The 144,179-nt window shown below is 36.1% G+C and overlaps 1 pseudogene; it reads left to right on the top strand.

The window, feature by feature from the left end:
- Window positions 1-88,952: 88,952 nt before the first annotated feature.
- Window positions 88,953-89,441, top strand: LOC122739794 (annotated as a pseudogene).
- Window positions 89,442-144,179: the final 54,738 nt, after the last annotated feature.

Genomic DNA, 144,179 nt, shown 5'->3' with positions numbered 1-144,179 from the left:
AGCCCTGGATTCAGGAGGACCTGAGTTCAAATCTGGCCTCAGACACCTGACACTTACTAGCTGTGTGACCCTGGGCAAGTCACTTAACCCTCATTGCCCTACAGAAGAAAAGCATTTGTAGCCTTGAAAAAGGAATAGATAGTGTTTTTTGGAGAAGACTCCTGGCTCATTCAGAAATATCATAACAGATTTTCTTGAGGAAACTTGCTTCTAGGCCTAAATGAAAGAAAGGAACTCAGAAGGCATCAGTCTATGAAAATGAATTTAAAAAAACAGGCAATGTTTCAATGTTGGAGTGAATTTTGTAAATTGGATGACTACATTTTCTTCCTACTTAGGAAAAAGAGGCAGCAGTTAGTTTTGCACCATACAGCATCTTAGCAGAGCAAGAAGGGTAAATACTACATTACAAAACCCACTTGTGCTAAAATATTATATCATATGAAATAGTGTGATTGTGAATATACAAAAATTGATAAATTTAAGTGTGTATGCCATTTTATATATTAACCATACTTCATACTTGCACATATAAGGAATATATGCTTTGGTTGCTGCAACTGTTCAGAAAAATAGAATTGTTTCTTCTCTTTTTTTTTTGTGAGGCAATTGGGGTTAGGTGACTTGCCCAGGGTCACACAGCTAGTTAAGTATTAAGTGTCAGAGGCTGGATTTGAACTCAGGTACTCCTGACTCTAGGGCTGGTGGTCTATCCACTGTGCCATCTAGCTGCCCAATAGAATTGTTTCTTAAAGAGGAACATACATAGTTGGAAATATTTCTGGAGTGAACACTGTAGAGATAACCACCCAAACATCCCAGGATTTTACATATTTAGTGCTGAGTCACTAGGAAACAGAATGTAATGAAAATATCTACTAAAAGTAAAAATCAGCAAGGAAGGAAAAAGGAGGAGGAAGGTACGAAGGGAGGAAAGGATAGTGTGTGTGTGTGTGTGTGTGTGTGTGTGTGTGTGTGTGTGTGTGTGTGTGTGTGAGAGAGAGAGAGAGAGAGAGAGAGAGAGAGAGAGAGAGAGAGAGAGAGAGAGAGAGAGAGAGAGAAGCATGCAAAAGCAGAAAAGCAGAGTTGGGTGGTTGTATTGCAAGGGTTTGAGAAGAAAACTGAGATAACATTCCACAAATGAGTATGTCCTCACTTGGATTTAGAAACTGTTTCTCTAGCAGAACTGTCGATAGGACATCACAGAATTAAGAAAAGTCTTCAGTACAGCAACCACAATGATTGGAGGATTAAGGAAGGAGTCATGAAGTAATTATATATTTAAAAGTGGATAGTTGCTCATTTTATAAGGTCAGAAAGTTAAAATAAATGTTATGGGTGTGTCATTTATATAGTTAACCATTCTGCTTAACTACTAAGACAAAGCAAAGTACATTTTGTTCTTCTGAAGCACTCTAAAATAACATTAAGCATGATTTCAAACCATGCATAATTAGCACAGGAATTCATCACTGCAGGGTATTATTCATGTAAATAGTTTATCATGATTTTTTAAAAAAGTTAATCATATAAAAGAGAATATGATGCTATTATACTAAACTACAGGTATTCAGATTCATGCCCTGAGACCATGATATAATATCTTCGTTAAGAAGTATTACCTAAGTAGGACATTGTAGGAGTCAATATTTTTTTTCCTTTAAAGTATATATCATTAGTTACTACTGGGACAATAGTTGAAATAAAGTTGGAAGTACTATTTTTACTTGATATGACTTAAGATAACTATATAAGGCATCTCATAGTTCACTTAGCAAGGTTTCAGGCAAGGATAGGGGTTTGAAAAGAGAAATTATATGGAATCAAAATGAGAATAAAATTATCAAGGAGAATAATCCATTATGTTTGTAGAGTATTTTGTAGTTTTACAAATTGTTTCCACATTCATTATTTTATTCAATTAATATAACAATTGTGTATATTTAGAAAAAAAAAAACAAGTATAGAAGGATCATTGGGTTTGAAACTATGCTCATCAGTCAATTCAGTCATTTACAACTCTTTGTGACCCCAGATGAGATTTTGTTGGCAAAGATACTATAATGGTTTGCTATTTCTTTCTCTAGCTAATTTTACAGATGAGGAAACTTAGGCAAACAGAAGTTAAGTGACTTGTCCCAGGTGACACTATTTGGAAGTATCTGAGATCAGATTTGAACTCTGTGCTTGAACCCAGCACTCTATTCACTGTACCACCCAGTTTCCCCTAATTTGACCCAAGGTCACATAGCTTATAATTTTTTAGTAGTGGGACTCTACATGGATATACTGGCTTGCCTCTTATGATTAAAGAAAATATCTTGAAAAAACTGATTAAATTGGGGCAGCTAGGTGGCGCAGTGGATAGAGCACCGGCCCTGGGGTCAGGAGGACCCGAGTTCAAATCCGGTCTCAGACACTTAACACTTACTAGCTGTGTGACCCTGGGCAAGTCACTTAACCCCAATCGCCTCACTAAAAAAACAAAACAAAACACACACAAAAAAACCAAACAACTGATTAAATTAGTGAAACAACTAAACTACCTGTTGCTTTTGGCCTCCACAGCCTATTACCCCAATCCTGTTAAAAAGTGAATAGTCAGGGGGCAGCTAAGTGGTGCAGTGGATAAAGCACTGGCTTGGATTCAGGAGGACCTGAGTTCAAATCCAACCTCAGACACTTGACACTTAACTAGCTGTGTGATCCTGGGCAAGTCACTTACCCCTCATTGTCCTGAAAAAAAAAAAAAGTGAATAGTCAGGGGATAGCTAGGTGGCACAGTGGATAAAACACAGGTCCTGGATTCAGGACAACCTGAGTTCAAAGCTGGCTCAGACACTTGAGACTTACTGTCTGTGTGACCCTGGGTAGGTCACTTAACCCTCATTTCCCTGCAAAAACAAAAGAAAAAAAAAAGTGAATAGTCAGAATCATGTACACAGTCAAACTTTCCCCTCCTCATGAGAATATATGTTCTATATATGTTCTATACACAGTCTGGTTGTCTGACATCCTCAGAGTTTACTTAGGATAGGGCAGGGACTCTTTAAGATTCTGATCATAGTCTTCAGTGTATGGTTGCTCCCCTTAATTATATTTTCCTTTCTTGTAGAATGATAGAATCTCCAAGTTGGAAAGGACCTCTAAGGACATCTAATTCAACCTCCAAACCAGAAAATGAATTCCTTTTGCAACTTACCTGACAAGAATCATCAAGCCTTTTCTTAAACACTTCCAGTTAGGGGAAATCCAATACTTCTCAGGGTATTGCATTTCACTTTAGGAATGAATTTTTTTCATCTATCAATTCTAAATAACTATAAATGTGTCTTATTTTAACTTTGATCCATGCTCTTGTTTTAGTATTCAGGAGCCAAACAAGAGCAACCCCACACATCTTTCCACATGATAACCCTTCATAGACTTGAAGATAGATACCATCTTCTACCTAGCCATTTTCAGGATAACTTCCCCAGTTACTTCAAATGATTCCCACGTGGCACTGACGAATTCCTTGACCATTATGAGTTCCCCCTTCTGTACATTCTCCAGCTTTTCTTGCCTTTCCTAAATTGTAGGCATATATGGCCTGACCAGAACAAAGTACAGTAGTATTAGCACTCTATTATTTTTGGAAATTAAATTATTTTTAAAATTTATTTAGAATTTTATTTTCTCCAATTACATACAGAAACAATTTTAACATCAATTTTTAAAACTTTGTGCTCAAAATTCTCTTCTTTCCTCCCTTCCCCCTCCCCTAAGAAGGCAAGCTACTCAATAAAAGTTATACATATGTAGTCATGCAAAACATTTCCATATTAGTCAGGTTGTGAAGGAAAACAGACAAAAAACCTCAAGAAGAATAAACTAAAAAAAATTGTTTCTATCTGTATTCAGACACCATCATTTCTTTCTCTGGGGATGGGCTGCATTTTTCTTTGTAAGTCCTTCAGAGTTGTCTTGGATCATTGTATTTCTGAGAGTAGCAAAGTCATTCATAGCTGATCATCTTGATCACAGTTGATCAGCTGGTCAATAACAAAAAATATTGCTGTCACTTTGCATATAGTACATTTCACTTTGCATCAGCTCAAGTCTTTCCAGGTTTTTCTGAGAGCATCCTGCTCATCATTTCTTATAGCACAATAGTGTGCCATCATAATGACATCACACAATTTGTTCAGCCATTCCCCAATTCATGGACATCCCCTCAATTTCAAGTTCTTTACACCAGAAAAGAATTGCCATAAATATTTTTGTACATATAGGTCCTTTAATGTTTTGTTTTTTATTTCTTTTTGGATACTAACCTAGTAGTGGTATTACTAGGTCAAAGAGTAGGCATGGTTTTGTATCCCTTTGGCCATAGTTCCAAATTTTTCTGCAGAATGTTTGAATCAGTTTACATCATCAACAATGCATTAATGTCTCATTTTTGCCGTATCCCCTATAATATTTGTCATTGTCCTTTGCTTTCCTATTATCAAATCCAATAGGTATGAAATAGGACCCCGGAATTGTTTTGATTTGCGTCTTTCTAATCAATAGTGACTTAGAGCATTTTTTCCAGAAGACAATAGCCTTGATTATTTCATCTGAAAACTGTATACATCTTTTGATATTTACCAATTGGGGAATGGCTTTTATTTTAATAAATTTCACTCAATTCTCTATATGTTTGAGAAATGAGGCCTTTATCAGTCAAACTTGCTTCAAATATTTTTCACACTTACTATTGCTAATTGTATTTCCTGCCATTCTTTTCCCTCCCCATGACATTTACTCTCTTCTCTATCTCTTTTCACCATGTCCTTCCTCAAAAGTGTTTTGCTTCTGACTGGCCCCTACCCCAATCTGCTCTCTCTTCCATCAAACCCCACCCCTCCTACTTTCCATCAGGGTAAGATAGATTTCTATATCCAATTGAGTGCATATGTTATTCCCTCCTTGAGCTAATTATGATAGAAGAAGGTTCACTCCCTCCTCCCTCACATCTCCCATCTATCCCTCCATTGTATAAGCTAAGCTTCTTTTGTGAGCTACTTTACCCCATTCCACCTCTCCCTTTCCTTTTCTCCCAGTGCATTCCTCTCTCACCCCGTAATTTTATTTTTTTAAGAAGATAGCATACCTTCATATTCAACTCACACCTGTGCCCTCTGTCTAAATATACCCCATCCAACTGCCCTAATAATGAGAAAGTTCTTATAATTTACAATTATCCTCTTCTCCTGTAGGAATATAGTTTAACCTTTTAATATCTCTTATGATTTTTTTCCTATTTACCTTTTTATACTTCTTTGCATCTTGTATTTGAAATTAAATTTTCTATTCATCTCAGTTCTTTTTGTCAAGCATGCCAGAAAGTCATCTCTTTGATTGAATTCCCATTTTCCCCCTGAAGGATTATAGTTACTTTTGCTAGGTAGGTGATTCTTGGTTTAATCCCAATTCCTTTGCCCTCCAAAATAGGATATTCTAAGCCCTCAAATCCTTTAATGTAGAAACTGCTAAATATTATGTTATCCTGACTGTGATTCTACAATATATGAACTGCGTTTTTTTTTCTGGCTACTTGCAATATTTGCTCCTTCATGTGGGAGCTCTGGAATTTGTCTATAATATTCCTGGGAGTTTTCATTTAGAAATCTCTTTCAGGAGGTGATTGGTGGATTCTTTCTATTTTTATTTTACCTTTTGGGTCTAGAATATCAGAGTAATTTTCCCTGTCAATTTCTTGGAAGATGATATCTAGGCTTTTTTTTTATTATGGCTTTTAGGTAGTCCAATAATTTTCAAATTATCTCTCCTGGATCTATTTTCCAGGTCACTTGTTTTCCCAATGAGATATTACACATTGCCTTCTATTTTTTATTCTTTTGGTTTTGCTTTATTGTTTCTTGATTTCTCAAAAAATCATTTACATCCAATTGCTCAATCCTAATTTTTAAGGAGTTAGTCCCTTCAGAGAGGTTTTGTACCTCCTTTTCCATTTGGCCAGTTTGGCTTTTCAAGGCATTTTTTTTTCCTCATTAGCTTTTTGTACCTCTCTACTATTTGGCCTATTCTGTTTTTAAGGTGTTATTTTCTTCAGCACTTTTTATGTCTGTGTGTGTGAGTGTGTGTGTGTGTGTGTGTCTCCTTTACCAAGCATTTGACTTTTTTTCATGATTTTCTTGCATCATGCTCATTTTTCATTCCATTTTTTTCCTCTCCCTATCTTTCTTTATTTTCAAAGTTCTTGTGAGAACTTCTATGGCCTGGAACTAATTCATATTTTTCTTGAAAGCATTGGATGTAGGAGCTTTGCCTTTGCTATCTTCTTCTGAGGGTATATTTTGATCTTCCTTGTCACTGTAAGGTTGATATCCAGCTATACTGTATAAAATATCTAATGATTCGTTGCCAATAAATTCTGAGCTTTAGCAAGAGTTTAGACTTTTAAATATTTATTAAAGAGCATTAGTAGAAGTCCAATCAACCCCTGGGCCATGCTGCAGCATGAACAGTGTGTCCTGGAAGCAGCACTACACTTTAAGAAGGAGTAAAAAGCCAAGAAATAGTAAGCCAGGACGGGTAGGCAGAGAAAGCAGAAGACCATTGAAAACTTCTTTGGGGGAAAGGTAGACCACAGTACATCCTCAGAAGAAGAAGATAATAACAAGGTCAAAGCTCCAACATCCAAAGCTTCCTAGAAAAATATTAACTGGTCTCAGGCCATGGAAGCTCTCAAAAGGGACTTTGAAGAGAAAGTAGGAGAGATAGAACGAAGATGTGGAGAAAGAGAGGAAGGAATGGAAAGAGGCATGAGAACAATGCAGGAGAGTCATGAGAAAAAAGTCAACAGTTTGAAAAGCCAAATGGAAAAGGAAATTAAAAAACTGTCTGCTGAAAATAATTGCCTAAGAATTAGGATTGAACAAATGGAAGCTAGTGACCTTATGAGAAACCAAGACACAGTAAAGGAAATCTAATTGAATGAAAAAATAGAGGGCAATGTGAAATATCTTCTTGGAAAAACAGCTGACCTGGAAAATAAATCTAGGAGAGATAATTTGAAAATCATTGGACTACCTGAAAACCATGACCAAAACAAGAGCTTAGACACCATCCTTGAAGAGATTGTGAGGGAAGATATTCTAGAAGCAGAAGCTAACATAGAAATTGAAAGAATCCACTGATCACCTCCTGAAAGAGATCCCAAAAGGAAAACCTCCAGGAATATTATAGCCAAATTCCAGAACTCCCAGGTCTTGCAAGCTGCTAGAAAAAAGGAATTCAAATACTGTGGAGCTCCAATAAAGATAAAGCAAAATCTAGCAGCTTCTACATTAAAGGACTGGAGGGCATGGAATATGATATTCCAGAGGGCAAAGGAACTGGAACTACAGCCAAAAATCACGTACCCAGCAAAACTAAGCATCATCTTTCAGAGGAAAACATGGAATTTCAATGAGAAAGAAGACTTCCAGGTATTTGTTATGAAAAGACCTGAACTGAATAGAAAATTTGACTTTCAAATATAAGACCCTGCAGAAGCATAAAAAGATAAACTGGAAAAAGACTGCATGAGGGATATTAAAAGATCAAACTGTTTATATTCCTAGATGGGAAGATAATACTTTGAACTCATAAGAAATATCTCAGTAAGGAATTAACAGAGGACACAGGTCTGAACTGAATATGAACAGATGATATCTGTAAAGCATTTATGTTTTGTTCTTTGTGGGGAGTCTTATGTCTGGGGCCAGATTTGGGCTTCGGGCCTCCTGGGTCCAGGGCTGGTGCATTGTCCACTGTGCCACCTAACTAACCCATAATGACATCTTTAAAATAGGGTTGAGGTGTAGGAGAAATAGACTGGGGGAGGGGGAAGGGGAGAGATAGTCTGGGGAGAGGTTGTTCACATGAAGGAAACAAGAAAAAAGCTTATGGAGGGGAGGGGAAGAGGGGGAAGGATTTGGGGAGTGAGTGAACCCTTAATATCATCAGAATTGACTCAAAGAAGGACTAACATACATACTTAAGTTGGTATAGTAATATATATTTTTTTGTTTTTTTTTGTTTGTTTTTGTTTTGTTTTTGTTTTGTTTTGTTTTGTTTTTTTTTTTAGTGAGGCAATTGGGGTTAAGTTACTTGCCCAGAGTCACACAGCTAGTAAGTGTTAAGTGTCTGTGGCCGGATTTGAACTCAAGTACTCCTGACTCCAGGGCTGGTGCTCTATCCACTGCGCCATCTAGCTGCCCCTTATAGTAATATATTTTTGCTCTGAGGGAGGGGAGGGAGATAAAAGGGGGGGTGGGAGAAGAGGGGAAGCAGGGAAGGGCAGATTGGGGAAAAGAGAAGTAAAAAGCATAATACTTTTGAGGAAGGTAAAGATGTTCTGCATAACTGCACAAGTATGACATAGTGAATTGCTTGATTTCATAGGGAGGGTTGAGGAGAGAGGGAGGAAGAAAATTTGGAACACAGAATTAGCTCAAAGACCTTAAACTCATCAGAGTTGGCTCATGGAGGGAATAACATTCACACCCAGATGGGAGGATTAATCTATTTAACCCTACAGGAAAGTATGAGGGGAAGAGGATAAGGATGGAAGGGTCAAAAAAAGGGAGTGCAGAGTAGGGGAGGGGACAGTCAGAAGTAAAACACTTTTGAGGAGGAATAGTTTAAAAGAAGATGGAAAATAGAGTAAAAATAATGGGAAGGGAATAGGATGGAGGAAAATAGTTATGATGATGGAATATAATGGCAAATTGTATGGTACCTACTTTGCTGGACTAATATGAAGAAAATTCTTTGTCAAGTTTAAGGTACTTTATTTAGGTTATGATGAACAGGATACTATCAGAAAAACCTGGAAAGACCTACATGAACTGAAGCAGAGTGAAATGCACTATATACAAAATAACAGCAATAGTGTAAGATGATCTGCTGGGATGCATGCGGTTATTTTCAGCAAGGCAATGATCCAATATAACCCTGAAGGACTTATGAAAATGGCAACCCATCTACAGAGAAAGAAGTGATAGTATCTTTTTTTTTTTTTTAGAATAGAATTTTATTTTCCAAAATATATGTAAAAACAAATTTTAACATCAATTTAAAAAAAAAAATTGTTCCAACTTCTCTTCCTCCTCTATTCCCACCCCCACCCACTAGAACTCAAGTATTTCAAAATAAATTATACATGAGTAGTCATGGAAAACATTCCCACATTAGCTAGGTTGTGAGAAAAAAACAGTCAAAAAAACTCCCAAAACTTCAGACTGAGGAATTGTCAAAGAGAAAAAACATTTTTTTTTTAAAATGTGTTTCCAGGGGCAGCTAGGTGGCGCAGCGGACAGAGCACCGGCCCTGGAACCCGAACCCAAATCCAGCCCCACACACCCAACACCCACCAGCCACATGACCCCAGGCAAGTCACCCAACCCCAATTGCCTCACCAAAAAAGAAAAAAAAAAGAGAAAAGAAAAAAAAAATGTGTTTCCAACTATTTCAGATACTATCACTTCTTTCTCTGTAGATGGGTTGCCATTTTCATAGTCCTTCAGGGTTATATTGGACCATTGCCTTGCTGAAAATAACCACATGCTTCCCAGCAGATCATTTTACACTATTGTTGTTATTTTGTATACAGTGCATTTCACTCTGCTTCAGTTCATGTAGGTCTTTCCAGGGTTTTCTAATAGTATCCTGTTCATCATACCCTAAATAATGTACCTTAAACTTGACAAAGAATTTTCTTCGTATTAGCCCAGCAAAGTCATCATAACTATTTCCCTCCATCCTATTCCCTTCCCATGATATTTACTCTATTTTCCATCTTCTTTTAAACTATTCCTCCTCAAAAGTATTTTACTTCTGACTGTCCCCTCCCCTACTCTACACTCCCTTTTTTTCCACCCTTCCTTCCTTATCCTCTTCCCCTCATACTTTCCTGTAAGGTTAAATAGATTACTCCTCCCAACTGGGTGTGAATGTTATTCCCTCCATGAGCCAACTCTGATGAGTTTAAGGTCTTTGAGCTAATTCTATGTTCCAAATTTTCTTCCTCCCTCTCTCCTCAACCCTCCCTATGAAATCAAGCAATTCAATATTTCATACTTGTGCCGTTATGCAGAACGTCTTCACCTTCCTTGAAAGTATTTTGCTTTTTACTACTCTCTCCCAGAATCTGCCCTTTCCTCCTTCCTCTCCCCCCCCTTATCTCCCTCCTCTCCCTCAGGGCAAAATATATTACTATACCCACTTGAGTATGTATGTTAGTCCTTCTTTGAGTCAATTCTGATGATATTAAGGTTCAATCACTCCCTAATTCCTTCCCCCTCTTCCCCTCCCCTCCATAAGCTTTTTTCTTGTTTCCTTCATATGAATAACCTCTCCCCAGATCATCTCTCCCCTTCCCCCTCCCCCAGTCTATTTCTCCTACCCTCAACCCTATTTTAAGGATGTCATTATGGGTTAGTTAGGTGGCACAGTGGACAATGCACCAGCCCTGGACCCAGGAGGCCCCAAGCCCAAATCCGGCCCCATACATAAGACACCCCACAAAGAACAAAACATAACTTCCCTTCGTATTCAGTTCAGACCTGTGTCCTCTGTATTATCTTCCCATATAGGAATGTTAACAGTTTGATCTTTTAATATCCCTCATGGAGTCTTTTTCCTGTTTATCTTTTTATGCTTCTCCGGGGTGTTGTATTTGAAAGTCAAATTTTCTATTCAGTTCAGGTCTTTTCATAACAAATGCCTGAAAGTCTTCTTTCTCCTTGAAGTTCCATGTTTGCCTCTGAAAGAGGATGCTTAGTTTTGCTGGGTACGTGATTTTTGGCTGTAGTCCCAGTTCCTTTGCCCTCTGGAATATCATATTCCATGCCCTCCGGTCCTTTAATGTAGAAGCTGCTAGATCTTGCTTTATCCTTATTGGAGCTCCACAGTATTTAAATTCCTTTTTTCTAGCTGCTTGCAATATTTTCTCCTTGACCTGGGAGTTCTGGAATTTGGCTATAATATTCCTGGAGGTTTTCCTTTTGGGATCTCTTTCAGGAGGTGATCGGTGGATTTTTTCTATTTCTATTTTAGCTTCTGCTTCAAGAATATCAGGGCAATTTTCCCTCACAATCTCTTGGAGGATGGTGTCTAAGCTCTTGTTTTGGTCATGGTTTTCAGGTAGTCCAATGATTTTCAAATTATCTCTCCTAGATTTATTTTCTAGGTCAGCTGTTTTTCCAAGGAGATATTTCACATTGCCTTCTATTTTTTCATTCAATTGGATTTGCTTTACTGTGTCTTGGTTTCTCATAAGCTCACTAGCTTCCATTTGTTCAATCCTAATTCTTAGGCAATTATTTTCAGCAGACAGTTTTTTAATCTCCTTTTCCATTTGGCTTTTCAAACTGTTGACTTTTTTCTCATGACTCTCCTGCATTGCTCTCATTTCTCTTTCCATTCCTTCCTCTCTTTCTCTACATCTTCGTTCTATCTCTCCTACTTTCTCTTCAAAGTCCCTTTTGAGAGCTTCCATGGCCTGAGACCAGTTCATATTTTTCTTGGAAGCTTTGGATGTTGGAGCTTTGACCCTATTATTATCTTCTTCTTCTGAGGATGTATTGTGGTCTACCTTTCCCCCAAAGAAGTTTTCAATGGTCTTCTGCTTTCTCTGCCTACTCATCCTGGCTTACTGTTTCTTGGCTTTTTACTCCTTAAAGTGTAGCGCTGCTTCCCGGACACAACGTTCGAGCTACAGCGTGGCCCAGGGGGTGATTGGGCTTCTTCTCAGCCTGCCTGGCTTGTAAGTAATCACAGCCGCTTTCTCTTTGACCCGGAAACAGAAGTCTGATTGAACTCTGATTCTCTATGGTCTGAAGCTTGGCGTGCTTTTACCCCTCCCCCACTGGGCCACCACGACTCGATTCAGCCCACTGGTTCAGACCCAGGGCGCTTTGCCCCAACTCCAGCAGATACTGCCTCCACTTCACCCCGGCCTACCTCCGAACCCCCTCACCAGTCCGTGATCGGAGCCTCAGAAGCTGCTGGTGCTGAAGACTCTGACGTGTTGGAAGCACTGTCCCTGGCTGGGTCCAGACCGCATGCTGAGCTGTTCAGTCTGATCAGTAGGTGATCAGAATCGCCCTCTTTTGCGAAGAAATAGTCTCACTCTGTTCTTATGTGCATTAGGCTGTTCTGGGTTTTGATTTTTACGGCATTATTTGGGCATGAATGGACGGGTTTATCTGGAGCTTGTGGGAGTCACAGCCTCTCCTCCGCCATCTTAGCTCCGCCCCCCAGAATCCCGATAGTATCTTAAAATAGATGGAAACACATTTTTTTTGAGGCAATTGGGTTTAAGTGACTTGCCCAGGGTCACACAACTAGTGAGTGTTGAGTGTCTGAGGCTGGATTTGAACTCAGGAACTCCTGGTTCCAGGGCCGGTGCTCTATCCACTACACCACCTAGCTGCCCCTGGAAACACATTTAAATTTTTTTTTTTCTCTTTGACAATTCTTCAATCTGAAGTTTTGGGGTTTTGTTTTTTTGACTGTTTTTTTTTTTTTTTCACAACCGAGCTATTGTGGGAAAGTTTTCCGTGACTACTCATGTATAACTTATTGTGAAATGCTTGAGTTCTAGTGGGTGGGGGGTGGGAATGGAAGAGGAAGAGAAGTTGGAAGACAATTTTTTTAAAAATTGATGTTAAAATTTGTTTTTACATATATTTTGAAAAATACAATTATATTCAATAAAAAAAATTATTAAAAAAGGACATTAGGATCTAATGATCAGATAGAAAGGTAAAAATCTAACTACTTCTAAGAGGCCCCATCATCTGACCTGCCATGGTGAAATCAGGATCCAAAAGGACCCAATGCTTCCTTCTTCCTCCCAGAAGCCTCTTGTTGAAAACCGAAACAGCCAACCACAGGCCTGCTTTTCTGATCATAATACCAGTCTACTTTGCTGCAAGTTTTGGTATACTTGTGCTCCTCCTTGGCCTGGGACTGCCACCCAAGACTGTGACTTGTATCCAAGTATGGGCAAAGCAAGAATCCTGCCTCTGTGCTAGCAAAGACACCCTTATAATCATCTTCTGGCCAACTGTTCAACCCTCTTACCATCTGTGGACTAAGAGCTCAAGAAGCACGTGCTGCTGCTGCTGATTCAGAAGCTCCTGATACCTGCTCCTTATTTTCTGGGACTGCATCTGGGTCTGTGCTGGTGCAACCTATGTTGGAGTGTACTCCACTATCAGCCTGGTACAACAGAACTTTCCTGCTGACCTTCTAAATTGTCTTTGCCTGGAAAATTATTTCACCCTGTCATTTTGTGGGTCCTGCTGCCCCACGAATTGTCTTATGGCATTATTTGAAGATATTTGGAGGGATCTTGGGGAGAGCTCAGGCAACTCACTGCCTTTCTTCTACCATCTTTCCTCCATAATCTTGGCTCCACCTCCCCAATTAAATTTTTCTTAATGTAAGGTCTCAACAGGTTTTTAACATTCATTTATTAAATTTTTTCTATTTACCTGCAAAAAACCCAATTTTTAACATTTAAAAAAATAGTTCCATTTTGCTCCCTCCCTCCCAGGCCTCCCCCCTCTTTGAGAAGGCAAACACTTTGACATATATTACGTATGTGCAGTTCTACAAGCCATATTTCAAAATTAGCTATGTTGCAAAAGATAACACAGACAAAAAAACCCAAGTAAAATAAAGCTAACAAAATCTTGCTTCAATCTACATTCAGAGTCCATCAATTCTTTTTCTGGAGGTGCATAGAATTTTTCAACATAAATCCTTTGAAATTTTCTTCGGTCATTGTATTACTGAGAATAGCTAAATCATTCACACTTGATCATTGTACAATATTGCTGTTACCATGTACAATTATCTAGGCTCTGTTCACTTTACTTTATATCAGTTCTTATAAGCCTTTCCAGGTTTTTTCTTAAACCATCCTTCACATCAATTCTTATAGAACCAGAATATACCATCATAATCATATGCCATGACTTGTTCTGCCATCTGCCAAGTGATAGACATTCCCTCAATTTCCAGTTTTTTACCACCATAAAAAGGACTGTTATAAATATTTTTTGTACATATAGGCCCATTTTCTTAAAAATAAAAACAACTCTTTGGGTTACAGACCTAATACCCAGTGGTATTTCTGGGTCAAAGGGTATGCGTATTTTTCCTAGCTCTTTGGGCATAGTTCCAAAATCTGATAGGTGGAAGTTGGTACTTCAGCAATGTTTTATTGGCATTTTTCTAAGCAATAGTTATTTAGAACATTTTTTCATGTGACTATAGAGAGCTTTGAGTTCTCCACCTAAAGTCTGCTTATTCATATCCTTTAACCATATATCAACTAGGGAATGACTTATATTCTTATAAATTAAACTTCTCTATATATTTGAGAAATGATGCCTTTATCAGAGAAACTCACTGTAAAATATTTCCCCTAGTTTTCTTCTTTCCTTCTAATTTTCACTGCATTGGTTTTGTTGGTACAAACTCTTTTCAATTTAATTTAATCAAAATTGATTATTTTACTTCACATAATGCTATCTGCTATATTGGTTAGTCATAATTTCTTCCCTTACCTATAGATCTAAAAGATATTCTATGTCTCACTAATTTGCTTATGGCAGATAACATCTTCCTTTTTATGTCCATTCTAGTTAATTTTGGTATTTATAATGGTCAAAATGATTAGTTCAAAATTGTTTTTAAAACAATAATTCTGTTATTGTTCACAAAATTATCTTGTTTCTGTTCATTTCACTTTTCATTATTTGTACAAGTATCTTCATGTTTTTCTGAGATCACAGAGCTCATTATTTCTTATAACAGAATAGTATTCCACACAATCATATACCACAGTTTGTTCTTCCATTCGCCAGTTAATGGAAATCCCCACAATTTCCATTTTCTTTGCCACTACAAAGAGAGCTCTAATAAACATTTTAGAACATATAGGTATTTATATTTTTCCCTTAATTATCTTTGGAAATAGACCAAGTAGTGGTATTTCTAGGTCAAAGGATATTCACAGTTTAATAACTTTTTGGGTAGAATACAGATTGCTCTCCAAAATGGTTGGATCAGTTTACAATTCAACCAAGAGTGAATTAGTGTTCCAATTTTTCTATATCCCCTCCAACATTTGTCACTTTTCCCTTCAATGATTTTTAGTCAATCTGGTGATTGTAACATGATATCTCAAGGTTGTTTTAATTCATATTTCTCTAATCAATTATCATTTATGGTGTTTTTCATATGACTATAAATTGTTTTGATTTCTTCATTGGAAAACTGTCTGTTCATATCCTTTGACCATGTCTCAATACTGGATGATCTATATTTTTATATATTTAACAAAGTTCTTTATATATTTGAGATATGAGACCTTTATCTGAGAAACTATCCAAAACATTTCCCAATTTTCTTCTTTCCTTCTAATTTCACTACACTTGTTTTATTTGTATAAAACCTTTTTAGTTTAATGTAATTGAAATTATCCATTTTATATCTAGCTTTGCTTTATTTCTTTTGTTAATTCAAAAATTGTTCACTTATACATAAGTATGATAAGTTATATGTTCCATGTTCTTTGTTTTGGTTTTGTTTTGGTTTTTTTGGTAATCTCTCTATATAGAATATATATACGTGAAGTAATGAAAAATATGTTTCCATATTAGCCATGTTGCCAAAAAAACAGACCAGAAAAATAAGAAAGGGAGGAAGGAAGGAAGGAAGGAAGGAAAAAGAAAGAAAGAAAGATAAAGTAAAAAACAATAGTTTGCTACAATCTGCATTCAGAATTCATCAGTTTTCTATGAGGAGAGTTTATCATTTTTCCTCGTGGGTCCTTTGGAATTATCTTAGATCACTGTTTTGATTGGAGTAGTTAAATCTTCCACAGTTGATGACCCTTATAATATTGCTATTCCTGTATACAATGGTTTCCTGGTCCTGTTCAATTCACTGTGAATCAGGTCATAAAAGTCTCCCCAGGTTTTTCTGAAACCATCCTGCTTGTCATTTCTTAAAGCACCATAGTATTCCAACACAATCATATACCAAAACTTTTTCAACCATTCCCAGATTGATAGGCATCCTATTGGTTGCCAATACTTTGCCACTACAAAAAGTGCTGCTAAAAATATTTTTGTGTATATAGGTCCTTTCCCCTTTTCTTTGATCACTTTGGGATATTGGCCTAGTATGCACAGTTTTATAAGTCTCCAGAATGATCGAACTAGTTCACAACTCCACTAATAGTTCATTAGTGTCCCAGTTTTCTATATCCCTTTCCTCATTTTTCTTTTTCCATTTCTGTCAATCTGATAATTATGAGGTGGTATCTAAGAGCTATTTTAATTTGCATTTCACTTAATAATACTGATTTAGAGCATTTTTATGAGATTATTGTTAATTTTGATTTTTTCTTAAAACTATATATATATACATATATATATATGTATCTTTTAATTGTCAGTTGGTGAATGGCTCTTTTTTTTAAAAAAAAATAAATTTGGCTCAGTTCTCTATGTATATTTGAGAAATGAGACCCTTAGCACAGAAACAATGAAAAAAATTCCCAGTTTCCTCTTTTCCTTCTAATTTTGATTGCATTAGTTTTATTTGTGCCAATGATTTTTAATTTAAAGTCATCAAAATTATCTTTTTATATCATGTGATGTTCTCTATCTCTTATTTGGTCACATACTTTACTGCATTTTTGTGAGGTTTTTGTGCCCTAATATACAATCAGTTTTTGTAAGGATTCCATATATAGCTGAGAAAAAAGTTATACTCCTTTCTATTCTCATTCACTTTTCTCCAAAGGTCTATAGTATCTTACTTTTATAATATTCTATTAATTTCCTTGACTTTTTCTTATTTTTTATGGTTATATTTTTCTACCTCTGATAGGGAAAAATTGAAGTCCCCTATTATTACACTTTTACTATTTCCTCTTTTCCTTTAAGAATCTGGATGCTATTAATTCATTGTCTATGGTGCCTTTTAACAAGATGTAGTTTCCCTGATTATCTCTTTTAATTAGATCTATTTTTGCTTTTGCTTTGTCTGAGATAAGTTTTGCTACTCTTGCCTTTTTTTTAATCTTACCTGAAACATAATAGATTCTGATCCAGCTACTTATGTGAACTCTGTGTGTGCCTTTCTATTTCAAATGTGTTTCTTTTTAACAACATATTTTTGGATTCTGGTTTCTAATCCATTCTGCTATCTGCTTCCCTTTTATGGGTTTCTTTGTCCCTATCAGATATAGTCATGATTACTAACATTCCATTTCTGTCCATTCTAATTTCTTCTGCTTATCCTTCACTCTCTTTTTATTCTATCCCTTTAAAAAAAAGACTTTTGCACCTCACCTCTTTGAATCAATTTTAATGAGACTGAGATTAAAGCATTGCCTAGCCCCATACAAATTTTTGTCTCCACTGATTTTATCCTCCTGTGCCTCTTATATTTGAGTTATTTTCCCCATTCTTCCTCTCTATTTCCCCTTCTCCCAGGACTTGCCTCTTTCTGCTCATTCATTTTTTTAAATTTATTTTTATTTATTTATTTGGTAGGACAGTGACTTGTCCAGGATCACACAGCTAGTAAGTGTTAAGTGTCTGAGGCCAGATTTGAACTCAGGTCCTCCTGACTCCAGGGCTGGTGCTCTTACCCACTGCACCACCTAGCTGCCCCCATCATTCATTTTATTACACCATAGTTGACTCACTCCTGTGCACCCTATGTAGAATCATTCTAATTGTCATGATAATAACATTCTTAGAAGTTATATGTGTCATCTTTCCACATAGAAATGTAAACACTAACCTTATTGAGACCCTTACAGAGGAGGGAGGGAGAGAAGCTGTCCCAAGATAAAGCTTTTTTGCACTGTTATTTTCTGATCAAATTCTGGTGGTTTGAGAGTTTTTTGTGTTTCCAATGTGGTAACATCTGGGGAGAGGTGTGGTCACTGCTTTCTTTGTGTCCACTTTGATCTTTACCGACAAAGAGACCCTCATAGCTTAGGATTGTAATTGATATTATTCCTCAGGGTCCCTTATCCCTTGTGATGGAAAGCAGTTCAGACCTCCAGCTCTCTGCTCCCTCTTGACTGAAAGTGCTCTTCCCTGCTCTTGAACTTTGATTGAGAAGTAGGTATAGGCAATTGACTTGCCAAATAGCAGCTGGTCCTATAATGTCTTTTTGACCAATTGCTAGATATCCTTACCATCTCTAGCTTGAGAGCTACTGAAGCTGTTGCTGCTTCTTTCACCACCGCCTCGTACCAGCACTGGTATTTCATTCTTGTGGACTCCAACCCAACCTTTACCCTCACATCACAGATTTCTCCATCCAACCTCCTATTAAGCCTCACATGCATACAGAAATTTAAAAGAAGGTGAATTGTAAAAGGGGACCCCTATAAGTAAAAAGTCAAATTCCCAATTTCCAGCTGGGATCATCTCAGTCCATGTCTCTTTCCTCACCTGCAAAATAGGAAGAGTAATTCTTCACCCATGACATAAACAGTAGGTATTTCATAAGGGTTTTTTTTTGTACTTTTTGAAAGCCTCCAATAAGGATAGTAGCAGGAACAAGGGAGTATAGAACTTATTCCAATACCCCTTGATTATTGTGGAAGTCGTGCAATGCCCCCCTCTCTAAAGAAGAATTGAATTGTTAGCTCCACAAATTCAACAGACATTAATGAGACTATGAAGCACACTTCAAGAGGAAGTCACTATAGAAATAAACAACCTCAAAGTCCCAAATTACTTTTAGATGTATGAGTAGATCTATTGCTTATACAATACTCAATGCTGTATTTTCTCATTTATTAAATAGTTTTAAAAAGGTTTTAATTTTCCCAGTTACAATAACTTTCCTTATACCACAGGGTACTTGGGATTTTTTTTCTCCTTCTCAATAATTAATTACTGCCAGGATTAATAAACTGCCATGCTGAGAGCCTGGGTAGTTCAGATGGTCAGTGAAGGTCTAGACCAGATTGTTATTTATCAAGAGCTCTGGGGTGGTTATTTAGAAGCTGAATAAATTTATGCTCACTCCTATTTTAAACAAGTAGACATCCATATTATAAATCCTACCTTCACAATGATTCAGTGAAAATCCTTATGGCTTTTTTTCTTGCTCTAGTAAATGCTATGGAGTATACATACCTATCTAACCTCGACATATGCCTATCTACCTCAACACATATAAGCTCACCTATACTATATCTCTATGTTTTGATATATAAAATTTTATTTAAATGCAATTAATCTTCCTCCCTCTTTCCCTGCCTTTCTCCCTCCCTCCCTCTTTCCTTCCTTCCTTCCTTCCTTCCTTCCTTCCTTCCTTCCTTCCTTCCTTCCTTCCTTCCTTCCTTCCTTCCTTCCTTCCTTCCTTCCTTCCTTCCTTCCTTCCTTATTTCACCTAGCTTTCAGAGCAACCATCATTACTTAAGGACCCTTTTCCAATATTGTTTGCCATGGAACTTTTAACCTGCTTCATTTTTTTATGGCCTAGGCATCTTAGGTAGCCTGGAAGATCTCCACTCATGAGAGGCTTGCCATATTTGTATTAGAATTGGCATACTGAATAGGGTTATATGTGGTTAGCTATGGCCTTACTTCAGCTTAGAATTTTCTAATTCAAATAATCCCATAGTCTTAGCTTCCCTAGTAATAGGGAATACAGGTGTATATCACAAATGCCTAATGTCTTAAAAAAAAAGGTAGAATGTTTTTCTTTTTATTTAATGTTTTTTATGGATCTACACTATTTTATTGATTAGATTTAAAATGAGGCAGCTTAAGCTTAGTTAATATAATGCTACACAGGGTTTGGAGTCAGGAAGACTTGGGTTCAAATGTCAATTCTGATAGTGACTAGTTGCGTGATTCTGGGCAAATCACTCAATTTCTGCATGCTTCAGAAAATTCCATAGGATTTGCAGACCTATGAAGGTGAAAGTAGTTCTGTAAGCAAATCATAGATCATTCTGGTGTTTCAGTAGAGATAAAAGCATTCCAATCTTTGTCATTTTCCCTTTTTTGTAGTGCACTAGAATGTATTCAAAAATAAGAAGGGCTCAGTAACATAACTGAAGTGTTCTTCATTATTTAATAGAAAGAACTTCTACTAATGCCTACCTTAGATGTGTCTTCAAGGTATGAAGTTTTTTTAGACAGTGACAGCAAAGCCTGTGATGAACCAAGTTCAGTGGGTAAGGTCATATACGCTTATTACATGGTTGATACATTTTGAAAAACATGAGTGATACATTTTGAAAAACTTAAAAATGATCATCTAAGTCACAGAAGTCTAACTATCTTAACTGGCAGAAAGAATACCTCTACCTACAAAGTTATGGATCCTTGAGTAAGGAGAGAAGGTGGTACAGCTGATTGAATATGGCATTAGAAGACTCAGGTCCAAACCAGACATATCAGTGTAAGTTGTTTAAGCTCAATGGATCCCAGTTTCATCCTTTATAAAATAAAGCCATTGGACTGAACTTTCAGCTCCAGATCTATGATCTAAAGTATGTCAGTAACATTCATATTTCACTAACCACATTCACATGACAATGGGTTGGTTTAAAGTTTATGTCATTAGACTATACCCCACCCCACCCCACCCCAGATTCTCTCCTGGACTTGATCTTCATCTTATAACTCATCTTCTTGTAAGATCATAGCAATTCTGAAACTCACACCTTCTCAATACCCCTCCCTTTAATTGGGTAGACATTGGGAAACTCTTCTTGGATCTTCAGTTTAAGGAGGGAGCCCAGGGTAGCCATATCATAATTTCCTACCTGGCTACAGGACTTAATCATTTCTCCATGTGCCAAGTATCCTCCCCTACTGAGTCCACCCTTCTTTCTCAGCTTCTTCCATGGGATTGTGAGTTCCTTGAAATTGGGAACTTCCTTTTGTTTTGGGGGGTTTTTTTGTTTGTTTTTTGTAACCTCAGACCTTAGCACAGTTCCTGGAACATAGTAGGTACTTAATAAATATTTGTTGACTGACAGTATTTTTAATTAAAACTATTAATTTTGGTTGTGAATGAAAGTATCAATTTAGAACCAGTACTCCATTTAACATTCAACCATGGAACCCATTATCTGATTAGTCTTTGCAGTTATTTTTCTTTGGGGGGGGGTGAGGCAATTGGGGTTAAATGACTTGCCTAGGGTCACACAGCTAGTAAGTGTTAAGTGTCTGAGGCCGGATTTGAACTCAGGTCCTCCTGACTTCAGGGCCGGTGCTCTATCCACTGTGCCACCATCTTTGCAGTTCTTAACTGGACAAAAGAACTCTTGGGTAGTCATGAGTTTGTATTTTTAAATAAAAGTATGTTAGAGGAAAGATAGATGAATGTTTTCATGAAATTGCTTACTTGAGATTTTTTAAATTACACCAAACTTTTTCCTTTTCTCCTAATTATTCTGGATTAGTAAGGTTTGCCTAGGTAGTTAACCAAGTTACAGTATCTATAATTGAAGTCAATAGGAGACCTTGTAATATTTAGGGCTGTTGTATTGTGAATACAGGTCTAGTCGATGAATACTTACATTTTTCCATCTAAGGCCTGAGGGGAATTCTGCTTTGTTCTTCCTATATTTTTACAATCACTAATATTTCACTACAGGATCCTACTTACAAGTATTTTCTCCTTAAAGCCATCCTTTCTGGGGGAAAAAAAAGTGTTTTGCTAATTCTATGTCACCCTCTAAAAGTGCCAAACATAATCTAACAAAACCCATTTGCTATTTGAAAATTTTTTCCACAATGAATATAAGTTATCATTCCAGAAACTTCAATTCAACATTGTTATCAGGTCCTCCTCCCCTCCCCCCACCATTCACTCCATGATTTTGTACGATAAGTTTTGTTCAAAGCCAGTGGCAAGGCAATTTAATAGCTTGCACTGTTCAAAATTCTCTGGGAGTTCACACAGCCATCTTAGGCCTTCCTGCTTTTTGCTGATATTATGGTCAACTGTGTCTGAATATCTTAAGAGTTACCTGGAGGGAAATTTGTGGGCCATGAGTTCCTATTTATACAGCTCAGTATTGATGTTAACAGGATATAGAGTCTTTGTTGTGTGCACAGTTCAGCAGCTGATCACAGTGGGGCCTTCTAGGGGAACCTTGAAAATGTCAGACAGTTCCCTCAGCCATATTGATGACATGACTTTTGAGAATGGGAGAGCATCTGAATTTTCATGCGGTTTATCCTCTTGGTTCCTCAGTTCAAGTTGTATTCACCTGATTATGCAGCAGTGACAGTGGGGTGTAGTAGAAAGGAGTACTGATATGGAGCCAGAGGACCTCTCCCTAAAATGTCCTTTGGCTCTAAATCAAATAAGCTCTTGAAGGGAAAGTGCTTTGTGCACTATATTAATGGGATCCATTATATTTATTATTCTGGTCATCCTTCTACAGTTATCTGAGTTTGATTCATGAAATATAAAACACTTAGAATGGAGTATACATTCACTAAAGACAAAAACTGCTATAAAATGTTTCCAAAGCTCTCAGGTTTTCTCTAGCATTGTATTATAACACCTTATGGCAACTAAAGGAAATGACGGCAAAATAATGAGAGCATCTCCTTGTGGTTTGAATCATCCATTCAATAGAATATTGATTGTGTCTGCTCTGTAGAAAGCATTATTCTAGGCACTAGGAAAGATGCAACCTTGAGGTTCCTGAATGTATGAACCCAGAGGCCAGTATTGGGGGACATGATATGAATGTAGATAACTAGAATATACAAAAAAGTACATGATCAGCATGTGTGCAAGCACACAGGCACAAAAGCTCATAGAAGGATCAGAGAGACCATGAAAGACCTCATAGAGGAGTTGGATATAAAGGATAGTTAGAAATTAAATAGACCAGAAAGAGAGGGAGGATATTTCAATACTTGGCAATAGCCTGATCAAAAGCCCTGTCAGGAAAGTATATAGTATATTGAAGGTACAGAATGGACTAGTGTGGGTAGAATGAAGAATACATGCAAGAGAGTAATAGGAAATGAAACAAGAAAGTGATAGTGATTCCATTGCAACACACCTTGAATCCCAAATAAAATATTTTGAATTTAACTCGGGATAAAATAGGAGACCACTGAAGAGTTTAAAGCATGACAATCATATGAACAGATTTAAGGGAGGAAAAATTATTATGTTAATAGTATAAGGGATAGATTAGAGGGCAGAAAAAGTAGAATCAATTATACTTTTTTAAGGATTTAATGAAAATAGCTGAGATAGATGGTAATAGAAGGCTCAACTAAGGTAATAGCAGTGGGAATGGAGAAAAGAGGGACACACACAAGAGTTATTGTAAAAATGGAATTCTTAGATTTTGGGAACTAATTGGATATAAGAGGTGAGAGATAGGAAGTAGTCAAAGATAACACAAAGATATAAACATGAAAGGCTGATGTTACCATCATAAGGAAGTTAGAAGAAGAATCAGGTTTTAGCAAGAAGATAACTGTTTTGGGACAAGTTAATATAAAGGGTATAACAAAAAGGAACTTGGTTAAGGTCAACAAGGTGAACGAATGAGCCATTTCTTCTGGCATCAATAATGTTTCAGTATAGAAATAACAAATATTTCTAGTGGTGCCACATTTGAAACTTTGTTCTGACATTAATTGTATAGTCTTGATGGAATATGAACAGATTCCATTGTCCAAATACCTCGTCTTGCTAATATCACATTGAAGACATCTGAGTCCTAACATTTAAGGAAAACAGACTGAATCATATACTTGAATACTTGATATACAACCTTGAAGCTGGCATTTAAAAGAAAGTGTGGACACAGATATGGGGAAATTGAGAGAATTGAGAACTGAAAGAGGCTCAAGGTGCAGATTCAAATTCAGTTCTGTGGAATGGAAACCTTCCATCTTCAGGGCACGTCTAGGAAATCATATGCACCTCCAAAAGAATATTAACAATGAAGCCACAAAGATGGCAAGAAGAAGAAGAAGAAGAAGAAGAAGAAGAAGAAGAAGAAGAAGAAGAAGAAGAAGAAGCAGTTGTGACCTTTTGGAGGAAAGGGATCATTTCATCTTGCCTAGTACATAGCATTATACTTGACAAAGTGGGCATTTAATGAATGCTCATGGACTGATGGGATAAGAAGAGTTCCTGAAAAGTGAAGGAATTTTAAGACCATGTTTCTTGGAAAGAAGAAAAATTTCTAAACAATGCTGTTGGCTTTGAGTTTTTCTTCTTTTAGGAAAGATTCAACTACAGGTCCCTGGGAAAGTTAAGACTCAGAAAGAAGTGAATTTGTTAATTGTTTGTGATATCATCTTTGAGTTATTTTGTGTTTTCTACCATGAAATCAAATCTGTTTGTATGAGATACATTGTTAACTTGAATTCTTTCATAGCTTGACATCTTAAATAAAAAATAAAAAATACCTTTTCTGTAGAATGGAAATGTGAGCCATGCTTTAGTATTTTCAAGGGAGAGTTTGTGTGGGAGAGCAACAACAACAATCAAATTTCAATATTCCTTGTAGAAACCCTAGGTGACATTTTAAAATCAAAGAGAGATGATTGATAACAAGTCACCAACATTCAAACAGATGTGTGCATACTCACAATCTTAGTTCTTTGCCATGGGTTACAAAATGTCTGAGGAATTTATGAGATGTCCAGGTGAAAATGTCTTCAAAGCAGTGGGCAATGCACTATGCTGTAGTGGGGTATTAAGGTTCTACTATCTTTGACCTACTATGAGCACTCCACTGGGGATTAAGAGAATTGGATTAAATACATTGTGAGGTGATTCAGAGTGTAAAGAAGAAATACAAGAGAGAATGGATTCCTTAGCTTCAGCTATACTTAGGGACTGAACTTTAAGAGGTCTTTTCCACCTTGGGACCTAACTTCATCCCAAACTTCTTTGAAGTCTACAACTACTCTACCCCATCTCACTGAAACACATTACAAACTCCATTACAAACAAGCTAGAAGGAAAGATGAAGATACAATTGATGGACTAACCTCAGGCAAGGATCAGAACCATGGACAGATGGCCACTTTTCTCCAGGACCAAAGTCTCTTCCCATCATAACTTTATCTAGGAGTAAAACCTGACACCAGACTTATTCCTTCTTCTATGATGCTTAAGGCAGAACAAACCTACTTCTCTCCATCATTACAAAACATTAGGGTAGCAGCTCCAATCAAATAGTATTATATTCCCTTCTTTGTCTATTAAAAATATTTTATTTGTGATATATTACATTTTATACATATATCAAATATAGACATAACATACACAGACATATATAACATATATAATGTAGATTTTCTATATTATTACATTTAGATATACCTAGACATATTCTAATACATATAACTTAGTATTTTAATTCCTTAAATAACTGTTTTATAAATAACAAGTAGATATCAATTTATATAAATAATGACAAATGTGTTTAAATATGATTACTATATAAATAATACTTAAATACCTCATAAATGGTCAACATAAATGTATATGTGTGTATATAAATACATATATGCCTCCTGTAACCTTCCCAGCACATCCCTCCTCCACCTTTCCAGATTAAACATTTTTATTTATATTTTTCTATTTCCATCTCTACCCCTCCCTTTCCTTACCCTCCTCCCTCCCAGAGGTGGTAAATAATCTTATATAGGTTATAGATATATGATCATGGAAAACATCACCATATTTAAGGCTAGCAAATTGCCCCATTTCCTTTGAAATTTCCAATGATTCAGTCACAAACATTATTTAGGCAAAACAAAACAAATGAAAAAAATCCTTTTTATTTTTTCTGTTCTTTAATCCTGATTCACATCAGCTCTACCTATCCCAGTTCCCTCTGCCCTCCAAAGGCACATCTCCCCATTACAAACTTTCCTATATCTTATACTTCTTCCTCTCATACTTCTTTCATTTTTCTGTGTTTATAGAAATCTGGCTTATTACAGAAGACAATGACTCCCTTACCACCTTCTGTTAGTATTTAGTGTGTCTACTCTTGTGGCTCTGACAAAATGGACTATGAGCAGTTGTGGGCATACTTCTTGTTCTTTGCTGTCACTTCTAGACCTTTCTTATGAGCTTCCATCATTCACTACCTCTTTACTTCTAGGTTTAATCTCTGCAGATCTTGGCAGTTGTTATTTTCAGGTCAATTTCTTTTTTTTTTCCAAGGAACTCAATTCCTGTCTCACAGACTTTGTCTCCACCCTACCCTTGCCTTTTACCCAAGGGCTTCAATAGATAGATAGATAGATAGATAGGTAGATAGATAGATAGATAGACAGATAGATCAAGATCAAGATGATATGTATATATATACATATATAGATAGATGTAGTTGTAGAAGTACATGTACATGTAGATATAGACATAGCTGTAGCTGTGGATATAGATATTGATATTGATATCTTCCCCTTAAACACCCTGGCTTCTTTATACCTTTATACCTACTCAAACACACAAAAAGATGATCATACATAACTTTTCATCTCACTATTACCTATAATAATTGTGAGAAAATAATTATTAATAAGGGATTTCTGGGGGGCACCCAGAGATCAGTTTCAGTCCTTTCTCCCCAACATTAAAGAAAGTCCATTTCTCCTTGATCTGGGACAAACCCAGCAGAACAAAAGAAATGGAGACATTCTTTTTTATAGCTCAGTGAAGGACTGATGAGATGATACCAGGCTTAGATAATGGACTTTGCCTTAAGGAACTTGAATGAGAGTCTTTCCCTGATGTCATCTATAGAGTTCATTTTAATGTGTGCCACCTTCAAGTCATGTCAACTAATGGAATTGAATGATGCTAACCAATTAGCTTTGATCAATGTATAATGACCTGCTTCTAGCAAAAGAGGATAAAAACACTTGGCTGTCACTTGGTTTTCTCTCTTGGCTTTCACTCTTGGCTCTCCCTCATAGGACATCTTAGGTTTGGTAGGTCTTCTGAAGTCTCTTGGGCCTCCTGAAGATCATGTGCTTTCTCTCTTAGAGACAGCGTGGATTTGCTGGGGCTTTTCTCCTGCTCTTGCTAACTGCTGTGCTAAAGTTCTCTCCCTGCTTTCTTTACCATGTAGTTAATTTTTTACTGGTATATCAAAACAGGTGCAATAGCAAATATTTATAAAATATCATTTTAGATTTATTTTAAGAAAACTCCATATTCCAGATGCAAAAAAATTCTTTCTGAGAACTATCTTTAATTCTACTATCTCTTTCCTTCCTCCTAAACCTGCTCTTCACAAGTCACTGTGCCTTCCTTTTTCTCCTAGGCTATGAATTGTTCCATGGCCTCATTTTCCTTCCTTTTGTTTTTTTTTAAATTAAACGGACATAGCTCTTGGTATTTGCTAAATATACAAGTTTGGGGTAAACATATTAATTTATTAATATTATACCAGTAAAGGATTGACCACGTGTCTCCCTAAATTCACATAGTCTCATGCCCAGTGGTAGACAAAGCAGGGAGAAAGCCTCAGCATGACACTTAGCAAGAACAGGAGAAAAGTCCCAGAAGACCCATGCTGTCCTAAAAGAAAGAATAGAAAGCCTCCTGGCCTCCTCTAAAGGTTTTTATCCTCTTTTGATAGGGGTGGGTCATTCATTATACATTGATCAATGCTAATTGGTTAGCATCATTCAGTTCCACTGATTGACATGACTTGAAGGTGGTACACATTAAAATGAACTCTAGAGATGAATTTTGGGAAAATGAAGTTGCTCAAGGCAAAGTCCATTATCTAGGTGTGGTTTAATTCTATCTTCAGTGATCTAGACAAAAGAATCTATCTCCATTTCTTTTGTTCCCTTGGGTTTTCCCCAGATAAAATTAGAACTGGACTTTCTGGAGTGGGAGGGAAAGGACTGAGAAACTGATCTCTTGGTCCTCCAGGAACCAATCATTAATAAGTATTTTCTCACACTTTGTAATCTTCATCTGAAGATAACCTATTCATTTATACAATGTCCCTTATTGTCTTGTCCCAATGCCTCTCATGTCTTGCCAAACACCTATTCTGGCTTACTCCCACCCCTTCTTTTGTTCCTAATCATGTGCTGATGAATACAATGCTGCAAGACATTGTACAGCAACTACAAATGTATATTATCTAAGGTCAATAGGCTCTTCACAGCAGCATGACAAATCTCTTATTATAGGTTAACACTTTGTTATAATTTAAACAGGCTTGTTTTAAGCCTAGGGTCAACATAAAGCTCCTAAGATCCATGGGGATAATTCCTCCAGAGCTTTAGAAATTTAATTTTAGATGAAAACTTATGAGTTCAATCAGAATCTCTCTAAATTGCTAATAAAAAGAATTCCCAACTTTTAGGGAGAGGAGCTTTCTGCTTTAATTTACATTTATATCTCTGTTGTTAGTTTTTGTTTTGTTTTGTTTTGTTTTGGGGGGTTTGTTTTTGTTTTGCTTTTTGTTTTTTTTGTTTTTGGTTTTTGGTTAAGACAAAATCATGGTAACCTGATGAATTTAGGTAATGAAATAATAGATTTTGTAATAGTGACTTTAGATAAACAAACAATAGGATACATTGTGGAAAGAGGAAAATTTCTGCCAGGGCTAGGGAGGGGGGACTTCAAACTGGTACTGTCAAACTGATTCTTCTACAGAGATGCCTTTTGGGATTGTGGGCCCCCTCATATCTTCATTCTCTGCCATAGATCTGTCCTATATTATTTCCCATTTATTAATTTTTTTCTATTTAGAGTTTTATTTTTCCAAATTACATATAAAAACAAATTTTGACATTTCTTTTTAAAAATTTTGTGTTCCAACTTCTTTTACTCCCTCCCTCCCCCCCCCCCACCTCCAAGAACTCAAGTGATTCAATTAAGTTATACATGAGTAGTCATGCAAAACATCTCCACATTAGCCAGGTTTTGAAAGAAAATAGAAAAAAACTTCAGATTAAGGAACCATCAAAAATGCTTCAATCTGTTTTCAGATGCTATCAGTTCTTTCTGTAGATGGATTACAATTTTCATAAGTCCTTCAGAGTTATCTTAGATAATTGAATTGCTGAAAATAACCTAGTCCTTCACAGCAGAACATCTTACACTACAGTTGTTATTTTGTATGCAGTACATTTCACTCTGCTTCAGTTCATGTGGGTCTTTCTAGGTCTTTCTGATAGTATCCTGCATGAGCAATATATAAATTACATTTATATAGTACTTTAAAGAGAGATTTCCTTACAATAAATCCATGAGGTTGATTATTGAAACAACAGTAATAGATATCTTTTATACAGTACCTTAAACATGAAAAAAAATCTTTTTCACAATAGCCCCCAAAAGTAAGTACCATTCTGTTTACCATCATCATCATCAATCAATCATCAGTCAAACATCATCCATTAATCCTCTTCATCATCCTCAGTCAATCCTCATAATTGTCAATAAATCCTCATCTTCATTTATTTGTCATCATCAATCAGTCCTCATCATCAATCCATCAATGAATCAATCTTCATTTTCCTCCAATCATAATCAATCCATCAATCCATCACCACTATCATCATCGTCATTATCATTATACATTACTCTTGCCTCTGTTTCAATTTTTTTCACAATTACTATTGCAAACTGTTTTCCTCCATCCTATTCCCTTCCCATGATATTTACTCTATTTTCTATGTTCTTTTACCCTGTCCTTCCTCAAAAGTGTTTGGCTTCTGACTGCCCCCTATCATGCTCTACCCTCCCTTCTTCCACCCCTCCCTCCTTATCCCCTTCCCTGCCTACTTTTCCATAGGTTTAGATAGATTACTCCACCCAACTGAGTGTGTATGTTATTCCTTCCTTGAGCCAATTCTTATGAGATTAAGGTCTTTGAGTTAATTCTGATGAGTGGAAGGCTCATCCACTTCACCACTTCTCCCTCATCTCTCCCTCTACTCTACTTCCTGCTTCTTTCATGTAAGATTTCACCCCATTCTACCTCTCCCCTTTCCCTTACACCCAGTGCATTCATCTCCCCTCTCAATTTTACCATAAAGATGCCATCATGGGGAAGCTAGGTGACACAGTGTACAAAGCACCCACCCTGGACCCAGGAGGACTAGAGCCCAAATCTGGCCTAAGACACAAGACATTCTCCAACCCCAACTGCCCCACATAAAAAAGATAAACAAAGAATAAATGCTTTACAGACATCATCCCTTCATATTCAATCCCACCTGTGCCCTCTCTGTAAATTTATTCCTATCATCTGCTCTAATACTAAGAAAGCTCTTATGATTTAGACATATCATCTTCCCAGGTAGGAATATAAACAGTTTAACCTTTTAACATCTCTAATGATTTCTTTTCCTGTTTAGCTTTTTATACTTCTCTAGGGTCTTGTGTTTGAAAGTGAAATTTTCTATTCAGTTCAGGTTTTTTCATCATGACTACCTGAAAGTCCTCTTTTTCATTGAAGTCCTATTTTTTCCCCTGAAAGATTATAATCAGTTTAGCTGGGTAGGAGATTCTTGTTGTAATTCCAATTCCTTTGCCCTCTGGAATATCATATTCCATGCCCTCTGATTGTTTAATATAGGAACTGCTAGATCTTGTGCTATCCTGGGAGTGGCTCCATGGTACTTGAATTGCTTATTTCTGGCTGCTTGCAATATTTTTTCCTTGACCTAGGAGCTCTGTAATTTGGCTATAATATTCCTGGAAGTTGTCATTTTGAGATCGTTTTCAGGAGGTGATTGGTAGGTTCTTTCAATTTCTATTTTACTTTTTGCTTCTAGAATATCAGGTCAATTGTCCCTGAGATTCTCTTGGAAGATGATGTCTAAACTCTTGTTTTGATCATGGTTTTCAGGTAGTCCAATAACATTCAAATTATCTCTCCTGGATCTATTTTCGAGGTCAGCAGCTTTTCTCAGAAGATATTTCACATTGCCTTCTATTTTTAATTCATTTGGATTTGCTTTATTGTGTCTTGGTTTCTCATAAAGTCACTAGTTTCCATTTCTTCAATCCTAATTCTTAGGCAATTATTTTTGTCAGAGAGCTTTTGAATGTCCTTTTTCATTTGGCTTTACAAGCTGATTAACTTTTTCTCATGACTTTCCTGCATCACTCTAACTTTTCTTTCCATTTTTTCCTCTACCTCTCTTACTTTCTGTTCAAAGTCTTTTTTGAGTGTCTCTATGGCCTGAGACCAATTCATATTTTTCTTGGAAGCTTTGGATGTAGGATCCCTGATGTTGCTATCCTCTTCTGAGGGTGCACCTTAATCTTTCTTTTCACTAAAGAAACTTTCTATGGTTTGCAACTTTCTCTTCCTGCTCATCTTGACTGTCTCTTACTTGACTTTAACTCCTTAATGTAGGGCCCCGTTTCCAGGCTGTACTATCCCAAATGGTACAATTTAAGGATGGACAAGTTCTTCACTTGCCTGGCCTATGCTATGGTCTATAATTAATCCCAAGACGACTGGATTATTAACCAGGAAATGAAATTGTGTTTGCTGTGGTTGTTAGCTTTGATTAGCCTGAGCCACTCCCTCCCCTTGGCCACCACCACTCAAGATTTCTTCCTGGTTCCCTGCTGTGGTAGGATAAATGAATTCCCCCACAGCTCCCACAGAAACCATTGCAGTCTCCCTCCCCAGCCAGCTGTTCAGCCTTCTCACCAGACCATGACCTTAGTTCCAGAAGACACTGGTGCTGAAACTTATACAGAGTTTGGGGGGTAAGTTTCTCTGGTGCAGTCTGCCTGGGTTTGCATCTGTGTTGTTTCCACCATGGGGTTGGTCTGCACTCCTAGCCTGGCACAGCAGCTCCATCTTGCTGAACTTCTAAGCCATCTTTGGCTGGAAAATAATCCCAGTCCATCTTTTTGTAGGTTCTGCTGCTCCAAAGGTTGTTTGTAGTTTTTTGAACTAATTTTGTCAGGAGCTCTAAGAATTTACTGTCTTTTTTTTTTTTTTTGCCATCTTGGCTCTGCCCTTCCAACTACCATTTTTTCCCATTTACATGATTACCTCTGGGATGCAGCTTCTTTCTTTCTCTGCTGTTTTGCCTCATTCCTAGATGTTCCTTTCCAAAAGCTCAGAATATCTATTTGCTTGGATAGAGTGTCAGGTCTGGAGTCAGGAAGAATTATCTTCCTGAGTTCACATCTGGCCTCAGACACTTTCTAGCTATGTCACCTGGGCAAGTCATTTCACCTTGTTTGCCTCTATTTCCTCATCTGTAAAATAAGCTAAAGAAGAAAATGGCAAATCACTGCACTATTTCTGCCATGAAACCCCCAAAAGGGTGATAGAGACTCAGATACCACTGAACAATAACTTTTAAATGGTGTGGGATAATCAATAGAGCCATTCCCTTCTACTTGAATTGAATCTTAATCTCAATCCAAATTATTGCTTATCCCTAAACCTTATCTTGTTTGTGTGTGTGTAAGCTTCCTACACTAACCTCTTCCTCCAATTTATCAAGGAATTTACCTTTATGCTTTCCTGAGAAAATAAAGAAAATCTGCTATGAGTTTAATTTTCTCCCCTATTCTAGACTGTCATGTAAGATAATGTATCATTATCCTTAATTCTCTCTCTCTCTCTTTGTTCCAATCTCCAATGAAGAGTTCTCAGCCCTCCTCACCAAGGCCAATCTCTCTATGCCCTTCATCTCATACAATCCTGCTCTTCTTGGAATCTGTCCCTTCAATCCTCTCCTGTTTCTCTTATCTTTAATCTCTTTCTACTAGTTCCTTTCCTGCTAACAACAGTTATTCATAGGTTTCCTCCAAAAGGAAAAAAAAAGTTTACTTAATCCCACCATCTCTTCAGGCTATCATTCTATATCTATTGTCCCTTTCACAAAAATATTCTTAGGAATAGTGGTCTACATCCATTGCTTCCATTTCTCCAGCTACTTATTTCTTGAAACCTCACAATTAACCTTATAATGTGTCTTCCTTTTGTATATGTTATGTGACTTGTTGATCAATTACTCTTTTCCACATTCCCACTTTCTACAAATTTGTAAGGTCAAATTCACATCTTCATCCATGCATCTATGAAAGTATAGTTATTTTTGTCACTATTTTGTCTCACTTGCTAGAATGTAGCTCAGTCAGGGCAGTGACTATGCATTAATAATTTTTGTACCACTGATAGTGCCCAGCAAAGTATAATTCCTTATCTATTTTCTTATTGTATCCCTGTGTTTTGTAGTATATTCTGAGAACAACATTATTTCATTTTTGACCTCTGCTCACCTTCATGCAAATCCTCTCAACTCTGTTACCTCTTTATAGTTTTTGGATTTCCTCACATTAATATATTTTCTTCATATACTATATTGTTTACCACCCTATATTTTTCTACCTATGCTATTCTTTTTGAATAAGGTATATAATCTTCCAAAATTCAATTGTAGTTTCCTTACATCAACACCCAATTTTTAGAGAGATAGAGATAATTATATAGATATAGGTATAGAGATATAGCACAAATACTTGTATATATCCAGATACCATCAAATTTAACTCTTTGTTGTAGGTTTCTAATTTATTTTACTTGTTTACTTAATTTGGTTATTTCTACATTTTGTGTAGAAAAAATAGATTTTTCTTAGTTGCTGGCTTAGTTGCTATTAATTTCTAGGTACCTCCACTGTTATTCTTCTCTTTATATTAGAGTTATCTAGGTACCCAACCAATATCACCTAGCTCCCAGATGGTCAAGCATCAGGAAGGGTCAGCACAACTGGATATCCTCCCATATTGCTTTCTTCAGGCTTTTTGACTGCTCATATTCCTTCCAAAGAGACAGAGGACTACCGGATCTTACCATCTGCCCTATGACTGTTTGCCAGTATTCTACAGCCCTCCTAATCTTCTGAAATTTTTGGCCCTGAAGTCCCTAAGCACTTTTGTTTTAATAACCTATGTACCTTAAAGATCTCTGAGACTTTCATTTACCCTAAACCTGTATACTTAGGGTTTAGCTCAGATGCATAAACTAGCTGTGAGATTGAGTCAATGGGAAAGTAAGATTCTATCAACAGAACCATGAGGATGTAGGAATTCACAAATTATTGAAGAGACAATTGAAGGAGAAAATTCTTACCCAATTTGTTCTAAGCATGCTTGGTGCAGCCACAACATTAACCAATAGAACTATACAAAAGTAGAATAGACTATCTTGCAAAGTAGAATATTTCTATTTTCTAAAGGTCTTCAAATAGAGGCTGAATATATATTGTAGATGTTATGTCTGTAGAGAAATACTTTGAATTAAGTATACCCTAAAGTTCCTTCAAAGTCTGTAATGATTTTGATTCTGGTCAAGTAGTTCATTTTAACATTTCAACATATACTAATGTAGGCTACCATGAAAGATGTCATTCTTTCTGGAAAGATTGCTTTACCCTAAGAGAATGGTACTAATTCAGGATATTAAATACTATGGAATATCTGTGGAGAAGGCATTTGGAGGGGAATACTGAAGGTTTTAAGTTATCCTTCAAATCAATGCATTAGAATTGGACTTTCTCTCACACTTTGCATGACACTCATTCTTGTAATTTTTTAATATACTTATCAGGTGATATTTTTGTATCCGAGTAATTTCCTTTTCTGTTTTGCTAGTGCAATGAATAGTGTTTGCCTTAGATTCAGGAAAACCTAAGTTCAAATTTAGCCTGAGACACTTGCCCTGAGCAAGTCATTTAAATTTTGTTTGCCTCATTTTCTTCATCTGTAAAATAGGGATAATAATAGTGCCTACCTCCCAGAGTTGTTTTTGTTGTTATTGTTCTCCTTTTTTTCCTCCTCCTCCCCTTTTCCCACCCCTTCCCACTTTCCCCCTCCTCCTCCTCCCTCTTTCTTCTTCCCCTCCTCCCCTTCATCTCCTTTGTGGTCCTCCTCCTCCACTTCTTCTTCCTTTTACTCCTCCTTCTAGTAGTCCCTTATAAATATCTGATGAATGAATTGCATATGAAGTAAGCCTTGATAGTGTAGTCTGTTCTCATTTGCAAAAGCAAGTCCTCAAAAATATGTGGACACATTAGTTAGCTTTAACTTTGAGTTAGAACTGGAATTTGGAGTTTTAGTTTCATAAGTATCATACAATGATCATGTTAAAAGTGCTCTACACATTGTACCTCTATGTTCATTAGCGTTTCTTGAGCTCACAGAAGAAATTTAGATAATGATGTAAACATAACCAAACCTAAAGTGGCTCAACTCTCTGTCACCCAATCTGTAGGTAAAGCTCTTTTATAACTTTGTTAGTTTTTCATATGTTCTTTAAAATTTCAAGGAAATTCATGAGAACTCAGCTTTTGTATCCTTTATATGTCTAAAGTTGGGGGGAAAAAGCACTACTTATAGGTCATGTCAAGAAATAAGAAATTTTCTGTCATCCCTGAGTCACACATTTATAGCACCATGCAATTAGGGTTTGCATATTTGTGAAGTACTCTCTGATTAAAATCTTGTGTTCAAATGGGATCAGTGCCTTACTACATAAAGCTATATTGTAGTAAATATTGTATAATATATTGAATATGACTGAGCAGAGACTGAAGCTCATTTCCATGGGTTAATTATAAATTTTGCACCTATTGCTAAAGTGCTAAACTCTTCCTTTTTCAGTTCTGAACAAAAATGTTCTTCTCCCTCAGGGAAGGTTGGCCAGCTTCACAAAGAAGGAAGAATCTTTTTTCACTTCACTACCCATCCTCAAAGCCCTTTATTGCAGCAGAGTAAAAGACCTGCCAAAAAGAGAAAACTGAAAATTAATTGCAATTCAGTGCAACTCCAAGTCTCCTATAATAGACACAAGGTTGGGTTGTTTCAACAATAAGGCAATTCTATAACTGTTGTGAGAGGAAGGGATAAATTGATTGATTGCTTCCATATTTCTACAGATTTGTGATCTAGAGATAGGTACTTAAATCAACAGGTAAACAACCATCCACACCACACCTTGTCTTTCTCTTCTCCATATTTCCTGCCTATATCATCCATGGAAGTGTGGAGGATGGAGGGAGACTCCACCAAACATGTTGAAGAAATTTCTCTAGACATTTTGAAATTTCATGAATAATAACAGAAAATGTGTGTTGTCCCTCAATTATCTTTTAATCTTCCTACATACCCATACCACCTCCTCTTTCAATCATATTTTTCTCTGGAAAAATCATTTACATTTTTCTCCTGAACAATTCTTTCTTGGTTATAGATCATCTATCCTTTTTTTCACAACCCACAATAAAAAAATTCTTTGGCACTGGTATTTATTACCAGCCACCATATAACTGGAAGAGAATTTATTTTAGAAAAATAGACCATTGTTTCAGGACAAAATTTGGGTTAATTAACACAAAGTAAATCTGTAATAAAAATCAGTAAAGAGGTGCTAAAATTTCCCACACATAATCCTTAGAGTTCTCCATTTTTAGAATTCTAACCACCGCTTTGTAGAGAGAATCAAACTCATTTTAATGATCCTTACACAAGAATATGAGGAGAAAATAATGCACAGATGATAAAGATGAAATTCCAGAAACTGAAATGACCAAAAGGAGATTTTCAAAGAAAAAAAAAGATAAATTGAAAGAATACCTGTGAAATTAAAAATATGGGTATTTTGATAGTATACAAATTAAGAAAATAACATAGTTGATACACAAGCCACAGGAAGAAAGTTCTCTTGCATTATGGCCACAGGCATCTACTCTTGTCTAGGACTTATGGAAAATCACATTACAAAATCCAAAGTCACATTCAGTTTTGAAATCAAATGAAATGTGGTCCTCTCAGTTCTCATTCAAATTTTTTTTCAAAAGATATTCCTTCCCCACTCGCAGTCTAAAGACATACTAGTATTTAAAACTACAAGTTGGCCAGCTGGGTATTTCCCCTGCCTGATTTGAACAGTAACAAAGTCACAGAGCAGTTTAAGAGGCATGATGGAGCCTTTGAGTCTCTCTGATCTATTCATTCTGTCATATGTGACACCAAGCACAGCAGAAGGTCTATTTTTTACTATTTTCTACTATCTAAGTTTGCCACCTGATTCATTCATTGGTAGGTAGTTTTAATATGCTAGTGAATTTTTAGTCTGATGATCAGTCCTGACTCTACCTTCTGAACCTTAAGGTTTCAAATAGTGAGAGCAGCATTTTAAATGCCTACTTTACAGGACTTTTATAAATATGGAATCAGTAATTCAGGAATAAGTGATTCAACAACTATAGGAACCTTCCATGTGCTATGCACTATGTTAGGAATTGTGGATACAAAGGCAAAAGAAGAAACAATATCTCAAGGAGTTTATATATTAAAGATATGCAAGGTATTTGTATATAAATGTGACCTATGAGTGTGCTTCAGAGATATTGCTGCTTCAGTCCCAGACCACTACAATAAAGTGAATATTGGGATAAAACGAATTACATGGTCTCTTAAATTTTCCAATGCACATAAAATTGTTTATACGTTATATATACATACACACACACATATATATATATATATATATACATATTTATTTGTTTATTCCTTCATTTATTTATATAAAAAGTCTAGTGTATGCCAAAGTCTGTGAAGTGTGCAAACAGTATTATATCTAAAAAAAAACCAAAATACATACCTTAATTAAAAGTACTCTATAGCTAAAAAAAAATTATACTAACCATCATCTGAGCCTTCAGTGAGTCATAATCTTTTTGCTGTTGGAGGGTCTTGCCTTAATATTGGTGACTGATACCTGATCGGAGTAGTAGGTACTGAACGTTAAGGTGACTGTGGCAATTTCTTAAAATAAGACAACGTTGAATTTTGCTGCGTCAATTGACTCTTCCTTTCACAAAGAATTGCAATGCTTTCTGATAGCACTTTACCCACAGTAAAACTTTTTTCAACATTGGAGTCAATGCTCTCAAGCCCTTCTGCTACTTTGTCAACTAAATTTATGTAATATCCTTAAATATTGTTGTATCTTGGGAAATAGAGAAGGCTGAGGAAAGAGAGAGAGACAGAGGAATGGGCAATTGGTGGAACAGTCAGAAGACATACAACATGTATTGATTAAGTTTGTCATCTTATTTGTTTGTGGTTCCTGGTGCCACAAAACAATTACAATAATATCAAAGATCACTGATTACAGATGATCATCACTTATATAATGAAAATGAAGTTTGAAATGTTGAGAGGATTATCACAAAAGCACACAGACACAATGTGAGCACATGCTGTTTGAAAAAAATGGTACCAACAGACTTTTTCAACCCAAGGTTGCCACAAACCTTCACTTATTTTTAAAAAAATCAGTATCTGTGAATTGCAACAAAACAAAGCACAATTTCAAACAAAACAAAACAAAACAAAACATATGGATGCCTGTATTACCATTCCCATCACAAACAATATATCCTACCAATAAAATAATATAAAGTCAGATTTTTCCCATTCCCATAATTCACATAATATTTTCATGGAATCTTTTTTATGCCAAATATGTATGGCTTTAACTTGCTATGTATTATATTTTCTGTACAGAAATTGACCTCGAGCTTACAGATAAAAGTCAGTAAGCCCCACAAGCCAAAAAAATCTTAAGACATCTTTGCATACTTTGTTGGATTATAAGGCCTACCATAAGTAATCTTTTCACATAGTAGGCTCTCAATAAGTGTTTGCTGGATGAAAGCTACATGGGATTATAGGCTAAATATCATGAGAAAATATAAAATTGCAATGATTTGATGGAATCTGAAAACTGCCATTTTCACTTTTGATTGATCAAATTTACATAGTTTTGTGTACATAAACACACAATTTTATGTACTTTTGTTTACTTTGACTATTGTTAATATGCAATATAAAATCAAGCAGAAATTTCTTCTGGCATAAAATCCATCTGATATAAACCTGAACAATTATATGCCCCTCCCCCTTCAAAAATTAGTGCTATCTCCATTTCCTCTGCATTTTTCCTAACAATGCTCTATTGAAGGATGAATAGTACTAGAGGAAACAAGGATGAGGCCATAAGGACAGCACTTATAGCCCTCAAGATGTATTTAGTGGAAATCAACCAAGAAAAATAGAAAGCAAGGAAGAGTGAGCTGCTGATTTAAAGAAAAAAAAAATCACAATGCAAAGGACTCACTTTGAAAGCTTGAGAGATTACACCGTCTTTCCCTAGCACTCAACAGAGCAGGTGTTAGCTATAGAGAGCTCCTCCTCCCCTCACCCTTCTGCCCCTTCGCTAGGTCATTAATGGATTTGTACTGCTGAAAGAGTTGTTCAAGCAGAGAGTGGGTGGAAATCCACCTGGTCAGTGCCTCCTGTTGGAGTTGGAACAGGCTGTTGTGCACCTGCAATGCTCTTAGGGTGGGCTCAAATGTCCAAGACAAAGACATGGCCAATTTTACATATAACTATCACTCCCTAGTATCCCCTTGTCTTTTAAATTCATGCAAGAAATCAGGAGCTCCAAAATAAAGGAATTTTCTTCAATGAAGACATCTAGCTGAGAGAAGATATAGGTTTTCTACCATCCATCAGTGTAGTCAAGATAGGGATAGACAATTCTTATAGTTGATTGTGATATTTCCCCTTCATTTGAGAAATTCCTTTTAATAACATGAGAATTCAGTTCAATGAAGAAACTAATAAAAATATAATTCCTTAAATTGTTTTGACTTTTATTTCATGACCTTTTCCTCATTACAATAATGTTTAGTAACATAGTAATAGTCTGGGACTACTTTATGGTTACAATGTGTTTTTGCATACATCATCTCATTAGATTACTTGTGGGGCTGGTGGTACAAGCACTATCTTAATTTTTAAGATAAAAATCAGACTTAGGGAAGTTGAGTGAATTCCTGAGAAGTCACATCTAAACTAAAGAGGCAGAGCTAGGATATAAACCCAGATTTCCTGAGTCTAACTTTAAAAAATGGGCCGTGTAGAAATTAAGTGATTTGGTTAAGGTCTCAGAGCAAAAAAAAAACAACAAAAAACCAACCCAACAACTTGGAGAGCCAATATGGGTAACTAGGTGGTGCAGTGGATGGAGTGCTAGGCCTGGAGTTAGGGAGAATTATCTTCCTGAGTTCACATTAGACACTTGCTAGCTTTGTGACCTTGGGCCAGTTACTTCATCATGTTTGTCTCTGTTTCTTCATCTATAAAAAGTGCTAGAGAAGGAAATGGCAAACCTCTCCAGTATCTGCCAAGAAACACCCAAATAAGAGTTGGAGATAACTGAAAAATGACAACAAAAAGGAAGAACTTTGGGAAATGGAATTTTAGCTACTTTTGTTCCTATGGCACATTCTCACATGTTGAATAATGTGACATTTGTTTTCTGAGACATAACTGAAGTTTTATTTGAGGTTAACTTTTTTTTTGGCAATGAGGGTTAAGTGACTTACCTGGGGACACATAGCTAGTAAGTGTCAAGTGTCTGAGGCCGGATTTGAACTCAGGTCCTCCTGACTCCAGGGCCGGTGCTCTAGGCACTGTGCCACCTAGCTGCCCCCGAGGTTAACTAACTTTTGATTTGCGAAGGTACTTTAATTCACAAAGAACTGTTAATGACATTTGGAAAAGTCTTTTGAAGCACTTCATTTAGGGACAGCTTCAGAAGAACAACAACAATAATAACAACAAAAAATTATATTGTTTGTCTCTCAAATTACAGTAAACTTTCATTCCACAAACATAATGTTGGCATTGCATTATCAGAACTTTAGCTACTTCATCTCAGTTCCTTCCATATCTTAACTTTGAGCTATGCAGTTATGTATAAGAATATCCATCACATTTTATGTATGGAAGTAAAGTATGAGTGTTCACCTAATTTTGCTGAAATGAAAGCTGTGTGATCACTGATTTCACCAAATTCTGGAGTAACTGGGAAAGGCTAGAATGTTTAACTTTTCAATATAGCCAGAAGTGCTAGAAGACCAAACAGACCCGATGCTCAGTTCATCATCAGACATTCTTAGACTTCGCGATTGAAGTCAGCAATTACCAAAACTGTTCCATCTTCTTAGGGATAGAGCACTGGGCAGCCAGAAGACTCATCTTCTTCAGGTCAAATCTGGCTTCAGACATTTATCAGCTGTATGACCCTGGGCAAGTCACTTAATCCTGCTTGTCTCAGTTTCATCATCTCTGAAATAAGTTTGGTTAAAAAATGGTAAACACTTCAGTATTGCTGCCAAGAAAACCCCAAATAAAGTCACAAAGAGCCCAACATGACTGAAAAATGACTGAACATGGTCTTTTCCACACCTTTTCCTCCCAATCAAAACTTACCTAACTGTATTCTTTCCCCTTTGGGTTATTATTTATGCCAGGTGAAAGTGGATGGCAATGGATTTAATAAGAAAAACTCATTCTTGCTAATGAATTACTTAGCAAATGTGTTTGTTTCTTCCTTAAAGAGTTTTGCCTGGGGGCAGCTAGGTGGTGCACTGGATAGAGCAATGTGGCCCTGGAGTCAGGAGTACCTGAGTTCAAATCTGGCCTCAGACACTTAGCACTTACTAGCTGTGTGACCCTGGGCAAGTCAAAACCCCAATTGCCTCACTAAAAAAAAAAAAAAAAAAAAGAAAAAAAAAGAGTTTTGCCTTATTTAGAGTATTAAGAAGTAACTGCAACATTAGCAATTTGGGGTGCCAGAGGAGATCAGCTAGACCTTTACTTCTGTGCACCTCCTCAGTCTACGTCTTCATATGAATTTCTACAGGACTTTATATTATATTAGAATGCATCTTCAAGTTATGGAGCTATTGTGTATTCTAAAGTAGCCAACAATTTGATAAAGTACTTAAATCAGATGTTTAAAAATAACCTTGTCCATGCCTCACATCCATTAAAGTGTTACACTTACAGGGTTATTAAAATTTCCAACTTTCCTTTGCTCAGGATTTTCAGTTCAGTCTCAGTCAAGGACATCTGAACAAACCCCAATTTTTGTGATGTGTCATGGTATCTTAAGCATCCAGACTCAAAATAGTGAGCCTATTTTTAAGGTCTTATCTAGTAACTTGATAACCAGATATATCTATATGAAACTCTATGTTATATATTGTAAGGGTATTTTTAAAAAAATTCATTCATTATGAGAGGTATATAAGGAAATGTAATGGAAAGAGCACTGGATTTGGAACCACAAGATCATTTGTTTTACTACCTTCCTGGAACATAGTAAATGCTTAATATGTGTTTATTGATTGACTGACTAACTTCAGGCAAGCTTCAAAAACTTAATGGGCCTTCTGAGGCTCCTTGAAAATATAATCTCCAAGGTCCTTTCTATATCTTTATCTATGGTACTAAGTTGGATAATAAAAAATAGTCTCTGCATACATTTTTTTCAACATAATTTCCATGTTTTATGTACAGACTATATAAAATAAAGTGGGGAGAAATCAATTACCAAAAAAAAAAAAGAAAAGAATTTTACTGAAATATGTTATGTTAAATTCAACTTTAGTCAGAAAATCTGCAAGGCAAAAACTCAACAGAAGATTATTTTGAATGATGTCAGCTTTGGGAACATGCTTTCCAATCAATTACATTGTTCTAATTTCTCTCTCTCTCTCTCTCTCTCTCTCTCTCTCTCTCTCTCTCGCTCTCTCTTTCTCTCTGGAGTTAATAAGTGATACAAAAATAAGTGATGCAAAAATTCTTTCCTATTTTTTTCTTTCCTTATAATTTTAGTTACATTGATTTTGTTTGTGCAAAGGCTTTTTAATTTTATATAATCAAAATGAACTATTTTACATTCTATAATCCTCTCTGTCTTCTTTGGTCCTAAATTTTTCTCCTGTCCATAAATCTGACAGATATACTATTCCATATTCTTTTAATTTGTTTATGTTATCACTGTTTATGTGTAAATTATATACCCATTTTGGCCTTAATTTAGTATATGCTGTGAGATGTTAGTCTATACCTAGTTTCTTCCATAGTGTTTTCCAGTTTTCCCAGAAGTTTTTATCAAATAATGAATTTTTGCTCCAAAAGCTTGAATCTTTAGGTTTATCAAAGACTAGATTACTATAGTCATTTACAATAGTGTAATTCATGTCTATTCTATGCCACTGATCCACCACTCTATTTCTTAGCCAGTCCGGGATTGTTTTGATAATTACTACTTTATTATACAATTTGAGATCTGGTACTGCAAGGCCACTTTCTTTCACATTTCTTTTCATTGATTCCCTTGACATCTTTGTGCTTTTATTCTTACAGACAAATTTTGTTATTATATGTTCTAGCTCTCTAAAATATGTCTGATGGTTTGATTTTTATGGCACTAAATAGATTTATTTAGGAAGGATTGTCATTTTTATTATACTGGCTCAGCCTACCCATGAGCAATGAATATTTTTCCAGTAGTTTAGATCTGACTTTATTTGTGTGAAAAGTGTTTAATACTTGTGTTAATATAGTTCCTGGGTTTGTCTTGCAGATAGACTCCCAAGTATTTTATATTGTCTACAGTTATTTTAAATAGGGTTTCTCTTTCTATCTGTTGCTGATGGACTAAGTTGGTAATATATAGAAATTCTGATACTTTATGTGTGTTTTATTTGTATCCTGCAACTTTGCTAAAATTGTTAATAATTTCAAATAGTTTTTAGCTGATTCTCTAGGATTTTGTAAGTATAACATCACATCATCAGCAAAGAGGTTTGTTTCCTCACTGCCCATTCTAATTTGTTTAATTTCCTTTTCTTCTCTTATTATTATAGTTAACATTTCCAGTACAATATTAAATAATAGAGGTGGTAAGAAACATCCTTGTTTCATCCCTGATTGTATTAGGAAGGCTTCTAGCTTATCTCCATTACAGATAATGCTTGCTGATTGTTTTAGACAAATATTACTTATCATTTTAAGATAAGCTCCATTTATTCCTATGCTCTCCAGTGTTTTTTTTTAATGGGAATAGGTTTTGCATTTTGTCAAAGGCTTTTTCTGTATCTATTAAGATAATCATATGATTTTTGTTGGTTTTGTTATTGATATGGTCAATTATGCTGATGGTTTTCCTAATATTGAAACAGCCCTGCATTCCTGGTATAAATCCCACCTGGTTGTAGTGTATGATTCTCGTGATATATTACTTTAATCTCTTTGCTAGTATTTTATTTAAAATTTTTGCATCAATATTTATTAGAAAATTTGATCTATAATTTCCTTTCTCTGTTCTGGATCTTCCTGGTTTGTGCATCAGCATCACATTTGTCTCATAAAAGGAATGTGGTAGGACTCCTTCACCTATTTTCCCAAATTCTTTATATAATATTGGGATTAATTGTTCTTCAAAAGTTTGGTAGAATTTGTTTGTGTATCCATGTGGCCCTGGGGATTTTTTCTTAGGAAGTTCATTGATGGCTTGTTCAATTTTTTTTTCTAAAATTGGGTTAAGTATTTAATTTCTTCTGTTAATTTGGGTAGCTTATCTTTTGCAGATATTCATCAATTTCATTTAGATTGTCAAATTTATTGGTATATAATGGGTCAAAAAAGTTCCAAACAATTGTCTTAATTTCCTCTTCATTGGTGGTGACTTTACCCCTTTTATTTTTGATAGTAGTAATTTGGTTTTCTTCTTTCTGTTTTTTGATCAAATTATCCAGTGGTTTATCTACCTTACTGTGTTTTATTTTCATAAAACTACCTTCTAGTTTTATTAGTTCAATGGTATTCTTGCTTTCAATTTTATTAATCTCTCCTTTGTTTTTCAGGATTTCCTGTCTGGTATTTAATTTGGGTTATTTTAGATGGCACCTTTTTCATGGAGTCGTTCCTGGCTTCTCCTCCCCAGTTGCTAGCGTACCTCCTCCCTAAACTACCTTGTATTCATTGTTCATATACATAATACATTCTTACATATATACACACATACATACACATACATTATATATATACATACACATTTATATTTATACATGTTGCTTTGTGAATTCGAATGTAAGCTACCTATAAGGTAAGTATGTAATAAATGCTTATTTAGTGATTGATTATACCCATAGCATCTTGTCATTAAATTGGAAAAAAGTGTTGATAAAAGTTATATTAAAACTATGTGGTATAAATAAATGTTTTGCCCCTGTATTTTCTGAAACCTGTGCCTTCCTTTTTTTAGGTTTCCTGGTAGAAAAATAGCAAGTAATGGTGCCAACTTTCATGAAGGACACTCTGGAGGAATGTGTGTGTGTGTGTATATATATATATATATATATATATATATATATATATATATATATATATATATACATATATATATATATATATATGTAAGAAGGAGGTGGGCAATATGTGAAAAGGGATGCTTTCATAGAGAAAACTAGCCACAGGAGGTCTAGGTGAGAATTTGAAGATATCAATAGACACCCAGACTCCTGACAAAGGCTAACTAATGAAATCTCTTAAGGAATTCTCTTGGACTCATATTTTAGAAAGGGGGCAGTTTCAAACTCCTCCTTTTCTATTAAATCTTTTACCAGTTCTCTTAACAACTGCTTCTTCTGTGAAAGAACAGAGATATGACAAAAAACAAACCAAAACAACAGCAACAATAACAACAGTTGCTAAGCCATTAAGATGATGGGGGTGGTGGTGAGGGGTAGGGAGACACAGACACAGACATGCACAGAGACAAAAACAGAGACAGGCAGATCTCACACACACACACACACACACACACACACACACACACACACTCACACAGAATTCTAGACCCGACCTCTGATTTCACAGGTGTAATGATCTCTCAGGAAACAACGCCAAGAGCCACCTACTGTGAAACTCACATTCTTGGAAAGTTGCCCAGAACTCTTAGGCAGTTTCCACATCTCTCAGCCATGTGTGTCAAAGGCAGAACCTGAACACAAGCCTTTCTGCTGCTGAGGACAGGGTCCTTTCTACTACTACACCATGCTGACAGTTATTAATCTTCAAATAACAAAATCAATAGTAATGAAGAGTTAGTTTTCTCTGAGAAGTTCTTTGCTTTTCCTTTTTAAAAAAAGAGACATGAATTTTTTTTTAATTAACCAGTAGCACTTTAGACCTCATCATTTTCCATGGGAGGAGAGGGGCTGCAGAATATACAAAGATCATTCATAAAAGACTGAATTCTGAAGCTCAATAAAAAAAGAACTCTGGATTCAGAGTCAGAGGGCTCAGTACACATCCTGACCCTATTACTTGATATGTGTGTAACTTTGACAAGTCACCTAATTTCTCTATTTTCTCATGTGCAAAATGAAGAGTTTGGGCCTTGGTAGTTCAGACACCTCTTCGATCCTATGAATCTCACAAAAACTACTTTCAAGCCTCCAACAATGTCTCCAACTAGTTTATTGGAACAGTAAACAATCCCTGCAGAGAGAAGGATGGAGAGGGGTCAGTGGATCTGTCACAGTCTTGCCTTGACCCTCTTTGTGCCCTGTAGGTGAACCCCTCAATTCTTTCTATAGCAATTTTTTGGTATTTTTACATTTTTCAAATGCAGTGAGTTTTCCTGTTTAGGGGTGTGATGGAAAATAATAAGATAACATTTGCAAAAGGCTTTAAGCTTGAAGCTGAACAATCTTCTCTAAGAACAAACAACTATTTCCAGAGCAAGGCACCCATTCTTTGAAAGCACTGTGCATATCCCACGTGATTCAGATCTTTCTAAATTTAAAAGGTCATTTGAGGATAAAGGGTCCCAGTGTTCCCACTTCCTTAATTGCAAGGAAAGGAATCAAAAGTTTCAGCCCTTTCCTTTATAGTACACAGAGATTTATCTCCATATAAATTAAATGGTTCCCATTGGAAGCAAATGAAAGAAGATTTTTATCAAGTCTGTTTTAAGATGGGATGCTACTTTTGGCAGGGAATGCAGCAAGCAAAGAGATCCTAAACTGTTTGACCTTCATGAAGAAATCTGAAGTAGGTCTTTTATTCCTAGTGGTATTTTAGTGAGCAGTCTTGTGCTCAGACCCAAACTGGAGGGCACAATTTGTTTTGAATTTGAGATGGAAAAACAGATAACAAATATTGCCTGGGGCTTGATGTGGGATTCCTTTTTCATATCTGAATAAGATTAGGCAGTCTAAAACTATTGCACATCCTTTATAATTTTGTTTTTTAACCTTAAAAAATCAAAAGAAATGCTTATAGGCAGGCAACTTGAGAGAAGTTGAAAGTATGCCATGAGGACTCTTCAACAGTCAGACTCATGTATATATATACTATCTGTATATGTTTTTTCCTCCATCAGCCATACTATCACAGGGGATTAACAGAAAGCTTCCTCAACTACCCCACCCCCACCCTCTTTTTAATCACCCTGTTCTCTGCCATAGTTTCTCATCTCTCTTTTTTTTTGGGGGGGGGGATTGAAATAGCTGTTAATGTTTTTAGACAAAAAAAGTTTTTTTTTCCTTTTCATTGGAAAAATTCATGTTAATTATTCCTCTGCACCTGCCTAATGGGGCTGAAGTAATTCAATTGTCATATTGTTGTAGAGTGTCGCTTTGTGTAATGTATCACCCCTGCTGTTCCATTTAAAAAAAATTCTATACTCCTCCATTATTCAGCCAGGCCTAATGATTATTCCAGCATTTGTACATGCTGCACTGTTATTTTGATTTTAATTGACTTCACTTTTTTAATTAAGCACATTGGTTTTAACACTGTTGTTGACATGCACGGCTTTGTCATTATCAGTATTTGCCTCCATTTACATTCCATACCTATTGACATTTTGTTTAGATTCACTGTAAATGAGAAGGGCCACAGATACATTGAAATTTATCAACTCCAACATCAGTTCATATCCTATTCATTTATATCTAATAATCGGCCAAATATAAAAAGGAAAAAGTAGCTATTTGGTTCAAAATGTCTTTAATGATGGACTTATCAAATCTTCACAAGCAGATCCACTTGTTCTCTTAGCCTACAGAAAAAATAGCTTGTAAATTACTAGAGAGATTTCATTTGAATTTCTGGCAACTTGTGATGAAAAGGACACGTTTATCTCTCCTGTTAGATAGGGTCATAATATGATACATGTTATGTGGCCGGGCAATAAACAAAATTATGCCTAGATGTATTTGGTGGGGAAAGGGAGAGGGGGATTTAAACTATCATTTTGGAAAATATTTTTTTTACCTTCTATTTCTTTAAGATGATATACTAAAATAATTCTGATGAACTTAAAAAAGAGACACATCATGTAACTTCTTTAGGTACAGTTGGTATTAAATTAGAATATGGGAAAAGCAAACATATTTGGGAAACCTGTCCAAGTAACCCCTTTTGAAAATATATCTCATTCACTCTTCACATTACAGGATAATAAAGAATTGGTTAGAGAAAAATGTTCCCAGTCTTTTTAGCTGAGATGTTATGTATGACAACTGAAGGGGCCAAGTTCTTATCCAAGCAGAGTCACTTCAAGTTTTAAAGCAGATATGAACAAAACAGTTTTCAAATACACTGGTAATATAACTTTACAAAGATCATAGACATACCTTATTCTAGGGAGGGTTAATGTGAGGACTCTTTCTCTCCCTGCCGCCCCCATTTCCATTTCTGTTGTGTTAACGGACATGAATGAATGAGAGGGTGAATGAATAGGTCACATGGGACTTAGCTGCCATTTGGTCATCCAAAGGACAGAGGACAAAGATTTAAAAGTGGGCCCTTCTGCCCCTGTTTGCTGCAGCTTCATTGCCCCAGCCCTGATTGTTGATGAGCTTCACAGCCTCTCTGCTCCCTGGGATTTATGTTCAACCTCTCCTTCTGCCTTGGTGTGCCTGACCTGGGTCTATTAGCATAACTTCCATTCTAGTGACAGCATGAATAAAAGATTACTGGTGTGACCTCAGAAAGTGCTAAGATAGTATTGATGTAATGAGCCCAGTTTTCACTGTCTTATGCAGGGCTGCACAATGGCAGTCTCAATAAAAGGTTAAACAGCATTATAATATGTTCTTGTCTTGTATTTCTCTCAAAACTCTCTTGGATGTGGTTTCTATATGCTTACCAAAAAAAAAAAAAAAAGAAAAGAAAAACAAACAAACAACCAAAACCCCCAACCATTTGTTGTTGTCATTATACTGAATTCTTTATTTTATTCTATTTGAACTTTATTTTTCTTCTGTCTGTCTCTTGAATGAATATTTGTCATCCCAATTAGGGATACTGACCTCTTACTTAAATACCCTCTTACCAAACCATAGGCTTTACATATCAACACTCCTCTCATCCTCTGAAAATTTAAGAACATAAAGAAAGCCTAGCTCATGGGTTATTAACCTTCTTTGTGTCAACAATGTTTTTGGCCATCTGATGAAGTCTAAGGATCCTTTCACAGAATAGTTTTTAAATGCACAAGATACATAGGATTGTAAAGGAAATAATTTAGATTGAAATCCAGTTATAAATATATTTGTAAATTTCATTGATGTTAGCTTAAGAACCTTTGATCTAAATAAAAGAAACTTCAATCTCTTCCTCATACCCAAGCTATGGCTATGCATGGGCCCATTTTCCATGGCCATCCATTCTAAGGGATGAGGGCAATTTTTTTCAGAACTTTTAGACATGGAAATCTGTAGACAGGAAATACTTTCCTTCCACATGTCGTAATCCCAAAAGTCCAGTGAAAAGAAGTACACAAGCAGATGGAGAAGATTAATGAATAATATCATTCTGCTTTTTCTGGACAGGAAAAAATACACTTAAGATCAAACTCTCATCCGTATTCTCCTTGAATGTACAGTTCTCTCTGAAAGCATTTGTGAAAAAGCACTAAATATTCAGGAAGGCAGAAAGGGACAAGAATGTAGCAGTCACACTTCTGAACTAATATAGCACCTTGCCAACAGCATCTTTTATTATATTGTTCCTTTAAAGAACCCACTACACCACTAAAGTAACATCCTCTTTTTTACATGTGGGAAATGACATTTTTTAAATACTTCTGTTACATGCCACATCATAGGGGTTGTCTTGGTATTGTTTTTTTGTTGTTTGCTTCTATTCATTGCAAAGGCCAGTGACTTAGCTAGTCCCAGGAAGTGTGACAGAATGTTAGCATCTCACACCCTGTACTTCCGCAGGACATACAAGTAGAATAAAAACTTCAACAATCAGCAATTTTTTTTTCAACTCATTCTCCTCAAACCTTAGATGTCTTGCTTGACACATTGGTCATGTCATATTGCATTCTGTCAGAGGAGGAAAAACAAGATGAAGATTTCTAAATATCCAGCATGCTGCATTGATCAAATCATGTCTTGTTGAAGCATTGCATACCTAACATAACAGAAAGTGACATGATATGATTTGACATGATTTTATGCAAGTGGGCAAATAATGTCAAGGATATGAAACAATGGTGAGCAGATATTTACAACTTAAAGTCAATTAAACTGCTTTATTGTAGTGTTGTTTTGCAGGGAAAGAAAATGAAACCTTCTTGTGTCTCCCCAACCTTGAAAAGAGACTTGGCTTCTGAAAAAAGAATACAGAATATTCACCCAGGTTATTGAATTGTTACTGGTGATTCATAGGAGAGTGCAGAAATGAACACCAACTCAATAATTATCTTTCAAAATCTAGTTTGTGCATGATTGTTGGGGTGGGTGGTGTCTGTACCTATAATTTCATTGGTGTGGGCAGTTCTCAATGTAGATCTCATTTCAAAAAGAAAGATAAGGAGATTTGCTTGGGCACTGAAAGTTGTGTTATATTCAAGGTCACCAAGTTAGGATGTGTCAGAAGTAGCACTTTAACCCAGTCGTCCAGAATCTGAAGCCAGTTCTCTTTCCACTATTTCATGATGCCTCTCAAACAATATAATGATATTTAACTATTAACAACCATGAGCCTAAATTTCTACATTTATCAAATAAGAATTTATGAAGATCATAGAATGAGATTAAGAATAAACAATTTCACATACTTTGCATGGTTTAGGAGGTATGACATGCAGCAATAAATGTATAGTCCTCACAAATATTAAAGTGCTATGTGAGTTATTATTATCATTGATCTTCATGTTCTTAGGACAGTTCGGTGGTACAGTGTGCTGGGGCTGGAATCAAGAGGACTCATTTTCCTGAGTTCAAATCTGACCTCTGACACTTACTAGTTGTGTGAATCTGGGAAAGTCACTTAACATTGCTTGCCTCCATTTCCTCATTTGGAAAATGAGCTGGAAAAGGAAATGCCAAACTCCTCTAGTATCTCTGCCAATAAAAACCCAAATGGGGTCACAAATAATTAGATACCACTGAAAAACTACTATATAGAAACATTATTCTTGTTCTTACCTTATATTTCATTGATTTCAGGTACAGATGTTCAGGAATAAATTGGATCTAACTATTATTCTTTTGTGTTTAATAATGTTTGGTGGTCTGTTATTAATAATAAAAATCACTCATATGAAACTCTCAAAAAACAAACAAAAAACTCTCCAAGAAACGAAATGGCAAGAAAAGAGAGTTTTTAAATCACAGCTATTATGACATTTAATGTTAGAAAAGATTGAAGAAGAAGACCAATAAGGGCAAAAGTGAGCCATAAACTTGTACCTTTTTCAAAGGTAGGTATTTGAACATAACTGAACAATAACAAATATTGAATCCAAAGATATGACCTGGAGCCTATCAGAAAAAACAACCCCCCCAAAAAAAAACTAGTACTGGCTGCCCAAGAAATGCAAGTATCTTTCAGGCCCAAGCAGCCATAGTCTTGGGAAATTTAAAGACATTTCATCACTCTTATTACTTCTTCAAATAAATCTGTTTGGTTTCTGATATTTCAAATCTGTTCTAGACTACCCACATAACATCTGCATAAAATGGAAGTGTCTGCTGACCCTGTGCAGTACAGGTAAACATCAGTGCCACTTGATTGAAAAAAATAGCGCCATTAAGTTCTTTTGATGAGGACATGTCACAAAACCATTACAGTAATTAACTCCAATAAGCAAAACACTGAAAGCCAGAATATAAGGGCTTGAAATGCATAGATACATTTTTAAATGACTTGAGTAGTGTTTACTTAATGCTTAGGGAATGTATACATAAAATGTTCCCCACCACCCCCACATCTTGATGGATAATGTAATATTCAAGATAGAGAATAGAATAACTAGACAATCTCCTGATAACCATGATGAAAGTGAATTGTGCTCAAACTCTTTCAGTATAACCTTGTGTGAATAGCAGAAGTGTGAAAGCAAAAATGTTTTAGCAGATCATACAATATTAACAATTCAGCTTCAGAGGCAAAGAAAAACCATGAAGGGTCAGAGAATATAAGCTGCATGATATAGAAGAATGTATAGATTCTGATATTTAGTATATGAGAAAATTTCTAGGAAAGCTTTCAGCATATCAAGTCAGATTAAGGGGAAGTACTTTTTAATTCATATTCACCAGTAGTCAAAAAAGTAAATAATAAAAGTGAACCCAAAGATATCAATGGAATGTCAAGGTGGCATTTTCAACCACAAGATTTATGACAGTTATAACAGTCCACAAATCGAAACAAAGCCATGGATGGAGAAGTAGCCACAGCTGAACAAAAGAGCAATCAGAGGACAACCATAACAACACAAGGTGCCAAAGTAATTGACATGATTGTCAAAACAATTTTCATAAGGTGCAAACACTGAAACTGATTCTAGAAACTACACCAAATTTGTAAGATATAACCCAATTTGAATGGCCCTTGCCCAAGTGAGCCCAATTCCAGGGACAACCTTGAAGTTAACAGCTACTAACTAGACTTTTTGCACATTTAATTTTTGCTAGACAAATTCTTTCTTTTGAGAGGTAACTGAGCATGTATTTAACTTTAAGTGATTAACATTTAGCTGATAACCTTTCTCTCTCCCTCATCCAATGCCTGATATTCCAGCATGGTGACATTAGTGGGAGATCACTATAGGACAGTGCAGACTTTTGTACAAAGTGTCCTTCACATGGATTATAGAAAGGAGCACAACTGTATGCAAATATGACTTCTAGCTCTAAGCCCTAGGTCATATGGCATAACCATGCCAATGAGCTCTCTCTTAATTTAAGATCAGAAAATGAGATAGAAGTAAATTATACAGAAATTTATTACCGTGCTGCTGACTCTTCCAAAACATCAAATTTCAAATTTTTGAAAAGTAAGGAAGGTTATAAATGTGATGAGAAATGCAGCAATCCCCAGGTTAAAAAAATGAATAAAATGAACTTGCAAATATAGAAAATATGAAAGATATAGTAAGTAAAATAGTATTTAACATATTCAGGACAATGTACATGTACCTACTTTTTATGACTTGTATTTTATATGACCTGAATTGAGGGTTTCTTTCTTTTTATTTGCACTAGCCTTGACTTGCCCAGCTGCTTATTAATAATTTTAATTTGGCCTCCATGCCTCAGTTTCCTGTTCTTCGAGTGGGAATACTGTAACAGCTTCTCTACAACTTTTTCATAGATGAAAACAAATTCAATGATAAATTTCAATTCTTCAGACTATTCAGAGAAGTATGATTAATAGTTTTCTTATTTGCTATTCAATCTATATTCTACTTTTTAGAGTAAGTCCAGAAGACCAAGAAAGCGATCACCAGGTTCATATTGTCACAGTCAGAATGAAGATGGATGTTCCCCAAAACAAGCAGAAAACAACTAAAAAAGAAGTAAAGATGAAAATTTTCCTATTTTTTGACAAAGAAATTGTTGCTTCTGACCAGAAGATAAAAAGGTAAGGGGTAGTGAAGGAAATATTATGGTTTCTGAGAGTATGGTGATAGAAACTGTTGAAAACTTGATTTATCAGGAATTATTTGGAGAAAAAAATTAAAAAATCATATTGTGATTTATTTGGTTTCTCTTTTTGGAGGGGGGGCAATTAGGGTTAAGTGGTCACACAGGTAGTAAGTGTCAATTGTCTGAGGAAAGATTTGAACTTAGGTCTTCCTAAATCCAGGGTCAGTGCTTTATCCACTGTGCCACTTAGCTGCCCCCATTTGGTTTCCTTAAAAGTGCAGTTGGGGCAGCTAGGTGGCGCAGTGGATGGAGCACTGGCCCTGGAGTTGGGGGTACCTGAGTTCAAATCCGGCCTCAGACACTTGACACTTACTAGCTGTGTGACTATAGGCAAGTCACTTAACCCCAATTGCCTCACTAAAAAAAGGAAAAAAAAAAAGTGCAGTTGAGGGGTAGCTAGGTGGCGCAGTGGATAGAGCACTGGCCCTGTATTCAGGAGGACCTCAGACACTTGACATTTACTACCTGTGTGACCCTGGGCAAGTCACTTAACCCCAATTGCGTCACCCCCCAAAAAAATGCAGTTGAAGGAAATTGAAGGGTAGTACAGCATTAGTTCTTATGGCTAATTGTTATAATTGCCACTGTATGTTTGGTGATGTACAATGTGCTAAGTCTTACTATAATTCCTATTTTCTGGCTTCTGCTTTGAAATTTGTATGTATTCCATAAAAAATATAACTATTTCTGAAGAGTTTATGGTGTGGCAGTAAAATAATCATGACTTAAAAAACACCACTTATCTTTCTTCCTTCATGCAGAGACCAAGTAACCTGGACATCTATGTTGCTATACTCCATGGAATTTATGAAGTCAATTGAGGGTCAGGTTAGTGCATACAAACCACAGAGCCATTCAGCAGCAGCATTAGCACTTACTATTAATCTTTGGCATCAATCCAACTGAAAGGTAAAGTGGTGCTATGGTACTCAAAATGGATGTAACTTTATTCATATAGAAAACAACATCACATTTCCCCTTCCAGCTGTTTCCCATTTGAGAACCATGCAATGCCATGGAGCTATCCATAACTGAAGCTTGATTGAATGAAAAAATGGAGGAAGAAGGAGTAAAAGAATGGAGGAAGAGCCAAAAACCCTTGTTTAAAAGGATGAAGATAAATCCAATTTGTGGGTTAATGCTTATTCAATAGATCTTCTTGAGCCTCCAAACACTTTGAAAACTGTCTACAGAAAATTGCATTTTATCCTTGTTTCTTGGATTTCATGGGTATCCTTCTTGAATTGGGGGCCCTGTTTGTTTTGAATTCTGTGTACAATATTTTCATAACCTGTCCTCATGTTCCTTTGAATCATGTCATATTTCTGACCCTTAAATACCTATCATTTTGACCCCTGCAGATTTACCTACCTCCAAATACCTTTGTTCCCAAGAGGAGCACATACATCAAAAATTTAGTGAGATACTGGGGGACTCATAGTCATTGTCCCTGACAGAGCCCATTGAGGACTTGGGAATGAGGATATTAGGGAAGAATTTGATATAGTAGAACTTGCCCAAGTAACTGAAACTGCTAGAAGTTCCATGATCCTTCACAACTATCCCTGGCCCCATCTGTGAGTCGACACTTGGAGACTAATATAGAGACTGGATTGTACCATTAGTATGTACAAATCTATGAAAACTGTCCTTAGCTATATTAGTTTCATACATATATAAAACAAGCCTCATTATTTTATTAGAAATGTAATAAACCATCAACAGAAATTATCCAAACATTATCTTACATTGTGTATATCAGCAAAATTATTATTTCAAATGTAAATTTCAAAATTCAGTGTATCAGATTGTCTTTTATCTAGAGCAAATAGAAGCAATTTACATGGAGAAAGAATGACATCACTAGCATTATTAAATGAAGAAGGAATGATCTTCTGAAATCCCCAAAGGTGTCATCTTATTAGTGAGATAATAATCCTTTCAGAGTGTTTGCAATGAAACACACTACAAAGAATAAGTCTATTCAAATTAAAGGAGTATACATTTGGGGAAACACCTAGTTGAAAAAGGAAAGTGGAGCTGATATATTTGGATAACTAAAATCAAAGTTCCAGATGAAGAGGCTTATTGGAAAGATGCCCTTAGGAATGAGTCTGCTTCCTAAAAGATGCCATGTTACGGTGAAAGGACCACAAAACTACTATCTCTGAATCATTTCAATACTGTTACTCTACAACTCATAGACACACCTTTTAAAACTTTTGCCTCTATTTTCAAAAGAAACCATTTCCTCTAGCAAGGTTACACAGGCATTTACATTTTAAGTTCAAGAGAACCAATTATAGAGTAAAATTATTTTTAAAAAAATATCAATCTGTGTAGAAACCACTTTTCTAGGCACTGAGGAAAATAGAAAAGTCATACAATAGCTTGATGATCTATGAAAGAAGAAGAGAGAAGAGGACAAAAAAGAGGAGAAAAGAAGAGACAAACAGAGAGTGATGGAGGGATGAACTCATGGAAATTCTTATAAAGTAATTTATAGCATATTAAATTAATGGGATTTTTAATAATATTTAAGAATAAGAATGATATCCTAGATTAAATTCTCATACTCAAAATCAAGTATGATTTCATCTGTAATGAGGCAGAAAGAAGCCTGCCTCCCAATATCTTGATATCTATTGTTTTAGACATGGGAAGAAATTTGAAAGACTGTGCGTGCATGCATGCGTGCGCGTGTGTGTATGTGTATATTTGGCTCAGTTGCCTATTTTGACTATGGAAGGTAGTTAATGAATTCACTCTTAATATCCAATATCCCTAACACTACTTCCAATAATTGCTGGTGGGTTATTTTGAACCACCTCTTATTTGCTCCAAAGTTAGTGATTCAAACCAGTGAAACTTTCTGTTTTGTTTTGTTTTTTGTTTTTTGTTTTTTTGAAGGTGAGGGGAATGGTAAACTACTCAAGAAGAAACCTTCATAGCATTAATTTCATTCTGCCTATCCTTCCCAAATGAATATCTGAAAATCAAAGACTTTAGGAGCACCAAAACCTCTTTGATGCATATCCAAATGAATCAGTCTTGGATTTTCCAGCATAAAACACTGAAATAAAATAAATCCATATTCCTAATAAAGGAAATTCCACTTCTGATGGCCCTGAGCTATCATTTTCTCTGCTTCACTTTAAAAATAGAGAACTCCGAGCTCTCTGATCAATGTGTCACCACATTTTATTATTGTAAAGTGATCCTTCTGAATGAGTATTTCTCTAAATAGATTCCCATGAGTGATATACAGTGATTTTTTTTATTTGAAAAGCCTATGCTGAGAAAGAACATCTTGCACCTTTTTCTGTCCAATTTCCATAATATATTTATTTATGTGAAGTAGACATCTCCCTTCTAACTGCTGTTGCCAGAGTCTGGTTTCAAAGAGCATTGTTCAGCATGGAGGAGTTATTAAACACCCTCTGTTGATGTAGCCACCAGGTCTAATTGTTAGCACAGCTCCACGGTGAGCTTGTTGTTAATCCATTGAGCTGAAAAATGAATTAGAGAAGAGACTGTTCTTTCATTTTCCTTATTTCTTGAATTGAGTACTTGAGATGGGGCATGATGCTATCCTTTTGTTTCTCACTTTCTTTGACAATAGTATCACGTCATCTGCTGAAAGTGTCATTTAATAAAAGTCATTTGCTTTGCTTATGGGATACATAGACACATATAAGGGGGAACTTAATAAATATTATATTATGGCAATTACTATGAAATTAACATTTTATGAAAAAGAAATATATTGGAATTTTGATACTAACTGAATACACTTATTTATATGTGGATGAGTTATTTTCTACCAAGTGAGAAATCATAGCCATGCAAATTGTCACATTCTCAAAGGGTTAGTATTGTCAAAATAAAATAAATTATGTATGCATGCACACACAATATATGTGTATCTATACATACAATACAACACAAATGTGCATGTGTATCTATACATATACACGCATATCTACATTATGTAGGTACACATATGCACATGAATGTGCATGTATGTCCACCATGTACATAGATGTGTATTATACATGTGTATGTGTATATGTATGCATGCATGTCTGTGTGTGCATATCTTTGTATGTATATATGAAAAACTCTTTCCCAAGTTGTTGATTCAATAAATTACCAAATGCCACTATTATATAGGGGATATGATGTGCCATTTGATTTTTTTTTGTGGGTCAATGAGGGTTAAGTGACTTACGCAGGGTCACACAGCTAGTACATGTCAAGTGTCTGAAGCCAGATTTGAACTCAGGTCCTCCTGAATCCAGGGCTGATGCTTTATCCACTATGCTACCTAGCTGCCCCCACCATTTGATGTTGCTCACATTCCCTGTGATTACTCAACACACTGTCCTGGAATTGCAAAGAGGCAAAGGGGAGTTGTTTACAAGGAAATTAGAGTTCTATAGGTCAATGATCAAGTTTTGAAGGAAGCCTGGGTTTGAATGCTCTCTCCACACATAAGCTGTGTACTGTCTCTATCATGTAGCTTGTGTCTGGATGTCATTTTTTTCATCCATAAAATGAAGACAATCACACTTATCTTACAGTACTTATCTCAGCATTGTATTAGGAATAAAAGTATGCATGCATGTATATATAGACATGTGTGTAAATATACACATATGTCTATATACACACATATAATTCTCACTTTACATAAATTCATACACAGATTTGATTTTATATAAAGAATTCTCAAGGAAATCCACATTCTAACCACCTCACCTATGTTAACTTTATCAAATAGTAATGTGTACTCTCTCTCACCTCCTGCCTCTCAGCTCTGCCTTCTAAGACCTTTCACCCTTTCCCAGCCACCCACCAAAAATAAATAAATAAACCCTCCAAGTGAAAGCAGAAAAATGGAGTATGGCCAGATCTGGGTCTTGGCTTGAGACCTCCAACAGAGAAAGAGGAGACTTTCGACCCCCTTCATCCACCTGCCCACCTGTCTGGCCCCCAGCTGTCTGTCTTTTGTCTGTTCTGCCACAGCCCTGAGTATAGGTGTTCAATCCCCATGTGTCTGCCTCATTCTGTCCTTCTGCCTCCACCAATTTCCTCAACCCCTTCTTCTTTTAGGTTCTGGCCAAGCCTCTTGGTGACTGGCCCTGGCCATGCAGTACCTCCCCCTGGTCCCATTTCTCTGTAACTGCCTACATGTGTCCTAGAACCACGTGTTGGCCCTCTTCTCTCCATTGGCATGGTCCCTGTTCTGCCTCCCTCCTCTTTTCCCTTCCTCTCTCCATTACCCATAACTATAGGCAAATTTATTATACAAACATCACTTTAGGCCTGCTACAAAAGTCCATTTATGTATAGCAAGAACTCTGTGCGAGTGTATGGGTATATGTATCTGTTTATTATTATACACACAGACACAGACACACATACACAATAGATATATAAACACATACATATATAGATATATAAATATATATATATATGCATGTGTATATATACACATATACCTGCACTTATAAATATATACATACAATATGTTAATATATGTATAGATATATTCATGCATAGATATACAAATAAATACACACATACTTAATGTTCTACAACACTCAAGATATTATATAAATCAGTTATTATTTTTGAACTAGATTGATTGGCATTTGGAAATAATTCAACTAAATTCAAAAGACATTATTCATCTGCCATGTGTAAGGTAATGTACTTTGGCACTGAGATAGAAACACAAAAAGGAAACACTACGTGTTCCCAGGAAATGATACATTTTATTGGGCTAATGCAGCATAAAAATAGGAAGCAAATACAGAGTAACTTCAAAAAGGCAAGAATATTAAAAACTGGGGGATGGAAAAAAGTGCATGAGGTAGAGGGTGATATGTCAGGTGAGCTCTGAAAGAACAAGGATTCTTTGAAATGAATGTGAGGAGAGAGTGTGTTTCTGGTGTGAAGGACATCCTATGTATAGGCACAGAGGCAGGGAATTGAATCACTATACCAGGAATAGCTTCCAGGCTAGTGTGTGTGAAGCAGAGAGATCATGAAGAGTAGTTTTAAGAAAAGAAGATTAAAAAGTTAGTTGGGGGGAAAAAAGGTTAGGCAGAAACCACTTTATAGAGGATTTGATTTTATATCTTATTCTAGAGGGACAGGGAACACTGAAAACTTTTTAGTAGGGGGTATATGGTCAAATCTGTGTATAAGGAAAATCACTTAGGCAGCTATGTGCAGGATGGGTGAGAGAGTGAAAAAACTGGACGCAAGGAGACCAATGAGGAAGCTACTCTAATAATCCAGGGTGGGGGTAATGAGGGAATGAACTAGCATTGTGGTTGTTTAAGTGGAGAGATGTATATAAGAGATATCGGGAAGAAAGAAATTATAAGATTTGGCAATAGATAGGATATGTGTAATGAGTTAAAGAGAATAGGAGACAATGACATGGAGGTTATGAACCTAGGTGACTCAAAGCATGATGGTGTATTCACTGGCAATAAGGATCTTCATTTATTTATTTATTTTCCCACTCACCCACCCATTTATTTATCCATCCATCTATCTATCTATCTATCTTTTCATCGATTTATTTATTGTTTGTTTGCTCACCCATTTATTTGGCTCCTTTTTATTTACTTATTTGCCTGGGTTTTTAATTATTTGTTTCTTTATTCATTTATTTGTTTATTTATTAGTTCATTCATTCACTCAATTATTTATTTATCTGTCTATTTATTTGCTTGTTTTGATTTATCTATTCACCCATTCATTCACTCATTTCTTTGAGTATTTATTTGCATATTTATTCATTTATTTATTTATTTGTTCGTTTATGTATTTATTTTTGACAAAGAGGACTTTTGTCAAAAGGGTGGGTGTGGGGGAATGATAATGACTCTAGTTTTGGATATATTGAATTTGATATGCCTACAGGACATCCAGTTTGAAATGACAATTTGGCAGACAGTGATTTGGGAAAGATTAAAAAGGATGAGTAAAAACATTGAGTTTAGTGTCTAAGATATGGTTGGTAACCTTGAATATGAAAGATTCAACTGAGCTTTCAGAGTGGAAGTCAGATTGCAAGAGGTTGAGAAGTGAATGGGAGATAAGTAAATGGACTCAAGAAGGGTAGATGCTCCCTTCTAAAGGTTTGACAAAAATTGTCATTTGATTGAATGTGAGTAATAAGGGAGAAGGAAGAATCAAGGATGATTTCAAGGTCATGAAAATGGAGCCTGAAAGAATGAAAGTGCTGTAAAGAGAAATGAAGAAATTCACAGTGGGGTGTGTGTGTTGAAAAAAAAATGAAGAGTTCTGTTTGAGATATGTTAGGCTTGAAATGCCTCCAGACATCTAGGCAAAGATACCCAGAAGGGACCTAGAGATAAAAGAACAATGTTATATAATATGTATTCAACCTTTCCCTTGTTATTATATGTCTATATACACACAAATCAGGTCATGAACAAATATGTATGCCTGTATGTATATACACACATGCGTGTGGTATACATATGTGTATATATATGTATGTGTGTATTTATTTGTGTATAAAATCTGATGAGATCACTAGAGGAGAGAGGAGAGATAGAAGAGGAATAATACTTTGGAAAATGTTCACAGTGATCAGGAACAAGAAGATGATGAAGGAAAGGAGCCAGACAAAGAGTTTTCTGATAGAATGGAAGACAACTAAAGGAGAACAGTATCCTGGAAGCCCAGGGAAAGTGACTATCCAAGAAACAGGGGCACTTCACCATTTTAAAAAACATTAAGAAGGATGAAAAAATATAATTCAATTTAATATTTAAGATATTTTATATCCTTGAAGAGAGAAGTTTCAGTTGAATTTTAAGGTTGGGAGTCAGATTTCAGGAAATTGAGGAGTGAGGAGGAGTTGAGACAGTTCAGGAAAAAATCATAGACAGTGTAGGTGGGAAATATAAACATCCCTTCTAGACGTTTGGCTACGAAAAAGAACAGTAAAGAGGCATAGGGTAGAAGCTTGAAGAAATGTCAGAGTCAAGCTAAGGAAATTTTATTTTTTAGATTGGGGAAATTTAGGTCTATTTTCTTTAAAGGCGAGAAGCAAAGAACCAGAGGATAAGAGACTAGTAATGAAAGAAATAAAATAAATTGCCCAGGTCAAACTACTAAAATGATGCCGTCAAAATTTAAGTCTTCTCATCAAAATCTAAGTTTAGATGGAAAGTTGGTTTTTATTTCACAAACAGCTAATGTGAAGTACATATGTATAAACATATTTAGTCATGGGTGGTAGGTTGTTTCTTGGGTAAAGAATGGGAATATCTCTTAAAATAGTGTTGTTGTTGTTGTTTTTAAACAGAATTTAAATACATAGGATTTAATGTGCCAGTTCCTATGGTCCTTGGTTGTTGCTGTTGTTCAGTGATTTCAATCATTTCCAACTCTTTGTGACCCCATTTGGGGTCTTGTTGCTAAAGATCCTGGAGTAGATTGCCATTTCTTTCTTCAGCTCATTTTACAGATGAATAGAGGAGGCAAATAGGATTAAGTGACTTGTCCAGAGTCAAACAGCTAGTGTCTGAGGCCAGATTTGAACTCAGGAACATGAGTCTTCCCGACTTCAGACCTGGTACTCTCAACTCTACCACGGAAAAGCCATGGTCATTGGACCAGAATATGAAAGGGGATGAAAGGCCAGTGAGTATAGAATTATCTTTCATCCTATAAAAAATAGAAGAATATATATATATATATATATATATATATATATATATGTGTGTGTGTGTGTGTGTGTGTCTGTGTGTATGTATATATGTGTGTGTATATGTATATCTATACCTATAATCAATTTATCTATCTATCTATCATCTAATCTATCTCTATATTTTGCAGGACAATGAGGGTTAAGTGACTTGCCCAGGGTCACACAGCTAATATGTATCAAGTGTCTGAGGCCATATTTGAACACAGGTCATCCTGAATCCACGGTCGGTGCTTTATCCACTGTGCCACCTAGGTGCTACTGAAGAACTATATTTTTAAAAGTAAGAATCAATATAACTTTCAAGCTAATGACATAAAAAGGAATTTTGAAGTCATATTATAGGCCAGAGCTTTCTTGTACTGGACTCTTAGAATGCTTATTGTATAGCATTTTCAGCATGGGGCAGGCTACTTTGAGGTTATTCTTCAGAAGACTCTTTGCAAGCAACTGGCTTGTTGTCAATAAAATTCTTGCCATGACAGGAGATAACATGGTAAATAGTTCATATATCCTGGAACCAGACAAGCTTTTGCTATTTGATATGTAGAAACATGTTTGGGAAAAACCTACATTCACATTTTTTATTATAGAAATCAATTATCTGATTTGACTTTAGGGCATTGAAATGATCTGTTTTTTCCTTCTATTATGTGGGCATTTTTACTCATTTAAATAATCTCACATTTTTCATTGATAGAGTTGTACCTTATTTTAGAATCTGTACTAACAAAATTATTTACTAAGTTCCATTTTTGACAAATGGGCCCCTGCTTCTCACTCTCTCCAAAAAGTAATCAAGTGTATAGGGCCAAAATGGTCCCCAAAAATTCTAGCTCAGAAAGAATGCTATCTCTCATCAAGGACCAAAAAATTAAAGCAGAGAGAGCAAATTGTCCCTCTGAGTCATTTTGAATTGGGGACAGTCTTACTTAAACACAAAAGGACTGGGCATTACCCTATCTATAGGCCAGCTGCCTCTCAAGTGTGACCATCCTCTTTTCATTTGATGGTTAATATGAGAAAAAATGCAAGGGTTTTATAGAAACAGATGTGGAGGAGGGTAGCTCCTTGTAGAATGGGAGCTTAAAAGCTTTACATCAAAATCTAACCCAGAGGGGATGGGTCATTTCCTTTACCGACCTGATATCTGCTCTAACTTACTTATTTAGTGGTTTATATTGGACCATACTCAAAAGAAACTTAATTTTTCACAGGTCTCTCTGAAGCCAGAAAACAGACACGAAGCTCTGAGACTACTTAAATTGAGGTACAAATGGGCAAGAAACAGCTCCAAGTCTGAAAAATAGATATAGTTACTTTTGACATTTTACTAATCTCTATTGGTAATTATGGTCAGAAACAATGCAAATTTTCATGCTGAGGAAAACATTTCTGCAAATATATACCTCTTCTTCTAAAGGAGAAAGCATGTCAGGATGGGGGGATTGCTGAACATAGAGTGAGTAAATCCTTAGTTCAAATCTAACATGTGACATTCATTGGCTGTGTGAGCCTGGTTTCAAGCAACATCCTATGACTTCTTGAGATCTTTAAAGTAAAGGAGGTGAAATAGGTGATCTCTAAGGCCTTTTCCAACTTAAAAAAGGCATATAGGCAGTACAGTGAATAGAGCACTGGCCCTGCAGTCAAGAGGATCTGAGGTCAAATCTCACCTCAGATATTTACTAGCTGTGTGACCCTAGACAAGTCACTTAACCCCAATTGCCTTAAACACCTAGCACACACACACACATGTAGATATGTATATGTATATATTCACACACATATACGTGCATGCACATATATACACATGCATGTGCATGCATACACCATATATTTATTTGTTTGTTTATTTGTTTATTTATATAGCCACTGGATCCAGATGGCTCTGGAGAAAGTGAGATTGGTGACCTTGCACATCCCTCCCTCACTTAAATCCAATTCAGTGCAAGTCATGACATCACCCCAGTGTCATGGTCCTCTTTGAGAAGGATGGACAAACAACAACTACTTAAAATCCTACAATCTCTGGTCTAGTAAATCATAGCTTAGTTCTGTTGTGATATACATGGATGGAGGGAGCAACCCCTATCAAATATTCTTCACACATGAAATAGGAGATTCTTCATTTATTCATAGCTCTGATTTATATTGTGCTTTAAGTTTGCAAAGCACTTTACAAATATTATTCATAACAATAATAGGAAGTAGGCATTATTATTATCCTTATTTTATAGGTGAGGAAACTGAGGTAGATTGAATTTTAGTGACTTGACCACAGTCACATAGCTAAGTGCCTAAAACCAGATTTGAACTCAGGTCTTTCTAACTGCAGGCCCTGTACTTGACCCACTGCATCATGGAATACTTTTTCTTAAAAAACAAATTTGCAAATGTCACAACTGGATGAATTTAAGTTATAGTATGACACAATGAAGTGTAGTGGAGAGGATCATGGACTTGTAGTAAAAAGAAAGAAAGAAAGAAAGAAAGAAAGAAAGAAAGAAAGAAAGAAAGAAAGAAAGAAAGAAGGAAGGAAGGAAGGAAGAAAGAAAAAGACTTGTGTTTGAGCTTCAGCTATGACAATTCCTAACTGTGTGACTTTGGGCAAATCTCTTATATGCTGGAAGCATCAGCTCTTTCAACTATAAAGAGGAGACAATACTATTCACACTGAAAGGTAGTTTGGCTTAGTGAATAGAGAGCCAGTTTAAAAAGTTGAGAAAATCTGGGTTTGTATCTGTTCTCTGACATATATAGTATGTCATGGATAAATGATTTAACTTCTTGGTGCCTTAGGAAAATCTGTTTTGATAATAAATTGGAAATAGGTGCCAATGTGTAGTAGTATTTGGAACCACCAATGAAATCCCAGACCCCCCAAAATATGTTTTAAGGATTCTCCCATTGCCTACTTTTGTACACTGTACATAAATAAGTGGGGCATTTTCAATGAAATATCCAAAACTTTTCAGCCTTACACAAGATATACAGTCTTCAGAGATATCTAGGTAGTCTCTCAGGTCTTTTTAAGGAGACAAGAAGCAGGATGGTCATAGAAGACCAATAACCAAACTGAGAGTTTGAGCTCTTCAAGGATGTTCCCATAGGGCAGAGGATGATGTGATCCTTAGCACCCTTTGCTTCCCTGGCTTCCTGTTCATAGTGTCAATGATAATCAAGGTCGTGACATTTCTCCCCAACAGCCTACTATTGATCTCTTGCTTCTGTTTTGTTTTGAAAATGTAGAAGAGCCGTTCAGTGGCTAAATATCAATACTGTGAAAAATGGGAGCCTGTCAAGAATAGCCATTTGCAGCCTCCCATGCTGCAGCCGCTCAAGCTGGTTACTCAGCTCAGCAAATACGTAGGATGCACTTGACTGGAGGAAGATGGACTGCAAATAAATTATTAAGCTTTTCCAACCGATGGATGGGACATTTTCACATAGACTGCAATGCGTGTCATCACATACAGCCAAAGGATAAACAGGCATGGACCAGCTTGACAGAAATTGATAGTGACTTGTGCATCCTTATTCATATCCAGTTCTTTCCAGATTGAGGCCGACTCACCAGCCTTCTCTGTAATAATATGGCACCAACCTATGCCTGTCTCCCAACTTCTTCAGGATGGACTAATTGAAAAAGGAGCTTCAATTTTCTGACTTGAGTGTCCTGAAATTTGCATTCTGACTAATCAAATGAGTCTGTCTGTCTGTCTTTCTCTCTCTGTTTATCTCTGTATCTTTGTTAGGTAGAGGAAGAGACATTACCATATGGCTTAGTTTAATATTAAATGTTTGCTTTCTTAGAATTTCACCCTAAGGATGTCAGGATGGATATCTGGACCAAACCTGTTTCGCCAAATCAGTATGTCTGTGTATATGTACATGTATGTATGTATGTATGTGTATATATATATATATACACACACACACATATATATATACATATATATATACACAAAATACACACAGAGACAGAAAGAAGGAGGATATATGGTGTGTATTAACACACTCATGCATGCATACATATACATGCACATATACATACATACATATATATATATATATGTATTTATACACATGCCTGAAGAAATAAGACAGTTCAGGAAAATGTACATCTACAGATGTTTTTAAATGGCTTTTTAGGCAGGGAGGAGAACAGTAGAACAATTCTGAACAATCATGGGCTGAAAACCACAAAGGTCATGAGCTTTTTAGAGCAAAATTTAGACAAAACACAGAGTAGGGCATTCTACAATAATAAATTGTGTTGAATTTGTTTCTCATATCTTATTCAGTGACTGGGTAAGGATGTCATGAAGATGGGGGGTAGGGAGTATTCTTTTCTATTTTTCCTCTATAATTAAAAAGAGTCTGAAGGAGAAAGGTTAATGCATTTGCATTTTCAGACAAAATTTCTGGCTAACACCACTCAAAGGATCCTGTTAAACAAAATGGCTTATCTAGGTGACAACAACATCCTTAGAGATTGATGTCCTCGGTAGACACAGCACTGCCTCCTTATTAAAAGGTAGTGTCCTGAAAAGTCATGCTTCTGTTGTATCCAAGATTTCACTGAAGCCTAACATGACCATCAGAAAGACCCGAGCTTTGTAAACCTGTCACACAATAGTCAATTAGTCCACAATCTTTTATTAAGTGCTTACTTCATGCCAAGCACTGTGCTAAGTTCTTGGGATACTTAGAAAAGGAAAAACATGTTACTTATCTGAAAGGAGTACACATTCTAATGGTGAAGATGACATGGCAATGACTATAGATATATTTATATTTACATCTCCAAAGAGATCATCTATAGCAATATCAATGAGGATGATGATAGCTAACCTTTACATGGCATTTGCTATGAGCTAGGCTCTCTACTAAGCATCTTGCAAACATTAACTCATTGATTCTCAAAATATCCCCGAGAGTTAGTACTATTATTATCCTAATTTCACAGATGAGGTAACTGAGATAAACTGAGGTTAAATGAGGTAAAATGCCCAGGATCACATGGTTAGTGAGTGTTTGTGGCCAGATATAAACCCAGGTTTTCTTGGGTCCATTCACTGCACAGCCTAGCTCCCATATAGATATCAATATCAATATAGAGATAGATATAAATATGAATTTAATGATGTCATCTCTGAGAATTTTCATTACTGAGTTAATATAATAAAATGTTTTATTTTTTCTTGTTCTATTTTCTATTTCCTCAATGTATGCATGGATATATGGATATATGCATGCATGCATCAATATAATATATAGTATATATGATGTATACATGTGTATATATGTTTATGTGTTTATATGTGTGTACAAACATATACATGTATACATATACATGCATATGTATATGAAAGCAATCTCAGAGGCAGGCACTATCAGTGAGGTGAGTTTGGAAAGGATTCTTGGTGAAGGTGGGATTTGATCAGAGTCCTAAAGTAAGGCTGGGGGAAACAGAAGACAGGAAAGAGAACACTAAGCACATGGAACCATCAGTACAAAGGCACAGAGTCAGTAGTCGGAGCTCTGTGTGTGATCACTAGCAGGATGGTCAGTGTGGCTTGAACATAAAGTACCTGTTGGTGAATAAAGTCAAAGAAGAATGAAGTGGGAGGAAGAAGTCAGGTTTAAAAGACTACAGATACTGAGCAAAAGATGTAGTAGGGAGCCACTGGAGTTTATTTAGCAGTGGAGTGACATGGCTAGTTCTGCATTTTGATTGGGGAAAAAAAATGAACTTACGCAGCAGTGTTGGATAAATTGGAGTGTGGAGAGACTTCAGGCAGTAAGAGCAACCAGTGCGACAGAAACTCAGGAGAGAAACTAGGACTGGATAGATCTGAAAATCATTTGAAAAGAGAAGATAATTGAATGCATGGGAGCTAATGAGATCAGAAAGTGATAGTGTATAGAGAGAAAAGTGGAGAAGACTTGGACCAGAATCTTGCTGGGTACTCACCATTAGTAAGGATAACAGAAATGAAGAAGGAACAAAATGTTATGGGCCTAGCATACCCCTTTTTCTGCGCTAAATCAAAAGAACCTTCTCCTTGAGAATCTAAACCAAAGGACAGACACACCTAACCAGTCTCCCCCACCCCTCAGGGAGATAAGATTAGGTGTGGCTGCTGCCTTTGTGGCATGAGGGGGAGAGACAAGGCTTGAGAGATCCAGAGCCGCCCCGTACCCAACTTCCCCCAGCCACCACCAATGGGGGATGGTCCTCCCTCAATAATGGAACTTTTCACAGTCAGAAGATCACCTCATCAGACTACCATCAGTCCTCTATAAAAGTATTTCCCTGCCTTCTGCTCAAGGAGATAGGTATCTCAGAGCCATGCCTCTGTGCCATGCCTTCTCCCCATGAGAGGTCCAAGGATTGATCTCTAAGTTTCCTTTCCCTAATCCCTAAATAAACTATTATTTTATTCTAATTGGATTTGTGTGCAAGAGGGTATAATTTTTTAAAGAGGAATTCTTAAGAACCCCTACCCCAAACCCCCACCTATTTTACCTATAACATAATTGGCACCCAACATAATGAGCAGTTACACAGATCCAGAGAAGTTTGTATACCGTTTTTAATGGTTAGATTACTTGACCTGGTAAATCCCTTGCACACAGTTTTCCTAGACTTGATCACACAGTTGACAAGCAGCATAGAAATCATAAGCATAAGCGTATATCCTGAACAGTGTCACACTGAAATGTGAATAGCCAGAAATTGCATCATCCAAATACTTCTTAATTTGGTAATATTGGCAGTAGTATAATTTACCTTTTATCTTAGAGAGGAGCTACATACCCATCTTTAAAAATAAATTACTAAAGTCTTTTTTCAAATGACATCTTATTTTGAAAAAAAAAACAGGCTTGTAAGAAATAATGTTATGGCACAGAGTTTTGTCAAGTAAATGTACTGAAGACTGATTTACTCTAAGTATTGGATTCCTTTTTTTTAAAAAAAATAGGTTTGATATATCAATGAATCTTTCCAAATCCTTTCTCTCTCTCCCCCCACCCAATATTTTGCTATTATCAGGGTTGTGAAACATGAGGACAATGTTGTAACCTCTGAGAGTTTTCTTGATGAATTTAGTACAATAGAAATATAAATTGTATTTTTCATGTTCTATCCTCTAATTCCTCATGCCTAAAATAAACTTGCTACAATATACATCTTCATTAAATACTAAGCATAAAATATGAAAAAAGAGAAAATTATGTTATTTTCTATAATAGTTAAGGCAACGATGTTGAGTTACATTGTTGTAAAATGGAGATTTTGCTTTCAAAGGCAAAATTTATATGTCAAAGAACCTACAAATGACTGGGGAGAGGGTTGCCCCTTCCCTACCACCATCTTGTCTAATGGACATCTATTTAAATGAATGAATCTACACAAAGGGGTAAAAAAAGAAATAAAGATTAATGTTGAGTTCAGTTTTTTTAAAAAAGATAAACATGATGTGCTAACAATAAAAGATATTTTATTAAAAGCATATAGCACATGTCTACACTAACCTTAACTGACACCCTATCACCTACAATTATAAACTGCTTGGTCTGCATTCAAAAACCTAAAAAATCTGTCACCAATCTACTTTTCCAGCCTTATTCTGCATTCCAACCATATAAACTAGACTTTCTCCAGTCTTGTGCTCTCTAAAAATCTTCATACTATACCTTAAGATGCTAGATGATCTAATAATGCATGGAATATTCCACATGATGGGCAGTGATAACATCAGAAACTAATATTTCCTTCAAACCCTTCTTTATTCCCTTGGATGTGTCTCTATCAGAGGTCCTGGGACTTCTGAGGGGTACCCTCTTTCTTGCATCTGGAACAAATTGACTTATGCTAGACTTTGGAGTACAACTGTGGTCACTTTCTCTCACTAGTATATCGTAGACTCTTGGATTTAGAACTGGAAGGGAATTTAGAGGCAATTTTATGTAATCCCCTGATTTTACAGATGAGGAAATTGAAGTTCAGAGGAGTTAAATCGCTTGCCCAAGGGCATAGAGATAGTAAGTTAGAGCTGGGATTCAAATTCAGACCCTGTGACTCTAAAGTTGACTTTCTTGTTAATATACCACTCCACCTTCTTATCATCCAAGCAGTTCTGCAAAGGTAAGGGGCAGCACCAAGTTTCAAAGCATTCCCTTCCAGCATTCCCTTCCAGCATTCCATTCCCAGGACTCATTCCTCTTATTTCTAGTCTTCTTTTGTCCAGCAGATTCTTTCAAAGTTCTCCTGGGAGAGGCTGGCTTCAAGCTTTTCACTAAGGCTTCCCTCTTTGACAAAGGTTTGATTGTCAAAGCCGTTAAACTCCACTGTTGGTCCATATCCTTACTTGCTGTTGCAAAGATGTTGGACTTGACTTCAGGAAACCCTGGGTTTGAATTCTATCTTTTATTAGCCTAGGTAGTACTCATGTGGAGGCCATGTTGATGATTTCCAAAATTACTCTCCCTGTTCATCTAACTATGTATTACTTTTACTAGTACCTTTACTATAACAAGGGTATAAAAGCTATTTTTAATTGTATTCTGGTCAGGGTCTCAAAATAACTGGCCTGGTCATGCTGGCAGGAATATGAAAGGGCTCAGAAAGTATTAAGGGCATGGCTACCCAGTGACATAGTACTTCTGTTCAAGCACTTTGGCATACCTTAAGATCTCAGGCAATTTATGCTACAGTCCACTACATAAGACTCACTCCAGAGACATACCCAGCATAGAGAATGAGAATACAAGCAGACAGAGAAAGCTGTCTAGATATTTAGACTTCCCAGAATGCTATTGCTTTTCCACAAAGAGAGCTCTTCTGGCTAGTTTACTCTCCCTTCTGGAAACACATTAAGATTTTTATTGTGAGGGTTCAGATTTGAAATATCAGCTGAGAAGTCTGGGATAGTTAAGATTTTATAGTCTGGCTGCAAAGAGCATGGAGGAACAAAGAGGTTGATGATTCCATGCTAGTACTAGCTCTGATACTATATACCGCACATATCAGTTGTCCCAAATTCATGGTTATAATAATATTTGCCTTACATTCAGCCGTATATCTTCCATAATTATCAATGTCCTCCTCCATTAAGGCCCAACTTAGGTACCACCATTGGTGTACTGGTAAATGTTTACCACCAGTCTTCCAAATATGCATGTATAGATGTGCATGTAAACACACATAATCTTCAGTATTAATATTTTCTCCATCACTTTCCTAATTGTTGACAATCAAGAAAGTAATGATCAAGCCCTGATTTGTAGCATTTCCTGATTTCTGAAGTATAAATGCTCATACTGAAAATTTAACCATATGCTCTCATGAAGAGCAGGCTAGTACACTCTTTTTTTTTTTTTTTGGCGGGGCAATGGGGGTTAAGTGACTTGCCCAGGGTCACACAGCTAGTAATTGTCAAGTGTCTGAGGCCAGATTTGAACTCAGGTACTCCTAAATCCAGGGCCGGTGCTTATCCACTGCGCCACCTAGCCGCCCCTAGTACACTCTGGAGTATAACTTTCTTCAATTCCCCAGCTGAATTTAAGCCCTCTTTCCTCAAATTTCTCATTATTTTATTTCTCTCTTTGTATTCACATTCTGTTCAGTGTTTAAGCTCTATTTTTGTTATTTCTAGAGTAGTCATAGTTAGTTAATATATTTTAATTTCTGGAGGCAGCTAGGTGATACAGTGCATAGAGAGCTGGATCTGGACTCAAGAAAACTTGAGTTGAAATTTCACTTCAGACTCTCACTAGCTATGTAACCTTGAGAAATTTACCATTGTATGCTCAGTTTCTTATTTTTTAAATGGGAGAAATAATAACACCTAGCTTCCGGGGTTGGTGTGAGAATAAAATGAGATAATATTTGTAAACTGCTTTGCAAACCTTAAGGGTCTATAAAAATGCTATTCTCTGGTGTTAGAATCCATTTCTTCCTGTAGCCTTAATTTTCTTCTTCATTGACAGCTTGGTTGTATATTCATTGAAAATGGCCTTCATTTGAGCTCAGCTGTATCCTCTCAAAGATTCAGGTTAGGATGTTATCAGTCTTTGGAAATACATAAATAAGCTAAAGTCATTTCTGAAAATGGGTCATATCTAATCTGAGGAGCTTTAAATTTGCTCCAGAAGGTCATGAAAGCTTCTAATTGAACCCAAAACACCGAAAGCTATAAAGGATGAGAACCCACTGCATAGCCATCCTCATGGTTAGTGTGTCCTCCAGAGCACATTCCAGTCTTGTCTATTGCCACTGCCCATTGGAGTGGGTCCTTTTGGACCACACTGATCTCATTGCACATGCCAACATCAGTCCTCAGAGAAAGCAGAACTCTAATGAAATTACAGAGATAGGTATGGGGAAAAGATAAAAACAAACAAACAAAAAAAACAACCCTCAGGGCTAAGAGAATTCCAGCTATTCACAAGTCAGCCAGAAACTTCTAACATAGTAGAGCATAACATCACTGAGTAATTCCTGTCTGCTCCAAAGGGTTAAATAGCTGAGTGGTCCCATAGCACAATTGAACATGCAGAACAGACAGAAACATTAATGTTTATAACTAGAATGCCACACTTTTGTGGAATTAACTAGCTATTCATTCAATCTTAGAGCATTATTGCAGTAAGAACTCACATTTTAATTTAAAAAAAAAAGATTGTGAACTGGCTAAAGACAGAGGACAAACCTAGCACTTTTTTTTTATCATTGCCTAGGGAAAAGGAAACCTTAATTACAATACTTGTCTTTGAATAATATTTCAGTCGTAACAGCACACGTTTCAGATTCTGCATGATAAGTGCATTAATATTTATTCATATTCTGTGACCTTTCTATAATTCCCAAGGGCCCTATTTTCCAAGCCATGATGTTTGCTCTCTTTTTATACTCTTTACTACTCACCATTTATGCACTTCTTCCTACTCCATATTTTCCAAGAGTTTTAGGAGCATAATGTAAAGGATTCAAAATATCATTTGCTCTGACCCTTTCTTGAAATTACTTTGACACCCCTGGTGGGCACTTAAACCCATCAGCAAGGAATTGGAACATCAGGGGATGGGTATGTGTGTTTACCTTGACAGATGATTTTAAAACAAAAGATGAGAACCTTGCATTAATCAGAGAATGAGTGGTTCCCAACTTAGGCTTGGCTAAAATAAGGGGAAATTTTAAAATTTATAGCAAATGCTGCAAAGTAAACTAGGCTAGAAAAGACAGAACATCGCTGTGACATGCTATATATCTTCAGCCTACTAATGTGACATTGCATGCTCCCTTGAAAACCAAACTCTTTAGAAACAATTTATTTTCTTAACTCTTTGAAATCTTATGTCCTTTTCACTGTAATTGAAGTGAAATTTAGTTCTAAGTTGAAAATGAAATTCAACTGGAAAATATCACACAAATTTAGTGAATGGAAATGCAAAGAAAATTTCATGTTACTTTCATGAAATGAACTTTGGTAGTGAAATCTTGGTTATAATCATAGGATTTAGATCTAGTGGTAACACTAGAGACCCTCTATTCTATTTCCATTATTTTGCAGATAAGAAAACTGAGTCCAAGGGAAATGAAGTTACTTGTCTAAGGTGATGGCTAGTAAATAGCAGATCTGGGATTTTAAAGTAGATACCCTGGGCTACAGCTATGAATAGCATATGGCAGATGAGGCTTTGCCTCCATGAGCTTGCTTCAGGGAGAGTATACTTTCTCTGCAAAGTGAATGTCATCCCTACTCTCCCCCTGCTTTTCCTCTGTTGGACCAGTTTTCCAGGAAACAAAAACAATCTCAGGCTTAACACAAAAATAAGCATATAAGGAGAAAAAGTAGTCCATTTCTCCCCCAGGCCATCTTTCTGCCATGGGGTTGGAGGAAAAGAAAGCCCTGGGAATTAGCTGACACTGCTAGGGTCCAAGGGAAGCTAGACAGTGCAATTGATAAAACTCTGGATGCTGAATCAGGAAGACCTGAGTTCAAATCCAGATTCAGACACTTCCTATGTGACCCTGGGCAAGTCACTTGCCTCAGTTTCTTCATCTGTAAAATGAGCTGACAAAGGAAATACCAAACCACTCCATTATCTTTGCAAAACACACACAAACACACACACACACAAATGGAGTTATGAAGTATCAGACACGATTAAAATGACTGAACAGAGGGGCAGCTAGGTGGTGCAGTGGATAAAGCACAGGCCCTGGATTCAGGAGGCCCTGAGTACAAATCCAGCCTCAGAGACTTGACCCTTACTAGCTGTGTGACCTTGAGCAAGTCACTTAACCCTCACTGCCCTGCAAAAACAAAAGGAAAAACAAAAAGAAAAACAAAAAACAACAAAAATCAAAAACAAAACAAAACAAAAATGACTGAAGAGAAACCCAGGGTCCCAACCTATCTCTACCCCAGTCCATGGGAGAAAGGGACAGAATATCTTTTCCTCTTCAAGTCCCATTGCATTCCTAGGTCAGGATAAATCAGTGTTACAAAAAAATAGAAATAAGGCAATTAATCAGTAAATGAGGATACCTTCAGGTCACATGTTGATTTTGATTTAAAATGCAATACTATCTATGTTTTTTTTATTTTTTTGTTTTGTTTTGTTAAATATTTCCTAATTACATTTTTGTTGTTAAGGGACTAAGTAAGTTTGAGATCTTGGTTCTTGTCTCTTAACAATTGTGTGACCAGTGGAAAATCACTTACTATTCCTAAAGCTTTGTTTCTCCATTAGTTAATTGAGATTATAATTATTATTATATCTACTTCAAAACATGATTATCAGCATCAAATGAAGTAACATAAAAGTAATTATATACATGTAGATAGATAGATAGATAGATAGATAGATAGATAGATAGATAGATAGATAGATGATAGATAGATAAATAGATTTAGACAGATTTGTAATTCCATTGGAGTAGGTAACTTTTAGTGTAACACTGTCTTCTGCTTATGGAAGATCAGACCCATTCTGACCTTCATAATGAAAGAAAGTTGCCTGGAGCACTGTGACTTTAAGTTACTTGGTCATGGTCACACAGCTATTATGCTTTGGGAATAAAATAGGATTTTATTTCATATCTTCCTGGTTGCAAGATGTGCCTACTGACACCTGTGCTAGGTCAACTCTCAAATGATTATTGGCCACATTTAGTTAGTATTAGATGAAGAATATCTGTTGCTCAGATTACAACATGGATATGTTGAAATAGATATGGATGATTGCCCATTTTATAAATTTCTATAAAACCTATAGATGTTGTCCAATAGTATTTCTATCTGAGACAATCATGAACTGGATCTAGAGTTTAAATGTAGAGGAAAGTTGGCTGAATTGCTTTCTAGAAAATGCAAAACATTTTTTCTACCTCCAAGATTCCCATAAAAGCAAAAATCCATCTATTTTACACATGCATTTTATGAGTTTTACTTATGGCAGGAAGACTTGAAAAAATACTGCCGCTGAGAAACTGGAGATAGGTATCACAAAGGTGTGACAAATGATGAATTGGTAATGTTTTTAGTCAAGGAATTCCAAAGAATAGGAGTAATGTATACCATCAAGAAACTGTAGGACAGGAAATAAAGATGGACTTATCATGTAGCAAGAATGAGGAGTGAAAGGTTGAGCACCACACTCCTCCACTGGTCCCTTTGTATCAGGAGGCATGTTGGGTGTTTCCTCTGTGGAGAACTATGGGATGACATGGAAGAGTAACATAAAATGGACAGCCACCTGTATTTTGGAGGTCAGTCCCAAATCAATGAAATCCATTTGATTATCTGAGTATTAAGAACTAGCTAGTTGGAACTGTGATCAGAGTGTTAGACTTGGACTCAGGAAACCTTGACTTCAAATCTTGCTTTAGATATTTACTATCTATATGATTCTGGGAAAGTCACTTAGCTTCTGTCTGACCCAGTTCCTTAATCTGTAAAATTGGAGGGTGGGGGGTGTACAATAATAGCAGCTACCTTCCCAGGTTAAAGGCTAAAATGAGAACATATTTGTAAATATTTTTTGCAACCTTAAAAAGTGATGTATAAATACCAGCTATTCTTGCTATTACTTCACTTGGTGATCTCATTAGCTCCCATGGATTTAATTGCCATTTCTATGCTGAGAAATTTCAAAAATACATATCTTAACCTAACCCCTCTGCTGCCCTACAATTTTGCCTCTCCAGCTGCTTTTTATGCATCTTGATCTAGTTGTTCAGTAGACATCTTGAATTCATGTCCAAAATAGAACTCATTATTTTCCCCTATGAACCCTCACTCATTCTTACTGTCACAATTAACTGTAGAGGGCAATAGCATCTTCCTGGTCCCTCAGGCTTGCTATCCAGGAGTCATCCTGGACTCCTCACTATCTCTCCACCTCTGTATCCAAGCATTTGCTAAGGCCCATTGATTTCACCTTCTCTCCTGTGACACTGCTACACCCTGATCCACACCCTTATCACCTCATGCTTGAACTATTGCAATAGCCTGCTGTTGGATATGCTTGCCTCAATTATCTTCTCAATCCTACCATCCTTAATTTAGTCACTAATATGTTTTCTTAAGTGCAGATCCAATTATGTCACATCTCTATCTGGTCAATAAACTCCAGGGACTCCCAATTGCCTCCAAAATTGAATGCAAAATAAATTCTTTGGCATTACAAGCCCTTTATAACCTAGCCCCCTCTCATTTTTCCATTATTTTAAAATTTTACGTCCTGCTACTCACTATTTGATTCAGTGACACTGGTTCCCTCTCTGTTTCAAGTAGAAGATACCAAATTTCTCATTTTCTTTGTGTGTCCTCTAGCCTTGGAACATTTTCCCTCATTAACTCTGCCTATGAACATTCCTGGTTTCCTTTAGATCAAAACTATTATTCATCTGTTAAAAGGAAGTCTTTCCCAACCCCTCATTTCTAGTACCTTCCCTGTGTTAATTATTTCATATTTTTCCTACCTATAACTTATTTGCATGTATTTGTTTGGTATGTTATCTCTCTGTTAGATTGTGAGCTGCTTGAGGACAGGTACTGCATTTTGCCTCAATTTGTATCCCCAGGACTTAGCACAATGCCTGACACATAGTAGGCCCTTACTAAATGCTCATTAACTTATTTAATTAAACTTCTAAGACCAAAGGAATGTGGAAGTCGATAGAAGGTACTTCAAATGTTCTCCTTGGGAGTCAAGGGAAAAAAAGGAGTGGGTGGAGTTGGTTTTCTTTTGTATACATAAGCAACAACATTCATGATATAACTTGGTCATCTCCAGTTGGATGGATCATGATAAACACTTTAAAAAATACAAACAGGGGCCAAGATGGCAGAGGAAAGGAAATGATTTACCTGAGCTCTCTCCAAGATCCCTCCAAATACTTTCAAATAATGCCATCAGACAATTCCTAGAGCACCAGAACACGCAAAAAGTCAGGGTGAAATAATTTTCCAGCCAAAGGCAAATTAGAAGGTTGGCAGGAAAGATCTGTTGTACTAGGATGAGAGTGGAGCATACCCCAGTACAGAACACGCTGGCTCAGATCCAGCCTCAGCCCAGACTCAGCCACAGCCACAGCAAACCAAGAGTAGGCTTTGTGAGCTTCTGAATCAGCAGCAGCAGGAGCTGCTTCTGGAACTCGGCCCACAGACAGTAAGTGGGTCAAAAAATTGGACAGAAGGGTAATGCAGTGATATCTCTCTCTCTCTTTTCTTCATCCCCTCTCTTCCTTGGCTGTTTTCTTTTCTTAATTTTTTTCAAATCTATTTATTTATTTAGAATTTTCCCCACATTATCTGTATAAAGAAATTTTCAGATCGATTTTTTTTTTTAAGGCAGGCAATTGGGGTTAAGTGACTTGCCCAAGGTCACACAGCTAGTAAGTGTCAAGTGTCCAAGGCCGGATTTGAACTCAGGTACTCCTGACTCCAGGGCCGGTGCTTATCCACTGCGCCACCTAGCTGCCCCCAGATCGATTTTTAAAACTTTGTGTTCTAAATTCTCTTCCTCCCCCCTCCCCACCCCTCTTAACAACTCAAGCAATTCAATATATTATATGCATGCAGTCAAGCAAAACATTTCCACATTAGTCAAGTTGTTTTAGAAAGATGAATAAGAAAAACTATTCTTCAATCTGTATTCAGCTACCATCAGTTCTTTCTCTGCAGATGGATTGCATGTTTCATAAGTCCTTCTGTTAGATTCCTGCTCATCATTTCTTACAGCACAATAGTGTTCCATCCTAATCTCATCCCACAATTTATTCAGCCTCTCCTGAAGTGATCAGAATCACCCAAATATTTAATTCAATATTTTTTTTTAAAATCTCTTTTAGGATACCAAACTAGTAGTGCTATTTGTAAGTTGAAGAGTATGCATGGTTTTACAGCCCCTTGGTCATAATTCCAAATGGTACTACAGGATGTTTGAATGAGTTTACAACTTTACGAAGAATGTATTAATGCCTCATTTGCCCCATATCCCCCACAACATTTGTCATTTTCCTCTATTGTCTTATTATCCAATCCAATAGGTATGAGGTAGAACCCAAAATTGTTTTGACCCAAGTATCTCCAATCGGTAGTGAAGAAGAGCATTTTTTTTCATATGCCTATAGGTGGCTTTGGTCATTTCATCTGAAGATTTCATGTCTTTTGATCATCTATCAGTTGGGGAATGGCTCTCATTTTAAAAAATTTGACTCAGTTCTCTATATGTTTCAGAACTGAGGCCAATCAAACTTGCTTCAAGTTTTTTTTTTTTTCACTGTTACTATTGTTAATTGTATCACCTCCATCCTATTCCCTTCCTTTGATATTTAATCTATTTTCTATTTTCTTTCACCCTATCCTTCCTCAAAAGTGTTTTGCTTCTGAATGCTCCCTCCCCCAATCTGCCCTCCCTTCCTTCACTCCGCTCCCCTTATCCCCTTCCCCTCCCACTTTCCCACAAGGCAAGATATATTGCTATACCCAATTGAGTGTGTATATTATTCCCTCTTTAAGCCAATTCTTTTTTTTTTTTTTTTTTTTTTTTTTTTTAGTGAGGCATTTGGGGTTAAGTGACTTGCCCAGGGTCACACAGCTAGTAAGTGTTAAGTGTCTGAGGCCAGATTTGAACTCAGGTACTCCTGACTCCAGGGCTGGTGCTCTATCCACTGCGCCATCTAGCTGCCCCTAATTTTTTTTTTTTTTTAGTGAGGCAATTGGGGTTAAGTGACTTGCCCAGGGTCACACAGCTAGTAAGTGTGTGTTAAGTGTCTGAGGCTGGATTTGAACTCAGGTACTCCTGACTCCAGGGCTGGTGCTCTATCCACTGCGCCACCTAGCTGCCCCCTTGAGCCAATTCTGATGAGAGTAAGGCTTACTCACTCCCCCGCACCTCCCCAATCTTCTCCTTTTCTCCATAAGCTTTTTCTTGATTCTTATATGTGAGATACTTTACTCCATTCCATCTCTCCCTTTCCCTTTCACCCAGTGCATTCCTCTCCTCCATTAATTTTATTTTTTAAGATATCAAAATGGGGCAGTTAGGTCACACAGTGGACAAAGCACCAGCTCTGGACCCAGGAGGAACTGAGCCAAATGTAGCCTCAGACACCTGACACTCACCAGCAATGTGACCCTAGCAAGCCACCCAACACCAAATGCCCCAGAAAAAAAAAAGAAAAGAAAAACAATAAAAAATGTTTTAAAGTCATCATTCCTTCATATTCAACTCATATCTGTGCCCTCTGTCTAAGTATACTCCATTCAGCTGAACTAATAATGAGAAAGTTCTTATGAGTTAGAAGTATCATGTTCCCATGTAGGAATGTAAACAGTTTAACCTTTTAATATCCCTTATTCTTTCTTTTTCCTGTTTCCTTTTTTATGCTTCTTTAGGGTCTTGTATTTGAAAGTCAAATTTTCTATTCAATTCAGGGCTTTTCATCAAGAATGTCTGAAAGTCCTCTCTCATTGAATTCTCATTTTTCCTGTGAAAGATTCAGTTTTGATGGGTAGGTCATTCTTGGTTGTAATTCCAGTTTCTTTGCCCTCTGAATTATCATATTCCATGCCCTCTGATCATTTAATGTACAAGCTGCTAGATCTTGTGTTATCCTGACTGTGGCTCCACAGTATTTGAATTGTTTCTTTCTGACTGCTTGCAATATTTTCTCCTTGACCTTAGAGCTCTGGAATTTGGCTATAACATTCCTGGAAGTTTTGTTTTTGGGATCTCTTTGAGGAGGTGATTGGTGAATTCTTTCAATTTCTATTTTACTTTCAGGTTCTATAATATCAGAGCAATTTTCCCTGACAATTTTTTGGAAGATGATGTCTAAGCTCTTTTTTTGATCATGGCTTTCAGGTAGTCCAATGATATTCAAATGATCTCTCCTGGACCTATTTTACAGGTCTATACAGCCTGGATCTGGGCTCCACTCTCACCCTGGTACAACAGACCTTTCTTGCTGACATTCTAAGCTATTTTTAGCTGGAAAATGATCTTACCCCATCCTTTTGTGGGTTCTGCTGCTTGAGGAATAGTCTTATGGCTTTATTTGGAGCCATTTGGAGGGATAGTGAGGAAAGGTCCATAAAATTACTGATTTTCCTCCACCATCTTGGCTCCACCCCTCAGAGATCTCTGCTAGGCCTGAGGCAAGACCATGTTGTTTTGCCCATACTCTGATCCAGGTCACCATCTTGGGTGACAGTCCCAGGCCAAGGAAGAGAAGAAGAACACTGGACCTTGTATCCACAGTGGAGCAGAATTTTGTTCATAGCACTAGGGCAGAAAAGCAGGCCTGTAGTTGCTTGCAGACTAGAGTAAAAGCCAGGAGAGTGGTAAACATAACTCTCCTTAAATCATACCACCTTGGAAGAACTAAAAATCTTACAAATCCCTTAGAAGGAGATAACAAAGTCAAAGCTCCTATATCCAAAAATTCCAAGAAAAATATGAATTTGTCCCAGGCCATAGAAATGCTCAAAAAGGACTTTGAAAATAAGGTAAGAGATGTAAAGCAAAAAATGGAAGGAGAAATGAGAGTGATGCAAGGAAATCATGAAAAAAATTCAACAGCTTGGTAAAGGATACACAAAAACTACTGAAGAAAATAAGACCTTAAAAAGCAGACTAGGCCAAACGGTAAAAGACATAGAAAAAGTTGATGAGGAAAAGAATGCCTCGAAAAGCCAAATTGGCCAAATTGAAAAGGAGGTAGAAAATTTCTCTGAAGAAAATAACTCCATAAAAATTAGAATTGAAAGATTGGAAGCTAATGACATTATAAGAAATCAAGAAACAAACTTACTTAGAAAATAGTTCCAGGAGAGATAATTTGAAAATCATTGGACTACCTGAAAGCCATGATCAAAAAAGAGCCTAGACATTGTCTTCCAAGACATTGTCAGAGAAAATTGCCCTGATATTCTAGAGACAGAAGTAAAAATAGAAATTGAAGGAATCTACCAATCACCTCCTGAAAGAAATACTAAAATGAAAACTCCCACAAATATTATAGCCAAATTCCAGAACTCCTAGGTCAAGGAAAAAATATTGCAAGTAGCTAGAAAGAAACAATTCAAGTATTGTGGAGCCAAAGTCAGGATAACACAAGATTTAGCAGCGTCTACATTAAAGGATCATAGGGCTTTGAATATAATAGTCCAGAGTGCAAGGGAACTAGAATTACAACCAAGAATCACTTACCCAGGAAAGCTGAATATAATCCTTCAGGGGAAATAATGGGCATTTAGTGAAAGAGCATTTTCAGGCATTCTTTTTTTTCAGGCATTCTTGATAAAAAGACCTAAGCTGAATAGAAAATTTTACTTTCAAATACAAAACTCCAGAGAAGCATAAAAAGGTAAACAGGAAAAAGAAATCATAAGGTATATTAAAAGCTTAGGTTGTTTACATTCCTGCATAGGAAGATGATGCTTGTAACTCATAAGAACTTTATCATTATTAGGGCAGGTGAATGCAGTATATTTAGACAGAGGGCACAGGTGTGAGTGGAATATGAAGGGTTAATATCTTTAAAAAATAAAATTAAGGGTTGAGAGTGGGATGGGCTGGGAGAAAGGGAAAGGGAAAGGTAGAATGGGGTAAAGTACCTCACATTAAACAAGCAAGGAAAAGATATTGGAGAGGAAGATGGGAGATGTATTGTGGAATGAGTGAACTTTACTCTCATCAGCATTTTCTCAAAGAAAGAATAACATACACACTCAATTGTGTATATTAATCTCTCTTACCCTGCAGGAAAGTAGGAGAGGAAGGGGATAAGGAGGGGAGGTGATAGAAGGGAGGGTAGGTTGGGGGAGGGGCAGTCAGAAGCAAAACACCTTTGAGGAGAGAAAGGGTGAAAGGAGATATAGAATAGAGTAAGGACTTGGGGAGGGAATAGGATGGAGGGAAATTCAGTTAGCAACAGTAACTGTGAAATGATGAGCAGGATGCTCTCAGAAAAAAACCTGGAAAGACTTACATGAGCCAATGCAAAGTGAAATGTACTGTATGTAAAGTAACAGCAATATTGTAAGATGATCAGCTGTGAATGACTTGGCTATTCTCAGCAATGCAATGCAATGATTCAAGACAACTCTGAAGGACATATAAAAAATGTGATCCATCTCCAGAGAAAGAATTGATGGTGTCTGAATACAGATTGAAGCATATTTTTTAGTTTCTTTTTCTTAAGTTTTTTTTTTGTCTATTTTCTTTTACAACCCAGTTAATGTGGAAATGTTTTGCATGACTGCATATGTAAAACTTATATTGAATTGCTTGAGTTCTTAAGGGGATGGGAAGGGAGGATGGAAGAGAATATGGAACTCAAAGTTTTAAAATGGATGTTAAAATTGCGTATACATGTAATTTGTGGGGAAATAAAATTCTAAAGAAAAAAGAAAAAGAATATCAGGGTGAGCATTGTAGCTTATTAATGAACATCAGTTTTAGAGGCTGAGGAACTAGTGAAATTCACGAAAGAACTTAATGAGTCCCTCTGAATTTAGTCAACATCAACTCTGTGACTTTGATGCAAAAATAGGCATAAAGTAAGACAGTGAAAACTATTGGGGCAAATATGGGTCAGGATTAAGAAACAAAAGAATTCAAAACATGTGAACTACAAAAAAAGCTTCACAGCTCATAGACCATGAAGATTTTCAGTTAAGAATTTGGGAAGGGACAGGCATAATACATAACAAACAGTATTCCTCAAAATGACATTTACCATACCTTAATTGACAAAAGATGCCTGGTCACTATTGTGATAATCATTTCCAAATCAGCTGTACGTCTAATGTTAGCCAATTAGTTCATTAGAATAAAGATCAAAACCAAAATCAAACTAAAATAAAGAATAAAATTGAGGCAATTGAAGTAACTTCAATCTTACCCAATGATATGTAGCTATCAGTTATTTGTGTTAGGCAGATTTTTTGTGACAGTAAAAAAAAGTGACAGGCTTGAAAAGAGTAGAGATAATTATGGAAAATAAAAATGCAACATTATAGCAAGGTCAAATTGGATATTCCATTGACATTAAAATTACCATGTAAAAATAATATTCAATATATTTCCTCTAAACCATCCTCTCTTCCAAACTTTTCTATTTATATTGAGAGCACTATTATTCTTCGTTACATGTATTTTCCTCTTTGCAGTCTACCTGGCTTTTTATTCTTTCTAATATCTCAAATTCAATCAGTTTCCAAAGTCTTGTCAATTTGCCTCTAAAATGCCCTTGAATGTGTTCCCTTCTCTCTACTCACATGACAACTATGCTAGTTCAGGTCCTCAGTACCTGTCCTCTGGAATATTGGAAAATTCTCCTCATTGGATGTTCAGTGACCAGTTTTTCCTCTCTCTGAAACAACATCGATACATCCAGCTTCCAAAATAATTTTTTTTAAAATGAATCAGACTACAGCTCTCTCCTGCATGTAAGTTCCAATGATTTGTTATTGTTTTCAGGGCAAAATGGAAAATCCATGTCTAGGCATACAATGCTCCTTACAAATTTCATTATAGCCAATTCTGAATAATTTCATATTTCTCCCATCATACACTATGTGTGAACTCAGCATTCCTTGTCTTAGCTTCCACTCCTTTATTAAATTTGTGCCCCATGTCATGATATCAAGGTCAGCTACCACATTGATGGTACATTATTTTTACTTATTTATTTGTTTGTTTGTTCATTCATTTGTTCCTTCATTTATCTATCTATCTATTTAGTTTTTTTTTTATTTTAACAGATAATGAGGGTTAAGTGACTTGCCCAGGATCACACAGGTAGTAAGTGCCAAGTGACTGAGGCTGGATTTGAACTGAAGTCCTCCTGAATCCATGGCTGGTGCTTTATCCACTGCACCACCTAGCTGTCCCCAATGGTACTTTATTTAACTTAAAAGGCTGCAAGCCAAGAATAATGTGGAGGGAGAATTGGGACATGATTTTTTCTTCACAGATGATTGTGCACTCAATGCCACCTTTGAAACTGAGATGTAACAGAGAATGCACTGATTTTCAGCTGCTTTTGCTAATTTTGCCCCAACAGTTGATAATAAGAAAAATAGATGCTCCACCATCCAGCACCACACCATCCATACATGGAACCATTGGTTGCTTCAAATGGAGACATTTTGATTGCTTTGTGTAAGTTCACTTACTTTGGCAGTATATTTTTCAGACATGTATACGTAGATGACAAGGTTGATATATGCATTGTCAGAGCTAACTCAGTGTTGGGAGGATTCAAAGGAAAGACTCAGAGAGAAGAGGTATTAGAATGCCAACCAAACTGAAGGTTTGTGCAGACCTCATTTTTGAATGGCTGTTAAACCTGGATAGTATACTAGCACTATGTCACCATGTCAGGAAATTGAACCACTCCTAGTTGAATTGTCTTGGGAAGATTCTGAAGATCACTTGGAAAGATAAAACACCTGGACATTGAGGTCCTTTTTTGAGCTAAACTTCCAAGAGTTCAAACTTTACTGCTGAGAGCACAATTCTAATGGGCAGGTCACATGGTTTTAATGCCAAATGCATGTTTGACTAAAGACTATTTCACAGAGTACTCACACAAGGAAAGAACTCACACACTGATTGGAAGAAATGGTACAAGGACACTCTCAAGGTCTCTCCGAAGAACTTTGGAATCAATTATTTGACATGGGAGATGCTGACACAGCATGGTATGCCCTCATTAATGAAGGCACTGAGCTCTGTGAGTGAAGCAGAATTGCAGTAAGGAAACATCTCAAAACCAAATGTGCATATGGACTATGTGTGACTGACCTGTGGTAAAGCATTCTGAGCTTGTATTGGTCTGATCAGGAACAGTCAGACACACTGTACCTTGACTGTATAGTGATGTTTTCTTGGTCTTCTTTCAGAACAAAGGAAAACAACTAACCAGTCAGTCTTATGCTATGGATGCATACAGTTAACATGATAGGTTCCAGAAGAACTATTGACACTTAAATGATTCTTGTAGTCACAGTAGCATGGGCAAACTGGACAGCAGGATGACAGCTCTATTATCTTCAGAAACCTTTCCTTAAGATCAGGAGGCTTAATGAGATTTAATATATCCCTCCAACTTCAGAACTGAAATTGAATGTTAAATAAAACCATTCACTGAAGTCAATATGATGCTGCCTTTATGTCACAAACATAATTCTGATAGAGTGTTTGGGACAGGTATGCAGATATGATCCTAGCAGTGTTGCATTCCTCTAAGTCCCTCTTTGTTTCATCTTCAAATTTCCTTGCAAAGGGATAGGATATATTATCCATTACCATTATCCCATGAATTTGTTAAACACAACAAAGGAAGCTTCAATAATTTTCTTTCTCCTTTAAATTTGGCTCGAATTGGGAGGTTATAGCTTCATCCCTGCACTGCACCTCACTTCACTATATCTACCAATTGACTTGTTTGGACCTCATAGTAGAATAATAAATTTCTTGAGAGAAGAAACATCTTGTGATGTCTCTGTGTCATTGGAGATAGAGAGGTTGAGAGAGAGAGGGAGAGAAAGGGAGAAAGAGATGGAGAGGGAGAACACAAATGTCAAGAAATGGGGAGCAAACTAACATTTTAAAGTTGATAACTGATAGAAAAAGACATACAGAAGGATAATAACATTTTATATTCTAGAAGCATTTTATATAACATGAAATTAAAATATAAAATAATTTATGAACTTGGAATATGAGTCTAAGGAATAACCTCAAAAGCTAGCAAGTGTGACTAACTGAAGCATTTGTTGGGTGGAGCCAAGTGTCAGAGTAGAGACAAATACATATTTGAATTCTCAACAGTCCCTTCCAAACAATTTTAAACTAATGCATTAAGTTGAATTCTGCCATTCCAGAGCTAACAAAAGGTAGAATACGACATTTTCCATTAAAAATAGTGACAAGGAAGATCAATATAAAAATTCAGAAAAAGGCAATAATGTGAACACAGCTCCAAGCAAAAAAAACAAAATGAAAATGAAAATTGAAAACAAGCCCCAAAACAATTTCTGGAAGAGCTCAAAAGAGGGATGAGAGTGGTAGAGTAAAAATTAAGAAAAGAAATGATGGAAGAAGATGATGAAAAAAATAACATTCTTGGTAAAACAAGCACAAAAATACTGAAGAAAATAACACATTAAGAAACAAAAAGAGCCAAATGATAAAAGAGACAGACACAAGATTCGTTGAAGAAAATAATACCTTAAGAAAGATAGTTGGCCAAATGGAAAAAGAGATACAAAATTTTGCTATTAAATAACTCATTATAAAACAGAATTAGTCAGATGGGAAAAAAAGAACAAAATCTCACTGAAGAAAATCATTATTTAAACACTTAGAATTCTGCAATGAGAAGTGAATGACTCCATGAGGCATCAAGAAACAATAGAGCAAAATCAAAGGTATGAAAAAAGGTACAATGAAATGTGAAATATCTCATTGGAAAAACAACTTACTTAAAAATAGGTGCAGAGCTAACTTAAGAATTATTGACCACCTAAAAGCCATGATAAAAAAGAGCCTGAAATAATATTTCAAAAGATCACAAAGGAAAACTGCCTCAATTTCTTAGAACTGTACATATTAGAGCTATATTCTTTCAATAGAAATTGAAAGAATCTACCCATTACCCCATGAAAGAGATCCCAAAATGAAAAGTACCAGGAATATCATAGCCAAATTCCAGAACTCCCAAATCAAGGGGAAAATTTTGTAAGCAACCAGAAAGATACCATTCAGATTTCATGGAGCTGCAGTAAGGTTCACACAACATTAAGCAGCTTCCATGTTAAACAAGGAGAGAGCTCAGAATATGACATTTCAGCAGCCAAAAAAACTGAGATTACAAGAAAGAATAGTCTGCATAGCAAACCAGAGTAGAATCCTCTGGAAGCGGCTGGGGGAGGAGGGAATATAATATTTAATGAAATAGAGGCCTTTCAATTATTCCTAATGAAATTACCACACATCGATAGAAAATTTGACATTTCAACAGCAGACTCAAGAGAAGCTTAAAAAGGCAAATAGGAAAAAGAAACCACATTGTGAAAGATTGCTACTCTGATCAAGAAAATTATTTAAGACAATTCTTAAGGATTCATGATGAAAAATCCTATTGTCCTCCACAGAAAGAACTGATGAAGTCTGAGTGCAGATTGAGGTATAATTTTTTCAATTTATTTTTCAAAGTTTTTATTTTTTGTAACATGACAAATGTGGCATTACATTTTTTAATAAGTATAAATGACATCAAATTACCTGCTTCTCAATGTGTGGAGGGACTGGAGTGAGGAAAAAACTTTGAGAACTCAATTTAAAAAAAGAATACTAAAATAAATAATAAAATTTTGATTGGGGAAATAAATAAATTATTCTTTTTGAAAAAGTAACTATACCAGTGGATAGAGCACTGGCCCTGCATTCAGGAGGACCTGAGTTCAAATCTGGCCTCAGACCCTTGACACTTACTAGCTGTGTGACCCTGGGCAAGTTGCTTAACCCCAATTGCCTCACAAAAAACAAACAAAAAAACAAATAACTATACCTTGGCTCCAAGCTCATGGTGGGGAAGTTGGAGCATCTTTTGGTTGTCCCAAATCCGGGTTCATCTGACACCAACAGCCACCCCTCAGCATGCAGGCCGAGCCTCCACCTTTGTCGCTGCCATGCCACCCAAGTTTGACCCTAATGAAATTAAAGTCATGTTTTTAAGGTGCACTGGTGGTGAAGTTGGTGCCACATCAGCTCTGGAACCCAAAATTGGTACCTTGAATTTGTCTCCCAAAACGTTTGGTGATGATATTGTCAAGGCAAGTGGTGACTGGAAAGGGCTAAGGATCACAGTGAAACTTACCATTCAGGCCCAGATTGAGGTTGTGCCTTCGGCTTCAGCCTTGGTCATCAAAGCCCTAAAGGAACATCCTAGGGATAGAAAGAAGCAGAAAAATATTAAACACAGTGGAAACATCAGTCTTTATTAGATCATCAACATTGCTCGACAGATGAGGCACTGATCCTTGGCAAGAGAGCTCTCTGGAACCATTAAAGAGATCCTTGTAATAGCCCAGTCTGTGGACTGCAACATTGATGGCAGGCATCCTCATGATATTATTGATGACATCAATAGTGGTGCTGTGGAATGCCCAGCAAGTTAAGCTACAAAGGAGACTATTGCAATAAATTATCATTTGACAACAACAACAAAGTAACTATACTTCTATGTACTTCTACCTGATCTCTGGAAGAGTTAGTGAAAGTTGGTGAAAGAAAGTTTCTCTGCCTTTCCACCAGCTTTTTGGGTGATGGAAGCTGCTAAGAGCCAAGTCAAGGCACCAATACTAGAGAAGCTTCTATAATTCTCAGGCTAAAAGTTTTTGTTTTTTTCTCTAAAAAATAAATAAATAGATAAAAAGTTTAGCACTAAACTAGTATTGAAGTAGCCCAAACTTGCAAAAGCTAGTTCCAAATCCAGGAGAAGAAGGATAATAGACCAAGCCAATTTTACAGCAAAGAACTAAGCCACAGAGTACCCCTGACTTATGAGTGGAGGCTCTTCTCCAACACTGATGCCATGTCCATCAGTGAACTTTAGACATTAGATTGACAGTTTCAGATTTGTGAGTTGCCCTGGTCATCTATTCCCTATGAATGTATCTCACTGCCATGTTATTTTAGGCTTGTGTCTATTCTCCCCCAAAGATGTTTTGTGCATTGGTAGGAGAGTATAATCCAGATGTATATGTAAAATGACAGGTAATTAATGTATTTCTTTTGTCTTTACAGTAAATAATTTTAAGAGTTGGCTGATTTGTTAGTGGGAATCACACTAATGGGAGCTCAAAATTTATAGCTGTAGAAGTGTAGCCACCTACAAGGGTTATTTCTCAAACCTTGGTAGTAGTTGTTGCAGCTCTCCCCTGCTGGCATGAGAAAAGGGGGCAATTTATATATTTGAAGAAATTGAGGTACAGAAAAGAATTTCCCAAAGGTCACACAAGCAGTAAGTAGCAAAAGCAATATTAAAACCTAATTATTCTGAGTTTAAACCCATTCCTCTTCCCACTACCTGCTATCCATATACTCTGAAAGCTGGGTAAAATTGAGGATTTGCTGAGAAACTGTCAATATTTATTAAAAGTACTGTTTATTGAAGATATTGGACCTTATCTATTTTTCTTATTTACTAGGTGTATTATCTAAAGTCTTAAATTTGTCTCCAGTAGAAATAAAGTTTCTCTTGTGGTGTTTTGTTTTGTTTTGGCTCAGTAATTTCAGAAGTATGGGAGGATACTCAGACAGGAAGGTGCTAGCTGAATGATATATGATAGTTATTGCCATTCAAAGAGAGATTGCCTTTTTTGTTTTTCTAAATTTTTCAGAAAATATAACTACTGATCTGCTGATATGGAGATATTTCTTTCATAAATACTTCTGTCAGATAAGAACATATCTTCTGTGATGTGCTAAGGACTATCCTCTAATGTAGAGAATCAAATTAATATCTACTCTTGCAATTGACCCAATTCAAAAAGTTTTCAGAGCAAGAAAAAAAAAATATGTTGGTGACAACTATTCTCCCACAGTTTTGAAAAGTCTTTGAATGGCAACAACCTTTTAACTGACTATCTTTTGTTTTACACAAAGAATAAATTGTTTCTATGGAAGGTGAATAAACAGGAAGAAAAGCCAGTGATAATGAGGTATTCGGACTCTAAAACAAATTGACCAAAACAAGAACAGACATAACTCTCTTTTAGCTTTCAGGACTCATAACCTTTCCCTTAACAAGAATTTATTTTATCAACTATGCCCACAGTCCATCAATACTCAAAATCATGGCTAAAGTTTTCACTTCTCCCCACTAACCTGAGAACATCTATCTGCTCCTGACTGTCCTGGGTAAATTTTCTCCATGCACAACTAGGTGGTACATGTCTATTTGAGAAAAAGCACAGAGAAAAGATAAGAAGGACCAGGGAAGAAGTTTGGGGGTATGATGCACACCTAGTGGATAGGATATGGATAATGATCCCACAGTGTAAGAAAAAAGGAAATAAGCATTTATTAACCATCTACTATGATCCAGTCAGTATGCTAGGCACTTTACAAATATTATTTCATTTGGTCTTCACAATAAAGCTGGAAGGTAAGTGCTATTTTCATCCCCATTTTATATTTTGGGCAACTGAGGCAGACAGAGGTTAAGTGAATTGCTTGTGATCTCTCAGCCAGTGAATGTCTGAGACCAAATTTGTAGTGCAGTGCCTGTGAGTTCAAATTCAGCTTTCTATCTACTGTGTCATCGAGCTGCTTCTGAAGATTAAAATGAGGGACGAAATAGAAAGGAGAACCAGGAGAGATCAATCTCACAAAAAACACAAGCAAAATAAAGTATCCAAAAAGAATGAGACAGATGCAAAGGCTGCAAAGAGAATTGGTAGCAAGGGGATAAGTACTTATTAATTCCTTACCATGTTCCAGACACTGAAGTTAGCAATGGGCTACAAATACCAAAGGAAAGATAATCCGTGGCCTCAAGAAGCTTGAGTTTCATTGGGGACACAAATGAGAGCTGAAGGAGAAGAGGACTAGGAAGGGGAGGAATTATGGGGTGGGTACATGATATCAAAATCATGAAAATCAGAAGCAGAGCCAGGAGGGAGATGACAATTGGCTGGTTAGGGCCCCTACCCAAAATGGAAGCCCTGGAAGGAATTCATAAAAGAGAAAAAAGGGCTGGTATGTTCCTGGGTGAGAAGGCAACAAGGGTGAAAAGACTTTTTCAGTGAGATGCAGCCCTGCTGCTGAGGGAAGATCCAGGGAGAGATTTCAGCTTTGGCATAACAGCAAAACAAGAAAAGTCAGAAGCAAAGCCTGGCAGGGAATGCAAAGAGATCAAGAAGTATTGAGGATGCAGAAGAAGGCATTGATTTAGGCAAGAAAGAAATCGATAAATCAGATTCCAAGGAGTTGAGAAATAAAAGAGAAAACAAATAAAGGAGGCAATAGATATACACGGCATTTTTTTTTTGGCTGGGGCAATGAGGGTTAAGTGACTTGCCCAGGGTCACACAGATAGTAAGTGTCAAGTGTCTGATGCCAGATTTGAACTCTGGTCCTCTTGAATCCAGTGCTGGTGCTTTATCCACTGTATCACCTTTATCCACTGTATGACCTAGCTGCCAGTAAGTAGCATTTCTGAAAGGATTCCTCCTGCAAAAAGGAGAAGTATCAAGTTATATCTCTTTCCCCCCAGGGCAATAAGGGTTAAGTGACTTTGCTCAGGGTCACACAGCTAGCATCAAGTGGCTGAAACTGGATTTGACCTCAGGTCTTTCCGAATCCAGGGCCAGTGTTTTATGCACTGAGCCACCTAGCTGCCCAATCTTAAGGATATTGTAGTCTGAATTAAAGGTTTTTTGAGAAAGTTTGGAAGGAAAGAGCAAGATATAGGGAGTAACTAACAATTAGAGTAAAGGGGATGATTGTGGGTGAAATCATGTAGAATAGAGGAAGGGAATGGGATCAAGGGCAGAAATAGGGAGGAGTGGCATTGGTCTGGAGAAGGGTGATCTCTTCAGAGAAAGGAATAAAATTACATAAGAAAGGGCATAACAATAGGCTTAGAGATACAGAATTGGGAAGAAAGGGAGTACAATGCAAAATCTGTTTTCTCAGTAATGTACATAGTGAAGTTCTCAGCTAAGAAGGAAGAGGAAAGAGATCATGTGCAAGGCCTAATAAGAGAAGAAAAAGCTTGGGTGCAACTACTGTTAGGAGTGATTGTCACTTAGAAAAGAGTAAAAGAATTGCCTTCCAGCAGTGATAGATAAGTTGCTATTAAATAAAATGAACTTACAGTGAATTCAGTCATTGAATCCATGAATTTCTTCTTGAACCATTGAGTGATAGTTAAGATTGTGAAGAGAGTAAAAGTGAACTCAAAGTAGAGATGATGGTCTGGGAGAGTATTGGTGGATGGAGGAACTGGAGGTCACAATGAGGACAAAGATGAGTTAGGAAGCATAAGATAGATCGTCATATGGTGGTAGGTAGCTCAGAAAAATGTTAGATAAATATCTCATCTAAAGATTTAAAACACTTTAATGAAAATAGGACATTGAAGTGTCAGTCAGTAGTCAGTGAACAAGAATTTATTAAGCACTATGTGTCAAGCATTATGTTAAGTGCTGTACATATGAAGAAATGCAAAAGAAAGTGTGATACTGAGATCAAAGGTATGACAATCCCTGTGTGTAGGTGAGTTGGAATGAATAGGTCATTGGAGTTGAAGGGATTAATGAGCTGGTAAGCCAGGGTATTGATTTTCCCCACTCACAATATACCAGCCCCTACCTCCTTTCCTTTACCATGCCTAAAATGGTCTCCTTCCTCACCTCCATTCCTTGGAATCTCCATCTTCTTTCAAGTGATATTAATATTTGTGACCCTGAACAAGTCCTGTAACTTCTTTAAGCCTCGGTCTCCTCATCCCTGAAATGGGAATAATAATAGCATTTCCCTCTACTGGCTGTTGTGAACATCAAATACGATAATATTTGTAAAGCACTTGGCACAATGTCTAGCAAATTGTTGACACATAATAAATGCATTTCTTGCCTTCCTTCTTTGCTTCCTTCTAACTGCCATTTCCTATTGGAGGACTTCTGATTCATAAGTCATTGATGCCACCTCTCAGAAATTATTTTGTTCATATTTTACATTTGTGTATCAGTGTATATTCCCCCTTTCACACTTACAAGGTACAGTCTTTTAAATTGGGTAATATGTTTGATTTTGTCTTTATATCAAAAGGTCCTAACTCAATGACTGGCAAATAGAAATTTAATAAGTACATACTGAATTCAATTAAATTTCTGTTTTCCAAGGTCATCCTGAATTTTCCACTTTTATGTAATCTCTCAGGGCATTTCCCATGCCTGACACCTACTGAGCCATCTCATTCTACTGAATTTCTTCTCTTTCTTTAATGTCTAACTCAAGAGCTACTGCTCTATGTAACTTCCCCTAGTTCCTCTAGTTGATATCATTCCTTACTCCCTAAATTTTATTAGTTATTGGGTCAGTTAACACAGATTTATTTATGCATTTTTTTTATTTTGTGGGGCAATGAGGGTTAAGTGACTTGCCCAGCGTCACACAGCTAGTAAGCATCAAGTGTCTGAGGCTGGATTTGAACTCAGGTCCTCCTGAATCCAGGGCTGGTGCTCTATTCACTACGCCACCTAGCTGCCCCTTAACACAGATTTATTAATCAATTATAATGTGGCAGGCACTGTACTAAGCAGTGGGAATATAAAGAAAAATAAAAAAACATTGCTCTTAACATCAAGAAGCTTACGGCCTAATAGGGGAAGCAACATGAAAAAAACAATGCATAAAACACATATATTTCTGTGTGTGTGTGTGTATGTGTGTGTCACACATACAGAGACATGAATAGATAAAAATAAGGATTATACACATATATATTATACATACAATACTATATATACATATGATAGATATAGGTGATATATCTGTAGGTATAAATAATTCTTTATTCACAAAGTTCTTATGAGTGAGGGAATATAAGCATTATTACACCCATTTTACAGGTGAGCAAACAGAGAAGTAAATTGACTTTCTTGGGATCACACAGCAATAGACTGTCAGAGTTGGCACTCAGTGCAGATTCCATTATATCAAATTGCTTACCTAAGTTGACTTGTTTATGTGGTGGCAGAATGGCTGAATAAGCTCCTTGTTTCTGATAGACAGTGGCATTATAAGACTTTGGTTTGGAAATAGAAGGGCCTATCTGGAGGTATAGAAATGTATTCTGAGTCTGAAGAATAAATATTTGAAAGGTTAAATATTCAGGATGAATGGATTTTTATTCTCTTCTTGATAATAAAAATGAAAATGGCACAGAGTATAAGATGCAAGATCTCTCCTTGTCTAAAAATCTTTCCTGAGTCTTTGCGAGGCAGAGCCAAGATGGCAGAGGAGAGGCTGTAACTCCCACAAGCTCCCAATAAAAATCTTTCCTTAGGACCAAGGGGTCATAAATTTAGAGCTGGAAGGGATGTTTGGAGTCATCTAGTCCAATCCCCTTATTTCACATGTCAGGAAACGGAGGATCAATATATGAAATGGCTTGCCTAATGATATAAAACTTGTAAAAATCAGAGACTACGGATTTGAACCCAAATGCTCTAAGTGCATATGCAGAGCTTTCCCATGTACCATACACACCCTTAACAGTCTCCTTAATTAGCATCATATGGGTTTTGGATTGTTTTATTTACAGAGTCAGACCCTAGGAAGCACATGTCTTTTCCATTGTTTAGTTCCCTTTCTGGCTACTTTTTGTTTGCTTAATATTTAACTTTTCCAAGCAGTTTTTACATTTCAAAGTGGTCTGTATGAAGAGAAACTCAAAGACATTATTCTCAAACAGTGGAATTCTTGGCACTTTATCTATTTGATAGATATCTGGGAAGAAAAGACCTTTTTGACATTCAGTTTGCACTGCTATCTTTTCTCATGATATTCCCAATGATTATAATGCCCTTCCACACCTCTTTGCCTGATGAGTTGCTGCCTATCCTTTAAAGCACAAATCAAATATGCCCTTATCCAGGAGGGCTTCTCTGATCCCCCTAGTTTTTAATGATACCCTTCTTGAACCTCACCTAACACTTCATTTTGGATTTGTATAATATACCTGTCAGATATGATTTTGTTTGCCTTTCACCCAGTTGAGAGACAAAAAGTTCCAAAAGGGCAGGAACTGGATCAAGTCTAAATTTGATATCTCTCTCAGCAGCTAGTACACTGATCTTCCCAGAGGAGGAGATCAGAAAATGTTTCTGGATCTAATTTTGATATTTGGAAAGCATAGGGTCCTCTATCTCTGTCTCTCTGTCTGTCTCTCTGTCTGTCTGTCTGTCTGTCTGTCTGTCTCTCTCTCTCTCTCCCTCTCTCTGTCTCTCTGTTTCTCTGCCTCCCTCTCTCCTCTTTTGTACATACATGCATACAAATGTCAGCTATTGTTAGAAAAGCAGAAGCAAAGGAGAATTCTTGTCATTTTGCCATATACTTTATTTTTCAATAATATTGAAGATATATCCAGTAGTACATTATGATTTCCAAAATTCACTCATATTTATTCTCATGTGAACTTCAGTAACATATGGCAAGGTAGACCAGACAGACTTTTACAGACTCCTCCATAGCATTCTGACTTCAATGTCTCACCATACTATGGAGATGACCCTCTACTCCCAGAAAATGCTTACAGAATAAAGTATCCACTATATGAATAACAAAACCCAGTAACCTCTCAACCTTTGAAAGTCATTCATTTCCAATTAATCACTTAAGATTCTGGTATCTTTTATATACCGACCTTCAGGATACTTACATTTCTGCTTCAATGAGTTTAACAGGACTCACAGTGACCTCAACTATTTAGGGGACTTTCTCTGTCTCTGTGTCTCTGTCTCTTTCTCCCCTTCTCTGTCACAAACATCCTAACTTTCCAGTTCCTCAATCTAGTCAATTCCCTTGACTTATTCTTCCATTTAACTTTAGATTCACATAGAGATGTTCATAATTCTTGATCTTGCCTTCACCCACATGTGACCCATTTTCCAAATTTAATGTCCTCTTCCCAGTCTATATCCTTCTTGACTTTCTACAACCTTTGACACTGTCAATTGCTTTCCTCCCTATGCTTTCATGATACTGCTCTCTTGCTTCTGCTACCTATTTGACTATTCCTTCTAAATCTCTTTTTTGGATCTTCATACAGGTCCCCAACACTATCCTTAGGTTTCCCCTGATGGTGTGTCCTGTATCCATTCTTTATTTTATCTCATTTGGTAATCTAAACAGTTCTCATGGTTTCAGTTATGTTCTTTATATAGATGATTCTCAGATCTATTTATCAAGTCTTTATCCCTCTCTTAAATCTAGCCATACATCACTGACTAACTATTGGACACATTGAAATGGATGACATAGAGATTCTAAAACAAAATGTCCAAACAAAACTCATTATCTTTAGTCCAAGCACTCTCCTATTCCCTATTCCTATAAAAGGTAACACCATCTTTCCAGGACCCCAGATACACACACTTGTGATCCTTGAGTCATAAATCACTGACATCTCATATAGCCAAACTATTGTTAAGTCTTGTCATTGCTATCCTCATATCTCCTATATGTGGTCACAACCACCCCATGCAGACTTATTACCTTGTGTTAAGAATGTTGTAATAGCCTTCAGGTTGGTCTGACTTCTTCAAATTCCTCCTCCACTCAGCAGCCAGTGATCCTCCTAAAGCTGAAAGCTGACTGTCATTTTCCTATTCAATAAACTCTGATAAACCTATCACCTCCATTTCCATTATATCTCTGTATGTACCCTGGGTCCTGGATGACTCTGAGTTCCCTCTCAGCTTAGATTCTGTGGTAATATTAACTAGCATTTATATAGTGATTTAAGTTTTTACAAAACAGTTTATATATGCTAACAGCTAAGAAGAGAATGTTATCATGTCCTTTTTTGGTCAGTCAAAAAATTTCTGTCACTGGTAATGATATCCATTGCACTGAATTTACTATGAATTTTAAATACTGATCATGAAGCAAATATGCAAAGATGAAATTCATGTTTTCTCTTGTTCTTAATAACAATCTTCCTAGCAACTATTTATCAGAGCCAACTAGAAAACATAGAAAATAATGAAGTCATTAAACAAAGTACCATAAGACATGATCACATCATACAGTCATCACAATAATGATGATAACAATAATTACTCACATTTGTACAACACTTTAAAGTTTTCAGAGCTTTCCCTACAGCAGTTCCATGACAGTGGTAGAAAAGGGTCAGTGCTCTTGAGATTCTGGTCCCCTTTCAACATTTGGGGGGATGTTCTTTTTTTTTTTTGTTTTGGTGAGGCAATTGGAGTTAAGTGACTTGCCCAGGGTCACACAGCTAGTAAGTGTTAAGTGTCTGAGGCCAGATTTGAACTCAGGTCCTCCTGAATCCAGGGCCAGTGCTCTATCCACTGTGCCACCTAGCTGCCCCGGGGATGTTCTTTTTAAAGGTTGTGAATTTTTTTTTTTCATTCCGTCTACATCTCCACACCCCACACCCAGAACAATATATAGCAGGTCTTTTGTCTAGAAAGAAGTTTTCCACTGAGTACTGGGGGCAGAAATGGAGAGTAAGAGAACCAAGCCATAAAGGAGAAAAAAATATTAGTTTCCCCAGCAGCCAAAGATGTATATTATGTCAACCCAACTACAATATTTTCTTTGTGCTCTGACTTTTAAGGTAAATTGGTCATGAATAAATGGCAGACACCAAGCTTACCAGTCAAACTCAACAAAAGTTTATTTCAATGAACTATGAGAAAGAAAACCTGAATTTTAATCTCAGTGCTGCCATTTAGTAGTTATAATACCTTGTGTAGGCCACATAAATTACCTGAGCATTAAATTCTTCATATATAAAGTGGGAAAAATAATACATCAGAGCTATTATGAAAATAAAATGAGATAATGGAAATGAAAATACTCAGTAACCCTAAAGAACTTAACAGATGTAGTTTGTTCATTGTGAAATGATTAAATATGATAAGCTTAGCTCTTCTCAGCAATGCAATGATCCAATATAAGTGCAAAAGACTTATGACGGAAAAGTTATACACATCCGGAGAAAGAACTGACAGAGGCTTTTATTTTTTTATTTATTTCATGTTTTTTCCTTTTATTCTGTTTCTTCATTCACAGCATGACCAATAAGGAAATATACTTTCTATTATTACACATATATAAGCTGTATAAAATTGCTTACTGTCCTGGGGGGACAAGGGAAAGAAGAAGGGAGAAAATTTGGAACTTAAGATTTTATATAAAAATGAATGTTAAAATTGTCTTTACATGTAATTGAAAAAAAACACTATTAAAAAAAGAGTCAGGGCAGCTAGGTGGTACAGTGGATAAAGCACTGGCCCTGGATTCAGGAGGACCTGAGTTCCAATGAGGCCTCAGATACTTGACACTTAGTAACTGTGTGACCCTTGGCAAGTCACTTCACCCTCATTGCCCCACAAAAAGAGAGAGGAGAGGGAGAGGCAAATGTAGATAAAAACAAACAAAAATAAATGTAAGTTTTTTATGATGTTTACAATCCAATGTTTCCCTTTTTTTTTCCACTATATTGTATTGCTCAGAGATATCCAATAAAAATATGTGCTACTTTTCACTATGTACCCCTCAATATTTCTTTCTCATATTTTCATCCCTAATAAACATCATATTGCTAATTGTTTTTAATTATTTTGACCAGAGAATTGTAAATGTGTTTTCATTTTTATTTGCAACTATTTCATTATTATGAAAGGAAGTATTGGTTTTCATTTAAACTAAAAGGACAATATCTAAAGTTTTTGTTCTAGTTTAATATCCTCATCAATGTTCCCCTGAATGAATAAACACTATAGAATGAACCATGTCTTCTATGTAATCCAGCCTCAGGCTCTTGACACTTACTAGCTGTGTGACTGTGGGCAAGTCACTTAACTCTCATTGCATTCACTGAGCAGGTGGCAATCCTAGCACCTGAAAACCATAATGATGGAGTGAATGACAAATCCTAAATGACTTTAGAAAACAGTTGCAAAAGAGATGATAACACCTATAGGAATTATCTCTTACTAGAAGGATTTTGGTTAATGAATCCTTGCTCATCCAAGTAGTATGAACAGTCATGGATCCTCCATAGAGATGGTGTCTGCCTATCATCATTGGGAAGTGGAGAGTAAGTATGAGATTCCATGTGGAAGGGATTCTGGGTTCTATCATGTAAAGATGAAGATTCTGATTCGAAAGTAATTTTGATGGTTATCCCTGCTACCTAGGTTCAAGAGAAACCAACGCATTGGTCCTCTTCATGCCTCTGAGCAGACTGGCATTGTAGCATATTACATAGGAACCATTTAGTATCTATTTCTTAGTCTGTAGTGTAACTATAATAGAAAATGAAGAATTTGATTTGCAGAATCATTTTAGCATAGTTTTCATGATTATGAATTGGTCTATTAATTGAATAAGGGATGCATTATATTAACATATACATGGTCTTTAACATGGCATATTTCATATTTAATTTTTCTTTCTTATTACCCTGAACCTGCAATCTTTCACAAACTTAACTTGTTATAATTGGGTCTTATTAGTGATTTTTTATTTGTACCTTTTAAACTTTTTTTTGCTTGGTTAATTCCTAGTAGTTGTAGAACTTCCTTTCAGGCTCATTTCACATCCATATCAATACTTGTCCTCTTATTTGTGTTCATTTACCTCCCCTCCTTAACCCATACAATACAAACAAAACAGAAATTCTGAAAGGGGATAAATCTCTGTCTTATCCTCCTAAAAATTCTTATGTTATAATGGTATAGAGGAATTATTTGTCATCTCTCAGGGGAATTCCATAGCTCTTTCATTATTAATTCTTATCATGTGTGATACTCTCAAGATAGAAATAGGACAAAGAATTTTGAATGGAACTGAATTTATTATCAGTGGTCCCCAAGTTTTCTTGTGCATTGTCTTCTAAAATATAATGAATCAGTGAATACTATATTAAGTGCTTACTGTATACAAGTCATTTTCTTACACTGTGGGAGAGATACAAAGTTTAATATTTCCATAGTTGTTGCCAACAAGGTGTTTACATTCTACTAGGTAGCTAAGATAGCAGGCATAGTTATACTACTCAAGATTATAAGACAATACTATTAGTAAAGTACAAAACAAAATCCCATATGAGATCTGGCAGGTGTTACCAATAAACAAAATATTATGTAGAGGAGATAGCATTTGCCTGGATTTAAAGAATGAGCAGCAATCAATTGGGATATTTGAATAGGTCAACCATTCTCAGAAACAGGAATTGTATAAGCAAAAGCAAGGGGGTAAAGGAGAGCCTTAATGATAAGGATCTCCTCTTGTTAATTATTTCTGAAATATAGGAGATCAAATGAGTCAATACTTGAAGAAATTAGTTCAGTATATTTAGTGGAAGGTCAAATAATGAAGCTGAAGTTTTAATGCTTTGGCCACATAATGAGAAGACAGGACTCATTGAAAATGACCCTGATGTTGGGGAAAATGAAGACAAAAGTAAAAGAGGATTGCAGAGGAGGAAATGGATAGATAGTGTCATGGAAACAATAAACATGAACTTGGATAGACTTTGAGAGATAGTGAAAGACAGAAAGACTTGTGTGTTATGGTCCATGGTGTTATGAAGAGTCAGACACAATTAAATTACTGAATAACAAATACACTATGCAATCTTTATAGAAACATTATTAGAACTTATAACAATACATCTAGATAATTTTATTTGTTTTTAATAATTGGTGATTGGAAGGGAGAGATGGGGAGGAAGACTATTAAAACCAAAACTTCTGATTGCTTCCCTGTAAGTCAGGGGCTCAAAACATGTAGTTGTGGGGTATAATATTTTTTTCTGTTCCCAGGGTACAAGGATTTTTTTACATTTGTTTTTATTTCACTGATATTTCACAGAGTTCACTTGACAGATTTGAGATCAGTAGTAAATGTGTCACTTCAAGAGGGGATGGTGACAAGAAGGAACTATTCCTAATTTATTCATACACTCCTTTCTTTATCTGTCAATTCAATTTATTTGCTCTATTCTTCTTTGGTAAAAGTAGTAAAAGAAAAAAAAGTTAGTTAATCTCAACCTTGCAAGTAGAAGAAAAGAAAAAGGAGAAAAAGAGTGCTGATAGCAGAATCATGGGCTTCAGGAGAGGGCTGGGATATTTTTGATTGCAATAGACAGAAACCAGTGATCGATATTTATCAGAGCCATTTCACTCTGAGTTGTTTTAGATGCCATAATACCAGAGGGTAGCTAGGAACCATAGACAGGTATTTGCTGGCTGTTTTCTAATATATATCATCTAGGCAAGAAACAGACTTTTCATTCTAGCCCTGGCTAGAAATATTCCTACAGATCTTACTCCTTTGTAAAATCACTACCCCAAATCAAGTCAAACAAATCACTACCCCAAATCAAATCAAACATACTAAATTTTGGGTAATATTTTATGTACTTTTAGAATTTCTTGGTGTTTCCTAATATCTTCCCACACACACACAAGATTAGTGGAAAATCGAGGTTTTCAAAATAACAGTCACTTCAGGCCACAAATATTCCACTTTGACTAGCTGTTCCTGGTGTCAAACATTGACATTTGTTTTCTCTTTTCAAAAACTGAATTACTGTTCCACAGTCATAATTGATGTAAAACTTTTATTAATATATACATATATTGGGGGGGGCAGAGCCAAGATGGCAGAGACTAGCCAGTAAATCACTTAAGCTCTCCTTCTGTTCCCTCAAAAAGAACATTAAATCAAGCCTCTAGATGGATTTTGAAACTACAGAACCTGCAAAGAGACAGAAAGACACAGTCTTCCATCCAGAGATAATTTAGAAGGCTTTAGAAAAGGTCGGTCTCATTAGGGCAAAAGGGAGGCACAGCACAGCACAGAGGGGGCCAGGGCAAATCAGCAAGAAGATGTGGGCCACAACCAAGCAACTGAGGCCCCTGGATGCTGGCTCAACAAGCTGGTGGCACAGCAGGACAGTGGCAAAACCCACCAGCACCAGCCAGGAGGGCAGGTTGCCAGCTGGACAGCCACCCATAGGACAGGCCCGAACCAGGCCTACCAATCCCTGTGCACAGCTAGCAGGGCAAGGGTGGGGACAAATCCACAAGCCATAGAGGCCCCAGTGAAGAAAGCCAGAGACACAGCCCCTATACCCCAGCACACGAAGCATGAAATAGGGACACTGGTAGCCCCAGAACAGACCTCAACTTAAAAAAAAAAATCTGCAGTATGATTAAGAAACAAAAAAGAGCTCTCATCATTGAGAGCTTCTGTATCAACAGGGAAGAGGCAAACACAAACTCAGATGAGGACAATACTCCCAAATTGCCTACATGTGAAGCCTCAAGAGGGAAGATGAATTGGTCTCAAGAACAAAAAGTCTTCTTGGAAGAGCTCAAAATGTATTTTAAAAATCAATTGAGAGGGGCAGCTAGTTGGCACAGTGGATAAAGCACCAGTCCTGGATTCAGGAGTACCTGAGTTCAAATCCGGCCTCAGACACTTGACACTTAACGAGCTGTGTGACCCTTGGCAAGTCACTTAACCCTCATTGCCCTGCAAAAAAAACCAAACAAATAAATCAATTGAGATAAATGGGGAGAGAAATGAAAGCAACACAAGAAAATTATGAAAAAAGAATCAGCAGCATGGAAAAAGAAGCACAAAATTTGACTGAAGAAAACAATGCCTTAAAAAATTCATCCGGCCAAATGGAAAAAAAGGTGTATAATCTCACTGAAGAAAACAATGCCCTAAAAAATTCATTTGGCCAAATGGAAAAAAAAAAGATGTATAATCTCAATGAGGAAAACAATGCCTTAAAAATTAAACTTGGACAGTTGGAAGGTAATGAATCCACGAGACACCAGGAATCAGTCAAGCAGCATATAAAAAGAATGAGAAAATAGAAAATGTAAAATACCTCATTTGAAAGAAAACTGACATGGAAAATAGATCCAGGAGAGAAAATTTGAGAATCACTGGACTGCCTGAAAGCCATGATAAGAAAAAGAGTCTAGACACCACATTACAGGAAATTATTAAGGAGAACTGCCCAGATATTATAGAATCAGAGGACAAAATCATCATAGAAAGAATCCACTGATCACCTCCTGAAAGAGACCCCAAAAGGAAAACTCCAAGGAATGTTGTAGCCAAATTCCAGAATTATCAGGTGAAGAAGAAAATACTCCAAGCAACCAGAAAGAAGCAATTTAAGTATCATGGAGCCACAGTCAGGATTGCTCAGGACCTGGCAGCTTCAAAATTAAAGGATTGTAAGGTTTGGAATATGATATTCAAGGAGGCAAAGGAGCTTGGATTGCAGCCAAGAATCTATTACTCAGAAAAACTGATCATTCTCTTTCAGGGGAAAAGGTGGACATTCAATGACATTGGGGACTTTCAAGGTTTCCTGATTCAAAGAACAGAACTGAATAGAAAATTAAATCTTAACATAGAAGACTCAAGAGAAGTTTAAAAAGGTAAACAGAGGGAAAAAAGTTACTCAATTAGGTTAAACTGTTTACATCCCTACACGGGAAGATAATACTGATAACTGTTTTTTTTTTAATATTTATTTTTTTCCTGTTACACGTAAAGACAGTTCTCAACTTTTCTCTATACAAGCTTTCCAATTTCAGATTTTTTCTCCCTCCCTCCCCTCCCTCTCCTCTCCCCTAGACAGCAGGTAATCTGATATAGGATATATATATATATAATAACATTAAACATATTTCTGCATGAGTCATGTTATAAGAGAAAAATCAGACCAATGACAAAAAACCTCAAAATAGAAAAACAACAGCAACAAAAACAAAAGAAATAATATGGTTCATTCAGCATCTATACTCCACAGCTCTTTTTTTTTTTTCCTGGATTTGGAGATCCTCTTCTATCATGAGTTCCCTGGAACTCTTCTGTACCATTGCATTAGTGAGAAGGATATAGTCCATCACAGTAGATCAACACACAATGTTGATGATATTGTGTACAATGTTCTCCTGGTTTTGCTCATCTCACTCATCATCAGCCCATGCAAGACCCTCCAGGTTTCTCTGAACTCTTCCTGCTCATCGTTTCTTACAGCACAATTTTATTCCATTACATTCATATACCAACAACTTGTCCAGCCATTACCCAATTGATGGGCATCTCCCCAAATTCCAATTCCTTGCCACCTAAAGAGCAGCTATAAATATTTTTGTACATGTGGGTCCCTATCCCCTTTCCATGATCTCTTTGGGAAAAAGACCCAAAAGTGGTATTGCTGGGTCAAAGGGTATGCACAGCTTTATAGCCCCTTGGACATAATTCTAAATTGCTCTCCAGAATGGTTGGATCAGTTCACAGCTCCAACAACAATGCATTAGTATTCCAATTTTTCCACAGCTTCTTCAATATTTATTATGTTCCTTTTTTATCATATTAGCCAATCTGATAGGTGTCAGGTGGTACCTCATAGTTGTATTAATGTGCATCTCTCTAATCAGTAGTGATTTAGAGCATTTTTTCATATGAGAATAGATACCTTTTATTTCTTCATCATAAAACTACCTGTTCATATCCTTTGACTATTTCTTAGTTGGGGAATGACTTGGATTCTTATAAATTTGATTTAGTGTGCTATATATTTTAGAAACAAGGCCTTTATCAGAACTCCTGGCCATAAAAATTGTTTCTCAGCTTTCTGCCTCTCTTCTAATTTTGGATGCATTGCTTCTGTTTGTACAAAAATTTTTAATTTAATGTAATCAAAATCATCCATTTTGCATTTTATAATATGCTCTATCTATTGTTTAGTCATAAACTGTTTTCCTTTCCAAAGATGTGAAAGGTAGACTATTCCTTTCTCTCCTAATTTACCTATGGTATCATCTCTTATATCTAAATCATGTATCCATTTTGACCTTATTTTAGTATAAGGTGTAAGATGTTGGTCTATGCCTAATTTCTGCCATACTATCTTCCAGTTTTCTCAGCAATTTTTGTCAAATACTGAGTTCCTATCCCAGAAGCTGGAGTCTTTGGGTTTATCAAACACTACATTACTAGTGTCATTTACTACTGTGTTTCCTGTGTGTACCTATTCCATTGATCCTCCAATCTATTTCTTAGCCAGAACCAGATAGTTTTGATGACTGCCACTTTATAGTAGAGCTCCAGGTTTGGTAGCGCTAACACACCTTAATTTTTTTCATTATTTCCCTGGATATTCTTGACTTTTTGTTTCTCCAGATGAATTTTGTTAGTTTTTTCTAGCTCTATAAAATAATTTTTAGGTAGTCTGATTCGTATGGCACTGAATAAGTAAATTAATTTAGGTAGGATTGTCATTTTCACACTATTAGTTCTGTCTATCCATGAGCAATTGATATCTTTCCAATTATTTAGATCTGATTTGATTTGTGTGAAGAGTGTTTGGTAGTTATGTTCATAGAGTTCCTGGGTTTGTCTTGGCAAGTAGATCCCCAAGTATTTTATATTATCTACCATTTATTTAAATGGAATTTCTCTTTCTATCTCTTGCTGCTGGAATTTGTTGGTCATTTATAGAAATGCTGATGATTTATATGGATTTATTTTATATCCTGCTACTTTGCTAATGTTGTTAATTGTTTCAAGTAATTTTTGAGTTGATTCTCTAGGATTCTCTAAGTATACCATCATATCACCTGCAAAGAGTGATAGTTTTGTTTCCTCCTTGCCTATTCTAATTCCTTTAATTCCTTTCTCTTCTCTGATTGCTAAAGCTAACATTTCTAGTACAATATTAAATAATAGGGGTGATAATGGACATCCCTGTTTCACCCCTGATCTTATTGGGAAGGCCTCTAATTTGTTTCCATTGCATATAATGCTTGCTGATTGTTTTAGGTAGATACTGCTTATTATTTTAAGGAAAGCTCCACCTATTCCTAAACTCTCTAGTGTTTTTATTAGGAATGGGTGCTGTATTTTGTCAAAAGCATTCTCTGCATCTATTGAGATATTGATATGGTTTTGGTTAGTTTTCTTATTGATGTGGTTGATTAAGTTAATAGTTTTCCTAATGTTGAACCAGCCCTGCATTCCTGGTATAATTCCACCTGGCCATAGTGTATTATCCTGGTGATCACTTGCTATAATCTCCTTGCTAATATCTTATTTAAGATTTTAGCATTAATATTCATTAGGGAAATAGGTCTATAATTTTCTTTCTCTGTTTTTGCTTTGCCTGGTTTTGGTATCACCACCATATTAGTGTCATAAAACGAATTTGGTAGAACTCCTTCTTCACTATTTTTCCAAATAATTTGTATAATACTGAAATTAACTGTTCTTTAAATGTTTGGTAAAATTCACCTGTAAACACATCTGGCCCTGGGGATTTTTTCTTAGGGAGTTCATTAATGGCTTGTTCAATTTCTTTTTCTAATATGGGTTTATTTAATGATTTTATTTCCTCTTCAGTTAACCTGGGCAGTTTGTATTTTTATAAATATTCATCCATTTCATTTAGATTGTCAAATTTATTGGCATACAGTTAGGCAAAATAATTCCTAATTATTGATTTAATTTCCACTTCATTGGTGGTAACATCAGTCTTTTCATTTTTGATACTGGTAATTTTGTTTTCTTCTTTCTTTTTTTTAATCAAATTAACCAATATTTTATCTATTTTATAGGTTTTTTCATAAAACCAGCTCTTAGTTTTATTGATTAATTCTATAGATTTTTTGCTTTCAATCTTATTAATTTCTCCTTTAATTTTCTGGATCTCTAGTTTAGTATCTAATTGGGGATTTCTAATTTGTTCTTTTTCTAACATTTTAAGTGGCATGCCCAATTCATTAATCTCCTCTTTCTCCTTTTTATTCACGTAAGCATTTAGAGCTATGTATTTTCCCCTAAGGACTGCTTTGGCTGCATCCCATAGATTTTGGTATGTTGTCTCATTATTGTCATTCTCTTGCATATAGTTATTGATTGTTTCTATGATTTGTTGTTTGGCCAATTCATTCTTTAGAATGAAATTATTTCGTTTCCAATTGATTTTCATTCTACTTTTCCCTGACTCTTTCTTACATGTAATTTTTATTGCATCATGATCTAAGAAGGATGCATTTACTATTTCTGCCTTTCTACATTTGACCAAGATGTTTTTGTGCCCTAATACATGGTCAGTTTTTGAAAATGTGCCATGTACTGCTGAGAAAAAGGTATATTCCTTTCTATCCCCATTCAATTTTCTCCAGACATCTATCATGTCTAATTTTTCTAGTAATCTATTCACCTCTTTCACTTCTTTCTTATTTATTTTTCGGCTAGATTTATCTAATGCTGAGAGGGGGAGATTCAGATCCCCCACTAGTGTAGTATTACTGTCTATTTCCTCTTGTAACTCATTTAACTACTCCTCTAAGAATTTGGATGCCATACCACTTGGTGCATACATATTTAATATTGATATTACTTCATTATCTATAGTACCTTTTAGTAAGATGTAGTTTCCTTCCTTATCTCTTTTAATGAGATCTATTTTTGCCTGTGATTTGTCTGAGATAAGGATTGCTACCCCTGCTTTTTTTACTTTAGCTGAAGCATAATATATTCTGCTCTAGTCTTTTACCTTTACTCTGTGTGTATCTCTCTGCTTCAAATGTGTTTCTTGCAAACAGCATATTGTAGGATTCTGTTTTTAATCCACACTGTAATTCACTTCTGTGGTATAGCAGAGTTCATCCCATTCACATTCACAGTTATTATTTCTAACTGTCTATTCCCCTCCATTCTATTTAGCCCCTTTTTACTTTTTCCCCCTTCTTTCACCCTATTCCTCCTCACCAATGTTTTAATTCTTACCCCTGCCTCCCCCAATCTGCCCTTCCTTTTTATCACCCCCTCTCTTTTCTTTACCCTTTTCTTCCTTGCTTTTGTCCTCCCTTCTATCAGTCCCCCCCCCTTTCCCTTCCCCTTTTGTTTCCCTAAAGAATGAACTAAGTTTCTTTATCTCAATGAACGTATATGTTATTCCCTCTTTGAATCAAATCTAATGAGAGTCAGGTTGAAACAATGTTCACCCCTCCTTTCTTTCCCTCTATTGTAATAGGTTTTTTTCACCTCTTCATATGATATAATTCACCCCATTCCACCTCCCCTTTCCTCTCCTCCTCATAGATTATCTTTTAAACTCCTTAATTTTCTTTGTATCATTACATCAAAAACAAATTATATTTATACCTTCTGTGTAAAGTCCTTCTCTCTGACCAAATACATTTACAGTTCTTCAGAGTTATGAGTATTATCTTCCTATTTAGGGATGTAAACAGTTTAACCTAATTGAGTAACTTTTTATTCCCTCTGTTTACCTTTTTAAACTTCTCTTGAGTCCTGTATGTTGAGATTGAATTTTCTATTCAATTCTGGTCTTTTCCTCAGGAAACATTGAAAGTCCCCAATGACATTGAATTTCCATCTTTTCCCCTGAATGAGAATGCACCTTTTTGCTGGGTAATAGACTCTTAGCTGCAATTCAAGCTCCTTTGCTTCCCAGAATATCATATTCCAAGCCTTACAATCCTTTAATGTTGAAGCTGCCAGGTCCTGAGCAATCCTGACTGTGGCTCCATGATATTTAAATTGCTTCTTTCTGGCTGCTTGGAGTATTTTCTCCTTAACCTGATAATTCTGGAATTTGGCTACAATATTCCTTGGAGTTTTCCTTTTAGGGTCTCTTTCAGGAGGTGTTCGGTGGATTCTTTCAATGATGATTTTACCTTCTGATTCCATGATATCAGTGCAGTTCTCCTTAATAATTTCCTGGAATATGGTGTCTATATTCTTTTTCTGGTCATGGCTTTCAGGCAGTCCAATGACCCTCAAATTGTCTCTCCTGGATCTGTTTTCCAGATCAGTTGTCTTTCCAATGAGGTATTTCAGATTTTCTTCTATTTTTTTTCATTCTTTTGATTCTGCTTGACTGATTCCTGTTGTCTCATGGATTCCTTATCTTCCATTGGTCCAAGTTTAATTTTTAAGGCATTGTTTTCTTCGTGATAGGAACAATCAATAATTTTATCCAAGAGAATGACAACAATGAGCCAACATACCAAAATTTATGGAATACAGCCAAAGCAGTGCTTAGGGGAAATTTTATATCTCTAACTGCTTACATGAATAAAAAAGAGAAAGAAGAGATCAATGAATTGGGCATGCAACTTACAAAGCTAGAAAAAGAACAAATTAGAAATCCCCTATTAAATACTAATTAGACATCTTGAAAATTAAAGGAGAAATTAATAAAATTGAAAGCAATAAAACTATAGATTTAATCAATAAAACTAAGAGCTGGTTTTATGAAAAAAAAACAATAAAATAGATAAACCACTGGTTAATTTGATTAGAAAAAAGAAAGAAGAATACCAAGTTACTAGTATCAAAAATGAAAGGGTTGATTCTACCACCAATGACATGGAAAATAAAGCAATAATTAGGAACTATTTTGCCCAACTGTGTGCCAATAAATTTGACAATCTAAATGAAATGGATAAATATTGACAAAAATACAAACTGCCCAGGTTAACTGAAGAGGAAATAAAATCCTTAAATAAGTCCATATTAGAAAAAAGAAATTGAACAAGCCATTAATGAATTCCCTAAGAAAAAAATCCCCAGGGCTAGATAGGTTTACCGGTGAATTCTACTAAACATTGAAAGAAAAATTAATTCCAATATTATACAAATTATTTGGAAAAATATGTGAAGAAAGAGTTCTACCAAATTCATTTTTTGACACAAATATGGCATTGATACCAAAACCAGGCAGAGCAAAAACAGAGAAAGAAAATTATAGACCAATTTCCCTAATAAATATTGATGCTAAAATCTTAAATAAGATATAAGCAAGGAGATTACAGCAAGAGAGCAACAGAATAATACAGTATGACCAGGTGGGATTCATACCAGGAATGCAGGGCTGGTTCATCATTAGGAAAACTTAACATAATCACCCACATCAATAAGAAAACTAAACAAAATCATATGATTATCTCAATAGATGCAGAGAAAGCTTTTGACAAAATACAGCACCCATTCCTAACAAAAACACTAGAGAGTATAGGAATAGGTGGAACTTTTCCTTAAAATAATAAGCAGTATCTCCCTAAAAGCATCAGCAAGCATTATATGTAATGGAGATAAGTTAGAGGCTTTCCCAATAAGTTCAGGGGTGAAACAGGGATGTCTATTATCACATCTATTATTCAATATTGTACTAGAAATGTTAGCTTTAGCAGTCATAGAAGAAAAAGGAATTAAAGGAATTAGAATAGGCAAGGAGGAAACAAAACTATCACTCTTTGCAGGTGATATGATGGTATACTTAGAGAATCCTAGAGAATCAACTCAAAAATTACATGAAACAATTAACAACATTAGCAAATTAGCAGGATATTAAATAAATCCACATAAATCAACAGCATTTCTATAAATGACCAACAAATTCTAGCAGCAAGAGATAGAAAGAGAAATTCCATTTAAAGTAATGGTAGATAATATAAAATACTTGGGAGTCTACTTGCCAAGACAAACCCAGGAACTCTATGAACACAATTATAAAACACTTTTCACACAAGTCAAATCAAATCTAAATAATTGTAAAGATATCAATTGCTCATGGATTGGACAAGCTAATATAATAAAAATGACAATGCTACCTAAATTAATTTACTTATTCAGTGCCATACCAATCAGACTACCTGAATATTATTTTATAGAGACAGAAAAAATAATAACAAAACTCATCTGGAAAAACAAAAAGTCAAGAATATCAAAGGAAATAGTGAAAAAAATGCACAGGAAGATGGGTTAGCTCTACCAAATATGAAGCTCTCTATAAAGCAGCAGTCATCAAAATTATTTGGTACTGACTAAGAAATAGATTGGAGGATCAATGGAATAGGCTAGGCACAGGAGACACAGAAGTAAATGAATGACATTAGTAATGTACTGGTTGATAAACCCGAAGACTCCAGCATAGGGGATAGGAACTCAGTACTTGACAAAGGGGATAGGAACTCAGTACTTGACAAAAACTGCTGGGAAAACTGGAAGATAGTATGGCAGAAATTAGGCATAGACCAACATCTTACACCTTATACTAAAATAAGGTCAAAATGGGTACATTATTGAGACATAAGAGGTGATACAATAGGAAAATTAGGAGAAGAATGAATAGTTTACCTTTCAGATGTTTGGAAAGGAGAATAGTTTATGACCAAACAAGAGATAGAGAATATTATGAAATGCAAAATGGATGATTTTGATTACATTAAATTAAAAAGTTTTGGTACAAACAGAATCAATGCATCCAAAATTAGAAGGGAGACAGAAAGCTGAGAAACAATTTTTATGGCCAGTACTTCTGATAAAGGCCTCATTTCTAAAATATATAGGGAACTAAATCAAATTTATAAGAATCCAAGTCATTCCCCAATTGAGAAATGGTCAAAGGATATGAACAGGCAGTTTTCCGATGAAGAAATCAAAGCTATCTATTCCCATATGAAAAAAATGCTCTAAATCACTATTGATTAGAGAGATGCAAATTAGTACAACTCTAAGGTACCTCCTGACACCTATCAAATTGGCTAATATGACAAGAAAGGAACATAATAAATATGGAAGAAGCTGTTGGAGCTGTGAACTGATCCAACCGTTCTGGAGAGCAATTCAGAATTATGCCCAAAGGGCTATAAAGCTGTGTATACCCTTTGACCCAGCAATACCACTTTCAGGTCTTTTTCCCAAAGAGATCATGGAAAGGGGGAAAGGATTCACATGTACAAAAATATTTATAGTTGCTCTTTTTGTGGTGGCAAGGATTTGGAATTTGGGGAATGCCCATCAACTGGGGAATGGCTGGACAAGTTGTGGAACAGGAATGTAATGGAATAAAATTGTGCTGTAAGAAACAATGAGAAGGAGGATTTCAGAGAAGCCTGGAGGGTCTTGCATGGGCTGATGATGAGTGAGATGAGCAAAACCAGGAGAACATTGTGTAAGGTGTCATCAGCTTTGTGTTTTGATCAACTGTGACAGACTAGATTCTTCTCACCAATACAATGGTACAAGAAAGTTCCAAAGGTCTCATGATGGAAAAGGCTCTCCAAATCCAGAAAAAAAGGAACTGTGGAATATGGATGCTGATTGGACCATACTATTTCTTTTGTTTTTGGTGCTGTTGTTTTTCTTTTTTGAGGTTTATCATTTTTGCTCTGATTCTTTTTGTATGACATGATTAATGCAGAAATATGGTTAATGTTATAACCTATATTATATTACCTGCTGTATAGGGTAGGGTTGGAGGGAGAAAAATTGGAAATTGGAAATCTTATCTAAACAAATGTTGAAAACTTAAATAAATACATAAATTATATATATATACATATATTCACTTACATATATATTATGGTACAGAAAATTCTGAAATCCATTTTTATGGAAAGGCATGGATTCTTCCAAGAGTTGAGAGTGGTTGTTGTTGTTGTTTGTCTGCCTAGCCCTAACAGAAGAGTCAAGAAATCTATTTAGAGACCAACTAAAGTAAAGGAAATGAATGTTCTGTGACTTCTTATGGTAAATGATACTTTATAGGTCAAGTAAAAATAGATTGGCCTGAGGTCTTAGTATGATGGCTATGAATGAAGTCTTTTCGAAATCTTGGCAGTGAGTAGGGTTCCCTACCTTTGAAATCTTCAATAAGGTGCTCATGTATACAGTGGGAGCTAGTGTGTACTAAGGAAAGTCAGTATTTCAGGATCATTGAATTGAATCTCAGAAACTCAGCTGCTCAAAGAAATAACATTCTTTATAAATCTGTTAATTTCTCGTGGTAACAGGCATTCATTCAATGTATTCTTACCTAAAGCCCTTGCCCATTTGTAATTTTATCGAGACCTTGTTCCATATCAGGTGATCTGTGTTGCCTACCACTACAAGTGATTGGCTGCGTAAAAAAAAAAAAAAAGAATATAATTTTCTTCCAGGAAAACTCAGATTTGAAGCAGAAGTGATTCAATCATTTATTTATCTTATTTATAAATTTAATATTGCAAGTTATTGAGCCAGTTCAGGGAGACACACTACCACTTTGAAGATTGCTTGTCCTCAACTGAATGAACTCAGTGGTGTCAATCATATTTTCAAAGTGTTTTGATGAAAGGATAATGGAACCAAAGCAAGGTACTTTATTATATATCACCACATCAGTGAGCACAACAGAGTTACTCTCCAAGAAGAAGCCCATGCTTAGTCTATTCAGAGCATCTATGATTTGAGGAAGAATAAGTACTGAGAGGTGACCAGGAGGTAATCTATCAACAACATTTATTGTGCCTGTCATGTATCCAGCACTATACTAGGCTCTTCAACTATATTTCAGAGAAATAAAAGACACAATCTTTGTCTTTGAGGAACTTACAGATTAATAGGTTAAATAGGATGGAAGTGGGGGAAAGAAAGTTGTCTTTGTTTTCATATGCATATTTATACCTAGATGGATCCATAAACTCATCCATGTTGGCACAGATTGAAATTCAACCCTGGTTAATTTGTTTCATAGAAAGCCATAATCATCCTTACCTCATCAACCTGCTAGCAATGAACTTCTCCATTGGTTAGCCAGGCAGCTCCTTGGATAGACAGCATAGTTCAGGATAACATTTAAAGCCTTTCCAACATAATAGAACTTATCAGAGCTTTCCTTCTGCCAACATAGTCTTCAAGAACTTGGTGTCAGCTCAATTTTAAGATGAGGCATCAAATATCAAGTGGATATGGTGGAGTACCAACCATCTGAGTTCTAAAAATAATCATACATGGTTGTGGTTAATCATGGAAAACATTATGGAGGAAATACATTTGTAGCAGTCTTGTAGGAAGGAACAGGATTTAGAAGAGAGGAAAGATGCCATTTTATGTGGAAGAAAGAAATACACAAATTTATAGATTGCTTATAAGAAACTTGTATACAGGATTTTTAATAGTAGTAGATTCACTGGATTGGAATGAAAGTTTTGTGAGAACTATGAATTAATAAAAGAATGGGTTTCAGTAAGAACAAGAGAGTATTGAGTACTTCTGCTGGGAGCACTCAGCAAGTATCCGGCACATAGGATATTCTGTTACTGTTTTCTTCCATAACATAATCAAGAAATGGAGAAAATGAAGATTTGTAAGGGCCTTTGAGGGGTAATGAGGGTTAAGTGACTTGCACAGGGTCAGCTATCTAAGTGTCAAGTGTCTGAGGTCATATTTGAACTCAGGTCCTCCTGAATCCAGGGCCAGTGCTTTATCCACTGTGCTGCTCCTCCCTTTGAGATCTTTTAAACCAGAGAATACATGAACAGGTATCCTCTACAGATGAACCCAATAGGTGGTTATCCACTTACATTTGAAAACCTCCAGCCTGGAAAAATTCACTCCCTATATCAAGGAAATCCATTCCATTACACTTTTGAACATTTTTAATTGGTAAGAACTTTTTTCTTTTTTTCTCATTTTGTTAAATCTATGCCCAACACTTTGGATAAATACAAAAAAAAAATAGTGGTGCTAACAGCATAGATATTCTCCTTTCTGCACATAAATGTTTTATTACCTTTATTGTCAGTGATTAAAAAAATATTGATTCCTATTGTTTTCAGTTCACTAAAAATTACATGTCACTGAGGAGCTGTTAAATAATACTTCTCTTGTCAACATTTTGAGCTACTAAAAGTTGAACATAAGAGCAAGGACAATATTTAACCTTATTAAATTTCATTTTGTGTTCATCTACCTCCCTCCTTAACCCAATTCTGAAGTGACAAAACAATAAAAACAAAAGAGAAATACTGAAAGGGAACAAATTTCTGTCTTATCCTCATAAAAACCTTATTTGTTATAATGGTACACAGGAAGTTTTCTAGGAATGGTGTCCTCGAAGGTAAAGGTATTCCAAATGCTTTATCATCCTAAAAAGCTTTAGTATCCTTTAGAGAGATAGTATGGTAGAGTGGGGAAAGCAGTTATCTTAGAATCAGAGGGTCTGCCTTCATTCCCCATTTTAGCTGCTTACTACCTGTACAACTTTTGTCAGTTTAACTGGTTTCCAACTCAGTTTCCTCATTTCTAAAATGAGTAAGTTGGAGAAGATGACCGGAAAATACCTTACAGCTTGAAATCTATGCTCCTATATTCCACTGAATGCAAATAATCCTTTATTTATGAGGTTCTGAATATAGGATTGCAATATACCAATAAAAGGAAATATTAGGTATTGTGTAATTGCATTTCTACTGATCTCTTTCCTTGAGTGAATCCCTTTTCTCATGTTATGTGGGTTGTCCTTCAATGATACTAATTACAAAACATTAATTTCTGTTCATCCTGGGAAATTTTCATCCATTTCCCCTATAACTTCTACCTAGACAATGTATTTTACAAGCTAAAGGCCAAATCAAAGATATATATATAATATATATTCATTGCAGGGCAATGAGGGTTAAGTAACTTGCCCAGGGTCACACAGTTAGTAAGTGTCAAGTGTCTGAGGCCAGATTTGAACTCAGGTCCTCTCTACTTCAGTTCTCCTAATAAAATAATGCAGCCCAACAATGTAGAAAGAAACAATGGAAAAAATCCAGCAAAATTATTTTGGCTACCTGCATAGAAAATGAAACTGGTTAATTTAACTGTTACAATACTGGGAAATATACATACATACATACATACATACATATATATATATATATTTGAGAGAATTGAGAACAGCTGGAGATAAAGAGGTGGAATATGAAAGATTGGGTTCATAATAAGGAATAGAACATTTCTATGACATGGTCTTCAGTCACATATGCAACTTACAAAAGAATAGGGTGATGGTTTATAAAAATAAGCGCATAGATGTCTTTGGTCATTCAAATCTAGAATGATTTGCTCAATACATGTGGTGCAGGGGTAAGCAGAATAGATTGGAGAAAAGAAGACCTGGGTTCAAATTTCACTTTTCCACTAACTACTTATTTGGTCAAGGGATTTATGTTCCTGGAATCTGGGTTGGTTTGTTTTGTTTTGTTTTGTTTTTGTTGTTGTTGTTGTTTTTATTTTGTTTGGTTTGGTTTTCCATCTGATACAGAAGAGCTCACATTTATATAGAGTTTTACTTTCAAAATGCTTTATGATTATTGTCTTTTTTGAATTTCATAACAATGCTTTGAGGCTGATTCAGAGGGAATTAGCACCCTCCTTTTAAGGATGAGATTAAAGTCAGTCAATTACTCAACAAGCTTCATATGTGCCCAAAACTGGGCTAAGCACTGGAGATTTAAAGAAATGTAAAAATATTCCCTGAACTCAAGGAGTTAATGATCTAATGGGGAGACAAGTTGCTATGTATATATAGAAGAGAGTATAAATGGAACCTCAGAAGGAAAGCACTAGCAGTAAGAGGGCAGATAAGTTGAGGTAGGGGAGAGAGAAACATCACCTTTAGAAGCTGTGATTTGAACTAAGTACTTAAGGAAGTCACGGAATCCAAGAGGCAGAGATGAGGAAGGAGAGCATTCTATCAATGGAAGAAAGCTAGTTAAAAGTTTCAGTCAGAAGATAGAGTTTATGTTTATGAGGAAAAGCAAGGAATTCAGGGTAGATGCATTTCAGAGTGTGTGGCAAGAGTAAAGTATAAGAAAACCGAAAAGATAAAAAAGTTCTGGGGGGCAGTAAGTGGTGCAGTGGATAGAGCACCAGCCCTGGATTCAGGAGGACCTGAGTTCAAATCTGGCTTCAGACACTTGACACTAGCTGTGTGACCCTGGGCAAGTCACTTAACCCCAATTGCCTCACCAAAAAATAAATTTTCTGCATTGCTAAGGGCCTTAAAAACCAAACAGAGGATTTATATTTGATCTTGGAGGCAACTGGGAGCCACTGGAGTTTACTGAATTTGGTTGAGTGTTGTATGTATGTGTTGTGTGTATGTGACATGATTAGATCCTAGGAAGATCACTTTGGTAGATGAATGAGAGACAAATTAGAATTAGGAGAGATGAGAGATTAACCATCAGGATTGATCAGGGAAACAAATCATCAGGCTATAGTAATAATCTAAGTGTGAGATAATGAGGAACTGAACCAGAGGTGTGTCAGTGTCAGAGAGAAGGATGGGTGGCATGTGAAAGATATCATAAAGGTAAAAATAACAAGACTTGGAAACAGATTGGATGTATGGAATGAGTATTAGTGAGGATTAGAGGATAAGGTAAAAGGGAGATAGTGATACCTTAGACAGCAATAAGTAATTTGGAGGGGGTAAAATTTGAAAGGGAAGCAAGATGTTTTGAATATATCAAATTTAAGACATCTACAGGACTTCTGGTTTGATATGTCCAATAGGAAATTGGTGATGGGAGGCTGGAGATCAGGAGAAGTAGGACTGAACAAATATAACCGAGAATCATGCTAATTGAACTCAAAGGACTTGCCTAGGTATACATAATGCTGTGTGAATTTGTGACAAAAAGTTGAAGAAATTATCACAAGAGTCCAGGAAGTAGGTGATAGGAGCCTGACCTAAAGTCCTGGCAGTATGGATGGTAAACTTGAAACATGAGAGATATTGTGGATATAGAGTCAACATAACTTGGCAACTTTTTGGATATAAAGACTACAAAAAGGGTAAAAACAAATGGAACTCTAAGATATTGAACCTAAGTAGTAGGTGGAGCCTTGAACATAAATAAAAGATAAGGGGATAGGTTTAAGTGGAGAAATGATGAATACAGTTTTGGACACATTGAGTTTGAAGAGATAGTAAAGAATATCAGTGGAGGTTAAGCTGACAGAGAAATCCAGAATTGGAGTCAGACAAGAAATGAGAATGAATAAATGTTTGTCATTGGCATAGAGGTAAGAAGTGGAAGTGGGTGAGATCACCAAATGAGAGAGTATATGCAAAGAAAAGATGGTCATGTAGGGCAAATCATTGAAGGCTCTTACACTTATGGTTAGCATCATGCTAATGAACCAGCAAAAAGACTAATATAAACAGTTTTTTAAATAAGAGAAGAACATGCAGTGAACACTGATAATGAATTTGAGAAGGAGAGTCTATCAAGGAGAGACTAAAGAAGTTGCAGAAATTACAAAAAAGATAAAAATGGAAAAAGGGCCATGGATTTGACAGTTGTAAGGAAGTATAGAAATAACAAAACATTTATGAAATACCTAGTTTCTGACAGGCACTGTGGTAGTGATACAAAGAAATGCAAAAGCTTTCAAGGAGCTCACAGACTAATGGGAGAAGTAGTATGCAAATTATGTTTAAATAAGATCGATCGGAAACCAGGAGGAAAAGCTAGAGGACTTTAGCAATGGGAAATAGCCACTTAGAGGGGAGTACATTCTTCAAGGAACAAAAAAGAGGCCAGTATCACTGGATCATTAGAGTCAAGAATCTACTCTAGAGTCAGTCTAGTCTAAATGTTTGATTTCAATTGAATTGGATTTGAGTGAACTGAGTTGAATTATTTTGTGACCAGTAGAGAAAATAAGGAGTGAAGGGGGCAGCTGGGTGGCAAAGTGGATAAAGCACCAACCCTGGATTCAGGAGGACCTGAGTTCAAATCCAACCTCAGACACTTGACACTTACTAGCTGTCTGACCCTGGGCAAGTCACTTAACCCTCATTGGCCTGCCAAAAAAAATAAAAAAGAAAAAAAATGAGTTGATATAGTGAGGCTGTTCTCTGTAGTAATTTCCTAGAGCAGCCTAGAAGAGATATGATCCAAGGTTCAAGTGGAGAGAATGGAAGGTCTTTCAAACCAAAGGTCATAAAACATAGAGACATAGAAATTTTCTGAGAAATGAAGAAAGGGAGATGAGGAAGCTAAAAAAAATAGTATTTAAAATATTCTCAGTGGAGTAGGAAGCAAGGTAACTTTGGGGAGAGAGGTAGTTAGAGGAGAATTTGAGTATTGATAATAAGAGAGACTTGGAAAGTCATTGTAGGGATTGTGATTTTTTAAAAGAAAAGAAAGCTTTGGGTGATGACTAGAAGGCTAGCCATTGCAGTAGTGAAAATCCACTGAGGTCAGACAACATGAATTCTTATTGGATCCAAAATCACAACTTTTGTAACTTTTTCAATAGTACTTGGAAGCTCAGGAGTAGGAAAAGATAAAATAAGTGGGAGAGAAGGGTACAATACATTAATGGCATGTTAATGTGATGGGATATTAATAATCCTTAGGAAAAGATTAAATGGAAAATTACAGATGAAACTGGGAAGACCCCTTTGAAATGACAGAAAACAAGGTTAACAGAACCAAGAGACAATGTATAAAATAGCGATAACATAATATCAAACTTTAAAAAAACTTAAGAACTCTGATAAATCAGGATTCCAGGGGCACACTATCCACCTATTGGTTATTAATGATGAAGCCAAAATGCAGACTAGGACATATACTGACCTTGGCTAAGCATATTGATGCAAGGGTTTTGTTTTTCTAAAGAGGTAAGAAGAGGAGCATATGGATAGGATAGAAAAAAGAAATAAGATGTTAATTGAAAAACATGTTGTTGTTGTTGTTGTTTGTTTTTTTGGTGAGGCAATTGGGGTTAAGTGACTTTCCCAGGGTCACACAGTAAGTGCTAAGTGTCTGAGGCCACATTTGAACTCAGGTCCTCCTGACTCCAGAGCTGGTGTTCAATCCACTGTGCCACCTAGCTGCCCCCAAAAAGATTTTTTTAATGCACAGAGAAGAACAGAAGGAACTTAGAAACAATCACAAAGATTTATGATAGTTTTGAAACTTAAATGTTGAATTTATTTTATTGAAAAGAAACCAAGATGTACATGAACTAATGTTTTATTCATAATCATCTTCTTTTATAACATGTATATGGAAATGTTCATTTTATTTGGTGCTTGGTTTAGAATTTTTTAAAAATGATAAAAGTGACCAGCAAGTTTTGGATCAAGTGTTCCCTTTTTTATATACTCGCACCCAAAAGCAAATCTTTTAATCTCTCAGTGGTCCAATAAACTTTTTAAAACTAAGTTGAAGCTCATTCCTGCCTCTGTATTGGCTGATGGAACTAACTTCTTGGAAGCACCTTATACCTATGAAATTACAGGGCTGTACCTAAAACATAAAAAACCCCCAAAAGCATCCCCCAAAATAGATGGAATGCAAGAGCAATCAATATACTCAATAATATACTCATAATTCTGCTGAGCTTCCACTTTTGAGAGGGGGCTGAATGTACTTGAATATTTCTGAATTTAAGGACGTTTTTGGTCATTGTAAATATATGCGTTTATTTGTGCTATAGATATGTATGTGTATATACATAAATACATGTGGATATCTATACATACATCTATGTATATCTGGGTATATATACACAGATATATGCACATATGTGTGTATATATGCATATGTGTATATATAAATATATATGCACATGTATGTATCCTACATGTAGATGATTAGTTCCTTCAGGTCTGAGATTTTTTTATGTCTTTCTACCCCCAGCATGTAGCACAATGGCTAGCACATAATAGTTATTTAGAAAGTGCTTTTTTATAAAATGACTAATGTTGGTTTACCAATTCATAGAAAAAAGAGATGAATGATTTTATGAATTAAAATAAATTATTGCTATTGCTATGATTACTATTACTATTATTATAGTACCTACTATTTGCCAAGAACTGTGCTAAGTCCTGGGGATACAAATAGAAAAGTAGAACAGTCCCTGTTTTCAAGGAGCTCATACTCTAATGGAAGAGACAATAAATATAGAAAGTTTCAGCTTCAAGTCAGATGTGAAGGTCCCCTGGATCTTTGGATTTAGGGTCAGAATGAGTGGTAATTACTTTTTCTCTATGGCACTTTTTTTTTTTGGCTGGGCAATTAGGGTTAAGTGACTTGCCTAAGGTCACACAGCTAGTGTCAAGTGTATGAGGCTGGATTTGAACTCAGGTCCTCCTGAATTCAAGGCCAGTACTTTATCCACTGCACCACCTAACTGCCCCTGGCAATTACTTTTTTAAAAAAATATATCATTTCCACTGATAAAATCCCACCAATTTCTGATGTTGAACCATTTGACATTGTTGAGGACTTCAGTGGCGAAATTGGGTCATTAGTAGTTTTGACTTTACCTACTGCCAGAGCTGTTGTCGGGTAACATTTCTACATGGGTGCCTTTCCAGCATAATGAGAAGGAGGGCCACTGCTATTCCCAAGGTTATTAGGTTCAGGGCCCTGATCCATCTCCATCTAGATATGAGCAGAGATGATGGTCAAGAAACTGGTGGTAATTTGACTTGCCTTCCTGTCTCATGCTGCTGCCTATTTCTCCTACAAAATATATTGTTTCTTTACTTACCTTTGCTTGCCTGCCTCTGTAGGTGTCATTTATTTGGAAGTTGGTGGAGAATTATGTTGGGAAAGAGTTAAGGGAGTTATTTCTTTTGATGATGGTTCTTAAGGCTAGGCTACGAGCATCTCTACCAAAAGGTATGTTCCTTAGAATAATACATTATTTTAATTAAATCACTAGTAGAGTGACTTTCCTCTATTCTAGATTTTCTGAATAAATTAATTTGATCAGTCTTAATTTCAAAGAAAAGACATCCTCTCACATGAATCTTCTCCCTCTCCTCTCTCACCTCCCTTCACTATTTAAAAAAAAAATTTCCCTTCACTATTTGTATGTATTTGTATCTAAGGTTAAATTTCCAAAGTCTGGGATATCCACTTTGATCTTTGGCCTTTTCCTACAAGGTTTTCTAAAAGCATCTCTCTCTGACACCAGACTGAGAGAATAAAAGGACTTTTAAAAATTGTATTTTTCATAGCACTAGTCCTTTGAACTCAGCACAAGTTATTCATGAATTGCCTTTCCATCTGAATGAAAAAAAGAATGCATCCCCTAAAAGAAGTTCTAAATGTTATAGGAAAGGCAGGAGACAAGCAAACAAGTTAAACAGAACACAGTAAATAAAGATGCAGTTATGTCTACAATAGCTATTTTAGGACTGAGTTTAATTTTCTAAATTATATTGAAAATACGTAGTATAGTATTTATATGATTTAGGGCATGGTTCTGTTATTCTTCTTTAGAGTCTCTAATTCAATCAATCAATAAACATATTACATGTTGAGTATATTATATTCTAGGCACTGTGCTAAGTACTAGGGATACAAAAAGAGGTCCTGGCCTCCATGACATATATGTATTTGTGTGTATGTATGCACACATACACATATATCATATATAAAATACACACATGTATACATATAAAACCTTATATATCTATAATGTATATTTTATTATGTGTTATATATAATTATATATGTATATAAAATGTGATTCAATGTTATATAATATGTACAGAACAAGATCTAATTAGAGGGATAAGTTATATATATGAACACACATAAACACATAAGTGTACATGTATATGTATATACACAGAGACACACATACATTATTATATATGTATATAAAACATAATTTAATGTTATATAATATATATAAAATACAATCTAGTCAGAGAGACAAGTTATATATATATATATATATATAATTTTATATATATGCATATAAAATCATGTTATATGTAGGATATATAGGAAATAATTGATAGCTGGAAGGTACTAGGAATAAGAAGGGTTGTATAAGGCTTCCTGTAAAAATAGGATTTTACCTGGTTCTTAAAAGAAGCCAGGAAAGTTGATAGAGATGGGTAGGGAGACTGTTCCAGGCATGGGGTTCACTTAGCACAAATTCCTGGAGGCAAAACATGGAGTATCTTGTTCATTTAACAACCAGGAAGCCTGTACATGGCAGGAAGTAAGTTACAAGAAGAATGCATTAGTAGGAGAGGCTGGGTCATAAAGGAATTTGAATAATAAACAGAGCATTTTGTATTTGACCACAGAGGCAATTGGGAGCCATTGTAGTTTATTGAGCAAAAGAATGGCATGGTGAGACCTGCACTTAAATCGCCATTAGTAGTTGAATGGAAGATGGATTGAAGTGAGGAGAGACTTGAGGCAGGAAGACTCATTAGCAGACTACTAGAAAGGGTTTTAGGAATAACATTAAGCAAGTGCAGCAATTCTAAAAGCAATGTAAATAGGCTTGATTTGTTAAAAGAAATAAGTATATTTACCTCAAAGAAGAGGATACTTGGGCTGTAAGGGAGTAGGGGAAGTGTATAGGTTTGTTTTGGTTTTTGGTTTTTTTTGTTTTTTTTTTCCAAATATTTGTAAGGAGACATTGGATTTATTCTACATTCCCTTATCAGGCAGAATTAGAAAGAATAGGTAGAAGTTGAAGAGAGGTAGATTTAAGACTTTATATAAGTTCATCTATCCTTATCATTGAAACCATTGCAAAATTAAATGGTTTGACAGGGGCCTTGTCCAGGTGACTAAATGGCTATTTGCTGGGTATGGTATAGGATGGATCCTTATTGATGTATGGGTTGGATTACTATGGGCAAAGCACTGTGATAGGTAATAAGAATACAAATACAAAAGTGTGAATCTCTTGCCCCCCAAGGACCTTACATTCTTCATATATTCAAAAATAATATACTTAAAAGTAAATATTCATTATTTAGGAAGGGAGCACTAATAGCTGGAGGGATCAGGAAAGAATCCTTGCAGGAGAAAACATTTGACCTTGGTCTTTAAGTTAATTAATGATTACCTTCCTTATAAAAATGGAGACCATTCAAGTCTGGGGGTAAGTCTATGCCAAAGCTTTAGAGTTTGGAGATGGAATATTGCATGCAGACCTCAGCAAATAGACCAGTTGGGATGAATCATAGAGTACACGAATATAAAATCATACTGAAATAATAGTTCAGAGTCAGATAGTGAAGAGTTTTCAAAGCCAAATAGAGAAATTAAAGCAATGGAGGGCCTCCATGGCTTCTTAATGGTCATCCCCAAATCTTTTTTTTTTTTTTTTAAGTGAGGCAATTGGGGTTAAGTGACTTCCCCAGGGTCACACAGCTAGTAAGTGTGAAGTGTCTGAGGCCGGATTTGAACTCAGGTACTCCTGACTCCAAGGCCAGTGCTCTATCCACTGCGCCATCTAGCTGCCCCATCCCTAAATCTTAATATCAATTTAGCAGCTATGTGGAAGATTAATGTATAAAGACCAAGTAGAAGTTATGGTAATAATACTGAAGACAAGTAATGAAGGCCTCAACAAGGGTAATTGTGTCCTGAAAGGAGAGAAGGGGATAATCATAACAGATGTTGAAGAGATGGAATTAACAAGACTTTGAAAAGTATATGCAAACGGAGTATAAAAGAAATTGGAGATTTGGGAATTATTTCTAGGTTGGGACACTGGGTGACTTAAAGAGTCACTAAACAAAAGAATGAAAATAGTAATGGGGGAAGGAATAAAGACAATAATGAATTATCTTGTCGTCATGTTGAGTTTGAGGTGCCTGTGGGAAATATAACTGGAAATGGGGGCAAAAAATCTGAAGATGTACGACTTATACTAAGCATAAGTGTAAGGGCTGAATATGAATATTTTGTAGTCATCTGAATTAAAAACATAGTTAAATCCATGGGAACTGATGAGTTTGTCAAAAAGGAGAGAGAATAGAGTTCATGATGGAGACTTGGGATACAGGAATACATAGGGGTCAAAACATGAATAATGAGTCTAGCAAAAAGCCTGAGAAGATCTTTCTGACAGATAAGAATAGAAACAGGACAAGGCAACATTACAAAAATGCCTGGAAGAGAGATAGTGTCCAGAAAGATGGGGTAGTCAATATAGGTCATTAGAATAAGCATTAAAGAAATCATTAGTGACCTTGAAGTTAATAGTTTCAGTCAAGTTGAGGGAATGATGGCCAAATGGCAAGGGATTGAAAAGTGAGTGGAGGTGAGAAACATATAGACAACTAACATAGACAAATTTATTTTCCTAGAGTTTAGTTATGAAAGGAAAGAACAATCAATCATGACAGGCTCTAGGGATGGTAGGGTCAAGTGAAGATATTGTTTCAAGGCTGGAAGAAAAATAACAATGCTTGAAGGCAGAAGAGAAGACAGTGGATAAGGAGAGACTTAAAATAAGGGAGAGGTAAAGGAACAATTTGCTACCAGAAATCTGATGACAGTATCAAAGATACAAGAAAAGGAGTTAAGGAGAAGGGACACTTAATCCTTCAATATGAGGACAAATGTAGAAAGGGGTTGGGGATGATGTTGCAGTCACTAAAACTTTGAAGTTGGGGAGGAGAAGGAGTTACAGGTGGCCTCAATTCTTTTGAAGATGTTTGATGGGGTGGGAGAGTGACCAAGTGGTGAGGAAAAGTTGCTTGAGGAAAGAAATTCAAATATCTGAAAAGCTCAACAGATCAGTCAGTGATATACAAATGGACTGCTCTACAACAGTGAATAAATATTTGAGATCAGATGACATGAAATTGTAGTAAGTGGATGTGGTGAGCATAGTTGTGTGTGACTTTCTCTAGTGAGCTTCAGCAGCACATTAGCAGGAGGGGGAGAAGGCAAATGTAAGTAATCCAAGGGTGGGGCTTAGAAAAATGAGGAACATTAAATAATATGGAAAGAAAATAAAGGATCTGGTATAGAATGTCATTCAAATGTTTAACTAAAGGGTTCAGATTATAATGGGAGGATCATAGGTTAATAGATCTGGACCTAAAAGAGAACTAAGAGGTCATCTAGGCCAACCCTCTTATTTTATAGTAGAGAAAAATAAGTCCCAGAGAAAGTGAATCATCCAAGGTTATACAGGTAGTAAATTAGGGTCAAGGGCAGGATTTGGACAAAGGTTCTCTGACTCCAAAGGCAGACACTGAATGCATCTACGAATGAAAATCAAAGAAAGATACAGGCACCAAAAAAGTTCAATGAAGATGGAGAATAGTAGAAGGGATAGTGCAAAGAGTGAGTTGAAAGGACAAGATGGTTGAGGATTTTGAACATAGAAAGCTTAAAGATGATGACAAGATCTAGGGCAGGATCGTCTCTGTGTGTGACTAAGGTGCAGTGAAGATACCAAACACAAGAATTAATCTGATAGTTACAGGAAAAAATAATAACATTCGAGAAACATAAACATACAAGTCATATTTCCCAAAGCCAAGGACAGGGGTTAGGATGGGATATGTACTGAGATACCAACTAAACTGCGTGATAAAGGAGGGATAATGATCTGAGATCTGGTAAATAGGAGCTATTAGGATCCAGAGTGATCTATCTGGATGGAATGAACCTCAGAAAGTTAGAGGTCACTTAGGGAAGGTATTAGATGGAAGGTCTGAAAACTACAGGAAGTTGTACAAAGAATTTTTTCTCTATCTCATATGCTTAAGAGGAACAGAAAGGTATGAGACAAGCTACATCTAGTACCAGATACAGTGGTCAGGGATGCAAAGGAGACAGGTTTCTGTGATAACAAAAATTGGGGAAAAATTAAAAAAAAATCTTAAGAAGAGGCATGCAATTAAGGATTGTGGTTTAACAAGAGAACAATTTTCCTGTAGGCTTCTATGGAAAGGAAGGATAGAAACTAATTAATACTCAGGAGGGATGAAGGGAAATTGCTGAGGAAGCCAGGAGGGATATGTTGACCAAAACAGGGAATTTGAGTTTAACTAAGGGAATATAAGTCTAACTACACTGTGAATAGAGTGCCAGGCCTAAAGAAAGGCTCATCTTCCTAAATTCAAATCTGGCCTCAGACACTTACTAGCTGTGTGGCCCTAGGCAAATCATTTCACCCTGCTTGCCTCTGTTTCCTCATCTGTAAAATAAGCTAATGTAAATGGCAAAACACTCCAGTATCATTGCCAAGAAAACCCCAAATGGGATTGCAAAGAGGTAGACACAACTGAAAAACAACTGAACTGAGTCTATGACTAAGAATCACAGTGATTACGAGAATATCATCTGAGTAGCTGACTAGCTAATTATATCATGATTACTCCCTGAAACTCTTATTTCATTTTTGTAGGGGATTGAAATTCCCTCTACCAGTACAGATCAGTAGCTGTACTGTCACTTAAAATTTTAGAGAGTTGGCTGGGGGACTTAGATCAAATGATTTGCCCATTGTTACACAGCCAGTGTGAATGAGAAGTCTATCTGACTCTATAGACATCATTTCTTCAAATATACTCTTAAAGCTATGCACACAGTTGGTAGTACATTATCCTTTCTCAAATTATATTATACAAAATCTCAAATTATATTTGTTTTAATTTTTTTCTATTTGTAACTTTTTTGCCTTCATTTCTCAATGTGTCCCTTCCTTTATACCATAGTAGTCACTCTTTTTAACAAATTATTTTTTATAACAACAACAAATTGTAACTGAATATTCCCTAAGTATAGTAGATAAGGAGTCAAGTAATAAGAGATATACCTCCCTCCATTTTCTGCAAAGGTGTATATACAACATTGCACATACATTTAGACTTGCTTGATATATTGATTAGTTTTGCTGAGGAAAGAAAGGAAGCAGCAGTTGTGTCTATTATGTGTTAGGCTAAAAACTTCACAAATATTATCTTCATTTGACCTTCACAACAATCCTAGAAGGTAGGTGATATTATTATTCATCATTTTAAAGTTGAGGAAGCTGAGACAGAGTAATTTGCCCAGTATAATATAGTTAGACTCTGTCTGATAACAAATTTGAAGGCAGGGCTTCCTGAGTCCGGGCCTAGCCCTTTAGCTACTGTAACACCCACCTACCTCAAAAGAAAGCAAGATGAAAGCCAGATAGGTCTTCAGAAAATTGGGTGGACCCTATAGGGTTAAGATAGACAGATAGGAGAAAGAGATTCATATGGTAGACAAAAATGAATGGGATTCAGTTTGACCTGTTGCAGGAGTTAAGGCTATAGTGGTATACTAATTAATTGCTGATGGCTCTGTGAATTTTTCCAACTATGCTAGAATACAGTTTTGAATTATAAAATAAAAATCACTAAACTGTTCATTGCCTCTGAGCCACCTAACAGGAATAAACTCAATACTGGGGGAAAAAGAACAGAATGAATACACCTATGTTTGAACAAAACCATACATAGCAGCAGTATTTTGTAATAATAAAATGCTCAAAATAAATTATGTTTGATGATGGTGAAGGGCTGAACAAATTGTGGTTTATGAAGGTAATGGAATATTATTGTGACAAAAGCAATAACAACATTAAGAGGAACATGAGAAAAATTACATGAACTGATGCACAGTGAAGAAAGTAAGACTAAAAGAACAATTTATACAATGACCACAAAAATAAAAAGGAAGACAAGCATAAAAGGAAAGTGAATTCAATTCAAATTCAATAACCATCTATGTTACTGAACTTAAAACACACATCTTCCTTTCTGTTAAGAAATGGTAAATTATGCATTTAAATTCTCTGAAACCAAAATAGTGGAGAAAAGCTAGGAAGTGCCTGAGCTTTCCCATAATTCCCTCAAAAACAACATTAAATCAAGAATCTAAACAGATTCTGGAATTACAGAACCTACAAAAAGAGAGACAGAATCCTCATACTTGAGATACTTTAGAAGACTTCATGAAAGGTCTGTCTCACCTGGATGAAAGGGAAGGGTGGCTCAGAACTACTCAGTTCAGCTGGCAGATAAGCTCAGCACAGCTCAGATCAATGGGCAGGGTCATCACTGCTGCAATTCAACACAGCTGAGAGTGGGGCAGTTGAGAGCAGTAAGAAGCTTGCAAGAGTAAACCCTGTGCCTCAAGAGCAGACTTCAACTTTATAAGTTTAAAAATAGCCTACAACATGAGCAAGAAACAAAAAATGACCCTTAACATTGAAAGCGTACATGGTGAAAGGGGAGACCAAAACTCAAACTCAGATGAGTTTGTCAAAATGCCTACAAGGGAAGACTCAAGTGGGAAGATGATCTTGTCTCAAGACCAAAAAGCCTTCTTTCAAGAGCTCAAAAAGGCTTTTAAAGACCAAACGAGAGGGGTAGAAGAAAAATTGGAAAACAAAATGAGAGAAATGAGATTGACACTGCAAAAAGAAGCACAAAATTTGACTGAGGAAAACAATTCCTTAGAAAAATACAATTGGCCAAATGAGAGAAAAAAATGCCCAAATGGGAGGGAAAAAATGCCCAAATGGAAAAAGAGGTTCAAAAGCTTACTGAGGAAAATAAGTCACTAAAAATTAAAATTGGGAAGATGGAAGCTGATAACTCCATGAGACACCAAGAATCTGTCAAGTAGAAACAAAAGACTAAAAAAAAAATAGAAGAAAATATGAAATACTTCATTGGAATAGATCCAGGAGAGATAACCTAAGAATTATTGGAGTATGTGAAAGCTATGATCAAGAAAAGAGTGTAGGCACCATATTCCAGGAAATTATCAAGGAGAACTTTCCTGAAATTGTCGAATCAGAGGATAAAATCATCATTGAAAGAATCCACCGATCACCTTCCAAAAGAAACCCCAAAAGAAAAACTTCAAGTAATATAGTAGCCAAACTCCAGAATTATCAGGTGAAGGAGAAAATACTCCAAGCAGCCAGAAAGAAACAATTTAAATATTATGGAGCCACAGTCAGGATTGCCCAGGACCTGGCAGCTTCAACATTAAAGGATAACAGGGCTTGGAATATGATATTCAGGAAGGCAAAAGAGCTTGGATTACAACCCATAATCAACTACCAAGCAAAACTATTCATTCTCTTTCAAAGCGAAAGATGGACATTCAATGAAATAGGGGACTTCCAAGGCTTCCTTAGAAAAAGACCAGAACTGAACAGAAAAAAAAAATTGATCTCCAAATACAAGACTCTAGAGAAATATAAAGAGGTAAACAAGGGCTGGGGATGGGGAGAAGTTGTTCAGTGATCTTAAGCTGCTTGCATCCCTATGTGGGAGTATAATACTTTTAATTCTTGGGATCTGTATCTCTCTTAAGGTATTGTTATGAAATTGACTTGGATGTGTCGATATAAAGAAAGTTAAGGAGCAGAATAAAAGGAGACTAGGGTAAGGAGAGGAAAGTGAAGGTGGAATGGGGTTAATTTCATCATATGAAGATGCACAAAAATAACCCATTACAACAGAGGGAAAGAAGGGAGGGGTGGGCAATGTTGCAACCTTACTCTCATCAGATTTGGTTCAGGGACGCAATAAAATACACTCCCATTAGTATAAAGGAATTTAACTTACTCTTTAAGGAAACAAAAGGGGAAGGTGAAAAGGGTGGTGGTATTGCTAGAAGGGAGTACAGAAGTGGGGGGAAGAGGGGCAAGATAAAGAAGGGCAGCTGATTGAAAGGAGGACAGATTGAGGGAGGCAGTGGTCAGAATCAAAACACTGGTCAAGAGGAATAGGGTGAAAGAAGGGAAAAAAGAGCACAAACAAAGGGGGAAAGAGGATGGAGGGAAATAAACAATTAATAATCTTAACTGTGAATGTGAATGGGATGAACTCTCTCATAAAATGGAAGCAATTAGCTTCACACATTTGAAGCAGAGAGTTACACACAGAGTAAAGGTAAAAGACTAGAGCAGAATATATTATGCTTCAGCTAAAGTAAAAAAAAAAGCAGGGGTAGCAATCCTTATCTCAGAAAAATCAAAAGCAAAAATAGGTCTAATTAAAAAAGATAAGGAAGGAAACTACATATTGCTAAAAGGTACTATAGATAATGAAGTAATATCAATATAAATATGCATGTGCCAAGTAGTTTAGCATCCCAATTTTTAGAGAAGTTAAATGACTTACAAGAGGAAATTATAAAACTATACTAGTGGGGGATCTGAACCTCCCCCTTTCAGAATTAGATAAATCCAAAAACAAAATGAATAAGAAGGCAGTTAAAGAGGTGAATAGAATATTAGAAAAGTTAGATATGATAGTTATCTGGAGAAAACTGAATGGGAATAGAAAGGAATATACATTCTTCTCAACAGCACATGGCACATACTCAAAAATTGACCATATATTAGGGAACACAAACCTCATAGTCAAATGTAGAAAGGCAGAAATAGTAAATGCATCCTTTTCAGATCATGATGCAATAAAATTACATGTAATAAAGAGCCATGGAAAGGTAGACTGAAAAGTAATTGGAAACTAAGCAATCTCATCCTAAAGAATAAGTGGGTTAGGGGGCAGAGACAAGATGGCAGAGAGAAGCCAGAAAGTTGCCTGAGCTCTCCTTCATTTCCGTCAAAAAAGAACATTAAATCAAGCCTCTAAACAGATTCTGAAACTACAGAACCTACAAAAATACAGAGAGACACAATATTCCAAGCTGAGATAATTTAGGAGACTTGAGGAAAGGTCAGTCTCACTCTGGCAAAAGGGAAGCCCAGCACACCTCAGCACAGAGCAGCATAGAGGGTTTGGGGCAAGTCAGCCGGAAGTTCTAGGCCACAGTGAAGCAACTGAGGCCCCTTGATCTTGGCTCAGCAAGTTGGTAACAAAGCAGGCCAGTGGTGAGGTCCACCAGTACCAGCTGAGAGGGCAGGCTGCCAGCTAGAGGACCACTCACAGGACAGGCATGAGCAAACCTGGCCATCCCAGTGCACTGGGAGCAAAGGAAGGGAGCAAGACCAGGGAGGTGAAAAATCCACAAGCCATAGATCCCTCAGAGTAGAAAGCCAGTGACACATCCCTTATCCCTCAGCACAAGAAGCTTGAAATAGTGGCCCTGGTGCCCCAGGAGCAGACCTCAACCTTAAAAACAAACAAACAAACAAACAAACAAGCTGCAATATCAGTAAGAAACAAAAAAAGAGCTCTTTCCATTGAGAGCTTCTGTGTTGACAGGGAAGAGCTAAACATAAACTCAGATGAGGACAATACTCTCAAATTGCATATATGTGAAGCCTCAGTAGGGAAGCTGAATTAGTCTCAAGACCAAAAACTCTTCTTGGAAGAGTTCAAAAAGGATTTTAAAAAACAATTGAGAGAGGTAGAAGAAATAATGGGGAGAGAAATGAAAGCAAAACCAGAAAATTATGAAAAAAGAATCTGCAGCTTGGAAAAGGAAGCATAAATAATCAGCAGCATGTAAAAGGAAGCACACAGATTAATGGAAGAAAACAATGCCTTAAAATTTGAATTGGAGAGTGGAAGCTGATGACTGCAGGAGACCCCAGGAATCAGTCAAACAGAATCAAAAGAATGAAGAAATAGAAGAAAATATGAAATACCTCATTGGAAAGACAACTGACCTGGAAAAAGATCCAGAAGAGACAATTTGAGAATTGTTGGACTGCCTGAAAGCCATTTTCAGAAAAAGAGTCTAGACACCATAATCCAGGAAATTATCAAGGAAAACTGCCATGATATTATAGAATCAGAGGATAAAATCATCATTGAAAGAATCCACCAATCACCTCCTGAAAGAGACCCCAAAAGCAAAATCCAAGGAATATTTTACCCAAATTTCAGACTTATCAGGTGAAGGAGAAGCCAGAAAGAAGCAATTTAAATATCATGGAGCCATAATCAGGATTGCACTGGACCTGGCAGCTTCCACATTAAAATATTTCAAGGCTTGGAATATGATATTCAAGGAGGCAAAGGATTTTGGATTGCATCCAAGAATCTATTAACCAGCAAAACTTTGCATTCTCTTTCAGGGGAAAAGATAGATATTCAATAAAATAGGGGACCTTCAGGGTTTCCTGAAGAAAAGACCAGAACTGAATAGAAAATTCAATCTTAACATACAAGACTCAAGAGAAGTTTAAAAAGGTAAATGGGGGTGGGGGTGGGGGGAATGTCATTCAATAAGGTTAGACTGGTTTCATCTCTATACAGGGAAACAATACTTAATAACTCTTGAGAACTGTATCTCTATTTGGGCAGACAGAAGGACCATACACAGAGGGTATAAATATGAATTGTCTTTATTGTGATGATATAAAGAAAATTAAGAGGTTAAAAAGGAGTTTACGGAGAGAAGAGGAAAAGGGGAGGTGGAATGGGGTAAATTACATCATATGACGAAGTGCGAAAAACTATTACAATAGAGGGAAAGAAAGGAGGGGTGAATATTGTTTCAACATTACTTTCATTTAATTCATTAGATTAGATTCATTAGACAGAATAACATACATTCATTTGGATAAAGGAATTTACCTTACTCTTTTGGGAAGTAAAAGGGTAAGGGGAAAAGGCGGGGGAACTGATAGAAGGGAGGTTAGAAGCAGGGGAGAAAAGGGTAAAGAAAGGGAAAGGGTGCAGATAAAAGGGAGGGAAGATCAGGGGAGGCAGGGATAAGAAGCAAAACGTTGGTGAGGAGGAAAAGTGTGATAGAGGGGGAAAAAAGTACAAAAAGGGGGTAAGAATAAGTGGGTCAAACAACAAATCATAGAAACATCCAATAACTTCATCCAAGAAAATTACATTAATGAGACGACATACCAAAGCCTATTGGATGCAGTCAAATTTAGTACTTATGGAAAATTTTATATCTCTAAATGCTTACATGAATAAAAACAGAAAGAGGAGATCAATGAATTGGGCATGCAACTAAAAAAGCTAGAAAAAGAAAAATTAAAAATCCCCAACTAAACACTAAATTAGAAATCCTGAAAATCAAAGGAGAAATTAATAAAATTCAGAGCAAGAAAAGTATAGAACTAATCAATAAAACTAAAAGCTGGTTTATGGAAAAAACATAAAATAGATAAGCCTTTGGTTAATTTGATGTAAAAAAAGAAAGAAGAAAACCAAATTACCAGTATCAAAAATGAAAGGGGTGATTTCACCACCAATGAAATGGAAATTAAAGCAATAATTAGGAGCTATTTTGCCCAAATATATGCCAATAAATTTGACAATCTAAATGAAATGGATGAATATTTACAAAAATGCAAATTTCCCAGGTTAACTGGAAAGGAAATAAAATCCTTAAATAGGCCCATTTTAGAAAATGAAATTGAACAAGCTATCAATGGACTCCCCAAGAAAAAATATACAGGGCCAGATGAGTTTACAAGTGAATTCTATAAAACAATTAAAGAACAATTAATTCCAAAACTATACAAATTATTTGGAAAAATAAGTGAAGAAGAAGTTCTACCAAATTCTTTTTATAACACAAATATGGTGTTGATACCTAAACCACGTAGAGCCAAAACAGAGAAAGAAAATCACAGTCGAATTTCCCTAATGAATATCGATGAAAAAAATCTTAAATAAAATATTAGCAAGGAGATTACAGCAAGTGATCATCAGGATAATACACTAGGACCAGGTGGGATTTATACCAGGAATGCAGGGCTGGTTCAACATTAGGAAAACTATTAATATATTCAACCACATCAGTAACAAAACTAACCAAAATCATATGATTATCTCAATAGATTCAGAGACAGCTTTTGACAAAATACAACACACTTTCCTATTAAAAACACTAGAGAGCATAGGAATAGGTGGAGCTTTCCTTAAAATAATAAGCAGTATCTACCTAAATCCATCAGCAAACATAGGTAACAGGGATAATTTAGAGGTCTTCCCAATAAGATCAGGGGTGAAACAGGGATGTCCATTATCACCTCTATTATTTAATATTGTACTAGAAATGTTAGCTATAGCAATAAGAGAATATAAGGAATTAAAGTAATTAGAATAGGCAAGGAGGAAACAAAACTTTCACTCTTTGCAGATGATAAGATGGTATCCTTAGAGAATCCTAAAGAATCAACTAAAAAACTGCTTGAAACAATTAACAACTTTAGCAAAGTTGGAGGATATAAAATAAACCCACATAAATCATCAACATTTCTATACATGACCAACAAAGCTCATCACCAAGGGATAGGAAGAGAAAATCCATTTAAAGTAACAGTGGACACTATAAAATATTTGGTAGTCTACCTGCCGAGACAAACCCAGCAAATCTATGAACATAATTACAAAACACTTTTCACACAAATAAAATCAGATCTATGTAAGTGGAAAAATATAATTTGCTCATGGATAGGCCTAGCTAATATAATAAAAATGACAATATTACCTAAATTAATCTACCTATTCTGTGCCATACCAATCAGACTACCTAAAAACTATTTTATGGAGTTAGAAAAAATAATAACATAATTCATCTGGAAAAACAAAAAGTCAAGAATATCAAAGGAACTAATGAAAAAAATGCACAGGAAGGTGGGCTAGTCATACCAAATGTAGGTCTATACTATAAAGTGTCAGTCATCAAAACTATTTGGTACTGGCTAAGAAATAGAGTGGTGGATCAATAGAACAGGTTAGGCACAGGAGACACAATAGTAAATGACTTGATAAAACCAAATACTACAGCTTCTGGGATGGGAACTCAGTTTTTGAAAAAACTGCTGGGCAAACTGGATGATAGTATGGCAGAAACAAGCCACAGACCAACATCTTACACCTTAGACAAAATTAAGGTCAAAATGGGTTCAAGATTTAGACATAAATGGTGATACCATAGATACATTAGGAGAGGAAGGAATAGTTAACCTGTCAGATCTATGGAGAGGAAAACAATTTATGTCCAAACAAGAGATAGAGAATATTATGAAATGGAAGATGGAAGACTTTGATTACATTAAATTAAAAAAGGGGTTGTACAAACAGAAGCAATGCAGCCAAAATTAGAAGAGAGGCAGAAAACTGGGAAACAATTTTTATGACCAGCATTTCTGAGAAAGGCCTCATTTCTCAAATATATAGGGAAATAAATCAAATTAATAAGAATCCAAGTCATTTCCCAATTGAGAAATGGTCAAAGGATATGAATAGGCAGTTTTCTGATGAAGTCAAAGCTATCTATTGCCGTATGAAGAAATGATCTAAATCACTATTTTTTTAGTGAGGTAATTGGGGTTAAGTGATTTGCCCAGGGTCACACAGCTACTAAGTGTTAAGTGTCTGAGCCTGCATTTGAACTCAGGTACTCCTGACTCCAGGGCCGGAGCTCTATCCACTGCATCACCTAGCTGCCCCTAAATCACTATTGATCATAGAAATGCAAATTAAAATAACTCAAGTACCACATCACACTTATCAGATTGGCTAATATGACAAAAAAGGAAAAATATAAATGTTGGAGGAGTAGTGGAAAAATTGGAACACTATTGAATTGTTGTTGGAGCTGTGAACTGATCCAACCATTCTAGAGATCAATTTGCAACCATGCCCAAAGGGCTATTGGACTATTCATGCCCTTTGACTCAGTGGTATCACTGCTAGGTCTGTATCCCACAGAGACCATAGAAAAGGGGAAAGGACCCACATGTGCAAAAATATTTATAGCAGCTCTCTGTAGTGGCAAAGAATTGGAAATTGAGAAAATGGCCATCAACAGGGGAATGGCTAAACAAGTAGTGGTATATGAATGTAATGGAGTACTATTGTGCTGTAAGAAACAATGAACAGGAGTAGTTCAGAGAATCCTGGAAGGACTTACATGAACTGATGCTGTCAGAGAGGAGTAGAACCAGGAGAACATTGTACACAGTAAAAACAACATTGTGAGATGAACAATGGTGATAGCCTTGGCTCTTCTCAACAGTGCAATGATCCAAAACCTTTGAAACCAACAACAGTTTTTCAACATCCAGAAAAAAAGAACTGTGAATTATGAATGCAGATTGAACCATATTGTTTCTTCTTTTGGATTCTTTTTTTCCTTCTTTTTTGAGGTTTTTTCTTTGTGCTCTGATTCTTCTTTCACAAGATGACTAACGCAGAAGTTTGTTTAATGTGATTGTACATATACAACCTATATCAGACTGCTTTCCATCTTGGGGAGGAGGGAGGGAAGGGAGGGTAGGAGATAACATTTGGAACTAAAATTCCTGTGAAAACAAATGTTGAAAACCATTCTTATATGTAACTGGAAAATATTAAAATACTTTAAAAAATTCTCTGAAACCAGAAAAAAATGGTAAATTATGTGTGGAAATTTATATTACTAGTTGCAATCACTACATTCAACTTTTAATTGGAAATTTTTATGGGGAGATTGTTTTCTTGGAAAGTTCCTGATATGTTCAAATGAAATATACAATGGGGACAAGCTTGAAAACCTGTAAAAATGCCTCTAAATATGTATTTGTTAAATTATTTGGGGCTTTCTTGGCAAAGATATCAAATTTTTTTGACATTTCCTTCTCCAGCTCACAGTACAGATGAGGTACTGAGGCAACCAGGGTGAAGTGACAAGGTTCATACAGTTAGTAAGTGTCTGAAGCTGTATTTGAATTCAAAAGATGAGTTTTACTACCTTCAGCCCAGCACTCTATCCACTGCATTACCTAGCTGCCACTAAATATTTCCATATTTTACGGAGGTTAATTTTTTTCAAGAACAAGTAGCCTTAGAGAAATTAATGAAATCTTTATTTTCTTATCTCTGGTATTTGGTAAGCAGTGCATGTTGCATTTTGGGGACTACCAGCATCCAGGGTCATATTTTACCTTCAAATACTCCATTTATATAAACATCAAATTCCTTCTTAAGAGACTTAGTCTGGTTTTCTGCCATTCTTGAAATAAAACCCTGGCAAGCTGTTTTCTCACCTCATTTCAAATTGGTTTTACACTTCTTTGTCCTTAGGGAAGATGCTTTTCATTACCTGGATACAGAATTGAATAGGTGTGAATTCTGAGATGATAAGCTATGTATATCTGTCAATATCATTTCACAAAGGTGACTAAGTGTCTAGAGAAGGTGTTTGACCCAGCCTGAATTTTGTCTGGGCATTCTGAAGGCTTCAAGGAAACATGTTTTGAGTAGAATTGCTTTTGAGTTCTTTCCAAACTCTTATGCCCTCCCATTAGGAGTTGCAAAGAATTACCTGAGAAAATTCCTATAAATTCATACTTATAGATGTAAAAATGCAACTATAGGAAAAATATTCAATTTCTATTTTGAAAACACAGGTTCTCCCCAGTGAATGTAAAATAACAAAAAAGTCATTCAGGATTAAGTCAATTAGTGAAGCAAAATGCTCCTCCTACATGACTCCAATTCCCTGTTTCCACCAATTCTTATTATCCTGAATTACCATGCTAGAAACAACCCCTTCTAACTACTAATCATACTCCATCCTCTTTAGTTAAATGATTTTCTCTCCTTTCTCAGACCCACTATACCCCTATGTTTTAGTTTCTCCACTGTGCCCTTTTGACTTTCTCCTTAATTGTAAACAGACTTCTACATATCCATATATCTACAAACTTCTAACCAAATTATCTTTATTGCCCTATTAGGAAACTTACTTTCTATAGTATTACTTCCCTCACAGCTCTCTCTAATGGAAGACTCACTTTCCATTCCCTAGAAAAGGGATTTATTTATCCTGACTCTCCCAGTTGCTGTTAAGGGTATCCTCCCTTTATATTCTGTCTTTCCTGCTCTGTTAATTAGCAAAACTTGTTAACTCAAATCTTTTTAACGAAACAATATATTTCCAATTATCTCCTGGACAGGTCAATATGAATGTCTCATGAACACATCACATTCATGAGGTCCAAAATCTAATAAATATGGTTTAGATTTTATAGCACTTTATGTTTACAGAATACTTTACATTAACTATAAGCTCTGAGACCCAGCATAATTACACATTTTATTCACTTATTTTTTTATAAGTGAATCAAAGATTTTTAAAAATTTAATCTGGTTTTAGTTCCCAGAATTCCACAATGGCCACTCTCATCATCTTTTTCCTAAACTAGCTCTTACTCTCAGAGCTTTTTCTATGGCTTTTTTATAATATTCATTGTTTCTTCCTGTACACCCAGTTTTCAATTCAATAAACATTTAGGATGAACCTACTCTATGGAAAAAATTGTTTTAGATATGGAAGTCACAAAGACAAAAAAGGAAAAATTCCATTACTTAAAGAGAGAGACAACAACACATGCACAAATAAGCAGAGTGCAGGCAAAGTCATTCTGAGATGGTGAAAGTACAAATAACTTGGAGACAGGATCAGATAATCAGAAACTAATGATTCTATGAGATACAGGTAAAGAAGTCTTTCCAGAAATGTGGACCTGACTTGAGACGAGAGTTGGGAGATGCAACACTATTCATAAAATAGTTCCAACTTAGCTGGAGTGAGTAAAGAGGAAAATGTGAATTGAGAAGGGGAAGGTAGATAGGAGTCAGACTGTGAAATGCTAAGAATATTTTTAAATTTTATATTGCATGCAATAAGGGGTCATTGGGAAATTTTTATTGGTAGAAAGGATTGCATGGTCAAATCTGTGATTTAGGAATACTAATTTGGCAGATATGTAGAGAATGAAACAGAAAAGAGAGATCATAGTGAAGGAGACCAATTAGGAGGTTATTGCCAAAGCTCAGGTGAGAGGTGATGAAGATCTGAACAAAGAGTGAGTGAAATACAAGAGCGAGTGAAATACAGGAGCTATATAGAGGTGGAGGTAGAGGTAGAATTAATAATACTGGCAATTTCTTGAATATGGGAATTGAGGGAAAGGGAAGAGTCAAAGATGATGCCAAAATTATGAATCTGTTACTGGAAGGTTGGTTGAGCTACCAATAAAAATAAAGAATTTTGAAAGAGGGATAGGTTTGAAAGAGACTATAATGCGTTCAGTTTTAGACATATTGATTAGTAACAAGTTTTGGGGCAGCTAGGTGGCACAGTGGATAAAGCACCAGCTCTGGATTCAGGAGGACCTGAATTCAAATCTGGCCTCAGACACTTGACATTTACTAGCCATGTGACCCTGGGCAAGTCACTTATGCCCAATTGCCTCACCAAATAAAGAAAAAAAAGTAACGAGTTTTAATATCACTCAAGCATCTCTACATTTATTGTCTCTATCACCAAAGACCATTGCTGAGTATGTCTCTTTGCTTCTATTGCTTGATTTATATTATCATGAGTATTGAACAAAAGTATATTTCTTTTTTATTTGGTAATATCTATATTAATATAAAATATTAATTTGTTATAATATTTTAGGAATTTTCTTAAGTTTTGACAGTCTATAGATTCAGATTATTTTAATTTGTAATTGATAATCAATGGGCACAATATCTTGTATTCTCTATCATTTTTCAATAAATTATGTTATAGTCAGTCAATTATCATTCATTAATCCTATTCCAGTGGGGGCATCTAGGTGGCACAGTAGATAGAGCACTGGCCCTGGATTCAGGAGTACCTGAGTTCAAATCTGGCCTCAGACACTTAATACTTACTAGCTGTGTGACCCTGGGCAAGTCACTTAATGCCAATTGCCTCACTAAAAAAAAAAAGAAAAGAAAAGAAAAATCCAATACCAGCTACTGTGTTATATCCTGGGAATATGAAGAAAGATTAAAAAGAAAAAGAAGAAAACAGTTCCTCCTCTCAAGGAACTCCTAATCTAATGGAGAAGAGAACATACCAAAAAAAAAAACCCAACAACAATTATACAAACAAAATACATACAGGATAAAATGAAGGTAATGTTGGAGGGAGGGAGTTAGCATTAAGGAGTTCTGTGAAAACTATTGCAGAACCCAGGAATCTAGTTTAACTTGATGGAGTCTAGGACACTAGAATTGTAATATGGTCAGCTGTAGAAAATTATTTGGGAAAGCCTTTCTATTCTTCATATTTTCAAGGAAACCCTTGATATTTTCATAGACTGTTCTTTTAAATATTTCATAGGGTTGAGAAAGTCAAAATATGGATTGGTAGTTACTAATGCCTCATTAACTTTCTAGTTAATAATAGTATTTGTCATATTTCCTGCTTTGTTAAAAATTTTTACTCCTCTGAGATTCTTCTGTGCCTTCAAATAAACAAAAATGGAAGAGATTTTCTTTTTTATTTATAGATAGTAACAATAATGATAAATAATAGAATCGCAGGCAAATCTCTCCCATTTTGTGTCAATTTCTTGTCCTCCTCACAGTTTTATATGTAGATGATTTGCATGTAGTAGGCTCTTGTTAATGGAATTGGATTATATATGAGCTCTATTATCTAACCAAATTGATCTATTAGCTATTCTCTTAGCATACCTTGAAATCTCCTGCCTAAATATCTTTTCCTATTCCATTGCTCATCCTTGGTGTGCCCTGTTTGGCAACCCCCAAATCTTACCTATCCTGCAATGTCTTTCTCAAACAAAACTTGATTTATGACTCATCTCCTGTCTACCTTCCATCTCTAGCTATATATTTACAATTTGGAAGTAATATCTCATTTCTGAAATTTCAGACTCCTTTGCATGCATATTTTGTACACTTTTTTTTCCCAATGCACTACTGTTATTTGTGTGCTTGTCTTCTCTCTTTGTCAGGCCTTAAACTTAATTAAGGCAAAGACTATTTTTTATTTATTTGTCTCTATGACTGTTTAGCATTATGCTTTTCCCATTGTAGGTGTTCAAAAATTGTTGAATGAGTGCATAAGTATTAAAGTTAAAATGGAAATTGAGATTACTTTTAAAAAACACAAGCAACTATTTTTCTTTAGCCTTGTGCTCTAATACAAAATATTTTATATAAGCTATGTTGATTAAAATAACTGTAATCACCATTAATATATTCACTAACAATAAACTCACTGTAATAGGGATTTTGGGGGGGTCTCCTTCCCTGTATATTCAAACTCTTCCCAATACTTAAATAAAGATATTTCCCCAAGGGTCTGTCCATGGCCCACTTTCAACTCTATCTCCCTTGGTAATCTCATATATTTCCACAACTTCAACTAATATTTAAGACTTCAAAGCCTATAACTCTAGTCTGGCCCTTTCTCCTGAACTCCAAACCTATGTTTACAACTGTTTTAGGTTATGTAGACACCTAAGAAGTATAGTAGATGATAAAGTTCTAGAATCAGAATGATCCGAGTTCAAATTTAACCTTAGACATTAATATTAAAATATGAACTGTGTGATTCTGGATACGTCACTTAACTTCTGTCTGCCTCAGCTTTCCATCAGTAGAATAGAGATAATAATAGCACCTACATCTTGGGTAGTTATGAAGATAAAACAAGACATTATAAAATGTCTTACATTTCATATAATGTCTTGCAAACCTTAGAAGTGCTATATAAATGCTAGCAATTATTATATTCACATGAATTTCCTTTAGGTCAGTCACTGAATAAACCTTTCTTAAGCTACTACTATATGTCAGGAACATGGTACCTCAACAGCAATATTTGAAACACTGAACTCTTCTTATTATTCCTTCTAAAATCTTCTTCCAACCTTACTATATCACTTACTTCCTTTTTTACATTGATGATAGTGGCTTTATCTCCTTTGATTCAACTTCTGCAACATCTCTACCATGCATACCCTTGAATCCTTGGCAAAGAAGCATAGTCATGTATCCAAGGCAGGAGCCTTCCAGTGATTTTGTGAGAGACATGCTTCATTGTACATCAGAAATCTGGCTTCACAGGAAGGAGGGAATGTCATGAACTCTAACTAGCAAGAAGTAGCTTGTCTTCAAAATTGGATAGGTTAGTATAAAAAGTCATAAATTGCTTTCTTATGTCTCAACTTCATGAAATGGTTATCTCATTCAGGGCAATGCTTCATACCCTAAATGATTTTGGAATACATATTACCTGTATTGACTTACTGAGATCAATAGCATCCTTAAAACATAGATTATATTGCTCAGCAAATTAACATTTCATCAATATGTCAAATATGGAATAATGCATTACAGTGTCTTCCTAGCTTTGTATACTCCTGTGTATGTATGTTATTAAAAGTTTAAAATTTTCTGCAAAAAAAATCACCTAGGGAAAATGGTAACATAAACAGGGAACAGGTGTTAACATCTCTTGGCCAATGAATCCACAATATTTGCCAAGATTGCAGCAAAACTGATAAGGAAAAGGCAGCCAATATATTCAAAAGCATGAAAGAGCAGAATAGAAAAGAATACACTGAATACCAAATGGACTTTAAGCAAACACGGAACTATAATGCAGGTGATATATTGGTGGTATGAAGGAGGCAGTATGGCTTCCTAAGGGGCCTTGATCCTTAGGATTATTTTATACAGAAATTGTCAGACTCTATCAGCTTCACAACAGCATAGTATTTTGCCATTTCTTGAACTT

The sequence above is a fragment of the Dromiciops gliroides genome, chromosome 1 (assembly GCF_019393635.1).
Source record: "Dromiciops gliroides isolate mDroGli1 chromosome 1, mDroGli1.pri, whole genome shotgun sequence".
In the NCBI taxonomy this organism is placed as follows: Eukaryota; Metazoa; Chordata; class Mammalia; order Microbiotheria; family Microbiotheriidae; genus Dromiciops; species Dromiciops gliroides.
This window is presented reverse-complemented; position numbering and strand designations above follow the sequence as displayed.